This window comes from Rhododendron vialii, chromosome 13a (genome assembly GCF_030253575.1).
Source record: "Rhododendron vialii isolate Sample 1 chromosome 13a, ASM3025357v1".
Lineage (NCBI taxonomy): Eukaryota > Viridiplantae > Streptophyta > Magnoliopsida > Ericales > Ericaceae > Rhododendron > Rhododendron vialii.
In genome coordinates this window covers 19,031,457-19,175,635 of record NC_080569.1, presented here as the reverse complement: position 1 = coordinate 19,175,635, position 144,179 = coordinate 19,031,457, and the positions used below count along the sequence as shown (strand labels likewise).

The 144,179-nt window shown below is 40.9% G+C and overlaps 7 protein-coding genes, 1 long non-coding RNA gene and 1 pseudogene across 14 annotated transcripts; 4 read left to right on the top strand and 5 right to left on the bottom strand.

Moving 5' to 3' along the window:
• Positions 1–24,079: 24,079 nt before the first annotated feature.
• LOC131313677 (pentatricopeptide repeat-containing protein At3g57430, chloroplastic) lies at positions 24,080–27,204 on the bottom strand. Its single transcript, XM_058342118.1, has one exon. It carries the CDS (start codon positions 27,158–27,160, stop codon positions 24,431–24,433), a length of 2,730 nt encoding a protein of 909 aa, XP_058198101.1. The 5' UTR covers positions 27,161–27,204; the 3' UTR covers positions 24,080–24,430.
• A 793-nt stretch (positions 27,205–27,997) lies between these two features.
• On the top strand, positions 27,998–50,631 carry LOC131313953 (uncharacterized). The gene is made up of 8 exons (XM_058342449.1): positions 27,998–28,016; positions 29,871–29,975; positions 30,070–30,246; positions 32,204–32,292; positions 32,445–32,506; positions 49,811–49,913; positions 50,169–50,285; positions 50,381–50,631. Exons 1-8 carry the CDS (start codon positions 27,998–28,000, stop codon positions 50,501–50,503), a joined length of 795 nt encoding a protein of 264 aa, XP_058198432.1. The 3' UTR covers positions 50,504–50,631.
• Positions 50,632–55,894: 5,263 nt separating this feature from the next.
• On the top strand, positions 55,895–58,568 carry LOC131313326 (uncharacterized; annotated as a pseudogene).
• A 364-nt stretch (positions 58,569–58,932) lies between these two features.
• On the bottom strand, positions 58,933–63,043 carry LOC131313327 (uncharacterized). The gene is made up of 5 exons (XR_009196167.1): positions 62,914–63,043; positions 61,801–61,954; positions 61,048–61,234; positions 59,765–59,814; positions 58,933–59,186 (listed from the first exon to the last, which is right to left on the bottom strand). It is a non-coding gene; the product is annotated as an uncharacterized LOC131313327 (long non-coding RNA).
• Positions 63,044–67,851: 4,808 nt separating this feature from the next.
• LOC131313325 (DNA polymerase eta) lies at positions 67,852–90,365 on the bottom strand. 4 transcript variants are annotated; one of them, XM_058341584.1, is made up of 16 exons: positions 90,200–90,365; positions 88,634–88,754; positions 88,451–88,562; positions 88,199–88,366; positions 87,084–87,248; positions 86,861–86,964; positions 86,516–86,635; positions 86,110–86,233; positions 84,777–84,890; positions 84,401–84,616; positions 84,071–84,176; positions 83,857–83,987; positions 82,287–82,396; positions 82,052–82,178; positions 68,487–68,592; positions 67,852–68,416 (listed from the first exon to the last, which is right to left on the bottom strand). In XM_058341584.1, exons 1-16 carry the CDS (start codon positions 90,273–90,275, stop codon positions 68,145–68,147), a joined length of 2,172 nt encoding a protein of 723 aa, XP_058197567.1. In that variant the 5' UTR covers positions 90,276–90,365; the 3' UTR covers positions 67,852–68,144. The 4 variants fall into 4 exon arrangements, with proteins under 4 accessions (XP_058197567.1, XP_058197564.1, XP_058197565.1 ...); XM_058341581.1 differs by having other exon boundaries at positions 82,052–82,203; positions 82,291–82,396; XM_058341582.1 differs by having other exon boundaries at positions 82,052–82,194; positions 82,291–82,396.
• Positions 90,366–98,643: 8,278 nt separating this feature from the next.
• LOC131313042 (protein LAZ1) lies at positions 98,644–108,202 on the bottom strand. 3 transcript variants are annotated; one of them, XM_058341103.1, is made up of 8 exons: positions 107,723–108,202; positions 107,065–107,121; positions 106,878–106,986; positions 105,131–105,309; positions 104,942–105,030; positions 102,476–102,737; positions 100,648–100,899; positions 98,644–99,551 (listed from the first exon to the last, which is right to left on the bottom strand). In XM_058341103.1, exons 1-8 carry the CDS (start codon positions 107,882–107,884, stop codon positions 99,195–99,197), a joined length of 1,467 nt encoding a protein of 488 aa, XP_058197086.1. In that variant the 5' UTR covers positions 107,885–108,202; the 3' UTR covers positions 98,644–99,194. The 3 variants fall into 3 exon arrangements, with proteins under 3 accessions (XP_058197086.1, XP_058197087.1, XP_058197088.1); XM_058341104.1 differs by lacking the exon at positions 100,648–100,899 and having other exon boundaries at positions 107,723–108,190; XM_058341105.1 differs by lacking the exon at positions 98,644–99,551 and having other exon boundaries at positions 100,704–100,904; positions 107,723–108,190.
• Positions 108,203–110,735: 2,533 nt separating this feature from the next.
• On the top strand, positions 110,736–111,670 carry LOC131313952 (protein FAR1-RELATED SEQUENCE 5-like). Its single transcript, XM_058342448.1, has 2 exons — positions 110,736–111,288; positions 111,420–111,670. Exons 1-2 carry the CDS (start codon positions 110,736–110,738, stop codon positions 111,668–111,670), a joined length of 804 nt encoding a protein of 267 aa, XP_058198431.1.
• A 64-nt stretch (positions 111,671–111,734) lies between these two features.
• Positions 111,735–113,806, top strand: LOC131313951 (protein FAR-RED IMPAIRED RESPONSE 1-like). The gene is made up of 7 exons (XM_058342447.1): positions 111,735–112,343; positions 112,473–112,594; positions 112,625–112,816; positions 113,005–113,056; positions 113,166–113,345; positions 113,463–113,513; positions 113,744–113,806. Exons 1-7 carry the CDS (start codon positions 111,735–111,737, stop codon positions 113,804–113,806), a joined length of 1,269 nt encoding a protein of 422 aa, XP_058198430.1.
• Positions 113,807–125,274: 11,468 nt separating this feature from the next.
• Positions 125,275–140,137, bottom strand: LOC131312293 (protein SUPPRESSOR OF FRI 4). Of its 2 annotated transcripts, XM_058339953.1 has the most exons (8): positions 139,711–140,137; positions 135,530–135,630; positions 130,236–130,347; positions 128,322–128,731; positions 127,047–127,195; positions 126,862–126,915; positions 126,008–126,105; positions 125,275–125,649 (listed from the first exon to the last, which is right to left on the bottom strand). In XM_058339953.1, exons 1-7 carry the CDS (start codon positions 139,905–139,907, stop codon positions 126,034–126,036), a joined length of 1,095 nt encoding a protein of 364 aa, XP_058195936.1. In that variant the 5' UTR covers positions 139,908–140,137; the 3' UTR covers positions 125,275–125,649; positions 126,008–126,033. The 2 variants fall into 2 exon arrangements, with proteins under 2 accessions (XP_058195936.1, XP_058195935.1); XM_058339952.1 differs by lacking the exon at positions 125,275–125,649 and having other exon boundaries at positions 125,664–126,105; positions 139,711–140,136.
• Positions 140,138–144,179: the final 4,042 nt, after the last annotated feature.

The following is a 144,179-nucleotide window of genomic DNA, read 5'->3' as shown; positions in this document are numbered from 1 at the left end:
CAGTAAGTTTAGGAAATTCTGTGATACTCCCGCCGCAATGGCGACGTTTAGGACGGATTACAATGTTCCTGATAACGTAGGTCTCGAACTTGCCCCTCTAGGAGCAGATAGGGATAGTGGCTCATGGGACAAAATGTGTATCCCTATCGTAGCAATTGTCGAAGGAGGAGTCCGCTTTCCCCTACATCCACTCCTACGTCAGATCCTAAATTGGTACCGCCTTACTCCTATGCAAGTATCAACAAATGTTTTTAGGCTGATAAATGGAGTAATTGCTTTAAATAGAATTCTAGGGACCCAGCTAGGGATCTGGGACATTCAGTGGTGGTACAGTATTGTACTAAACCCTGAATATAACACCTTTTATTTCAAAGTAAGAAGGGCAGAAAAGCGTCTCGTGCTCAACCTGCCGGATTCTGCTCGGGATCGTGAGATTGACTTCTTATACGTTACTGGAGCTTTCGAGCCATTAGGAGAGGATGGTCAAGTGGTGGGACTCCACTGCCCCCACATATGGGGATACCCACGTAATACTCCTCTTTCAATAAGTTTGTAATATTTTCGTTTACCGCTTTCTCATAGCCTTTACATGTGTCTAATCTTGCTGTTACAATTGTGATATGACAGCTGAAAACGCTAACTATCGTCCCAGACGCGTTCCGAGCAACATCCGAACAGAGGACATCAACAAGGTTCTAAAATATACAGGTGAACCTGGCACTTCTACAGCTGGTCGGGGTCGCAACGCAGAAGTTCTTCTGAGATACGACCCTTCATATAGAGGGGTTATAGACAGAAGGCTCGCTCATCCCAGCACCAGTACCGCTTCCACCTCCACTGCTTCCCAGCTTAGGAGTACCAGAGCTAACATTGGAGTGACAGTAGCCGGCCAACCGGGTGAAGTCCCAATTTTCGAAGGAATTCCTTTACCACGAATAAGAGTTCGAAGATCCTCACGGAGTCAGGCCTCCTCTCTACCATTACCCGAACAGCCAGCGCCCATCTGTGTAACCAGCCAATCCTCATCCTCAGGTTATTCTCTATCTCCTCCTATCTCGAGCACTATGACACGCCAGCCCATAAATCTCAGCTCCCTCGTCACCGTCTCTTCTCGGGGACGTGGGACTGGGCGGGTGGCCTCAACTGGAGCCCCTCCCCCACGATCTCGTCGTAATAGGGGAGGATCCGCACGGTCATCATCTTCTCCTCGAGAAGTGGACACCACCACAGAGGCTGCTGACCTTCATAGAGACAAACGCCCAAGGGTAGATGATCAAGATGGTACTACTTCTCAAGCAGATACCGAAACCCATCATCCCATCTCACCAACCACTCAAGTCCTCCCTCAGACGTGGACTCCTCCTTTCACTAGGGGGGACCGTCCCGTTCACGTCGGGGATAGTGCTGGTTCATCTGAAACCGCACTTGCCCTAGCTCAAGGATTGCTGCTCCCAGTAGATATGCAAAAAGAAAATGCATCTGTACCTGATCAGCTCGTTTCTACTGGACTTGTCAGCGGCATCAAGGTATTTGGTACTTTTGTTTTTCCTTGTAAGGTCGATACGTGTATTTGCTATCAAACTTGTATTGCTACAACTGTTTCTGACTATTTAAATCTTTTGTCAGTTTATTCAAAAGATGGTTACTCTGGGTAAGAAATACCAAGAAGCTGATGCTGAAAGAGTCAGGCTGATGAATGACAACACCCGAATGCTCAGAACAATCGCCAGGTTGGAAAGAGAAAGAGACAAAGCCAAGTCTGATTTCAACCAAACCAAAGAAAAACTTGAGGTTGCCGAAGAGAGTCTCAACCAGGCTCTATCAGAAATTGATAATGCCAAGAAAGCTGCATATGAAGAAGGGTACCAGAAGGGATTCGACACCACAACTGCTAATTATGTTGAACAGATTCCTGCTATCCAAGATCAGATTTGGATTGCTTGCTGGGAAACTTGTTTAACGAAAGTTGGCGTTTCTGAGGATTCTCCTCTCTGGATTGACAATGAACTACCGAGCAGCCGTGCTTCAGCTTCCCAAGAGCAAGAAGTTCCTCTGGAAGATGATGTTGAACAACAAATTGAAGACTTTACTGGGATAGAAGAAGATATTCCCTCTGGAGCTCAGACTGTCCAGTCTCCTGTTCGAGATTCAAATCCTGAACCTATCAACTTGGAGGCGAATGTGACTGTAGGAGATGTCACGACTGAAGAACCTGTCAGGGCAAACTCAGATGTCCAAAGCCTGGACTAAACCTTTGGTAAGTTTTGAAAAAAGACTTTCTTTGAAACAGTTGAGCTGGTCCTGCGTGACCGTAGCTTTTAAACCCTGCGTGGTACCAGTACTATCAATACTTTACTTTAAAACAGGTATTCGGCCCTTCGTGGCATAACTTTTATGTTTTGCTCGGCTTCCATGTTTGCTGCATCTGTTCGTATGCAATTTCCAATCTAAGTAGTTCGTACTGTTTAAGCATCATTTGTTTGCATAAGTATTTCGTACTTTTAGCAAATCTTTCACACAAGATTTGCTGCTCTGAATTCTAAGTTTCACGTACTTAAAAGCGTTCCACCTTGAATGGTTTTTAAGGCATATAAGTGTGCTCTTACTTAATCACACAAGTGTTTCATACTTGTGTTTAAGTGTCACGTACTCAACCGTTTGGAAATCACACAAGTGTTTCATACTTGTGTTTAAGTATCACGTACTTAATGTTTTTAAGTTTCTCGTACTTGAACAAATGTGGCTAACATATACTCGTTATGTTTTAAAAGTCTTTCAAGTGTTGTCATACAAACACTTGATCATAAAGGTTTTCCTCAAGTTTCACATACTTAGGAACATCAGTTTCACGTACTTAAACTAAATGTGGCTTACATATAAGTCAAGCCAATATAGTTTCTCAAGTATCACGTACTCAAAATACCATATAAGTATCTCGTACTTTGAACGTCCATACAAGTATTTCGTACTTGTGCTTTTTAAAAGAAAACATACAAGTGTTTTCATACTTGCTAAGTATCACATATTTAAAAGAAAACATACAAGTGTTTTCATACTTGCTAAGTATCACATATTTAAGAAAATACATACAAGTGTTTTCATACTTGCTAAGTATCACATATTTAAGAAAATACATACAAGTGTTTTCATACTTGCGTTCAAATGTATACCCAAGTTTCACATACTTGAAATTCTATACAAGTGTTTCGTACTTGTATTCGTTAAGTGTCACGTACTTAAAAATGTATAATGCTTTTAAGTTTCACATACTCAAAAGGTATACCCTGCTCCCCAATACGAATAAGGAGAACCAAACTCGTAGTTCGTATTTAAATACCACAACAGTTATTCGAAAGAAGTGATTGTATTCATAATCTGTAAAACGCAAGAGGGCGTTACGCGTACCCTTTGCAAAAATAATCAAATCTAGAACAAAGGAATTATATTCGTAATTTCCACACAATCACGTAGTGTAAATCCAAAACAGATTTTAATACTTCTAAACAAAGAACTTTCGTAAATTATGAACATTCCAAGGCCTGGGAATTGGATCACCATCCAGATCTGCCAATCTATAGGCTCCTATGCCCACAATCTCAGTTACTCTATACGGGCCTTCCCAGTTGGCCCCCAGCTTGCCTTCATTTGCCACCTTGGTGTTGCCGAGCACTTTTCGTAGCACAAGGTCCCCAACACCAAATTCTCTAGGATGAACATGTTTGTTGTAGCTTTTCATCAGCTGTTCTTGGTAAGAAGCAAGATGTACCAAGGCCTTTTCTCTCTTCTCCTCGGCAAGATCAAGCTCGATTTCAAGGGCCCTGTCATTGCCTCCACTTTCAACCAAAGCTGTCCTGTTGGTCGGCAGACCCACTTCCAGAGATATGACAGCCTCTGTTCCAAATGCCAACGAATAGGGGGTCTCTCCCGTAGACCTCCTAGGCGTTGTTCGGTGAGCCCACAAAACTAATGGTAACTCATCAGGCCATTTTCCCTTTGCTTTGTCCAGCCTCTTCTTTATCCCATCTAGGATAGTTTTATTGGATGCCTCTGCTTGCCCATTACTCTGAGGGTAGGCCGGAGTGGAGTAATAATTTCGTATTCCATACTGGGCACAAAAAGCCTTGAATTTCTTTTGAAATTGGGATCCATTGTCTGTAATCAATGAATAAGGGACCCCAAAGCGAGTGATGATGCTTTTCCACACGAACCTTTCTATCATAGGCTCGGTGATTTTGGCCAATGGTTCTGCCTCAATCCACTTTGTAAAATAGTCAGTTGCAACAAGCAGGAACTTTCGATTCCCAGTTGCTTTGTGCAATGGACCCACGATATCCATCCCCCATTGAGCAAAAGGCCAGGGACTTGTCAATGGCACCAGATCTTCGGCGGGCGTTCGAATCATTGGTGAGAACTTTTGACACTTCTCACAAATCTTTACATACACCTTTGCATCTTCTTGCATGTGTGGCCACCAATAGCCTTGCGTAATTGCTCGGTGGGTAATAGATCTGCCTCCAGCATGGCTCCCACACGTTCCCTCATGGATCTCATGAAGGAACTTGTGTACCATCTCAGGATGCACGCATAGCAAATAGGGACCTGTAAAGGATTTCCTATACAACTTACCCTCTGGGGAGAGCCAAAACCTAGCAGATTTGATTCTTATTTTGTGGGACTCCTTTTTATCAGAATGGAGTATCTCGTCTTGTAAGAACTCCATAATTGGGTCCATCCAACTTGGTCCTTGGTTCACGTCCAAGACCAGGTCTACACTCCTCCCAATGCTCGGCTCATTTAGGTATTCTACTGCCACCATTCTTTTGAACTCTGTTGGTACTGCTGCAGCCAACCATGCTAAAGAATCTGCATGAGCATTCTGTCCAGAACTTATTTGCTCAATATATACCCTCTCGAAGGTATCAAGCAAGTCTTTCGCTGCTTGCACGTAGGCTACCATCTTTTCATTCCGAGTCTCGTACTCGCCGGACAGTTGATTCACAACAAGCTGGGAATCACAATACACCCTGACCCGTTCAGCTTTAAGGGTCTTTGCACTTCTTAATCCAGCCAAGAGTGCTTCATATTCAGCCACATTATTCGACGCACTGAATCCAAGCCGAACAGAGAGTTCAATCAGAACTCCTTGAGGAGGAAAGAGGACAATTCCAATTCCAGAACCAGTATTACACGCTGATCCATCAACGAATAACTTCCATTTTTTGGGATCCTGTTCGGCTACGGGTTGATCCTTCAAGGATGATGTCTTAGCTGCCTGTTCCTTTCTCGTAGGAGGCAAGGGAGCAACAGTGGGGGAAAACTCTGCCACAAAATCAGCCAACACCTGGCCTTTAATTGCTGTGCGTGGCTAATAATCGAGATCATACTGACTTAACTCCACGGACCACGTCGAGATCCTTCCCGAGAAATCTGCCTTTCGAAGCAGTGATTTTAATGGATACTCAGTATAAACCACAACCTTATGGCTTTGGAAGTAGTGTGGCAATTTCCTGGTTGCTATCCTAAGTGCCAGGACAAGTTTTTCTAAAGGCAGATATCTCGTCTCTGCATCCAATAATGTCTTACTAACATAATAAATGGGGATTTGCTCGATCCTCAAATCCCTCAACAAGACTGCACTTACTGCATGCTCGGAAACAGCTAAGTACAGGATTAAAGACTCACCAGGCTGTGGAGTTGACAACAGTGGGGGCTCGGCCAGGTATTTCTTCAGGTCCTGGAAAGCTTGCTCACATTCTGCTCCCCATTCAAATCCCTCCCTCTTTTTTAATAGCTGAAAAAAGGGTCTGCATTTGTCCCTTGACCTGCTGATGAATCTGTTAAGTGCTGCTGCCATTCCAGTCAGCCTCTGGACTTCCTTGGTGGTTTTGGGACTCTGTAGTCTCTGTAAGGCATCAATCTGATCGGGATTTGCCTCTATCCCTCTCAAAGTTACCAAATGGCCCAGGAATTTTCCTGAACCAACTCCAAACGCACACTTCGAGGCATTGAGTTTTAGTTTATACTTCCTCAGGATTTCGAACACTTCCTTTAGATCAGAAATATGCCCTCCCTTTTCTCGACTCTTTACCACCATATCATCTATGTAAACTTCCAATGTCTTCCCGATGAGCTTCTTGAACATAATGGTTGCAAGTTTTTGGTATGTAGCCCCAGCATTCCTCAGCCCAAATGGCATGACACTGTAACAGTATAACCCTCGTGGTGTGATGAATGAAGTCTTCTCTTGATCAGGTTCAAACATAGCAATCTGATGATATCCTCGATATGCATCAAGAAAACTCATTCGCTCGTAACCAGAGGTTGCATCAACCAATTGGTCGATCCTAGGCAAAGGAAAACTGTCTTTAGGACATGCTTTGTTCAGGTCTGTGAAGTCCACACAGACACGCCACTTCCCATTCTTCTTCTTTACCACAACAGTGTTGGATAACCACTCTGGGTAATAGACTTCACGTATTGCCTTGGCCTCCAATAAACGATCGACCTCTTCGATCACAGCATCTACATGCTGTACGGCTGCCCTTCTTTTCTTCTGAATGATCGGCTTATGCAGAGGATCAATGTTTAAATGGTGACAGATCACATCTGCATCCACCCCAGGCATTTCCTCAGGTACCCATGCAAAAACATCAATATATTCTTTCAGAAATCTTATCGACTCAGCCTTTTCGTTTGCTGGTAATGATTCCCCAATCAAAAAATATCTTTCAGGATCAATCTCGTTGATCTGAATCTTCTCCAGGCCCTCAACCACTTTTTCAGCCGGGCTTCTTCCAACATCCTCGATGGTTGGTTGGTCTGGTACTTCTAATGTGTGAACATGGTGGACCTTCGGGGCTGTTTTGATGATGGAAATCAAGCATTGCTGTGCCACCTTCTGGTTTCCTTTAAGGACTTCAATCCCATTTGATCCTGGAAATTTCACCATCTGGTGATATGTCGAGGAGACTGCCCTCATTTTGTGCAACCATGTCCTCCCTATAATCGCGTTATAGGAAGATGGGACATCGACTACCAAAAATTCTGTTCTTAACACCACAGATCCAGCCCGAACAGGTAAAGTTACCTTTCCTAGGGGCCAGACTGCTCCTGCACCGAACCCAATTAGAGGTGTTGTTGATTGTTCTAAGTCTGATTGGGCTAGGCCCAGCTTCTTGAATGCATCATAGTACAATACCTCCGTACAACTCCCCGAGTCCACTAGAATTCTTTCGATGTCGTATTCCCCAACTCGTAGGGTTATGACCAATGCATCATTGTGGGGTATTTGGACCTCTGCCAAATCATCATCACTGAATGCCATGCTCTCGTTGCATTCATTAGTCTCTCGCCCTCTCTTGTTTCCCAACCGCATCACGTGCTGATCATGCTTAACTTGCCTTTGAAATAGCCTAACCTCACTTCTCGTGTAAGGTGTGGCCAATCCATGTATCATATGGATAACGCCTTTAGGGATTTGCTCGTAACCCAGCTCCATAGCCTTCCCTTTCTCTTTAGGGTCCTCCTGGATAAACTCCTTGAGATAGCCCCGAGAGACCAAATCATCAAGGTGCCTCTTGTATACCTCACAATCCTCGGTCATATGGCCCCAATCTTTGTGATAACTGCAGTGCTGATTCGTAGCACGTTTTGCATCTTTGTCTCCGCCTAGACTTGGGGGCCATTTAAAATATGGCTGATTCTTTATTCGATAAAGAATCCTGTATATTGGTTCCTTCCAAACCGTAGTGATAGAGAAGAAGGACTTGGGGTCAGGAGCTTGCTTGTCCTTATATGGCTCTTTCTTAGCCTGCCCGTACTCCCTTCTGTCTTTGTAAGACTTGGGTTCAGGTTTATCCACCTTTTTGGCAGGTGCCTTTTGCTGTTCGGCAACCGTCCTGCCATCCTCACGGAGTATGTCATCTTCCATTCTGGCGTGTTGCTCTATCCGTTCCATCAATTTAGCCAAAGTGGCTACTGGATGTTTATTTAATGAACGGCGTAGCTCTCCCCGAACAGGCAAACCAGTTTTGAACGTGGCAATTGCATACTCTTCACTGCAACTTTCAATTTCGTTGAAAGTTTCCCAGTACTTCTTTGCATAATCTCTAATTTGCTCGTTCTCTTCCTGTTTCATGGTGGAAAGACTCTCGAAAGTCTTTGGGGCCTTTCTGCTCGTTAAAAACCGAGCAGTGAATTCCTCTGCCAACTGCCTCCATCCTCGTATGGATCGTGGGGCCAACTTATGAAACCAGGACAAAGCCACCTTGCCAAGACTAGAGGGAAACATCTTGCACAAGATGGAATCATCCCCTTCATGCATAAACATGGCCTGTTGATAATGTTGTATGTGAGCTACGGGATCCGTATTTGTCTCGTAAAATACGAATGCACCGTGCTTCACTCTGCTTGGCAGCCTTGCTTCTTGTAGCCTCTTTGTAAAGGGGGAGGCTGCAATATTACTCAGGGCTTTTCGTGCTGCTTCTCGTGCAGTCACTGTCCCATCCTCTTGCTCCTTTGACTTGTGGGCCGAAGCCTTGACCCAGTCAGCATCAGGCCTCTCGTACCTGTCTCGATGATGCTTTCTCGTATCCTCTTCCTCGGGGGTAGAACTTCGGTCTCTGCCCCTCCTTCTTCGTGAAGAAGTCCTTCTCTCTGGTGTTCGGCTTCTACTTTTTCTTCCCCTTTTTCGTAGAGAAGCCTCATGATGCCCTATAACAGGACTTCTACTCTTGCTTCTGCTCCTTCTTCCTCGTGAAGGAGCTTTTCTGTATTGTACCATAGCATACCTACTGCCTCTAGAATTTCTTCGAGACAGTCCAGAATCCTCCGGATGCTCCCTAATTCTTTCCAATTCTCTGATCTCATGCTCTCGTTTTTTAATCAGACGAGCATACTCCTCGACTTCTTGCCTCTTCCTATCAAGAACGTCGTCACTATGGTGCACACTCCTGGAGTGCGCGATCGATTCATCCCTGTGATGGGATTTACTCCTTCTCGTGGATCTTGAAGCCGTCTCTCCATCCCCTTTATGCACGGTAAGGGGGCGGTCCTTACTCGTGTTCCTCCTGTGCCCACCCTGGGGCTTTCTCGGAGCCCCAGGTGGAGATTTGTCCCTCCCCTCATCTAACACATCTTTTGGTTCATGCGGTGTTGCTGGAGTTACTTCCACCATGGTCGTATTTCAAAAGGGAATTCTTTCGTTTCCCACAGACGGCGCCAATTGTAGGGGGATGAAAACAATTGGTACTACAAATCAACTGGATCGCAACGGCTTATTCGTGCCTCTTCACCGGAACCCTAGCTCGACGTCTGAACCCTAATCTGCAAAATAGACAGGGGGTGAGTGCACCTTTGCCTCTCGTGGCAAAGGCCCTCCGATGCCTTTGTTAGTATCGCGTACTAGCAATTAAACCCTAATTATCAGTAGGAAAGCATAAATGCAAAATATTGCGTACCTTTCACCTCTAGGTTTATCTCATATTTATAGATTTATGGATGCTTGCTGTCCAAGCATCCATGTTACTATAGGATTCCTAACTCGTATAGGAAACCCAGGATATCAAGGAGTCTCGTTTCCTTTATCAGTTTATGGAAAAGAGTCCTTTTAGGATTCTTTTCCTTTAAGAACCGAACATCCCATATTCGTTGGGTATCTCTCTCAGATCCTATATTCTTGGGATCTTTATCCCTTTATGGGACATGACTACTCTGGAATCTTCCAGAGTATTCCCTCTGCTCCTACTCTCGATTTAGAGCTCCTTCCTTGTTCGGCTGTCTCATAGCCGAACAGACTACCTGGACCAGAGACTTCACATGTAACTTGGTTCAAATGTAAACAGAATATCTCCTATCTGCCGAACAGATAGTTTACTCCAGTGACTTGTCGTGTCATTGACCTTTATTCAGCCGAACAGATTGCATGGACCAAGGACTTCACATGTCTTTGTTCCATATCGCTGTTCTTAATACTGCCCGGCGATAAGTCCAGTCGTATTTACCACGTGTTCCCAAACATCACGTGTTTGGTAACGAAATGTATCTGCTCGAGAATACCTCCCTACATACGGTAAGCTTCCGGTAGTTTCGAAAGAGAAAGGTTTCTCTCGAAACTAGTTCTTGACTAAGCTACTAAACTTTTTGGATCGAAAGGGTGGTCGAGTGGTGGTTTAGTGGCGGCTTTGGATGAGTTTCTTGAAGAACTCAAGAAGAAACTCAAGAACAAGCAAGAACAAAGAACAAACTCAAGGTTTTTAGAGAGAAAAGTTGAATGGGTGAAGGTGTGAGTTGAATGGCAAAAATGGGGTGCTATTTATAGCCAAACTAATTTCTATTACCCAATGAATAAAATTTTTCCTAGCAATTATTGTCCAATGGTTAAAAGGGAAATTATGATAGGTATGGTCTTGTCTTGTCATAGGAGAGGTTGCTTGCAAGAAAGAATAAAATAAAGTCTAGAAATGGGTTGTCATGTTATACTTAGGTTGAGTGTGAGAGTGGCTAAAAGGTTTAGCTTGTGTAAGTGTATCAAAACACAATCACACACAATAGGTTTACTTCTTTTGGAAGCAATATGATGGGATTTGATTTTGACTTGTCTTGTCAAGTATACATTGGTAAGCCTAGTCTCCATTATCCACGGGGTAAAATTCTCCCTAACATTTATTAAACATTGGTTAAAGGAAAATTATGGTAAGAAAGGTTGATACGACTAGGTTTACTTCTTTTAGAAGCAAACTAATGGCTTCTTTTGGTCCTAGATTCCTTTATGACTAGTCTTGTCAACTATACATATACATAATGGCAAGCCTAGTTGCTATTATCCAAGGGATAATATTTTCCCTAGCAATTATTGACCAAAGGGTAAAGAAAGAGAAGAAAAAAATATATATATAAAAAATACATTTGGAAGATATAATAATTTTCTAGTCTAGGGTTGGAAAGGTTCACAATGCTCAAAGATTGTCAAAAAGGTCCATCTAGGATTAGGAAATTATAACTAGGTAAACTGGTAGTTCGGTTTCTTCAACTATTCGGTTGGAAGCTAATCCTATTTGCCAAGTAGGATTTCTAGCCAAGAAATATAATTTTAAAGATTTTATTTTACTCCGTAGGAAAATATACAAGTGCTTCTATAAGCATACTTGTCTTTAGAAAATGACTAGATTGTTCGGTGCGAAAAGATATAATTTTATAAATCTCAAGTCTAATTATGACGGATTATTAGAAATAAAAAAGTAATTTTAAAAGCAAATCCAGGTAATAAAAATAAAATTCAAATTTTTAACAAAATTTTTATTTATCAAAAATCAGGGTCGTTACACAAACTTTCAAACACCTCGAGCCATTAAAACTTGGCTAGGGGCTGGCACCTTGGCCGAGTCCCAACCACATGTAGCTCACTAAACAACTTTTGGTTGCTAACCTAAGGATTATCCACTAAATTGGCACAATGGCCTAGGACAACGCCAAGCTCGGCAAAATATCTATTCTATTTGTCCACTCTACTTTCGTCAATGCTCGTCAACCATCCAACAACAGTCAGGCAATTTCTACTTTGGTCCAGGTCCAACTACTCAGCCGAACCTAGACCAAAATGGGGGCTACGGACAACCACCATTCAAACAAGCAAGCCTATCAAGATTTCCAAGGCATGGGAACAACCAATCAAAATTCGGCAAAGTAAGAAAACATTGTAAAACAAGAAGTTAAGACATTCATTCAAAAACACCAACGTTGCAGAAATTCCTAGCTGAAGGCACGGCGTGGTACATCATTTGGAGCCAACCCCCTACAAAATATTACATCTGGCATGGTAAACTCCAAGCTCAGAGTCATCCAGCCCAACAAAAGTTAAAAGTTCAAAATCAATAAGTTCATGAAGAAAAGTAAACTTTAAACTTAAAGAACATCCTCGAAAGCGACATCAGCAACGGCTTCGGCACCTTCATCAACGGCCTCGGCAACTTTATACAAATTCATGGGCTCTTGCTCGGCGTCCCTAACCACCTTCTCTCCCCCGTCACCAACCCTCCTCCCACTAGAAACATCTTCACTCTCACTAGTCTTCTTCCCACCTGAGCCATCTCCGGCATTGGCATCGGCGTCGGCGTCGGTAAGGTTATCCACATCATCCCCACTCTCGAGAAACTCCTCGGGTGGGAGAGGTGCACATTCCTCTTCAGTATAAGGAAGGACGAGCTCGAGAGTAACCGGGGCTGGAATCGATTTTGTCAAATTCATATCAGCCTCCAGCTGCAAAACTCCACAACCAGCCTTCACCCCGTCCTTATACCCCTGTCAGTACGAGATAGGGATATCCTCATCTTAATTTCGTCATTTACCATTGACCGAGCATCCCTTATATATTCTGCCCTTGCTCGATCAAAACCCGCCTGATACGCCTTCTCATCAACTTCTTTCATTTTTCTCTTCTCCCACCTCAAAACTTGACCAAGCTCACGATTAGCCTTCTTAGCCTTCTCCAAGGCTTCATCCCTCTCCTTCTCCATTTCAGCCGCCCGAGCCTTCACTGTCTTCAAGCTAGTTTTCAGCGACTTCACCTTTTCGCGTTCGGTCTTTAGGTTTTCACGATAACGAGACCTCTCGACGGTAATGAGCTCGGCCTTGTTCGACGCCCGAAGCAAAGCTTGCCCAGCCTGCAAAACAAAATAAGATGAACCAAAGAAAGCTACTAAACAGAGACAGCCTTGGAAATAAACATAGACAATAGAATTCAAACAAATCAGGTTCGGAAGCACCTAGACGAGGTAAGCGCTCGCATGCACCAGGCTCAACTGGAGATCCTCTGGAATCTTCTGCATATCCCTCAGCAGAGCTAGGCCGTGGAGCATTGTGACCGCCAGTCCTGGCTCCATCTTGACGGAATCCTCTACCGAAATGACCCTGCCTTCTGCCAGAGCGAAGGATGGAGCGAACTCCTGAACAATCAGGCCGGCCGAACCCCCGGACTTTTGGAACCCATTTGAACCACTTACAGCCGATGACTCGGTCTTGTCCTTCTCGCACGGAAGCGGAGTCGGCGGCTTGGTTGGGAAAAAATCGTGGGTGACCTTTTGCTTCTTCCCCGCAGGCTCGGGTTCTTCAGTCTCTTTTTGACGAACGGCAGCCCCGTCCCTAATTTTCACACGAACCACGTTCCTTCTTCCCATCTCTTCGGTGAACTTAGGTACGAGGGTTTAAGGAGGGATGTCTATACCTGGAAGCTCGAACTGCTAACTCTCTCGGAACCAAAATTTAGCTGGCTTTCTGAACGTGGGAAACTTCACTCTCGGCTCCTTCCCCTTCTTGGTGCCCAACGGTTGACTCTTCCCCGCATGTCGATCGCCTCCCTTCTTTTTGCCGTCGGATTTCTTGCTCGGCTCCCCCTCTTTCTCCCTCCTCTTGAGTTTTCCCTTATATGAAGGAATGTATCCCAACAAGGTCGGCGCGTCTCGACAGATTTGTGCCTTCAAGACATCCACATGCTTCTCAACAGCCAGAGATTGCTGAGTCTTAGTAATGGAACGGTGATCTGCAAGTAAAGTCAACGATTAGAATTAAAACAAGATCGCAAGAGGCAAAGTTGGCTTCGGCAATATCAAAGAAATTACCTCGGAAGTCTTTTATCTTCAGCACAACATACCTACGCACGGATTGACCGCCGAACTCGTAATTACCACTTACTTCGATATAAAAATTGGCCCACTTGTCAGTGTCGGGCATACCCTCTATCAGTGGCTCCTTGTTACTACGAGTCGACAGGTACCTATGCTCGGTCTTGCCGTGTCTGGACATTATGTACGTGTGGAAAAGGTCGGCGACCATGAACTCAAGGTTATAGAGCTCTTTCAACTTAATCATGGCCATCACGATCCTATAGTTGTTGATGGCAAAATAATGAGGCCCCAGGCCGAACCGAGCAAACAACTCCCCTAAAAATGGGTGAAGAGGAAACCGGAGCCCGGCTTCACATATGGCCATTAGGGGAACCGTTATGTGCTCGGGGTGGTGCTCTCTCTTGTCTCTTATACGGTTACTAGCCACCTGACTAATGACGACATCGTCAGGGATGTTGTATTCTTGGCAAAAACTCTCATACTCGTCGAGATTCCCACTGAAGTAGTGGGCATGAGGACAAACGTGACCCCTCTCATAGGGGTTAGCAACCTCCCTATTCTCGGATGAGGTTTCACTAGGCCTGGATCGAGAAGAGGTGGTGGCTTCGACCTGCGAACGAAACCTGGATTCAGCTTCAGGCCCCAACTCGAGTTCGGCGTCAGAGTGAGTAGAAGGAGTGAAGGATATTTCAAGCTTGGTGTTGAACCCGCCGTCATACTCATGATCACGTTCGGCGTTGGAATCACTTGAGCCTGACATATTCGAAGCAATTAAGGAACTCTGACGTCGGCTCCTGCGTCTATCCAAGTACTCTCGAATAACTAAATCTCCGGAGTCGTCCCCCGAACTTTCAGAGTCGGATGAAATGATAATGACTGGGTGAGCCAGACCAAACAAAACAAAGGAAAATATGAGGAACCTCATCGTGGACCGGAAGGCAAGGATCTCACTACGCTCGGCTGCCCTACTAGCCCACCCTGCGTCATACGGGGACTTAAGCTCGGGAAACTTAAAAGACAAGTTATGGGGCTTGGCCAACACCAGCGTCGGCCAAACCCACCAACATCGAGACTGGGGCTCGGAAGAACAAATTGAACAAAGGGATGAACATCACTATTCATCCCCAGGGTTGTACTATTCATACAGAACAAAAATCCTAGAGAAACCCAAAGACGAAGAAGAAAAGTGCATGAAAATCACTGTAAAGTAAAGAGAAATGAGGATCGAACGCATACTTGGAGATTTTTAGCAGATATGGCGATGAATCAACGGAGGATTAAGATTGGAAGACGAATGGACGGAGGCGGAAGCTCTGGCTATGGAGTTCTAAAGAGAGTGTTTGTAACATCTCTCTCCCCTCTCTTCATCCTTTATATAGACGTAGGGTTTAGGAATTTGAAGTTCCTGCCCAACTCTGTATCGCCGAACCAGTGGCCAATCAGTGCTCGACACGTGGCAATGATGGGACAGCTTTACAGAACTTCACGCATGCCAGCCGTTCTTCCTACAGCCGTACCCAACCGTAGGGAGACACCTGGCACCTATCCATTTTGGATTATCTGTGACGGTTGATGGGAAAATGATCGAGGCTCGGCCAAATCTCATCATTCATTCACGTTCGACAAATCGACGGGCCAAGTCAAAGCTATACATCAATCCCTACCACACGTTCAGCGTCGGCAGAGATTGAGGGGCTATTGTAGCAGGCCGAACACAATTGTCTGCATCTGTCTCGAACGATGAGACCAAGTCTATCCATGGCCGTGCCTAGACCGGGGTTCGGCTCCAGACCGAGATCCCTCCGTCAACATCGAATCTACCCTAGGCTCGGCTGAAGTGACGTTCAAGCTCGGTTACCCTCTTGAAGGATGATTATGCTCGGCCACCTTCAGGGAGAGTCCCATCGGCATGTTCTCCTCGAGGGTCGCCAAATGGGCTCGGCTAAGCATGGGCTCGGCCAACCACAGTGTCGCGTGCTCCCCCACATGCAGAAACGGTTACGCCAAAGGGTAATCATGAGCGCACATGGGACATGCCAGCTCATGCCAAAATGGTTACCAAATCTATTCTATGACGTCACAATGATATCACCTAGCTCGTGCAGGGCACATGCCCATACTTGGAGAGCAAGTCAATGAGACTTTATAAGTACTAAAGGATGACAATCCTGAGAGGTACATGCCACAAAATACTGAAACCCTAATCTTCCTCTTTACTCTCTGCACATTCTCATCCTCTCGCCGGAGGGCCTTGCCGGGCAACCCCAGTCAGGTCTTAGTCGTGCGTTCACTGTGCAGGATTAGAGCGAGAAGGTCAAGAAATCAGCAACCCAACGGAGGAGGAACTTGAACCAAAGATCACGGGCCACACAGAAACCAAAACAATCACTCGTTTTGAAGGAGGGCAAGAGGGTAATTCCACATACCAACTCACCTAGGCAATTGCTAAAACAATCACTCGTTATATATGCACGAAGTCAAGAAAACTGCATACAAAAAAACGTATGTCTCCCTAATCCAAATAAACAAAAGTAAGCACTGTCATTACCAAACAAGGAATGAAATGCTCCATAATGTAAAGATCGACGATCATGTATTCCTCCTGCCCTAGCTACATCATGATACAAAGAGGTGTGGCTATTATGGGCAAATCCATCGTGAATGTTGACTATTTATTGTTGGCTTAGTTGTCAAAGTTGCTGGATGTAGTTATAGTTTGGTACCCTGTGCGACCATCAATAGAGTTGGACTCATAGGATAAGGTTGTATCATAATTCGTTCAGTGCAGGTTCTGCAAATGAAAGTACTATCAGTAGTTAGGGATAAAAGAAAATAATCACAAGCTCATATGTTTTGTGATATTTGAAAATATGGAAAAAAGATTTATCCTCATTCTCATGGAAAAAGCTTTAGGTAAAAAGTTGATTGTAGTCTCTAGCGCACATTCTTTCTTTTATCCAGGTAACGAGGATCACATTAGAATTGGAATGCACTCGGGCAAAGAAAGTTGGTTGGGAACTTGGGATAGTTTGTCAATTTCTAGTGAGAGCTTATGGGCAGTAATCTACCAATGAGTAACGAGGATGTTAAATAATTTGAGTGTACCCCTTGCTGATGGAAAATGGTAAAATGATGGTCATGAGGTTCCTTTGCCGATTTCTCTCTCTCTCTCTCTCTCTCTCTCTCTCTCTCTCTCTCTCTCTCTCTCACACACACACACACACACACACACACACACACAAAAACACAATTAGGGTGTTCTACTACTACAGGGGGCTACTTTATCAGGGATTCTTTCTGTGTTCTTGTATAGGAGTTGCTTTAATAAAGAGAGGAAGAGTGGAAATCTATTGATTAGTCATCAGTTTTGTTCTTGGAAAAGATTAAAAATGAAGTTTCCTTTTGGGTTACTTTGTTTATTTTCATACATGGAGAAATTGGTATTGTCTGTAGGCATTATATATTGCGAAACATATCTCATTGCATTGTCAGACTTATTATATGCGCGGCATAAAAACTGCCGTGATTTCATCTGATCAAATGCACCTTGTGCAAGCGATTATCCAACCTTGAAATGTTGAAGCGTCGTGGAAAGGGACCCCCTAAGAAAGGCCAAGGAAAGCCTTCCAAATGTAAATAAATCGCCTCTGCAAACGGCATGGGAACAGGATTATGGGTAAACTTTTTTAAGCGGACTCATTTCTAGTTGTTGCACTGATTTTAATGACTCTGGGTTTAATGTTTTAGGTTGATGGAATGGCATCTCAACTTTATCATTTAAATGCTTGTTCCATTCTGCCATTCTCTGGAAAAGAAAACATTGAGAATAGTAGTGTTGAACATGAATATTCCTGCTTTCTTACTTCCATATGCTAATAATAAAACCAAAAGTAGAGACATTTGGACGATGACAATGATGTTGATGATGTTCACATTGTTGTCATTTGCGTCTGGGCAAGTTAACAAGCAAAACAATCTATCAGGGTGGTATATGCACTTTTTTTTTTGGAAGATTAAGAGCTGAAGTTCGAACTGTGCATGGGGGCTATAAATTATGATATACTCCATATTCATATTGAGACAAATTCTATTTAAAGATCTGGCAAACCTTATTTAAAGATCTGACTTGGCAGATTAAATTCTAGCCAAAACAGAATAAACATGATGTAGCTTCAACTAATGGGGCTCCTGTTGTTATGCAACCCGGGATTAGTAGACGCTTTACAAACTTACGGATGGTGGTTCTCCTGTTGAACTTGTTGCCTTATAAAAACTGCAAAGATTGGTTGATAGAAGTTTGTTGTGTGGGGTAACCCGAGCAGGGCCAACAATGGACCCATCCCGATGTCTAGACCTCCAGGTTTACAGTTGATCCCGGACATTAAACTGTTTCACTATCCTGCCGTGTTCTTTGCTTTTTTCCTTTCTCTTGCTGAAGAAGTGAATGGTAAGCAGCCAGAGCCAAAAGGGATGAAACAAGAAAGCCAACTTCCTTAGGAGGCAACATCCCCATATAACTCAAGAAGCAATATTCAGGTTATAACAGGCGAGGCACGGTTTATAATGTAAGGATCCCTATCCTATGTACGTGTTCTATTGTTTGAGATAATGAGGGGTGAGGTGGTCACTTTGAAATAGAATTCAGAGGTCAACATGTTACAAAATGACGATGTTCCACTGTAAACCCATGTGCCTAAAACATTTCAAATATGACTACTGTAGTTTACAAGAAAGAGAACCGCATAAATACAAGGAAAAAGCCCTAAAACTATAAAGACTAAACTACCCTTAACCTAAAATAATATTACAAAAGGAACCCAAACAACATTATACTCACACACCCCCCACCCACCCCCACCCCCCTCCCCTCAAACTCATGATGCGAGCCCGGAGAGCATCGAGAGTTTGCCAAGGAGGAAGCAAAACTAAGCGGTGATGTGCGTCTTAGTGAGGAAATCGACTAACTGAAGAGAGGATGAGACAAATGGTAGAGCAATTGCGCCAGATTGGAGATGATGGCGAACAAAGTGACAATCAATTTCAATATGCTTCGTGCGCTCATGAAAAACGAAATTATGGGCAATCTGAATGGCACTTTTATTGTCACAAAAGAGAGGTGTAGGAGAGGAGATAGTGACACCCATATCTGATAAAAGCCAGCGGAGCCAAACAATTTCAGAGGTGGCATGGGCCATGGCATGATACTCAGCTTCTGCAGTGGAACAAGCAATAACGGATTGCTTCTTGCTTTTCCAGGAAATAAGGGAATCACCCAAGAAAACATAGAAGCCAAGGGTGGACTTTCGATCAGAAATATCACCTGCCCAATCAGCATCGGCATAGGCCCAAAGAGTCAAATCGAAAGAAGAGGAAGAGAGAAATAAACACTAAAACATGGTGCCACGAACATAGCAAAGGATACGAAGCAAGGCAGCCGAATGAGTAAACCGAGGGGCACAAACAAATTGACTAACAATATGCAGAGCATAGGCAATATCCGGCCAAGTGACGGTGAGATAAACAAGACAACCAACAAGCTCACGATACTCGGTAGGATCAGCAAGAGGAACCCCATCAGAATCAGAGAACTTGGCATGTAATTCAATGGGAGTATCAACGTTTTTGTCATCAGTAAGGTGAGCACGATGAAGAATGTCAATCACGTACTTAGTCTGAGTCAAGAGATAACCATTTGGAGAGGAGCCAACCTCAATGCCAAGAAAATACCGAAGAAGTCCCAAGTCCTTCATCTCAAATTTGTGAAACAAGTGATGTTTCACTTCATCAATAGCAGCAGAGTCAGACCCAGTGATGATCATGTCATCAACATAAAGCACTATGAGAACCAAACCACAAGAAGTGCGACGAACAAAAAGAGCAGATTCATGAATGCTAGGCTGAAAACCAATTTGTAAAACCACATCATGAAAACATGCATACCAAGCGCAAGGGGACTGTTTGAGCCCATATAGAGCACGAGGGAGGTGACAAATAAGGCCGGTGGCATGAGGGAGACCCGGAGGAGGATGCATATAAACTTCCTCAGATAGATGACCATTGAGGAATGCATTTTTAACATCCAGCTGAAATAGAGGCTATTGGTGCGTAGCAGCCACAAAAATCGAAAGACGAATAGATGTCATTTTTGCAACAGGAGCAAAAGTCCCCTCATAATCAATACCATATTCCTGAGAGAACCCCTTGGCAACTAAGCAGGCTTTGTACTGCTCCAAAGAACCATCAGAATAAGTCTTTACTTTGTAAACCCATTTGCATCCAATGAGATTCTTACCAGCCGGGAGAGGAACCAAGTCCCAAGTCTGAGTATTAGCAAGAGCAGTGAGTTCGTCATTCATGGCAATCACCCGGTTAGGATCATTACAAGCTTCTTTGTAAGAACGGGGTTCAAAATGTGTGTATGAGAGATAAGAAATTGCGATAAGAAGAGGAAAAACAAGTATTTGTAAAGCCAAGAAGTTTTACCGATGGACGACGATCACGAGAGGGATACCGGTATTCTGGTGGATTAGAGTCTTCCGAAGCAGAGGGAGGACGAGGAGTCGTACAACCACGACGGACATAATGCTTGGGAAGAGGAGGAATGCGGTTGGAACTAGAAGAAGTAGGAGGTGCAACAGGAATATCAAACACTTCAAGAGTACGAACATACTCATCTATAGGAACATCCGTGGGGAATGGATCAATATGCACAAGATCCTCTTTGACGACACTAAAGGGTTTGGATGGGAGAGAGAAGAAGGGGAGACGTTCGAGAAAAGTAACATGCCGAGACACGTACAACTTTCGGGTCACGGGATCATAACAACGGTAACCCTTTTGTTGGATACCATACCCCAAGAAGACACATAAGACACTACGAGCACTAAGCTTAGTGCGGTCCTTTTTAGGAAGAAGGACAAAGCAAGTTGAGCCAAACACACGAAGAAGATAATAGTTAGGAATCTGACCAAAGAGTCATTCATATGGGGAAGAACCAGAGAGAAGCGGAGTAGGCATCCGATTGAGAAGATAAGCTGCAATGAGTACAGCCTCACCCCAAAAGGCAGCAGGCACAGAAGAGGAAAGAAGAAGAGACCGTGCAGTATTTAAAAGGTGACGATGCTTGCGTTCAGCACGCCTATTTTGAGCGAGAGTGTCGGTACAAGAAGATTGATGAATGGTGCCAAGAGAAGTTAAGAATTGTGTGAACTCACCAAGAGAGTATTTTCCTCCTAAGTCAGAGCGAAGAACTTTGATTTCTGTTGAAAACTGAGTTTGAACCATGGAATGAAAATTGCGATATACTTGGTAAAAATCTGACTTGCATGTCAACAAATATACCCATGTAAACCTACTATAATCATCAACAAATTAGACATAATATCGAGAACCACCTTTAGTAGCAATTGGGGAAGGACCCCACAAATCTGTATGAACAAGCTGAAATGGAGAAGTAGAAACAGAAGTACTTCTATTAAAAGGTAAAGCAGACGTCTTGGCAAACTTACAACCACTGCATTCAGAGATATCACTTGCAAAAATGTTTCCCAAACAGCCAGACTTAAGTAAAAGATTCAAACGTTCACTAGATAAATGCCCTAAGCGAGAGTGCCAAAGATAAAAGGGGGAAGAATCCTGATTTAAACAAAAGGATGACATAACAGTGGTAGTAGACTCAATAGGAACATGCAAAGTCTCTAAAACATATAGATCACCAACTCTACACCCGGTCCCAATCTGCTTCTTCGACATCTGATCCTACATAACACAACCAGAAGAAGAGAACTAGACATCAAAGTCGGAATCAGACAATTGACTAATAGAAATAAGACTAAGAGATAAATGAGGAACATAGAACACATTTGGTATAGACAGGGAGGAAGATGGAGACAGGACAATAGAACCTATAGACACGACATGCATATGAGAGCCATTTGCAGTGGAAATACTAATGGGAGAAGCAAGAGAGATACAATGGCTTAATAATGACAAAGTAGGAGTCATATGGTGGGAGCAACCAGAATAAAAAATCCATGTGGTAGGTAGGATACCTGTGGTATAGGAACCATGCAAACCTAACGGAGTAGTGGTCATAGCAGAAGCTTGAGAATGGCCTCCTTGGGTGGCGGCCAAAAACGCACGATACTCTTGATACTGCTCAAAAGAGGGATACTGTATAGTTGCAGGAGCTACGAAAGCAGTCGAAGGACGAACATACTACTGCGTGAGCCGAAGATGCTGCTGTGTGGGCCTAAAGGAGGTGGGCTTCAAACGAGGAGTGCTTCCTGTCATCTGTAACAATTTTGGACATGCATGCTTCCAGTGCCCTTTTTGGTGACAAAAGCTACACTCATCCAAAGCAACACGAGGTTTAGGCTTGCCTATAGCCTGAATCAAGTGAGAAGACGGTGTAGGCAAGAGAGGTTTCATATATGAAGTAGGCTGAACCGATGGTGCAACAAATGCAGACTGAGAGGGAGTTACAACAGACACAACCTTGAACCTAGTTTCCTCAGCTATGAGCTCATGAACGGCACCATCAACTGTAGGTTGGGGAGAACGATGAAGGATGGCCCTTCGAAGAGGCTCAAATTGATCACGGAGGGCCATGAGAAACTGTACGAGACGCTGTTTCTCACTGTATGCTACATAGAAATCAAGAGACTGCAATTCTACGGGTTCCATTAGCATCAATTGATCCCAATATTGAGTCATTTCATTGTAGAATTCCTGAATGGATTTATCTCCCTGCGTAGCCCGTTGAATAGAGCCTTCAAGTTCATATTGCTTTGCAAAGTTGGACTCAAAATACATCCTTTTTAAGTAATCCCAAATTTCCTTGGCAGTCTCATACCTTGAAAAGTTCATTCCGATGCTAGGTTCAGAAGAATCATGAAACCATGTAAGAAGAATTCGTGCATTTTCAACTTCCCATTTGCCAAAGTTTTTGACATACTCTACATGTTTTGCCGCATAAGTAGGATCATCATCTTTCACATTCACAGGAGGAGGTTTCATAATAAGGCCTGTCACATGACCCCACACTTCCTTACCGACAATAAAATTCTTTATAACACTTGCCCAATACGAATAATTGCCACCATTCAACCGAACATTAATTACTTTATCTTCTGACATAATGAGCACTAGAACACGACCAGACAGTGCAAAAACAGAATAGTACTGAAAGCTCAAAGGTGTTAACCCAGACAGATTCGAACGCAATAGGTTCGAGTATAGATCTCAAATGTGGTGACCTAGTAGATTCAAGTACAGAACAGTGCAGAAACTGTAAACCAGGACTCGAAAGCAATAGAAATCTCTCAACCGTTGCTTAAGACTATAGAACAAGGTACGAAAGTGATCTAGCTTCCTCAATCAGTGCCGAAAGAAAAACATAAATCTGGGTTCGAAATACCTGAACATTCAAGAGAGGGGGATTTCGTGTGCAGAGCAAGAGCCCCAGCAAAATAGAGTGCAAATACTACTCGCCGAATGTCAAAAAATGATCTTTGTTGGTCGTCTGGTTGTGTAGGAGGTCACCGGTGCAGTACGGTATCGACTGGAGAAGAGAGTGTGCAGCCCAGAGAGGAGAGAAGAGAGAGGAGAAGATGCAATTGGAGTTCTACTGGTGGGAAGATACAATTAGCCCAATTTGGGCTCTGATACCATGAAACATTTCAAATATGACTACTGTAGTTTACAAGAAAGAGAACCGGATAAATACAAGGAAAAAGGCCTAAAACTATAAAGACTAAACTACCCTTAACCTAAAATAATATTACAAAAGGAACCCAAACAACATTATATTCACAGTGCCACAAAAGTGAATGCATGGAGGAGCCATAGCATTCACCTGATGTTGCAAATCAAGTCTCAAAACAAGGACAAATGCAAAGTATTGGAGAACCAAATCAAGTGCTTCAAAGCAACTGATAGTCTGATACACCCAAGCAAAAAATGTCTAAAACGTTCTTTCTCAAGTGTTACAGAACAAAATATCGCAGAGTGGAACCATTTCAAGCTAGGCCAGTCAGGGAGTAAGGCAATTACATTTTTCTTGACAGGATTTTGGTGAAACATCATGTGTGGTGGTCATTACCTGCAAAAGACACAGCTTTATTAGACTAGCTTCTTCCTTGCTAATTTATGCTTTCTTTTAAATTTGAAAATGGACGGATATACAAGGTCACTCACACCCATAAACAGAGAGAATACAACCTCGAATCACCCAGCATTACAGGGAAGTAGGAATGAAATTTCCTTCTAGAACTGAGCACAGTTTAAACATTAAAGGGTTTTCAGACTCCCAACATTTTGCTGCAGTGCAAATGTTGGTTGCAACTGGCAAAATCTCTAAACTAAGAATACAAAATAGAATTTGTTTTTATGTGAGTGGGAAATAAGGTGACTATCCTATACACATCTGTTATGAACTCCTTGTTTTGAAGACTTGAGAGTCGGTACAAGATTTTTGGAATTCCCCTCCAATGAAATACAGCAAGTTACAAAGAGGACAAACAAAACAGAGATATTCCTCGTAGGAGATTCAATCAGGGTCGGAGACCATAATAAGATCTTTAACACCAGATGCCAAAACTGAAGCACCAACAGAATCGACCTCAGAAGTAACAAACATTTTTGGTATCAGTGATACCAAAAATGTTAGATCCTATTTGCTGATTCCTGTACCTGTATGACTCACTAATACCTACTCTGAATGTATCAAGATCCATAGGATATTACAGTTGGTTGATGTTGGAATCTGAACAAAACTTCTCATGTACAGCATGATTAGGCTTGGATGCTTTTCACCAATAATCCCCACAAGAACAACTTCCATCCCTGAAATGATGGAACCTTCTCACATCCCTTACAATAATCTCCCTCCCAACAATCTTAGAGATATACTTAGTAGCCACATGACAGTCGTTACAAACTCTAAGGTTCTTGGCAACTCTAATGGTAGTGCCCAGAGGGGTATTGAGGATGCCAAATGCTATGGCTAGTTTCTCGCTATGTCCACACAATAGAATCTCCTTCTCCTCTTCATCAACATTCTGAAGAACACAAGAAGTATCAGGAACATAACCCTCTTTTTTCATTCTCTCCGATAATATCTCAAGGAAGCCGTGGAGCTCCTTACTTTGAGGGTGTGAAACATCCCCAGCAATGAACTTGTGAACTTCCTCGCCAAACTCTATCCAACTGCATCCAGGTTCTTTTCTGACCCCCATTTCCTTCATGGTTTTCCGTACCTCTGATGCTTTATCCCAGAGCCTAGCAGACGAGTATATATTGGATAATAGAACATAGTGACTAGCTACATTTGGCTCCAACTGAAGGAGATTCTTGGCCGCTATTTCCCCAATTTCAACGTCTTTGTGGATCCGGCAAGCACCTAGCAAGCTACTCCAGGCACCGGTCTTGTCGCATTCTGGAGGCATGGCATTGACAAGTTCATATGCTTCCTTCATTTTACCAGCTCGACCAAGCAAATCAACCACACAGGCATAGTGATCCACTGTGGGTTCGATTCCATGGTCATTTTTCATTCTATAGAACAAGTTTAGGCCTTCATTTACCATTCCAGAATGACTACAAGCAGCGAAAATTGCAATAAACGTAACTTCGTTAGGCTTGGCTTTCTCACCCCTTTGTCGTTCTTCTGCCACCATAGTCCTAAAAATTTCCAGGGTTTCCTCTCCCTTCCCATGCATCCCATAAGCCATAATGATAACATTCCATGTGATGACGTTTCTAATGGGCATGCCATCAAATACTGCCCTAGATAAGTTCAAGCAACCCGATTTTGCGTACATATCAACTAATGCGCTTCCTACTGCGACATCTGATGCCAATGCATTTCTAATAGCATAAGCATGGATTTCTTTTCCCTTTGCTAGTGCTGCGAGGGCAGCACAACCAGGAAGGACTGTCATGAGTGTTATTGCATTTGGCTTAGACGGCCCAGTGGTTCTTTCATCTGCATAGTCTTCATTTTTCTCTTCCTCTTTTTCTTCAACTTTTTGCATTTCTTTTATCAGCATGAGGGCATTCTCATGACATCCGCATAATACGTAAGCCGTGATCATCGTATTCCAAGAGACAATATCTCTGATCTCCATGCTGTCAAATATATGTCTAGATACTTCAATTTTACCAAGCCTAGAATACATGTCCATAACTGCATTTTGTACATACCTATCTGTCCAAAACCCCAACTTCACCACATACCCATGTATACCTTCTTTGTCAGAGAAAGCTTCATGGTCCACACATGCTGGCAAGACACTTGACATGGTGGTGGTATTAGGAAAAAACCCTGAGACTTCCACCATCACCATAAAGAGCAGTATTGCATTCTCGTTGAAACTGTTTTGTGCATAACCAGCAATCATAGCATTCCAGAGCCCAAGTCTCCTCTCTGAGATGGTATCAAAAACCCTACGGCCACTCTCAACCACTTTGCAATTACAGTACATGTCAACTAAAGAACTACCCACAAAAGAATTCCCAATCAACTCATCGTTTCTCAAGGCATACGCATGAATTTCCTTCCCCATATCTAACAACTCCAAATGGGAACACGCAGGAAGAACACTTGAAATTGTTACTCCGTCTGGCCTACTTCCTTCACGAACCATATCGCGGAAGAAGGCCAACGCCTCATAAAACCGGTCACTCTGTGAAAACGAGCTTATCATTGTGTTCCAAGAAACCATGTCTCGATCAGCAAACAACTCAAATATAGCTTTCGAATCATCCAATCTACCTAGTTTGGCATACATAGCCATCAAAGCATTGTTCGTAAATGTCTTCCGATCATCCACCCTCAAACTATACCCATGAACTTGCTTGCCAAGTCGCAACCCGCTGTGCTTACTTAAATTTGAGCACGCCTGCGCCACGCTCACCAATGTAAACGAGCTCGGCTCCACTCTCTCTGATTGCATCAACCGAAACCCCTCCAAAGCAAGCTCCCAGTCCTCGAAACGACACAGTGCCGCTATCATCGAGTTCCAAGAAACCTGGTCTTTCAGAGGAATTCTCTCGAACACCTTGAATACATCCCCAATGTCTCCACAATTCCCGTAGAAATTCACGAGGGTGTTGGCCACAGTCACGGAGGACGAGCTGTAACCGAGCTTGACGGCGGCAGCATGTATCTGTTTCCCGCAATTGAAGTTGTGAATGCAGGTTGTGGCTTTCAGAACGGCTGGTAAGGCGAAGTTGTCGGGTTCTGCGCCAGCCTGCGTCATGTCGACGTAGGTGGAGATGGCTTCGCGAAAGCGGTTGGAACGGGTGTGGGATCGGAGGAGTTCGACCCATGAGGCGGTGGAGCGGGATTCGGGTCTGGGTTTTGGTGGGTTTTTGGTGGGGGTGAGTGGTGTGGAAGTGATAATGGTGGTGGTGGGTTGAGGAGTGTGTGTGTGGTAAGTGGGTTGGTGGGTTTGGAGGGAAGAGAAGAGAGTGTGTGAAGGTAGGGGGAGGGGGAGGGGGAGGGAGAGAGGAGAGAAAAACTGCGTCGAGGAGGACATTGGTACTCCACCTTTATTACCGACGGTTTAGAATTTCAAGAGAGTTTTCTCAATATGAAACATCATCCATAGCCAATTTTTTATGGGAATTGATTTTCACAATTTTATTTTTATAATTCTTTTTTTTTCTTTATCTAGTTGAATTTATTATCTTGTTTTTTATTTAATATATTTTTTCACACATTTAAAAACAATATTATAAATTCATGTGTATAAAAATAAAAAAGGGAGTATGAATAATTAAAAGGGAAGTGTGAAAATCATTTTCCTTTTTAATTTGGCATGTTTGCATAAAAGACGAGTATCTATTATCCTCTCCGTATCAGTTTAAATGTCCCTTACGAAAATTTGTGCAATTTCAACCCCCAAATTATATTTTTACAGATTTTATTTTTTTACTAAGTATGCATATACTCCCTCCGTCCGGATTTAATAGTCTTTTTTGGGAGTTCGTGTTACTTTTCAATTCATTATATCTTGTAATTTATAATGTTTTATGTAATTTTGAAAACATTGTCTTATAGAACTAATTTAGATCTATCAAATAAGGTTCACATTGGATATAAAATTTATTACAATTTAAAGATATAACTCTTTTTTTATCCGGTTAGGATTGAACTCGGGACTATTAAATCCGAACAGATGGAGTATATACTTAAATCTCCATAGTCATCTCTCTCTTTCTCTCTCTCTCTCTCTCTGTGTCAATAAAGGCCTTTATTTAAGAAAGGGTAACGTGGTCTTTTTACTTCTGTTGTTAACAGAGTTAGGAGTTACGCTTACTTTAAAACCACATGTGGGCGATGTGGTCATTAGTGAACCCCCTTCATCTGCAAAATGGGCAAACCTCAGGGAGGTAATCCATACTTTGCTCAACATTCAATGTGTTGTCTATATGTAAGGGTCATAGCCTGACGACCCGTGACCCATTCAAAGCCCGCCCGACCCGTCGGACTATTGCCTGGCCCAAGCCCGTTCAACAGGCAAGCTAGCACAGTCTGACTTCTTCATGGGCCGGGCTTGGGTCTAGAGATTTTTGCTTGGCCCACCCACCAGATAGCCCAAAAATCACATAAGACTCATTTTTTAGCGCACATGCACTGTATAATCTTCTTGCATAGTATAATTAGACCTAAGTAACAGGTCGTGTCGGGTCGTGTTTGTGTCGTGTCAGTCGAGTTCGTGTTACAAATCACCCAATCCGAACCCAACCCATTTAGAATTCGTGTTTCTCGAATTGTGTCATTTTAGTGTTTCGTGTCAAAAATGCTCAACCCTAACCCATTAACTTAGTGTCCGGTTCGTGTCATGTTTTCGTGTTTGTTGCCCAACTCTATATAGAATTACAGATATATATATATTCGTGTTAATGGTGACACAGATTAGTAACCGTATTGGTCGTGTCAATTTCGTGTCTCGCATGTTCAACCCGAACCCGACCCATTTAAAATTTATGTTCTCGAGTCGTGTCATTTTCGTGTTTCATGTCAGAAATATTCAACCCTAATCCGTTAACTTCGTGTCTGGTTCGTGTCGTGTTATCGTGTTTCGTGTCCATTGCCTAACTCTAAGGATAATCACCCAAAACCCATTTTTTCTGCCACACCGGAGAGTTCGCACGCATGCACATACCACTTTTTATCACCCAAGGACACATGAGCCACATGGCACTTTTCACACAAAAGCAGTGAACAATTCAATTGACCGTTGGTAGTAAACAAAAGCAGTGAGCAATATTTGGGCTAGCCCGTGAGGCCGTGAACAATTCAAGCCCAAGGAAATTCAATTTAATTTAAGAAGCGGCAGTGCACAATTCAATTCAATTCAAGACCAAGGAATTCTAGCCCGTCCGCCAGCCCGACCAACTTTTGGCCTGCTAGCCCGTCAATTGGGTAGCCCATGGGCGGGCTTAGGTAGTGATTTGAGATATGTAGCTCAGCCCGCCCGCCCAGCAAAAAAGAGAAAGCCCGAACGGCCCAGCCCGTGGCAGACTTGGGTAGTGAGTTGGCGGGTTGGGCCGGCCCGGCCCGGCCCGATGATGACCTTTGTCTATATGTTATGAACTAATTTACCTAATCAAGTTAAAGACATGGTCTAATTATCTGTTTTATTCCCGTTATCATCCAAAGTTTTGTACAAGCTTTTATTCTTTCATCTTTTCTCGATACAGTGGCGGTTTGTGAATGTTATAATTCCTTGTTTTCTTTTGTGTGGGTTTCGGTCATGGACTCGGTAATCTATCCGGACCACCAGTAATCGAGGCCTCATATCGGCACGGTCTATAGGATCATACAGGCGGGCCAGTGTATATCCTTCTATTCACTCGCTCGGCGCCAAGCCTCCTGTTGACACTTCGGTTAATTACCGAAGCATGCATCCCGTTATGGTCTCTGGAAAGGATGTAGCATAGCAAGAGGGGACCAAGAGCGACACGTGGCGCAAAGGATCATCTAGGCCAGGTTTGGCTATGTGCTCTGTAACCGCCTTATCCGATGCGTCATTTGTGATGTCACCCGAGGAGGTTACCCGAGTGTATCCTTCACGCGCTAGCTTGGAGCCCAAGTAAACCTAAGTCTATAAATACAAAGGGATACTCATCTTGGAGAGGTATGTCATTCATTCCTAACCCAAGACCTAAATCTCTCTCCTTACGTCTAACTTGATCGTCGGAGGGTCACTGGGCTATACAAGCCCTAGTGACTTGTTGCAGGTTCAGAAGCAGGTCCACGGAGCAACGGAAGAGGAATACTAACTCAGGTCAAGGTCCCAACAAATCGAACCCCTACATCTTTCAACTTGCGAATTCAAATGGACGGTTGTTTGCTTTCCTTAGCATAGACATATGTCTTACTTCGAAATAGCTTCATAGATATGATCATATTTTGACTAATGTTCATTTCCTCCTACAGTGATAAGGGCTCCAGGCATGGATGAGCTAAAGGTTCCCCTGAGTAAACCTTGTGAAATTGCTGATAGTGTCTCAGCGTGGGAGTGGTCTGGCTCTGCATTTGATGAAAGGAATGAAGAGTCCAAATGGTTCTCGAATTATCTTGGGAAACCCAGTCGGCTAGTGCGTTTTAATGAAGGTACCACTCAACTAAGAACTGGTTATAACTGATTATTGAACCTTATGCCTGCAACTGTGAATGGAAAAGCATTCTCCAATCTCGGTATAGCCTAGCCAGAACTAACATTGTGGTCCTGATGCTAAAATGAAAGTTTTAAGGGTAGCTTACTTCTCAAAGGGGGTTTATGCACGCCAAATCATCTCATAGTCATTGTATAAAATGTGGATGAACCGCTATACAAACATGAAACAGTATGATGTTTAATCTACAAATATTAAAAATGTGATATATATTGATCACTAGACATGTAATAGGTATCACTGTCTTTCATTAGATTAGAAGGAGATCAGGAAACCTAACAGAACCATAACCCTCTTCCCCCTTCTCTGTCTCTCCTCGTTATTGCCCCAAGCAGGTCTCACCCTTTGTTGATTTTTGGATAACAATGTGTTTGGCTCCGAAATGGCTCAAGGACTGAGCGGGCGTGCCAAGACTTGTCGCGTCTAACGTAAAGGGTTGAGCGTCCCTTTTCTGACTTCTAGATCTGAGAGGGCGATAGTGCTGCAACCTAAGGGCTGGATTGCAGTGAAGGTCCGTGGTTTTGCCTCTTCGTGCGAGGACTTAATAATTTTCTAACCGTGTAGGAAAGAAAGTAACAGCGTAGAATTACTTTACTATATCGTAATAATAAAGTAAGGGATGAAGAGAAATATGAATAACTTTATTATGTTTCGTAATAATAAAGTTGGGGTACAAGAGAGATAGAAACCCGAATTACTTGGTGAAGTAATTGAGTGAGGGTGAGAAAATAGAGATAGTTGCTTCGCTGGGAAGGTTTTGGTTTTAAGCGTTGAACTTGATTGGTGTGTGAACCCTTTTTTCTTTTTGTCTTCTAGTATTTATAGGCCAAGGGTCTTCGATTTTCTGCATGTAAAGGGCTTGCTGTCCTCTTCTCATGGCACCATGTGTCTTTTGTAACTTCCCCTTCATGAGATCATGGGTAATGGGTAGTTATTGAAAGTTACAAAAGATCATGGGCAAATAATGCACTGGTCCAGATCTGGGCCGATTATCCCGCCTTCGCCACGAGCTGACATGTGTCCCGAGTAGCCTCCAGATCTTGCCAAGTGTCCAAAATAACTACCCACTAACATATTTAGTGGGATCATGGGTGGTTATTGGAGGTTTAAAAGAAAAACCCACATGTTTTCTTTTACCATGAGAAGTTACTAGAAGTTAAACGAGAGCAATGGGCCACCCTCTTCCCTCTTTTCGTGGGTATCAAAGAGTAGTGGGCCATTTGACCAAGTCAAATGGCCATGTGGCAAGTATTCTCACTAACTTGTTTCCTTTTCTTCCGTGGATCAACAGGAGCAACTATTGCAAAACACTAAGCATTTACCCACCTTCCACTTTTTATGAGACTCTTGGGTAATGGCCCGTTTAATTAAATTAAATGGCCTTTTTATATGTTTATCCCACAAAAACACCTAATTAACTTCCATGGGTCATGGGCCAACTAATTCCTTTTTGCAAATAGGCCCAGAAACACTAAGCCCATGGCCGAATTACATTAAAATTAACCGGGCCCAATAAATATTGTCTTGGCCCATTAATTTTAATCCAATACCTCTTTATTTTTGGCCCAATTTAATTAAAAGATAATTAAATGGCCTTCCAACGCTTGCCCAGGACTGGGTGCCAAAAACGGGTGTAAACACAATGTCAACCCTCAAAAGTAAATAAACCAAGCAATTAACAAAAGAAATAAGGAACTGCTTTGGTTACCTTTCTAACACCTCTAATTTCAAATTCCGAACGTCTAAAGGAATGATTTGGCTACCCATCTTTACAAACTAGATTTTTGTTCTTGTTGACCCCATCTTAGGACAAAACGAAGCAATATTAGATCACTTTATGTTACGGAGCTCTATTTGGTGACTCTCACATGAATTTTTGGTTGGTTTTCATGCAGTGACAGAGACCAAGGTTGTAGACCCTAATTATGTTCGCGGGCACAAAACTATGTTTTCAGACAGGTATCCATTTCTCCTGCTATCCCAGGCGAGGAATGCTGGAGTTAGGACTTGTAGGCTGTATAGGGATAATATACTCGAGGCGGGAGTTCAGGAAGGAATATAGAACAAGAACAGTCTCAAACAATTTTTTTTTAATAAAATACAGAGTTCTGAACTCTTTCATTTTATCTTTTACAGGAATCATTAAACACTCTGAATAAGCTTCTCAAGCCCTTACCAGTCAACTGTTTCAGACCCAAATATATTTTTGGACCATTTCTTATAACTAGTCGTTTTGCCACGTGCGTTGCACGTGGTTTGTTTGAAGCCCAAGTACCGCTGAATTTGTAGTTCTTTTTGGAGCGGGTATGTCATTGAGATCGAGGTCGTAAATATTCTTTGTCATTCGGTATGGAAGGAACTGCCGCTTGGTCTCGGGCTTTGATTAAAATAAATTGGGTTAAGACTTATTTTCTTTTCTTTTTGGGCTAATCTTATTTTAACTTAGCCTGAATTTACTTCCACGGTTTTGCACCCAAATCGAAGCGGTGCGTGGCTAATGTCTTCCTAACTAAACCAGTGCATGGCTTTTCAAATGTGGACCAGTGGCTAATGTCTTCCTAACTAAACCAATGCATGGCTTTTCAAATATGGACCAGTGCAGTGCGTATTACAAACTGTATATTACAACTAATTAGCCCAATGGAAAAACAGATTGAACAACAACAGTAAACGGGATCGAAAATACAACTCACAAACTGTCGACTCCGAAAATAAGTAGATCAAGTCTAACGAATGGGTCACTGTGTCCTTAAAAGCAGATTTTGCCCTTGCCAAGGTGCTCACGATTTTGGTCGTCCATTTCCCAACGATCTTTATGCACGCAAACGCAATACTTCGAATGCATGCCCCACGGACAGAAACTATGCAGAGCTCTCTCGGACTATATATGCGGAAGTGTATGTGTGCTCTCTGATTTTTGGAGGCATGAAATGACTGTACACAATCTGTTTATATAGGCATGCAAATGACTATCCGAAATTGTACCATTCAGTTCACAGAGGTCATGATCAAAAAGTAGCAATGGTTCAAAACCAACTGATGCAATGTTCCAAACCTTGCACTGGTTCGGTTCATTACTGAAAAGCCACGCACTGGTCCATATTCGAAAAGCCATACATGCAGTGAGGAAGACATTAGCCACGCACCACTTTGAATTGGGTGAATCAGACTGTGGGGCTCCGTTCCAGATGGTTCGTCCTTTTTGAATGGTGGTTCGGGGTTAGCTCCTGTCTGCTTTGCTCAGTCCTGCAAAACGAAACACGACTAAGAGACCACACCGGAGGTTTTCCGGAATGGCCCTCCGGTGCAAGAGTCAGTTTGCTTGCAAGGAAGAGTTTAAAGATTGGGAGCTAGGGTTTTGTTTAAGCATACCTCTTCCAAGAAGGCATAATGGGATATTTATAGGAAACCCTTCGCTTGGTCTCCAAGATTGCACCAACGCTCGACACGCGTCGGCTGATGTCACTGTTGCATCACATTTAGGGTTTTGCAACCGTTTTCATGATGAGCTGGCACCTTCACGTGCCACCATCATTGTTCTCATAACCGTTCGGATGACGTCACGACCATCATCATAGCCATGGTTGCTGTTCTGATGCGGATGAGCTGGACCGTCGGCCAAGCCATGCTTGGCACCGAGCATGTTGTGGGACCCTCGGCAGCTATCGAAACGATCGTATCCTCCTTCCCGAGCAGGTGTAGGGAATGGAGCATTAAAGGAGGTGTAATTAGAGGAACCCTCGGCAACAGGGACCCTCGGCCACGGTTGCTGATCCGAATGTCCAGGGAAAGATGTCTTGGAGTTGAAAGTAATACTAGATCACGCTCGGAATGGCCCGAGCATTCTGCTCGGCCTGCTACAATAGCCCCTCAACCCATGCCGAAGCTTTTCACTCGGTATGGGTTGATTTAAAACTTGGCCGAGCTTGAACCTTCGGCAGAGAAATCCGAGCCCCACATTGGGTAATAGCTGTCGAGTTATTCGAACGGGTGTGTTAGTTGAAAGGACATCTAGGCAGACGAGGAGACGGCTGGCATGGGCAAGGGCTTCAGTCGCCACGTGTCACGTAGAGGTTGGCGAGGGGTTCGGCGGTGAAATGATGGGCGGGAAATTCGAAAAGGCCCGCTCCGCTTATAAATAGTGGTGAAGGAGGAGAGAGAAAGTTCTTCTGCACTTTCTCTCTCTAGTGCTTGGAGCTTCTCTCTCTACATTTCCGTTCCAGAACTCAGCTTGAATCCAGATCCTCAACTTCAAGCCCCCAAATCAACCGAAATCTTCAGGTATGTCATCGATCCTTATCATTTTACTCTTTCTCTTGCTTTCCACGCTTATTTTCTGGGTTTTTGGGATGACTTTGGGGTTTTTTTGTACTGTATGAATAGTAGATTTCTGGGGAGAACGATGACGTTCATCCCTGAACTCAACCTGTTCTTCCGAGCACCCATAGGATGTCTGGGGCTCGCCGAACGATTTCTTTGATGGGGAAAATAACCGAGCGTTCCCCAACTCTCCTTATTTGCCGAACGGAGGGAGTCTTTGTAGGAGTACCGAGCCCACTATAGGTTAGCATATGACTCGTGAGCCGATAAGATGAACCGAACTTCCAAACGATTTTGTTTGCCGACGCAGATTTCAATAGCTTAATTCCCCTTTGTTCTTCTCCTAGGTCTGGCTCACGAGGTCATCGACGTGTCTTCAGACTCGGATTGCTCGAAAACCGAATCCGATCGTCAATTCCTCAGCGAACTTATCGAGTGGCGTAAACTGAGGAATAGCCGAGCGGTTGTATCTTCTTCAACGAGGATGTCGGCAACTTCCCTAATGACGGACGATTCTAACGCCGAGCGTGACTTTGAGTATGCTGCCGACGGATTTATTACGGAGCCGGAGATTAGTTTCTCTTCTGACACCCAGTCTGAGGCCGAGCCACTCGTGGGACAAGAGGCCAAGTCTAGGCTCATGTCAGGAACCGAGGCTTCAACGTCGGCGCCGAGCGATGCTGACCTCTTTGACAAGGGACTGTTATGCCCTTATGCCCACTACTTTAGTGGCGATCCGGGAGAGTATGCAGCGTTCCGTAGGAAGTACGACATTCCCAACGACGTTCTGATTCACAGAGTCAAGAGCACCGATATAAAGGACCACAGGGATCACCGTCCCGAGCACATAACCGTGCCCCTAATGGCCATCTGCGAGGCCGGGCTACGGTTCCCCCTTCACCCTTTCCTTAGAGAGATACTATGGAAGTTTAGCTTGGCTCCCCATCAATTGGCAATCAACAGTTACCGAATCATCATGTCGGTAATTGCCCTGATGGAGAGCCAAGATCTGGACTTTAAGCCGACGGACCTTTTCTTTACCTACACCATGTCTCGTCATGGTAAATCTGGTCGTCGGTATCTTTCAACCCGACCTAAAAAGAGCCCCTTGATCCAAGGTCTATCCGACACGGATAAATGGGCCGATTTTTACCTCGAAGTGCACGGAAACTTTGAGTTCGGCGACGGTCTTCGTCGGTTCGCCGTTCCGAAAGTTGCTGATACAAGACGTAATCAGACCGAACGTGCTTAAGTCGTTTATTACGCTTTACTTTTGTCTTCTCTTCTCATGAGAGTATTTCTTGAATTGCTGTTGTTTTTGCAGAGCTCGGTCCTATATCGAAGGGACTCAATACAAATTCCCGAGAGAAAGCTTGCGACACACTTCTCGCCCAAGCTTGCCGACACGCTCCAACCCTTCTCGACTACAGACCTTCATACAAGGGCGTGCTAAGACGGAAAGAGAAGAGTAAAGAAGCCGAAACCGAACCAAGGAAGAAGAAAGCAGGTGCCTCCAAGACAACCGGAGCATCGAAAAAGGGGGGAGCTTCTAACATTGAAAACGTTCGGGAGAAGCGGCAGCAAGGTGTACGGTTGCCGAAGATCGGATATACCGCCGAGGAGTGGCTCACTCCCTTTAAATCCGACGATTTAACTGACGCTGCTGCCCAAGACATGTCGAGAAGAAACATCCCAAGGCCAGTGATACCGACAAAGTCGGCAAACCCGGCTCGGAACCGAGGCTCTTCGGACCAGCAGCCCCAACAGAAAGAAAAGAGACAGAAGACATCTGAGGATGTTCTTCCGTCGAACCCTTCTCAGTCAGCTCCCTCGAGCGTTGCCCGAGCCTCTCCTCCCAAGGAGCAAAGGAATCTTTTCGAGCCTCACATCGATCTTACCGACCCTGCAACCGAAGCTGCAATCCGACGGCAATTCAGCCCTTCCTACACAATGTCTGACGGAAGGGTCTTGCAATTGAGTGATTCCGTTAAGGAAGAACCAAACCTTGCAGTGACGCTCCTTAGGGGTCTAGCTCTCCCGAGAGACTATGATCAAGTGCCAACCGACCTGATCCCAGGGCTCGGGGAAATGTGCTCGCATCTTGTGCCGGTATTACTTGTGCTTACTTTTGCTTAGTTTTTGTACTTGTGACTTTTGCTTTGTACTTGCCTTGTGGTAATCTTTTACTCCCATGTTCTGACAGGCTGGACAGGCTGCCCTGAAAGCCTATGACAAGGCCACCAAGGTCTCGGCCGAGCGTGAACGGTACAGGTCTGACCGAGATTCCTACCGAACCAAATGGAGGATCTCAGATCAGCAGGCAAAAGATGCGGAGGTAGAGCTGGAGCGATTGAAGAAGGAGCTGGCCGACGTTAAGGCTGCTGCCGAGGCTGATGCCGAAAAGATGAGGGTGGAAGAGAAAGAGAAGCTCAAGGCTGCCGACGCCAAAGGCTATGAGGCTGGAATAAACCGAGCCGCGCTGGAGTATACCCAGATTGCTCAAAAGATGGTAAACGACGAACTCGAAGCTCGCTTACCTGACTTCTTCAAGCTGGGGTATTCTGTCGGTGCCGACGCCATGGCTGGTGTTATGGCGATTCAGTCTAAGTCGGGTTTTCTGAAGCAACTTCCCGAGCCGGCATTGCCTGACCTTGACCTTCCATACACGGAGGAGGAGTGTCAGCCTCTTCCTTCTGAGGATGATGATGAAGAGATGACCGATGTGCCTGCCATCGATCAACAGGAGAAGATTGCCGATGCTGAAAGCCATCCCGAGGCTCAAGATAAAGTTGCTGAAGATGCCCAAGTTTAGGATTCGCTTTAAGTTTTATTTTGTTTTGTTTCTGAATATTTTTGAACTTTGCTTTTGGACTGGATGGCTCCGAACGTTTAGGATTTGCCATGCCAGATGTAATAGTTTTAAGGGGGTCGGCGTCGAACGTTTTACCAAGCCGAGCCCTCTTGGTAGGAGATTTTGAATTTTAAGTTTGTGTTTAAATGACTTAGAAAAAGTTTTCAACTTTGTTATTGTACTGAATATTTCTTCATGCCTTAGAAATATTTTCTGAGTTTGCTTCGCCGAAGGTCAAGCAGCCTTGGCTTGTTTCCAGGTTTATTTACTTGTAACACCCCCTGCGTTGGTATAAGGCTCGGCTTCAAATGCTAGTCTTGTGCCAACGTAATATGTTAAGTAAATGTCTTAAGTGGCAATTTGTTCAAGTCAAAGTATGAACATAGCCGAACCAATAAGTTTAATCGAGTTGTGGCTGGAAATCAAATTGTCCGAGCCATAACATGTTTGTTCTAAAGAAATCCGAACGTAGCTGTAATTGTCAGAATACCGAGCTTATACTGATTGATGTTTGAATCATTGTAATCAAATACAGAGAACATTGATGCTTCAGAAGTAGGAGATACTTTTCATTAAAAAGATTGCCAAGACAAGTACAGCACTTTGGTAAGAGAAAGGTAATAGACTTGACAGGTGGTGTGGTAGAGTGCGACCGACGAGAGAGTTCAAAGGTAGGCCTTCCTGAGGTTCAGAGCTGTAACGCCCCCAATTTTGGGTACGTTAAGAAGACAATTTATTGATAAAATCTATAACGCCCTGAATTTTGGGTACGTTAAAAGGACATTTTATTGATAACATCAAATGGAGTCTGGCTCTTATTACAACAAATACTCTTACAAGAGTTCAATATTCACACAATGAAGGGGGGTCCTACGGTTCCTAACTACAGCTCCTCAGCTCCTCCATTCTTGCCAGCTCCTCAGCTCCAAAGCCTCCACGGTGATTTGCTTACCCTGATCATCTACAAAATCTGACACATTATACCAGCGTCGCCACCGATATAATATGTCAGGGTCACCAAAAGGCAACACCGTGAGCTACAAAGCTCAGCAGGACAAACCCATACCCGCTAACCCATAACTTATAAACAAAGCTATAATACAACATCAATTTCCACATGATAAGTATATACACAGTTAATCAATGACACATCCACATTCATTAATCATCTATCGTTGGTGTCCAAGAATTTCGTATTTCTCCTACGCGACTCATCGTAGACCGTGTCAACATTTTCATTTACAAAACAATCTTTCAAAAATCATTTGTTTACACAAAACATTTGCATTGGTTCCGTACCGCAGATAACCAAGCTACACACCCAACTTTTTTTTTTTTAAAATCATTAGCATTGGCTCCGTACCGCGGATAACCAAGCTACCCAACCTTTTAAAACATTTGCATTGGCTCCGTACCGCGGATAACCAAGCCATACCTCACCATGGTTCCGCCGCTCCGGGTTCCCATGGGAACGCACACAATTCAAAACCCTCGGTTCCGCCGCTCCGGGTTCCCGAGTCTCCCACAATGGTTCCGCCGCTCCGGGTTCCCAATTGGGGGTTTTCGAAATCTAAAAACCTCGGTTCCGCCGCTCCGGGTTCCCGAGTATCCCCACAATGATTCCGCCGCTCCGGGTTCTCATTGGGTTTTTCAACACACACCACACAATGGGCTACCACGTCCGGCCACATTGCGGTTTTCGAAAATTCAAAACCTTTCCGCCGCGCCGGGTTCCCATTGGCACACAAAAATATTTGCATTGGCTCCGTACCGCGGATAACCAAGCATACACACCCAACCTTGGTTCCGCCGCGCCGGGTTCCCAAGTATCCTCACAATGGTTCCGCCGCGCCGGTTTCCCATTGGCACACAAAAAATATTTGCATTGGCTCCGTACCGCGGATAACCAAGCTACACACAACCTACCTCGGTTCCGCCGCGCCGGGTTCCCGAGTATCCTCACAATGGTTCCGCCGCGCCGGGTTCCCATTGGCACACAACCTCACAATGGTTCCGTTTTTCCTGGATCCCATTGGAACACACACAAAACACACACCACACAATGGGCTACCACGTCCGGCCACATTGTGGTTTTTACAATCCACGCAATGGGCTACCATGTCCGGCCACATTACGAGTTTTCATACACACAACGGGCTACCATGTCCGGCCACGTTGCGGTTTTCAAAACAGTTCATCCTTTTCAAACGTATCTTTTACGCACGCACACAACTCACATAATGCCACCCAAAACCGGTCATTATGTAGTTTCAAAATATTTTCTTCCTCGAAAAATATTTCCTTTCTTTAACCACACCCTAGGTGTCATGTTTCTACTTTCTCGATTCTCGTGTCTCGTTACATGCAAAGACTCCGCGGTAGGACAAACGTAAGCAAGAATCATCCTAACAAGATCATCCAATTCTATATTACTCATCACGCTCAATTACTACTTATAGCATAACGCCACATGTACGGACGCCTTTGGAGTGTATCACTTATGCTTTATTCAAAGCACAACGCCACATGTACGGACGTCTTTGGAGTGAAATCACTTATGCTTTATCACATACCACAAGTAATACAAGCAACTCATATACGCATACTCATAACTATCTTAAATATCAAAATATGAATACTTCTTAAACAAATGATAAGTACGTAAATAAAGATAACCTACTTTCTATCATACAGTTCTATCTTAGTAATTCAAAACGACAACGTAAGTAAGTAATTAGGAAGTAAGTAAGGATTTCCTTACATATACGTTGAGATGGTGGACAAGGGATTCTACCTTACTTCTTGGCGGTAGTCGGCTACGGAAGGTTAGTCGGCTACGGAAAGTACGTCGGTGGTCGGGCGGAGTAACTTCCTACGGTATGCTCCCGGTAGCTTCGAAAGAGAAAGGTTTCTCTCGAAACTTCTACTTGACTATTACTACTACTACTTTTGGATCGAGAGGGTGGTCGAGTGGCGGTCTAGTGGCGGCCTAGGTTGAGTTTCTTTGAAGAACTTAAGAACTACTCAAGAACAAAGGAAGAACAAAAGAAAGAACAAGAATTTCTAGAGAGAAGGAAGAGCAATGAGAAGGTGTGAGTTCAAAGGCAAACATGGGGTGCTATTTATAGGCAAAATTCTTGGCTCCCTCTCCTCTCCATGGCCGGCCCCCCTCTCTCTCTTTCTTCCTCAATTTTTGACACATGGCAAGCACTCATGGAAGGTCAAAGGCTAACCCTAGGCTTGCATGGCTAAGATGTGTACCAAGGATGGGATTATGGAAGATTTGTTGGAAGATTTGGAGACAAAGGTACAAGATTTGTTTTGAACAAATCCTAGAAGTACAAATGGGAGTTATATTTGGTTAGGAGAAAGATTCTCCATGGACTTGAAAGATGAAGAAAGATCATGGAAGATCAAGGTAGGTACAAGTCTACTTCCTTCTTCCTTCCTCCTCTCTCTCTCTCTCTCTCTCTCTCTCTCTCTCTCTCTCTCGGCATTCTCTCTCCCTCTCTCTCTCTCTCTCTCAAGTACACACACACACACACATATATATATATGTATATATATATATATATATATATTAGAAAGAATAAGAAAGTACAAGATTCACAAAATCTAAAATCCCAATAAAGAAATACAATTAGGCACATGCCCCTTTAAATAAATAAACTAGGGTACTTTGTAATCTAGGAAGATCAACTCCCCAATAAATTAATCCAATTGGGTACAAAACCCCAATATAAAATAATATAGGAGTACTTAGGAAAAAGATTTGGGCTTTTACCCAATGGATAATAAATCCCCTAACTTTTATTGTCCAATGGACAATAGCTACAAGGAAAACTTTTATATTAAAATAATCGAGGAGTACTTTTTAAAGCATGTGACAAAAGCCCTATATTAAATATAGGTGTGGTACCAAGTACCCCAATTAAATAAAAATGCTAGGATTCTCCCCATTAAAATAATAATAAAGTACAAGTCAAATCAACTTTATTTGGAAGGTTCACTAGTCACATCGGTACTTTGTTTTGGTCAAAAGAGTTATTACCCAATGGTTACTAACTTCCCTAATGGTTATTACCCAATGGATAATGATTTCCCTTGCGGTTAATAACCATTGGACAAAAGAGTACAAGTACCTTTCATTAAAATAATATTTAAAAAAAAAAGACTACATGTACTTTTTGGAATAAAAAGTTTATTATCCAATGGACAAAAATTACCCTTGTAGTTATTAACCAATGGATAATGGAGGGGTGGAAGAATACCCAATAAACAAGATTAAAAGTACTAGCACATGTATTTATAAACCCATTAAAATATTATATCCTTGTACTTACCAAAATATAATAAAGGAAAGACTATTGTCCAATGGGTAAAAATTACCCTAACCATTATGGACCAATGGATAAAGCAAAAGGTTCAAAAGTTTCAAAAGGTCCAAAAGGTTCATCTAGTAACTAGGTGACTTGGTTGCTCGGTTCTTCCAACTAGTCGGTTGGAAACTAACCGAATTGGTCACGTAGGGTTTCTAGTCGAGAATTTAATCAACGACCAAAAATCTTACTACGATGAAATAAACGAGAAATCATATAGTCACTCAAGAGAAAATAAGTAATTCAAATAAAATTCAAATATTTAACGAAATTTTCATAGACCAAAATTCAAGGGCGTTACAAGAGCATTCCAGGGATTTTCAATTTCCCTTCCTTCTTTGTCTTCTAACTTATACGAGCCATTGCCGACCTCTTTAATCACCCTGTAGGGTCCTTCCCAATTTGGTTTGAATTTTGTCTTTTGATTGGCTCGGACAACCTTCCTCCAGACCCAATCATCGGTTCTGAACTTCTTAAGCCTTACGCTTCGATTGTAGCCCCGAGCGACTTCTTGTTGATAGTTGGCTAACTTGAGCTGAGCATCGTCTCGCTTTTCTTCGGCTAAGATTAGCTCGGTGGCCACTGCATCATTGTTAGATTCTAGATCAAAAGTTTCGGTGCGCAGGGTCAGGAACTTTGATTCCAGTGGTATGACAGCCTCCATGCCGAAGGCCATTGCAAAGGGAGTTTGGCCGGTAGAGCGTCTGGGAGTGGAGCGGTAGGCCTAAAGGACCCTAGGAAGTTCTTCGGCCCATTTTCCTCGTTTAGAGTCCAGCCGACGTTTGATGCCAGCGCAAACAGTCTTGTTAGTGGCTTTGGCCTGGCCGTTGCCCTGGGGGTAGGATGGGGTTGAATTGAAGAATCTAATTCCGAACTCAGCACAGAGTCCAGTTAATTCCTTACCGACGAATTGGGAGCCGTTATCCGATACAATAGCATAAGGCACGCCGAACCTTGTGACGATGTTCCTCCAAACGAATCGCCGAACGTCTGTTTCAGTTGTTGTGACTAACGGTTCGGCTTCCACCCATTTTGAGAAGTAATCCGTTGCAGTGATCAAGAACTTGAAGCCCCCAGGGGCAGTTGGAAGTTTGCCTACTATATCCAAGCCCTACTGAGCAAAGGGCCATGGACTAGTGATAAGTTTGAGAGATTGAGCGGGTTGCCTTGGTATGGGGGAGAAAAGTTGGCAAGGCTTGCACTTTTTGACCACTTCTTCACAATCCTTCTTCATTCCTTTCCAGAAGTATCCCTGACTGAGAGCTCTTTGACATAGGGAACGGCCGCCAGAGTGACAACCGCAACTGCCAGAGTGGAGCTCGGTTAAAATAATTGGGACCTCGGTTGGGTGAACAACTCGAAGATATGGCCCAGTGAAGCTTTTTCTGTAGAGTTGGCCGAGCTCAGAGATCCAATAGTAGGCCGCTTTGCTGCGGACACGGTGGGCCTCCTTTTTGTCCGAGGGAAGCGTATCGTCTTTGAGGAACGAGACGATTTCATCCATCCAGCTCGGGCCGAGGGAAATGTTGAATACTTCTTCCGAGACTTCGAAGCTCGGTTGGTGAATTTCGCCGAAGCTGATGTGTCGGTATTCAGATGCTTTGCTTACCGAGGCCAAACTTGCAAGAGCATCGGCATGAGCGTTGTTCTCTCTATTGATCTGTTCGATTTGGAATCCTTTGAACCCTCGGATTAGCTCTAGAGCGGTAGCTTGATACTTAATCATTCTTGGGTCCCGAGCTTCATAATCACCTGTTACTTGATTGACGATCAGCTGAGAGTCGCAGAATACTTGTAGATCTTCAACTTGTAAACTTGCCGCGGCTCGAAGAGCAGCAAGTAGAGCTTCATATTCGGCTTCGTTGTTTGTGGCTTAGAAGTTGATTGTGATAGCACTTTCATGAAGGACGCCACAAGGGTTTACAAGAACGACCCTTGCGCCCGAGCCGTTGCTGTTTGATGCCCCGTCGACATGTAACTTCCAAACGTCTCCGCTAAATAAGTTCCAAACTTTCCGAGCCTCTTGTTGTTCCAGCATCCCGTAATTAGGCTTTACCAGTGTTTCCTCGTCCGGGCTTCCAGGGGTGAATTCAGCAATAAAGTCTGCCAATACTTGTGCCTTGATTGCAGTTCGAGGCTCAAAGTGGATATCAAAATTTGCTAATTCGACCGCCCATTGAGATACTCTGCTAGATAGATCAGCCTTCCTCAAGAGGTTCTTAAGTGGAAACTCCGTGAGAACTATGATGGGGTGCTCTTGAAAATAAGGGAGCAATTTCCGAGCTGCTGTAACCAATGCTAGAAGAAGCTTCTCCAATGGCAGATATCTAGTCTGTGCTGGGAGCAAGGTTCGGCTAGAAAAGTAGATTGGTTGGTCCTCAAGGCCTTCCCGTCGGACAAGTGCCGAGCTCACGGCGTGTGGAGAGACAGCCAGATAAAGATGAAGAGTTTCGAAAGCTACTGGTTTGACAAGAAGAGGGGCCGAACTGAGATAAGATTTCAGCTCGGCGAGGGCTGCATCACAATCTTCCGTCCACTTGAAACTTCGTCGGCTTTGCTTCTTAAGCGTTTGGAAGAAGACATGGCATTTATCCGATGAGCGACTGATAAACCTGTTGAGAGCCGCTGCCATCCCAGTTAGCTTCTGAATTTCCCGAGGAGTGGATGGTGGTTTTAATTGCTGAATAGCTAAGATCTGGTTCGGATCTGCCTCGATACCGCGCCGAGTAACCAAGTAACCGAGGAACTTCCCTGAGCTAACTCCGAAGGCGCACTTGTCGGCGTTAAGCCGTAGCTTGTGCTTTTTCAAGATTGCAAAGACTTCGGCAAGATGAGAGAGGTGATTCTCGGCCTTGAGACTTTTCACCACCATATCGTCGATATAAGCCTCCATGATTTCTCCAATGAGAATTCCGAACAACAGGTATACCATTCTTTGGAATATGGCACCAGCATTCTTAAGGCCGAACGGCATAACCAGGTAGCAGAAGAGGCCTCTGGGTGTGATGAATGCCATCTTTTCCATGTCATCGGGATCCATGGCTATCTGGTGGTAGCCTCGGTAAGCATCCAAGAAACTCAGCCGAGCATGACCCGCCGTTGCATCTACCAGTTGATCAATTTTTGGAAGGGGAAGACAGTCTTTCGGACAAGCATCATTCAAGTTGGTGTAGTCCACGCAAACTCTCCATTTTCCATTCTTCTTTTTCACCACCACAGGGTTTGCGAGCCAAGTGGGGTATTATACTTCTTTGATGGCGCCAGCTTCGAGGAGTTTGCCAACTTCCTCATTAACTGCGTCGGCGTGAATGCTGGCTGACCGCCGAGGCTTCTGAATTACAGGCTTTGCTGATTTTGAAACTTTGAGGGAGTGCTGGATGAGCTTTGGGTCAATGCCTGGCATTTCGTACGGGGTCCATGCAAAAACTTCGATGTTACTTTTGAGGAACTGCAAGGTTTCTTCACTCTCGGCTTGGGATAGACCAGCGCCGAGCATGAAATAACGTGATGCATCCTCGTTAAGCGGGAATTTGATAAGATCCTCAACTGATTTCTCTTCAGGAAGAGATCCGACGTCTTCGAGAACTGGTTTGTCAGGGACTTCAACCCAATATACTCTTTTGGAGCTTGATGACTTTCCAATGGCCGAGACGTAACACTGTCTGGCTTGTAATTGATCTCCAAATAGGTCTTCTTGTTTGCCGTTAGCGCCAATGTACCTGACCACTTGATGGAAGGTTGAGGCGACGGCCTTAATTGAATGGAGCCAATTTCGGCCAAGGATTGCGTTGTATGGGCTCGGTGCATCTACAACGACAAATTCTTGATTAGAAGCAACCGAGCCCGTAACGACGGGGAGGGTAATCCTTCCGAGAGGCCAAACTGGAGTACCACTGAAACCAATTAAAGGGACTTCTGCTGGTAATAGGCACGACTGTGGGATTTTTAGCTCGTTGAGGAGAGATAAATACATCACTTCTGCCGAGCTTCCTTGATCAATAAGCACCCTTTTGACCGAGTGAGTTGAGATTTGGAGGGTGACCACCAGAGCGTCGCAATGGGGGGTTTGGATGCGTTGAAGATCTTGCTCGATGAAGGAGATTGACCAGGGACGCTCGAGCATTTTGACTCTTTTTGGAGCACGATCGATGGAAAAAACTTGGGTAACGCTCTCAGCTTTGACAAGCTCTTGACGAAGCTTTTTTGCTGCCTCTTTTGTTGTTGACCCATGAATAACATTGATTACTCCGACTGGGCGCGGAATAAGGTTTTGTCCACCAGCGTTCGGCTGTCTCCTCGGCGTCTTTGTCCAATCGATATGATCATCAAGAAGTCCTTATGCTGCTAGATTTTCCAAAAGTGCCTTATAGGGAGCGCAAGCCGTGGTGTAATGCCCGAGCTCATTATGGTAGGAGCATCTCTTCCGATTGTTGTTATTGCCTTCTTCTGTGTTCAATTTGGGAGGGTTTGGCCAAACAAAGAACGGTTCCCTCTCTATCGTACGGAGGAGGAAATAAATTGGCTCTTTAAAAACTGTGGTTTCAGCTATATAGTCATGAGCTTTCGGCCCCTTTTTGTCTGCCACCTTGACTGTGTTGACCTGCTTCTTCGGCTGGACAGCGACCACAGGCTTCGGTGGTGCGATTTGGGGCGTGGGGACATGAGGGCTTTGAGGTATAATTGAGTTTTGTCCTCCTTGAAGTTCTCGCTCGGCAAGGAACTCTTCGTAGGAACAAAACTGTTCTACCGTCCTCATTAGCTCATTCATTCCATGAGGCGCCCTTATTGCCAGCTCATCCAAGATCTTGCTTCCAGTTTCCAAACCATTCTTAAAATTCCTTGCCGCCCAATATTGATCAACACCGGGTATCTCGTTAAATAGTTGCCAGTAACGTTCGGCATACTTCCGAAGCGTCTCGCCGGGCCTCTTTCTCATCTGGGCTAAGGCATCTTCTTCCTTGGCTTGCTTGTTGCTAGTGATGAACCGATAGTTAAAAGCTCTTTCAAGCTCTTTGAAACTATGGATCGATCCAGCCTCTAATTGGTTGAACTAAAGCAAGCCGAGGCGCCCAAGACTTAAGGGGAATGCTTTGCACATGATGGCATCGTCGTCGGTGACGCATGAGATGGTGCTTCTGTAGCTGATGAGATGGGTGTATGCCTCGGTCGTGCTGGGATCGAACTTCTGGAATTTTGGAAGATGTAGACCTAGCTTCGGCAAAGTGGCTTGGATCTTGGCCGAGAAGGGTGATTCTGTCAGCTTTTTCAATTGGTAATCGTGGGTTGGCCGAGGGGGAAGACCTTCCCGAGCGTTTCGAGACTTCTTTGATGCTCGGCATTCCTGTTCCCTTTGTTTTCCTTCGTTCTCTTCCTGCCGACGTTGAAATCCCCTCTCCCTTTTCTCTATGGGGACCTTTCTGTACTCTTCTTCTGGAAGATTTTCGGTATGGTAAACCCTTCGTTGGCTAGGGCGATCGTCTTGCCGAACGACGATACTTACACTCCTTTCTCGGTTTAGCCTCCGAGCGCTTACTGAATTTGTTGCTCGTCCTTCGTGGGCCTTTTCCCGAGGGACTTCATCATGTTCGATCCGATGGCTCTGGGGACCTTTCCCGTTTCTTCTCGGCGTTCGGCTTCTTTGCCGTTCGGATTTGTACGGGATGAGAGCCTAATCGTTGTCTTGGAATTCCACAGTATCGTAGCTTTGGGAGCCCTGGGAGTATTCGTCTCCAGCCGATGAACTTGAGAAAACAGTATGCGGGCTCCCTTCTCGCTGTCCTTCTCTGCCTCTATGTCCCGCACCATTGCCGAGACGTTTATGAACTGGTGAGAGCTGCTGCCTAAGGCGAGCGCTATCCCCAGTTCGATGGTCTGTCAATGGTGGGTCCAGGCGGTCGTGGACTGAGATTCTTTTTGGCCACGCATCAACACCCAAAGGAGGAGGGGGTGGCAGATTTCCTCTCCGGCGCCGACCCTGAGATCCGGAGTGGGATGCCGTTGGAAATTCTTTGGCCTTAATTTTTTCGATTTCCATTCGTAGGAGGGCTACATCAGCATTGGTCTGTTCTTGTTGCTGTTCTAGCATTTGTACGTATGCTAGAGCATCTTCATTCAGGCCCACTGGACGTTGGATGGAAGAGCTCACGCCTGGAGGAGTAAATCCTGGAGGGTGAGATGGGGAGGCAGCGTTGATACCAGTTTCAGAGGTGATGTGCAAAGAGGAACTGAGGGGTTGAAAGAGAGGAGGTGGTGGTGGCGCTCCGCCCATTGTTCTTTGGAGGAGACTGGTGGAGATCTCGAGAGGTGAAGTTTTTAGGTACGAATCGAGGCGGTCGAGGTGGAGGAGCCGCCGTGGATCTGAGGATCAAGTTCACGTTGGGTTCACCAAATTGTGGGGCTCCGTTCCAGATGGTTCGTCCTTTTTGAATGGTGGTTCGGGGTTAGCTCCTGTCTGCTTTGCTCAGTCCTGCAAAACGAAACACGACTAAGAGACCACACCGGAGGTTTTCCGGAATGGCCCTCCGGTGCAAGAGTCAGTTTGCTTGCAAGGAAGAGTTTAAAGATTGGGAGCTAGGGTTTTGTTTGAGCATACCTCTTCCAAGAAGGCATAATGGGATATTTATAGGAAACCTTTCGCTTGGTCTCCAAGATTGCACCAACGCTCGACACGCGTCGGCTGATGTCACTGTTGCATCACATTTAGGGTTTTGCAACCGTTTTCATGATGAGCTGGCACCTTCACGTGCCACCATCATTGTTCTCATAACCGTTCGGATGACGTCACGACCATCATCATAGCCATGGTTGCTGTTCTGATGCGGATGAGCTGGACCGTCGGCCAAGCCATGCTTGGCACCGAGCATGTTGTGGGACCCTCGGCAGCTATCGAAACGATCGTATCCTCCTTCCCGAGCAGGTGTAGGGAATGGAGCATTAAAGGAGGTGTAATTAGAGGAACCCTCGGCAACAGGGACCCTCGGCCACGGTTGCTGATCCGAATGTCCAGGGAAAGATGTCTTGGAGTTGAAAGTAATACTAGATCACGCTCGGAATGGCCCGAGCATTCTGCTCGGCCTGCTACACAGACTATTTATATAATTAGTTTTCCAAAATTATTATTTTGCTTGTTAGTTATGCAATTAGTTGTACGTGTCTGTTGCAATTAGTTTGTAACTGTTTTATAAGTATTTTATTTATTTAAGAGGCACCCATTGGTGTTCTATTTGTAACTATTTTGTGTCGGTTGGGAAGAGGCGTAGGATGGGACAAAGTATTAATTGCAAGTGGTCGTGGCATTTGTGGAAAACAAAAAGTAGAAAACACCTTCGTACATTTAAAAGAAGTAGTATAGATTTAGCAAGCATAGTACTCTACTCATGCATTAAGTAGGCTTCTTATGAAGCGAGAACAGCAGTCAACCCCTAAGACATGCATTTAGACAATGGATATTAAGAAGGAAATGAAATGACAGAAACAAATGAAATAACGTTTGCCTTTTCTCTTCAGTATCCTCTTTTTACCATTTCCTTTTCCTCCATAAGTCCCTTAAATCCATGAACGATAGAAAGGTCCTCTAAAAGTCCAGACATCTTATTCACAAAAAAAATAGGGAAAAACTGAAAGGAAGCATACGATATTCAATTATTTAGCCCCAAATGTAGTACATTAAATATCCTTTTGCTCTACCACATTCAAGAAATTTCTTTTCTTGTCCTTTTATTGTTTCCATTGCTTGGTCCTCATCGTAATCGATATGGATAACGCGGACAAAGTTTCAGATGAGCTTATAGTGTAGTTGTCTTATATCATTTTTTTAGTCTCTGCCTACAGAACTAGTCGAGTGAATGGAAACAAGAACAATACGCGCTTAAATGCTCTCTATGAGAGAGATGTGATTGATGGGTGTGTATTAACTATATAGCATTGCTCCTGAAGTTATACGCGCTTCACAGCATCCTTGTTGATGGTTGCGAACCATTTTCTGAGGACCTATGGAAGGAGATCAAGATTAACAAGTTTACATTTCATGGTGTCAAGCTATGCTCTCCATGCAAGGTAAAAGGATATCCTTATCATTTCGTTGACAATTGATATTTTTTCTTAAGCACTTCGCTAGGTTCCATTAAAAATTAGGTTGTCCTTACAAATGATTCTTTTTTTGGAATTTGTAAATCTTGTGGTTGCCCTATTATTAAGATATGAAGGCTTGTTTTGTGTAATGGAGTTCATTAAGCTGCAGACTTCAAATCAATCAGACTTGTGATTTTCCCCATCTCAGACGTATAACCATTTGCTCTATTATTTTTTCAGATGCCCACAATTAATCAGGAAACCGCAATCCCAAGCTCTGAGTCTGTGCCAACTGTAACTCTTCCGACGTTTCGTTCAGATAAAGTTTTGCGGCCGACGAGAAAACAACAAGGCAAGGTGAGACATTACTCTGATGAAACATAATTTTCTTGGTATATTCAAGGATTTTTGTTGAATCTACGTCCTTTATAATTTTTATTCCAGGTGTACAGTACTTCGGGCAAAATATGGTATGCTTGGACTCTGTTACTGATGGGAAGGGCAAAAGGATTAAAGGGGGAGACCCTGTTTATGTCCGCAAGGTGCTTCCTTCCTGCGCTGATGCACCTGCTTGAATTCCTAAAGTACAGTACCCAACAAGACATATATAAAGTCATAGACTCATAATAATAGTAACCTTACCCTGGTTAATGATTTTTTTTTTTTTTTTATCAGCAAAAATAAATGTTCGAATGTTACCCTGGTTAATGTCATGCCATGCCACAAAATTATTACTGAATGTTCGAATAATTTCGTCTTGGGAATTGCATGTTGGTTGGTTAGACAGCTAAGTCCTGAGGAGGCAGTAAGATATCCAGCCACATATGGCACAAATTTTCTTTGCAATGAACATGTTCTTCGCCCTTTTTGCCGTTTTGCACTTAAGATCTCAGCTCACGAAGGGACTTCTTCCTTTCGATTTTAGGACTTCGATTGAATGAGAAAAGGAAGAAAGTATATGGGGTAATTTGGTTTTGAAGCTATCTCCTATTCAGTCTTGCTACATAACGAGCTTCTTTTTTCTGTTTGAGCTCTGGTTTTTTAGCAAATCACATGCTATCGGAGATCATCTTAAGTTGCATTTGGAATAGGGATTTTGATTTTCATAGTGTGTTGAGGTAAAGAGACAAGCAGAGTGTGTTCCAGCACTGCCCAATATTTTTCCTGACGATAGTGGTAAAATTAAAGTTTATTGGGTTTTGTTAATATGTGCCCCAGGGACATATGATAATAGTCAATAATGTATTCTTAAGGTATATGATAAGAACACATTAATTCTCCAAATTAATCAACTTTCATAGGGAAAGTAATGATACAGCGAGAGTATTAAATTGTGCTTTTGGGAAGATAAACTTTTTCTATTACTAGACAGAAATGCCCCTACCTTTAACATCCATGTATATGCAAATGTTTTAAGAGAAAGAAATACTCAGCGGAAAACAAATGTAATACTCCTAAAGATTTATTTCCTTTTGGAGCATGTAATAGAAAAATTGACCAGGCACGAATCCTATTTGAGATAATAGTTTGCGGGGGGTTCTTCATGAGTTTTCGAAAAAAAAAAGTCAGCAAATTACTTATCTAATATAAACTCATGAAAAAAAGGAGTGGCTATTGAGTGAGACCTAACAACTTCTCCTTGTCACTAGAAAATTTATCTGTTCAAACTTTATTATAGGCTAAAGAGTGAGTTTGGATTGTCTTAACTAATTAATTGATCTACTTTTCGCCTTTTTTTGTTTTCTTAAACTTTCGGTCAAGAATATTTTTTTTTATTAGGAAAGAAAGTAACGTTTGATTGATTAAGTCAAAAAAATTTACATAACTAATTTGTTTGATGGGAGAAAACACAACAGGAAAAGAGTAAAAACTAACACTTCAGAACTACGTAAATAATAAGTCAATTTAGGTATAAATCTTTTGCTTGGGGACTTTTTATAAAATTGGTCTATTAGAATAATCAATACTTTTTGGAGCATATGTATTATATTGGGTTTTTTCTTCTTGCTTATAATTAAACGGACTAAACAATTACTTATTGCTCTTTGGAATACCCTTGTTTGTTTCTCAAATACATGAGGGAGTCGAAAGGGCTATAAAATGGAAGCAAGTGAAAGGATAGCACAGAGGGAAAAACAAAAGGGTAATTTGGTCTCTCTAAAAAATAGTCTCTCTCATAGTCCAATACTACCTAACGTATTTATACTTTCACAGACAATCTATACAAGTGGGTTTAGTTAGTAATCATTTAACACTTAGAGCATCCGCAATGAGGATAATCAAAATCAATAACTAAAATGTGTCACGTCAGCATTTGATTATCCATTTAGTTCATAATCAAACTTAACAAACTTTACCTCCACATTGGTTATTTTTGCATTCCTATAAAAAAAAACCCCACAATACGCAATGCACCTATATCCAATTACATACGAGTTCTAATCACGCACCCGACCACACCAAATTATTCTTCTCGATGAGACGATTCTAATGTGTGGTGTTTTTTAGTTTTTTAGTTTTGAATTTGGTTATTGGGTTTGATTATTGAGTTTTGGTTATTGGTAAAAGTTGTTAAGTTTGGTTATGGAATGGGTGAAATTTAGTTATTTGCTAAAAGACTTGTAAGTTTGCTTATTACAATATGAGGTATTTTTTTAGCATTGTTGTTAAGTTTGCTTATCCATACCAATTTGCTTATTACAATGTGGATGCTCTAAGTCTAGGTACACTATATCCAACCACTACACCATCCATTACATTTTTTGTAGGGCCCACCTCAAGTCTTAAAAAAATACAAAAAAATGTTCATAAATTTTAAAATAATATATTATGGGGCCCTGTAAAAAATCAGCTCCAACAAAATATCGGTAAATATTATTTCTTAATGTGTAGTTAAGCAGTTTCGCCCTTACAAATCAAGAAATAATAGTTACCGACATCCGTTAGAGCTAATTTTTTACATAGTCCAATAAAATATTATTCTAAAATTTATGGACATTTTTCTATATTTTTTTGGGACCCGGAGTGAGCTCTACAAAAAACATAGTGGATGATGTAGTGAATGAATGGTAGTATATGTAGCATCTCTCTTCATTTAATGACTACTATCATATGCCCCTCGGGCACATATTAACAAAACCCAAGTTTATTTTGTTATTTGTTTTAAGGCTTAATTGCAAAAATACCCTCTAAACTATCATTTTTTGGCAACTTCACCCCCTTAAGTTTAAATTCGAGTAACTTTACCCTCCTAACTACCAAATTCGAGCAATTTCACCCCCTCCCATTTTCCGTTAAAAATGGATGGACTGAAATAAAAAGACGAAGATGTAACGATCCAAATCAGCTAACCTGCTAACCATTCGCCTAATCACGTGGCTCAAAAGGTTAACCTCAAGTTATACTGTAACTGTCCGACCTTAACTTAAATCTTGCTTCAACTTCCACCTACCCACCGATGTGAGACTGTCACGTCCTCGATTTTTCACATAAATATAAAAGACTTTCCATAAATAAACCCTCATAATATCCCTTACGATACCCAAAAGGTTACTGTATTTCCATTCCTATATTAATACTTCCAAGTTCACAAGGTTTCAAAATATTACAACATCTGCTCAACGGCTCCAAATTAACATAAGTATCAAATTTCGAGAGAGACTTAAGGGTTACAATATTCCAAGTCAAAAGAATCACGATTTTAGTTACAAATGCATCTATCAAAAGATAGTTACAAAGATGAATGGGTAACTTCTTGGTTAGCTTTCAAAAGTAACGTCCACACTCTAAGCACTCCAGGCATGCAAGCTAAGGTTCCGGGTTAGCACCTGAAAATAATATAAAGCTTGAGCTACACTAGCCCAGTAGAAAAGTTTATGCAAACTCTATATGCAAGTGAGCTAAATGGTAAGTCAAATGACAACGAAGGAAGCACGACTATCATGATCAAGTGTCCCAATATCTCCAACCCTTCTTTTGTTCAAACTCATGAGTCATATTCGTTCAATTTGTGTCTCAACATATGATATTCTTTGTGTGTCTGAGCCAAAGCTCCTGTCGGGCCAGTTATGGAATCTTGATATCCCCTGTCAGACACCCACCCATCGATGGGTCCTGAGTGTTCGCGCGTCATTCACAAACTCAAGCGTATTGTTCGTATAAGTGTTGTGCATGAAGCTCATATTTATCCTTCCACAATTCCACCAATTTAAACAATTTCAACATATATATTTACCACATGGCACATGAGGACAAACATGGCTGCATGATTTCTTATTGTATATATATAAACCCATTGACTAGTCAAAGGCTTTAGGAAAGAAAATGATTTCAACAGCACAAGAGGTTTTGATAATTGACTGGTGGCCTAGCGGTGGGAATTGGGAATCTACGGGTAGAAACCCGAAACAGAAGGAACAAAATTTTGGTTCACAAGAATTCTCCCGGTAGAAAAAAAAATGGTACCGGTAGGTGAGAAAAATTAGTAATTCTACCGGTAGGGAACGAGTCTTACCGGTACAGACATAAAATAGTGAGTACACATTATCACGATGACAAAGTTCTACCGGTAGAGAAAACGTTCTACTTGTAGGAATTCAAAATTCTGGCTACTTTTCACCACATGATAAATTTTGATCCAAACCCAAGAACAACAAATACAAGCTCAAATAAGGCATAGGAACACTCAAATAACATATAAAGAGAGAGAAAATTTCATACCTCGAGTATCCAAACAAAAATCGATGAAGTTGAGCAAGCCCTAACTTCCGGAAACCAAATCTAGCGAAAATACATCCAACCGAGCTTTATCCAACGCGATACGAGCCCGAATATGCACGCAAAAAATGGAGTTGAGGTTGATTATTGTGGGTTTTGAAGTTAAAGATGAGTTTTTGGGTGAGAGAGGAGAGAGTGTCGAGAGAGATGAAATGGAAATGGGAAAAAGAAAAAAAAATCCCCCTGGTATACCCGACACACATGCACAAATTACACTAACACCCATGATTTTCAAATTCTTGCACTTTGACCCCCAACTTAATTTTCTCATTAATCCATCACTTATCCATTTGTAAAATATTAAAAAAAATTATATAACGGAAATTTTCGGGTCTCTACAGGGACTTTTATTCCCAAGTGAGTTCTCACAGTAAATATTGTTAAAATAGTTAGATTAGTACATTGAAAGTAAAGTTGAGCACCTGACCTATTTTCTCATGGCAATTATGTGCACACCTGATGCAATTTGACATCTTGAAAAGTAGAGACAATATTAGCACGAGTTAAACGCAAAACCTTCAATTTTTTGTGGTATGTGCCAAATCACAATTTTAAGTAGCTAAATTATATTTCATGCAAAATTAGTAATTTACACCAAATGCTCATACACAAATGAGAAAGTAAATAAGTATTGTCACGTTTTCATTGTAATCAATAACAAAAATCTCGTACTTGTCACATCATGATTATGTATTGTAAGGTTACATCCCGTATGCAAGTCAATCGTTTACTATTTTTACAAATAGTTTATAATGTTGCGTCTTTTTTTTGACCGGGCCCTTTTATTATGACTTTTGCTCGTTTTAGAAAGACCTAGTACGCAAAAAAGTAAAGAAAAATTGTAAAAAAAAGTCAGGATCAAGATGTCTTTTATAGACGAAAGCAACTTAAGGAGAAGGTAATCAATTTGTAAATTGAAAATAGAGGTGAAGATGATCAGACAAGAAAAATATTTAGAAAAGAAAAGAAGAAGGAAATGGAGGCCAAAAAGTAGAATAACGAAAGTACAAGGATATATTTGCAAGCATGATCCATAGGAATCTTAAAACATGGGGACGACTATGGAAGTGGTACAAATGGACTCCTAAACGAAGCTAAAGATTTGGTAGCAGGAAAAAAAGAAAAAAAGAAAAACTAAAGATTTGGTATCAGTTCTCGTCTCCATTATATAATAGGTATAATATAATGTGAAGATCAGGCAAAGCTCGGCTACAAATGGCGTTTCGGCCGAACCAAAGCAGATTCCCATCCATTTGAGCTTCTGGGTATGTTCGAAATCCTCAATACCTTTGTGGGTTTATTCTACATCTGTTAAAATTTTGCTTCTGATGATGAGAAACATGCATCTCTCTCTCTCTCTCTCTCTCTCTCTCTCTCTCTCTCTCTCTCTCTCTCTCTCTCTCTCATGCGGTTGTGCTGATGATTAATTACTGGTGACCTTTCTATTTCAATGGTTTGGATCTGTTGTTTTTCCATTTTATGAGGCCTTGCACAGATTACAGACATTCATTTTCTTTTCTGTAAAAATTGACATGGAAATAAAATGGAACGATGTTTTTGTGGGCGAGGCCCGCCTGCTTGAATTTGAGTTTGTACATTTTGGTACACGTGTATGGTGAAATGAAAATCAATTAAGCTCTTGTTCTTGACTTCTGATTAATTAGTCTGTCATAGTACTGTTTGATGGACATAGAAAAACGGTCACTATTCACGAATACAACCTTTAAGTTAGATTTAATGGTTCATGAGCAATTTTCGCTGTTGGGCATGCTCTATCCAATTGTCAACTACTTGTAAATGCAGTCTTCAGTGGTAAAGATTTTACAATGCAGTTCTACTTTGTAATGATTTTGGTCAATTTAGTAGCCTAAGATGATGGATTTTGATTCCAGAAGTTGGATTTTTCTAGTGACTAACTCAAGACTTGGTACTACTTTTTAAGTTTCTAACTTTCTTGACCCACTTAGTGCATCCGCACCCATGAATGCAAATTTGCCATTGCCGTTCTCATTTTTGGGCAATAAATAGTGTCATTTTGCCAAAAGAATGGCAAAGGTTTTGCACCCTTGTTTTGCGCTCTCTCTCTCTCTCTCTCTCTCTCTCTTTAAAAATGGCAATTTTTCCATGCAATGCAAAGAAATTGGCATTTGCCAAATTTGAGAGAATCTTTTGTTTGTGGGCGTAGCACCCAATTTGCCATTTTAGAGGAATGGCAAGGAATTATGCCATCTTTGGAGTGTGGATGCTCTTACAACTCATACTCCAGGATAGACCATGCTTTGAGAGGTGTAACATGCCCTTACAACTCACTCCTGACAATTATTCTTTTGGAATGTAAACCACTAATCAATTTATCGTTTAAGGCACAACAATTAGCTGAAAGTAATATGCAGGTTGGGAAATCCTTGTTTACTTGAGAAAACAATGCCGCATTTTATAACGCATATTGAATTATTTATGCATGAGGTATTGCTCTTATAATGGGTGTGGTTGTTCTTTGCATCAGTCAGTGTGCTTGCAACCTTCCTCAAGAACTTGCATTTAAGTGATACATCAAACTGGCCCGAGATCACATGTGATCTAGAACACAAGAAACTGCAGCAGAACCATCTTTCAACATGACTTTATTAGCAAAATTACGCTGTATTACAGTGGATGTTACAGGTACAATCCTTGCTTACAAAGGGAAACTTGGGGACTAGCCAAATCTGTTGGATTGCCTTGTCCTGATTACAAACGTGTGCACGAGGGCTTTAAACTTGCATACTCCAATATGGCAAAGAAGCATCCATGTTTTGGTCATTCAGACAAAATGCCCAATATTGTTTGGTGGAAGACTTGCGTGAGAGACTCCTTTATCAGGGTAAGAGAGTTTAATTGATCATGTTTCCTTGTATTCCCTGCCTTTTTCACTAATGAGACCTTTGGGCTGTGTTTAAATCACGAATTTTTGGAGGGATATATCAAGGGTAGGAAAATGACAGGAAAACAGAAGACGTGAATTAACACAATCACTTCATTATCTTCCTTTATGTTTTCCTTTCCTCTGAAAATTGCCAAGTGAATCCATCATCCAAACACAACTTTACCATTTCCAAGGAATGAATGATTGTTGATCTTGAATTTTTGACAGGCAGAGTACGATTACAATGAGGACACATTTGAGAAGGTATTCAAGCGCATATATGCAATGTTCGGTTCATCTGCACCTTATACTATCTTTCTGGGTTCTCAACCATTCCTAAGATGGGCTCGTAAAAATGGTCTCAAAGTAGGGATAGTTAGTAACGCGATGTGATTCTTCCTGCTTTGGGTTTGAATCAGGTAATATTAACGAACTCAAGAAATGAGATCTCATTGAAACTTCTACTTTGTTGGTTTGATTTGTACCGCTAAGCGCCTGAAAGTGTAGTACTAATATCTTGTGATTTTGTATTTAGGGAACCGAGTGGGACTTTGGTGTGTTCTCTGGTTTTGAAGGTGTGGAAAAGCCAAACCCTAAGATATACGAGATTGCGTTGGAGAAGGCTGGAAATGTTGTACCAGAAGAAGCCCTACACATTGGAGACAGCATGCGGAAGGACTATCTGCCGGCAACAAGTGTGGGGATGCATGCATTGTTGTTGGATAGGTTTAAGACTCCAGATGCCAATAATTGGAGAAAATCAGGTGCACCTGTTCTAGATGACCTAGTGGCTGCACAGGAATTGCTTACTTCTGGTAATCTGACTTGCTAATGAGTTTTGTATTTCTTTCTTAATTGCTCAATATGTACTGATATGGTGGAAAAGATATTCGTTGTCTGATAGTCTAAAAAATTTTATTCATTCTGGTCAACAGACATCAGCATTACATGTTTTGCTATTCTCTCTCTCTCTCTCTCTCTCTCTCTCTCTCTCTCATTATTGTAGTAATAAAATGAGCAATTAAGTTTCTAATCTATTTTCTTGGTGTTATTTGCTGATTGATCACGGCCCACTAGGACCGTTTAAAGAATTAATGAGATATGGATATTTGCGACTGAGAAACAGCGCAGCCCCCTTGGAAAAGAGTTTCATATATCCAATTAGAGCACCTACATCGGTGTAGGTTCACGGGGCATATTAGGTAAAACTAGGTGCACCTTCGTGCACAGCACGAATGCATGCCCGTTGAAGGGAACAAGTTTTGATATAGGCTAGATATGTTTTGATTGTAATTTTAGAGCCAGAAGTAATAGAAGAGTATGGAAACAAGTAGAAATATATATTACATAGATTGATCAAAGTAGCAAAAGGATTAGATGATTTACATACAGACCACATAGTGCGCAGTCTATTTATAGACGCTGAAGGAGCATAACACCAGTAAAGCTCGCAATAGTCATAGATAGCAGTAGTTATATTAAACCCCTCCTTCCTCTCCTGCAAGCTCTTCATCTGCTCTTTGTATTGAGAAGCATTGATGCGTCTGCAGCTCCAAAAGAATCCATTTTCATGTGCTCTATTTATGAGTAAGACAATACAATTACCAAACCTTAATATGACTTGCAAAATTAATATCTTCACCCGTCTTTAAACTAAAGATTCATTAATTTATCTCTAACAACTTAGTACCATTCCTTAAGTGACCCTCACAGGATTTCCAAAACCCATCTTCAAAATCAATGCTTCCACTATCCTTGGAGCAAGAATTAGTGATTTCATTTCAATAAGAGTCCATTCTTGGGGCAATTTTTTTTTTTTTTTAAAAAGGACCCCTTTTTGGGAAGGCAAAAAACTGTGAGAGTACAGAAGCTTATTCATAAGCTTATTCGGCCATAAATATGGTGTTAGGAAGCAAAAGCTCCTATTAAGCATTTCTTAGCTGGCCTATTCTCGGTATTTACTTCAAGAATCAAGATTGTAAGAGTATACTATGATTTTAGATTCTTTTCCATTCCTCGTTATCAGATCAGCTAGGGATTGTGAAGAGGAAAAATAAATAAAAAACAAAAAAAAAACTAAAAGCTAAGGAATTTTGAAAGTAAGACCTCATCTGTTACCAATAAGGATAACCAACAAGAGAGTAGAGATGAATACCTTGTGACCAAAAAGCGGACAGCATGCCCTCCGGAATACTGAAATTTTGTCTACAAAAATAGTCTTGTATCCGGTCCAGGAACACATTCAAAAGCTTTAATTTCAACCAATCGGATAAAAGTTAACTCAAATTAAGGGATAAAGAAACTATTACATTACCAGCGAAATATATTTTAGAACGTACATTTCAAAATATAACATAAACATTTGGAGACGTTAAATTTGTTAATCCTTCAAACTTTTACAGGAGAAAAAATAAGAATCCAACCAACCAAAAATAGATGTCAATGACCTAATTCCGCAACTTAGCCAGAATAAGTCCATTAAGTAATAATCAAAATCAAGGTTGGAACAAAAAAAATCAAATGACCTTCTCATAGTAGATTCAAAAAGAAGTTAGTTTGAACTTTGAACTTTAATTGTTCCATGAAATCCATTCCCTTATGGATTAAGCTAAATATTAGTATGGTTTTGATTGGTTTCTAATTTATGTCATCCACTCTTCTAGAAGGAAATGAAACAGTAGACTGCATCTATGTGCTTCTGCAAAGGTGCACATATTCAAGAAACTAAATATAGCCATCTAAAATTGCATACGTTGAGATAATAATCCCGAATTTTTTCTCTGCGCCTATTATGATGATCGCAATAGATTATAGAAAAATGACCATGAACAAAAAAGGATCTTTTGGAAAGGGTTAGTTGTTGACACTTTCATTTCTATCACAGATCACTACCCCAATGTTTGTCTCTTTCATTGGTTGCCCCTATTATAGAGCGAATTGATAAGTTTAATTTATGTTCTTTGAAAGTGACTGTGGGATTCAAAATGACATCTACAGCTAAGCAATTCTTTGTTATGAATTCTTCTCTTGATCACGTACAAACTATCGTTGTTAATCAATAAATTTGATCAAGAAACCCCATAAATGGAGAGGTGACAGATAGGTATCAAACTTAATTGTAAGAACTTTTTTGCTAAATTTTTAAAAAAAAGACGAAGATAGCAAATGTAGGCAGAAATACCATAACTATTTCACCCAATTTTCAATTAGCTAAAATTTTGTATACTCCAAACACAAACCACCAAAAAGAGACATGAAGGAATCCTTGGCATAGGTGGCTTTTCCTTTTCCCTTATTCGTAGAGCTTGACACTTTCAGATACCACCACGGACAAAGAGATGTATAGTAGTATCACATAAAGTTGTACCTATGTCTAACGAACAAAGACAACAAATGAAACTGGTGAATAAAATCAGTCATTCGATTTTTTTTTTTTACCTATTTGGCCGCTTGAAAATTGGTCACAAATCCTTGACAGTGCCTTAGCTGGAGATTGAGTGGACGTTGAATCTGCACTTGCCGATTGCTGCATAGGTTTTGCACATGTAGGCCTTAAATGTCATGTGGCACTTTTTGGATTCAGCTAAGTTGTGGAGCAACGGGAGTGGAAGTTGTTGCTGGCTTCCTGCATTAAGTAGATAGCAATTAGTTTTTGTTCTTTGTTTTTCTCATTGCTTGAACATGTACATAAACCTAAACTCTTATAGCAAAGCAGAATATTGAGAATTTAAAAAATGGAAGGAAAAGAAACCTTTGGCCTTTGGTACCAATTTCCATACTCCTTTCATTCATTGTTTTCATTTGTTACCTACTAAATCCTTATGTTTAATTCTTAGTCCCTAAAATGACCAGACATGAAGTTTTCTTAGAGAGGATAGTTAGTCCTTTGTTTTAAACAAATATGTCCTGGTATTTGCAAAGGTCCTATGGTAGTACTTGACAAAAGCAGTTTATAACCTATTGCATGAGGGAAAAATTCAAGTTGATCAGTAAAATTGAAGACATGAGCTTTAGTTTTTTGTCTTTCCCTTGCAAAGGGTAGCAAATGGTAGATTGATGTTGGTGAATTTCATGACATCGAAATAAATCATGTTCTCTTTCTTGAAATCACCATGCGAAAACTGAAAAAAACCAGTACTATATATATGTAAACGGAATGGTTCAGTATTAATGGCCTAAAAATATGCTTACACCAGTTGCATTTGGTGCCATTTGGGATGCCAGTTGCATTTGGTGCCATTTAGGATGCTGTAATTGCATAAAATTGTCCTGCAACCTCAGGAAAGGAAAGACTGTTGCTTTAATCGATCTAGTTGGATCTGTGATTTGAACATTGAATTTGACACTACAACATGGTGATGTTTGTTAAGCTATATATGATATAACGTTTATGCTAGATGTTTAGATTAAAGCTAGGTTTTTTAACTGGCCAGTTGTAGTACTCTTGTGCATATATACACAGTCACCTGTCAACACAAATTGTATGTTTACACATTAAGTTCATAAACAATCCTAACCGTAAGCACAACACAACCATATAAGTCAAAATATAAACAAGCTATAGATAAGTCTTACGCTTCAAAAGGGTTTCCAAAAAACACATCCAGCGACACACGGCATAGCAGGAGCAACAAAACCAAGCACGGATTGATAGCAAGTTTTAAAGGAACACCTCTTGACTAAAAGGAATCACACCATATAAATATGAGGATGTACTCCATTAGCGAGTGTGATACCAGAGTTCGAGTCTAACTATTAATCCAAAATTCGATTTACATAGAGTCACTCCTTATATACAGTAATAATCCCAACCAAAAATCAAAACCCAAAATCAAAACCCTAACTAAAAATCAAAGTCCGTGATCAAAACCCTAATCCAAAAATTCTGAATCCGGAAATCAAACTCTGTGACCAAAAACCGTAATTCAGAAATCAAAGATTGTGAGCAAAAATCTGAATCTAGTCCAAAAATTCAAAATTACGCTAGATAAACAGTCAAATACAAATCGAAACCCAAAAATCTCAAATCAAAAACCAAGACTTACCAAACAAACCCCAAAAACACCCCACCAAGCCAACCCCAAGGGATGTAACACAACCACAAACAAGAGGCAAAATCAACGCAAGCCGCATGACCAAATGATCCCGGAAAACCCAGGTAACTAAGTGGAAAGCTAGAAACCAACGGCAACAGACATCTCCTCCCAATAAGCATACCGCAGGAGCCACAGAGCACAAGGAGCAAGTGCGAAAAAAGAAAACGGGAAGAAAAGAACCAAAAAGAAGCACAGTCGCAACAGTTACCTCTGGATAGCAAGCGGCAACGCAGTCGAAGGCTAGGAAGCCGGAAATCGCCCCGAAATTTCTCTCTCTCTCTCTCTCTCTCTCTCTCTCTCTCTCCAACTGTTTACGTCTGAACCAGACGGAGAAAAGAAAAGGAAGTGGAGGAGACGTGGGCTAATAACATCCACGTAGATATCCAACAAAAGTGAGCCCCCATAAATCAAGGGGCATAATTGGAAAAAAGAGAGCATCTGAAAGACCTGAGCAATTAGTAAAATGGCCGAAATCAAAGGGCAAAATTGTCCCAATTGAAAAATGGCATCCCCCAATCCCGTTCTTATTATTTAGGAGGATGGATGGAGAAGGAAAGTCTCAAAAGCTACACCAGAATAGCAAAACAGAGAAATTGTTCATGAGCAATTAGATAAACAATAGTTTCTTTCTCCTGATGAGTGTTCATCTGCCCTTTCACCCACTTCCTCTCTCTCTCTACCCCTCTCTTTCTCTCTCTTACAATATTTTACTCCCTCCATCCATTTTTAAGTATCTTGCTTCGTAATTCCAACTTATTAAAAAGACATCATCATTATATCTTGCACATCAGTTTTTTCCTCCATTTTCTCTGCTTATCCATCATCATTACACTTTTACTCACTAATTTTTCAAAATAAAATCTACTTTTAGGGACAAAATAGACAATGCACTAACTTTTATCTACTAACTTTACAAAATGGACACTTATTAAAGGACAGTCTAAAATGGAATACTGGACTCTAAATAAGGGACGGATGGAGTAATATTTTATAAGAAAAGAGAAGATAATAGAGAAGATTGGTGTAGGATTGAAAGAGATTTAAGTAGTAAAATAAAAAAATGAACTGTTGAATAGGTAAAATGCATTTTGCTTGGTGTATATGCTCTCTTAGAGCAAGTACATCAGATTAGGCAGAAATTGAGCCAAAATTGCCAATGAACAATACACATTTTTTCTTTTAACTACCCATATTTTTTTCAATACTATACAAATACTATTTATTTTACATATTCTCTATTAAAATAATATTTTCTTTTTCTTTTTTCTTCTTTTCTTTTCACTATTCTTTTTCTTGTTGCCGGAGAGAAAGAGAGGCTAGAAGAGAGATAAAATAATATTAAATGTATAAATGGTGAATAATTTTTAGGTAAATTTACCTAGTGTTGCAAAATTTATTTTACCTAACCTCAAAAGGGGCTATTGCTAACATGGTGCAATGCTTATTTTGGGTTTTTGCTTAGGTAAAATACCTAAGATGTTCTTTTACCTAATCTAGTGTACATGCTCTTAGGGAGTTAGATTTACAGTAAGTCTGTCAATGGACCGGATTGGATCTAAATCCGATAGGATCCGAAATTGCTTGAATCCAATCCGAATTTTATAAATACTCCGAATCCGTAAAATCCAAATCCAATCCGTTTTTTTTTTTCTTCCAAAATTTTTGCAAGCAAGGGGGAAAATTTTTTAAAAATTAATGTATTGTTTGAATTAAGATTTGAAAAAAAAAATTCAACTCAAAAAATAGTCATCACCTCTCTTCCAATCATTATTCTCCACGCATTACACTTATCTTCGATTCTCATTTTTTTTCTTTATCTCTTTTTATTCATTATATATACTTTCAATCATTATTTTAATAAAAAAATTAAAAATTTCTCTAAAACTCGTTGAAACGCAACATAAATGCCTTCCAGATCTGAGGCAGTATCGAAGAATGAAAGCCTTCTTCACGAGTAAACGGAGCCAGTCGGCGGTGGAGGCGGTGCTCTACGTCCGATTCTGCGGAGGAATCCAACGGCGCCTTCGATAACAACATCTACTTAGATCCCAAAATCATCTCTGTTTCTCCCGAAGAAACAACAGCCAGGAGTTAACGACAGCGAGACAAGACCCCACCGCCGATCTCGGGCTGACGTAAGGTTTTCCGGCGAAGCGGAGGGCGGAGACGCCGTCGTTGAGCTCGGAGGAATCTAGAAGGACGTCGTTGGAGAGTGGATGGGGGTATCATCGGAGTATACATACTTTTTACCGGCTACCAGAGAACCGGCGAGGTTTGGCGACGGCGGGGGTTCCGGGGTTAACTTGGTTTCCCACTTTTCTGTTTGTATGAGGGGAGAGAATTATTACTGGACCAAGATGAGTGGGCCTTATCCAATTAAAAATGTTATGGGCTTTAATAAACGAGCTGTGCTACGTGCACAGCAGTTGTGCACAGATCTCATTTTCTTCCGGTTCGGGTAGCACAAAGCCGCTCATGTTGTTCTAAATATGTCGTTTAAGGTCTCTGTAAAAAATGAATTTCGTTCGATATCGTTAGAGGCGTTAACAAAACACCCAAAATCACTTCAGAATTTAGGCCTAATATGATAAGAATAACATGAGAATAACAAGATCTTACTATGATAAGAATAACAAGATTTTTGCACCGATTCAATCGGAGTTAAAATTTGAGCACTAATTTTTTGAGACCGTTTATATATTAAAAATATAGTTAAAAAATTAAGTGGTCCAATTTTTAATCTGTTTGATCTTACTATTCTGATCATATTATTCTAAAGAGACATAATCAAATTTTGTCTCTAAAGCTCTCATAATCACGTTTCTGCTCCATAAGATAGCAAATTAGTGGTTGAAATTTTTTATTTAATCAAAACGGCAGCGTTTGCAGAGTGTGGGTAGGGGCTCCTGTGCTCCTCAGGCAGCAAAGCCCCCGGGTCCGTGCATAAATGGGCAGAAAGGACATGCGCGCGTTGGTAGACGGGCACTAATTGCACTTAAGGGTGTTTTTGGAAGGAATAACAGGACAGGACTTACTCGGCTATAAGCTTCTTTTGGAAATTATGCACAGGACTTATTGGGGCTTTGTCCACTTAGATGGGCCAGCCCGGAAGAAGCCCCGGATTTAATCCGATACAGTTCGAATCCGATCCGCATTTGGCTTATCGGATTCGGATTATCGAATTCCGGATCGACGATATCGGATTCAGATTAAATCCAATCCATTGACAAGCCTAATATACGGCATAGGATGGTGATTTGTGATGCAAATTTTTTCCTTTTGAGTGACTGTACTAGGACTTTGAATGTCCTTCAGACAATTTTGGCACTGGTTTGCAGATTGAATGAGCTGATGATTTCATCATGTGCTCTGCCTTTTCTGAATAGTATACTAGGGACCAATTCAAAGATTTGGTTATACACTGAGCTTCATAGGCTTTGATCTGCCAAATGGATACTGTCAAGTTGAAGATTGATCTTTCTTTAGCTATTGTCTTTCTTTCGTGTTGACGTGCTAATCAATGTCCTACTACGGTTACTATTCCCTCCGTCTCTTTTTTAAAGTCCAATATTTCATTTTGAGCTGTCCTTTAATAAGTGTCCATTTTGTAAAATTAGTGAGTAAAAGTTGGTACATTTTTCATTTTGCCCCTAAAAGTAGATTCTATTTTGAAAAGTTAGTGAGTAAAAGTGTAATGATGATGTCTCCATAAAGAGTAAATAGGGAAAGTGGAGGTAAAAATTGATGTGAAATATGTAATGATGATATTTTCTTAATAAGTTAGAATTACAAAGCGGGACATTTAAAAAGGGACGGAAGGAGTACTTTTTCTTTTTCTTTTTTGGAACATGATAGAAATGCATTTGATAAAGGATAACAATTTACATAACAGATTATAGACCAAAATAAATAAATAAAAACGCACAGGGGAACAACAAAATATACAATAAGCGAAAGGAGCTAGGTAAACAAAAAGTATTGCCCGGCCGTAGCTCCTGTCCAAAAAGGGGTTCCTCGTGCGACTGGAGACGCTGAAGGGAAAAAAAAGTCTGTTTGGCTAAGCAGTGGGCCTAGTGCGCGTCTCTGCGATCAACCTTGGTTAATCTGCAAAAAGAGAGCTTCGAAAGCTCCTGCCGAAGTTGATTGTTAGTTGTCATTAATTGCGAATCAATTTATAAATGAGCTTACTTGAACGCACATGGTGCTAGAGACTCTTTTGGATGTTATTGAACTTTGACATAACGAACATCCACGACATGCCTAAACTTGAGACTTCTTTTTGATAACTCAAGTTGTCTGTCATTCCCTAGTAAGAGGAGTTGAGTTTTGTTCACCCTCCACTTAAGAGGGTGAACATTACCCTCTTTTCTATTGATTGAAATGGTGTGGATTCCACCACAAAATGATGTCATGCTTATCAAAAAATGTATTACATGGTAAGCATGACATCACTTTGTAATATGATCCATACTATTTCAACGAATATGAAAGATGATAATGTTCACCGTCTTTTAAGAGAGGTAAACAAAATTGCACTCTAGTGAGAGCCCTATTTGCATCTCCTATCTCAAGGGATAGACCAATGATTAATTTTCAGCTCTACTCTCGAGGGTCCGATCTGGGGCAGTACTCAACAGGCTTATACCTTATAACTATAAGTAGTTGGTTTTATCGGAGTGCAATCTAAATATGAACTTTTGGGATGGAAAGCTCGTACCAAACTAAATGAGAATGGTGATGTGCTTCCCCCAAAATCCTTTTTCTTCCCCATCACAACATGCACCCTATTTTATCAATGAGTCCAAATTGTCCCCCATCATTTCTCCAATTTCCCACTCAAACTGTAAGATCAATTATTTAAACAGACTTTCTAGAATACAATTAGGAGGTAATGTAAATGCTCAGCCAATGCTCTTCATGACATTGATTATATTCAATCTCATGGAGATTATCATCTCTATCAATTACTTTTTTTTTTTTTTTTTTGACAAGTCGAAACTCTATCAATTACATTTGAAGGCAAAGATTTATCATCTCTATGGTACTAGCTAAAACTTCCCCTCGCTTGTTATCCCATTTTGAAGAAGTAAAAAGTTCATATACTCCAATGAAATGAGCACAACAATCTGCGTCTAAACAAGATGACTGAACGATCTAACCAAACCACCTGCCAAACTTTTAGCTCATATGCTGTTTGAGTACAATGTATAAGAAACCTTTGACTTGGATATTCTCATTGGGTAAAAAGATGACATACAAATTAACCGATTCTAAGTAGCAAGGGCCCCACCCATAATGGCAACAAATACATCTCAAACTTCAGAAAGAATTTACACAGTACCCTAACCCATATACAAGGTGTGTGATCGATACATCAAATTATAGACTCGAATCCATACATAAATGGAGGGTATTGTGAGGTAAAATCATTTGGCCTGCCTACGTATTTTTGGTGGGCAAGAAATAGTGAGCAATAGTTGAACCTCTTTTGAGTAAATTAGCTCGTTTCTGGGGCCGAAGCCAAGCTCGCAGCTCTTGCTGGATTTGAGGAGGTAACTCATTAAAGACGGTAGGGTCAATCTCATCAATCTTGTAATCCCACGCATCCCTTCTTAGTTCATCTTGTTGACCCAAAGTGGGCATGCCAAGTGGGTTCTCTTTTGGTACCTCAGCTTCATTTAGTTCAGAGAAGGTACCGGTTGACTGAAAATCTGCCACCAAAATTCAACATCAGAGAGAGAGAGGGCGAGAGGAGGGTTGGAGTTGGATCTGAGAAATTACCCAAGGATGAAGATGCTTGGGGTTCATCAGTATTTGTAGCATGCTCTCGCTTCTGGGAAGAAGAGTTGTTGAAATTCTGAAAGAGTCTCAAGATTGAAGATGACCCCTGTCACAAAACACAGAGAAACGATGTCACATTAAAAATCTCACTGCTGGATGGGTTTTCCGAAAAACAGGTGGTCATAGAATCATGGCACTCTTCATCCTAGGCCAAAGTTCTCTCTATGATGGTAGCTGATGTGTTGGCCCAACAAGCGGCCATGGGGCAAAATGGTTTTGTTGTATATAGTTCTCCACCAAGCTCTTTAGCCAGTGTTTTGTTGCATGATAGTTGTAGTTCGAGTGTTTCTCGTCTTTTAAAAATGCAACACTCATGTAACTCTGTTATCCTAACGTAATATATAGTTTGCATGTTCAAAAAAGAGAGCTCTATAGTAGTAAAACGAATATTTCAGGAGCCCAAATAGTTTTGTGGTGCAGCGCTTTCTCCGCTTGAAGCTTCTTGGATGGTGGCTAGGTTGGTGTTTCTTGAACGTGGTTAAGACCTGCACACTTAGCACCCGCGTTAGTGCCAAACCCGGATCGTGGGGAGTCCGGGATAGGCACTCCGACGGTCAAGTTAGAAAGAGGGAATGGAAGCTCTTGAAGTGTATTTAGGGTTTAGAAAAGAAAATGCATTACCTTATTCTGAAGGTGGAGCACTCCTTTTATAGGCAAAGATAACTTGGAGCCCAACCCACACGTACACACCACGCGCTCGGTGATTGGTGCCCACTTGATTCACTAAGTCAGGCCTGCAGTCAAAAGCCTGTCATGAGCTCTGCACTCCCGTCGTTCACTAGGGAGAACGGTGTCACGCCACCTTCCAACCACCTGTTGGCTTCACGTTGTCATGCCACCTGCCACACCTACCCGACCATAACTGGCTTCCTCTCCAAGTTAGGGGGCAGGGGTGGCTCGGTGGTTGACGGTTCTGCCGATCGATATAGCCCGGCAATGTTCGGGTTTCTCTCATATTACCGCTTGGTCCGGCGGAACGTTGCCGAACAGAAAGATATATCTGAGAAAGGCTAACCCACGCCTTGGTCCTTGGTTCTAACCTCTACCATGGGTATTTGGCCTGGCGGGACGGGTTCGGCGAAGGTACAATGAGCACTATGCACCGCCAGTCTGTCCAACCCTTATGACCATGGGTTTGACCGGTCATTAGCTTGTCGTGTCCATCCCCTGAGCCACTTCGCCGAGCCATGCCCACCACAATAGCCTCTCAACTTCTTCCAACCTTAGATAGAGATGGGAGGGGTTGACCAGTGGTCCTTCCAGACCTTCACAGTAATTCGTCATAGCCGGACCAACATCTTCCCGAGGGAACATCCGGTGGAAGACCCGCCGAGCAGCACTTACCAAGCCTTCACGAGGAACGAAGAGGCACTTTGAATCTGGAGTAATGATGAATATTCGTTGTGGAGGGAGGAGATGGGACTGCTTGGCACATAGATTGAACGGTTAGGGACGAATCCGAAGCGGCGTGGAGTGCCATGTGGCAGAAAAGGGGACGCTGCGAGTACGGATCGATACAGGCTTTCCACGTGGCGCTCCGAGAGTGGTTGGGGTCGCGTCGCTTGGGTTCCCGCACTGAGTTTCCCTAGGGTTTTCCCCCCTCTCCCTCCCCACTTCGTTCAATATATAAAGGGGGAAGGGGCAGAAGAGAACACTCTTGCTCTCTCGCTCTACAACTCTCTTGCTTCTAAGCTTTCGCTCCACTCAAAGGTTTTCTGTCGCACCACCGCTCACTGTCGTTCAGCTTCATCTGCTTCAGGTAAATTCCGTCCGCATTTTGGGCTCGTTTTTTGCCTCTTATTGTAGCTTGTCACCGTTCTTGTTTCAAAACTTGTTTTTGCACCAAAAACTTGGACTGGTTAAGTTTTCCGTTTAGCTTTTATGGCCACTTTTGGCCGAAGTCCTCCGCCTTAATCGCCAACGACGGCGGTTCCCACCGTAGCGCGGCGGTGGATGTTAAAACCGTGTCACGGTCTGGCGTAGCCCCATGCCTTCCACCAAGGAGGCTGAATGACCCTTGGTGAAGACGATAAGCTTTTCACCAGGGAAACATCCATAGAGATAGGGCCATATTGAAGTAGGGTTTTTTTTATTTTATTCTTCCCTTTTGTTTAGGTCTTCAACATGGTGGATTCTTCCAGCTCCGACTCACCGAGGGTAGACGCCAACGCATACCCATCGCTCCAGGAACCATTCAGAACCTCGGCAGGGGTTACTAGATGGGCAACGTGAGCTTCGACGAAAGCTCGAGCAACTTCGCTCAGTCCGCCGAGCATCCCGTTTTCCCTGGCATCCATGTTCTCCTCCAGATAGATGACAGGGCCTCGAGGGATATCATATACTACCGGAGCGACTCGTCGGACGGAGAGGCCGAGCAACACCAACACCCCTCGGGACAGGAGGTCGAACAAACCGAAAGAACGGCCACCGGGGCCCAAGCTAGCACCTCCACATCGGCGAGGCTACCAGAGGACATGACCGGAGACGGAGAGTTAGAGGCTCCGCCACGCCTGCCGAGGGATGTCGATGCCAACCACCCTTGGACCAATGCCGTACAACCACTTCTACTGTGATGGCCCAGGGAGCTTCACAAAAGAATTACAGGTGAAGTACAAGATCCCAGATGACGTCCTTGTGGAGAAGGTGATCGGTGATAAGATCACCTTCGGCGCTGACTTCATCATCCTTCCCTTGTACGCCATTACCGAGAGAGGGGTAAGGTTCCCAATGAGCCCCTTCCTCCGATGCTTCCTTGACTCGTACAAGTACCTTGCGCCGATCCAGGTCTCGGTGAACACCTGGCACATCCTTTGCTTGGCAATGAGGTTGGCCAAGATAAACGACCTGCCCTTCACCTTGGGCAACTTGATGCTGATGTACGTGGTATCAAGAAACCCATCGTACAACAAGTACTACCTGACCACACGGCAGTGGTTCGACCACCTAGTGGACCATCTCTACAACACAGAGAAGTGGGGGAATGCCCTGGTGAGGGTGTCCGACAACTTCAAGTGGGGCCCGATAAACCCTCTGCTAGACATCCCCTTCCCCACCAAGAGTGGCACAGCAGTAGAGAAGCCCTACAACATCCCCCGAGTGCGAGGGTTCCCTGGCAATGGGGAAGCCTCTGCTATTGCTTCTTATGTGCTCCTTATGTATTCATTGTTATTGTCTTCGTGCTTTCTTTTACACTTGCTTTAATATAAAAAATGTTGCATCGTACTAACACTTTTCTTCTACGTGCAGATTGCTCCGCGCTGAACAAGGGACTCCGTGTCACCGGCAAGTGGGCTAACTTGATTACGCTCCTCCAGTGTGCAGACAGGGACGCACCTACCCTGCTCGGCTACGAACCCACCTACCACAGCTTCGCTCACCGAAAAGACAAGCAAGATGGTGAGGAAGCAGGTGGACCTTGCCAGCGTCGCCGGGTAGGCGCTTCGGAACCAGTACGTGGCCCAAGACCTCTCTACCTCCAACTTGCCCCACCTCCAATAGCCGCAGCAGGTGCAACCTCCCACTTCCGGAGCTAAACAGCCGGCCCATCCCCAGCCGCCGCCGTCCGAGCAGGACGACCAATAGGAAGGCTGAAGACAGGGCCGAAAAAAGGGCCAAGGCCGCTAAAGACGTGGAGATCACCGGGGTGAGCCATGGGTCCGAGCTTGGTGCCAAACCAATAAGAGTCCCTGGCGATCTTTGAGTCGAGCTTCACGTGTCTGGACGGGCACGTGATCATTGTTGTCGACAGCCTGGTGGACAACCCACATCTAGCCATGACCCTGCTCAACAGGGTAACCCTCCCCAAGGACATGGAGCTTCTCCAGACCAGGAAAGGCTGATAACATGGCCGAACTCTGCTGTCTTGTAGCGAAGGTACATCACTCCATAGTTGTCTTTTGTTTTTTCCAAAAAATTCTTTAAATGCTCATCCTTTCCTCTTTATAGGTTGGGCAATGCGCCAGCTGGGCCTACGGCGACATGAACTCCCTCCTTTCCTCAAGGAAAACACTGAAGGAGGAGCTGAATAGTAAAAAGACCAAGGCGCAGAAGGCGACTGCGAAAGTCGAAAAGCTGAAGAAGGCCGTCGCCGATGCAACAAACGGGCTGACAGAGAGGGAGAGGCTGCTGACTGAGGTCAAGGACCTCAAGGAGGAGAGGGACCGGCTACTTGAAGAAAAGAGCCGGGCTGAGGAGGAGGAAGGCCAAGCGATGCTGGCTACAACGAGGCCGGGCGGGACTACGAACAGCAGGTGCGGAACCTTGTCTGCAAGACCTTCAAGGAGGGAGAGACGAAAGGGGTTGTGGAAACCCACAGAAGCTCCTTCCTCCTAGGGTAACACGTCGGGCTTGACTACACCAAGGCCCCCAAGGTTGATCAAGGGAGAGAACCTCCGGTCGTGCCCGAGGTCCAATTGCCAAGCCACCTGCTCCCCTCTCAGCTATCGGACCCTAGTGCCAACAACGATGATGCCGAAGCCTAGACCTTCTGCAATTTCTTGTAACTTTTGATTCGTTTTCTGTACTAGGGGCCGACAAAGAACAATTCTCCGTCGCCGAGCCCCTCTAGATGTAAACTGTTGATGGGGTGCTTTCAAAGGCCCCTTAAAATTAACGGGTGTTTTAAGGTTCTTGGCATTTTGACTTATATTTCTGCACTTCATGCAAGACTTGTATTTCTGCACTTCATGCAAATGTTTACTTGTTCTTAGTTAATAGCCCAAGCACTTACTAGCCCCAGCCTTTGCCATACCCAGCCCCTACATCGGCAGAAACTAGCCAGTTCGGCGTACGGTTCTGCCAAGCAAAAGAATGGCAGAAGCCGAGCATGCCCCCTACAGGATATGGCATGACTTATTCCACCGAACAAGTACTAAAAAGCGCCCAGGACAAAGCGGTGCCTCGGTGCCCTTCAGGTCTTAACGCGAGGACTTAAGAGAAAAAGCACAAGGATATCACCGAGGGTAAAAAGCAAAGAGAATCCGAGAATAGCAAAATGTGTTAACTATTGAAACGAAAGAGTAGCGCAAGGCTTTACAAAAGCAACCGAGAGAACAGAAGAAAAATTCAAAAAGAAAGTTAACCATAAAACTTCCTAAGCCGCTAAGCGTTCCAATGGTTAAGGATAGCGGTGTCGTCCATCTCGGATAGCTCATAAGAGCCATAGCCCACCATCTTAACAACCCAAAATGGGCCTTCCCACTTGGGCATAAATTTCTTCAAATCTTTCTTTTGGACTACCTGCCGAAGAACGAGATCGTCCACGTTAAACGGCCGGGCCCTCACGTTCTTGTTATAGCCCCGGGCCAACTGTTGTTGATAAGCAGCGTACTTAATGTGGGCATCGTCCTAGAGGTCATCAATGCAATCCGCCGTCACGGCCAACATAGCATCGTTGGCCGGAACATCAAAAGTGGCGGTACATGTAGTTGGCCGAGTAATAGCCACTGGGAGGATAGCTTTAATGCCAAACGCCATAGAGTAGCCCCATAGAACATCTGGTAACTCCGCCACTCACTTGCCGCATTTATTCGTGAGGCGACGCTTCAGGCCGACGGATATGGCCTTGTTGGAGGCTTCTGCTTGGCCGTTCCCTTGAGGGTAGGACACCGAGGCCGTCTTCATCTAGATGTTGTGCTTCTTATAAAGTGCTTTGATAGCGTCAGCCACAAAATGAGTGCCGTTATCCGACACGATGGCATATGGTACGCCGAAGCGAGTGAAGATTTGTTTCCAATGGAAGTTCTTAACATCGGCGGCCGAGATCGTAATAAGCGCTTTGGCCTTCACCCACTTGGTGTAATAGTTTGTGGCCATGATGAGGTGTGTGAAGCCGCCAGGGGCCTTAGGCAATTTCCCAACGATGTCAATCCCCCACTGGGCCAAGTGCTGGAAATGGGCTGCAGGGGCAAGGTCGGCTGGTGAAGAAGCAGAGAGTGTTTTTGGCACGGCTCGCATCGCTTGGCAAACTCGGTAGCAAAATGCACCATCTTCTTCCACCAGTAACCCTGAGAAAGAGTACGGTCAGCCAAGGATCGGCCGTCGGAGTGGCATCCAGCACTCCCACCATGGAGTTCTTTAAGGATGCCGTGCACCTCTTGCTCATGGACCACACGAAGATCGAGACCCGTGTAAGATCAGCGGTACAAGACGCCAGAAGGGTCAAGGAAATAGAAGGCGGATTGGCAACCAATCTTGTGAGCCTCCTTGCGATCAGTAGGAAGGGTGGCATGCTTCAAATAGGAGACAAGAGGATCCATCCAACTTGGCGCCAAGTGAATGTCCATGACCTCCCATAGGTCTGGCTCAAAGCTCGATGAAGGAACCTCGCCAAGGACGATGGTGCGGCTGCCATCATGCGCAGCACAGACGGCTCCGAGACCAGCCAGAGCATCGCCGTGTGAATTGAGGTCTCTGCTGATATGATCGAAGACCACATGCTTGAAAGAGCCAGTCAAAGCAATGACCTGGCTCATGTACTTGTTCATCCTTGCATCCCTAGCTTCATAATCATCGTTAAGTTGATTGACGACGAGTTGGGAATCGTTGTAAACCTGCACCTCGTCGGCACCCATATGCTTGGCGAGTCGAAGCCCGGCAATCAAGGCTTCGTATTCAGCTTCGTTGTTTGATGCAGGGAAGCCAATGTTGAGGGCATGCTCATGCATGGTCCCACTCGGAGAAACAAAAACAATTCCTACTCCAGCCCCGCGGTTATTGGACGCACCGTCAACATGTAGTCGCTAGGCATGTCCGGTGAATAACTTCGCTCGGTGAGCCGGGATGGGACGCTTGGTAATAAACACAGCGTGCGCTGGGTGGCTCAACCGAGGGCCGGGAGTTGGCTCGACTGATTCATTACTCGACGAGGGTTCGTGCGCATCCAACACCTAACCTGGTGTGAGCTCGGTGACAGTCCGCCAATACCTATTCTTTGATGGCCGTTCGAGGTTGGTATTGAATGTCGAAGTTGGCCAACTCCAAAGACCATTTGCATATCTAATTCGACAAATCGGCCTTGCGAAGGACAGTTTTCAATGGGTACTTGGTAGTGACCTCGATGGTATAACTTTGAAAGTACGGTAAGAGCTTCCTCTTGGCCATAACTAACGCCAAAGCCAACTTCTCAATAGGCAAGTAGAGCGTCTCAGCGGGGACCAACATCTTGCTTACTTAGTAGATTGGCAACTGCTCCATGCCTTCTTGCCGTACTAGCACCGAGCTCGTAGCATGCTCGGATACGGGGAGGTGGAGATAGAGGTCATCCCCCTCCTTTGGAAGGACAAGAAGAGGGGCTTGAGACAGATAGACTTTCAACCGTTCATTGGAAACTCCTCCGACTGCCCTTAATCGATTGGAAGAACTGTCAGCAAACATCTGAAGATTTGCTAGTGAACCGATTAAGAGCTGCAGCCATGCCAGTGAGCCGCTGAACCTCTCTCACTATGGAAAGAGCCCGGAGGTCTTGAATGGCCCTGATCTGGTTCGAATCGGCTTCGATCCCTCGGCGAGTGACCAAATGGCTGAGGAACTTGCCGGACTCGACGCCATATGCACACGTCTCTGCATTGAGTTTGAGGCTAAACTTCTTCAAGATCTCGAATATCTCACCGAGATGAAGTAGATGTTCCGCCGCGTCTTGACTCTTAGCGACCATATCGTCTATGTAAGCCTCCATGATCCGGTCGATTTGCCTCTTGAACAGTATGGCCACTATCCGCTGGAAGGTGGCCCCGGCGTTCTTCAATCCAAAGGGCATTACTTGATAACAGTAAATCCCCCTGGAGGTGATGAAGGCCGTCTTCTCTTGGTCCTTTTCATCCATGGCTATCTGGTGGTAGCCTCAATAGGCGTCCATGAAACTGAGCCGTGCATGCCCAGCTGTTGCACCAACCAACTGGTTGATCCAAGGATAGGGAAAGCAGTCCTTAGGGCACGCATCGTTCAGATCGGTGAAATCAATGCAAACCCGCCACTTGCCATTCTTCTTCTTTACCACCACTGGATTTTGCAGCCAGGTTGGGTATTTGACTTCACGTGTCGCGTCGGCCTCGATGAGGTACTCCACTTCATCATTCACCGCCTCGGCCTGCATCGCCGAGGAGCGGCACGGCTTCTACACTACAGGCTGTCTTGCCAAGTCCACGTTGAGCAAATGCTTGATCATGTCAAGACTCACACCTGGCATTTCATATAGGGTCCAAGCAAACACCTCGATGTTGTCCTTCAGGAACTGACCAACTCGTCGAGCTCAGCATCGCCGAGCTCCGATCCTACCAGGAAGTACCTGGAATCGTCCTCATTGGCTGGGACCTGGATTAAATCCTCGACAGCTTTGTCCCCTGCGGACATGCCGACTTCCTCGGGCCCTTGCAACGCTTCCTTCATGGCCTCGCCTGGCGCGCTTCCATCCGGCAGTTCCGGGACCTCAATCCATTGAACCTCCTTCGCTTTGCCCCTCCCTCGGACGGAGTTTAAAAAGCACTTCTTGGAGGCCATTTGATCTCCCTTGATGGTCTCCTGCCGACCAAACTCGCCAATGAACCAAACACATTGGTGGAGAGTGGACGTGACAGCCTTCATGCCGTGCATCCAGTTGCAGCCCAGGATGGCATTATAGGGGCTCATCCAGTTGCAACCTAGGATGGCATTATAGGGGCTCGGCGAATTAACCACAATAAACTCCACATCCAGCTCTACCGAACTGACAAAACCCGCTGAGTAGTACAGAATTTCCGCCAGGCTGCCTTGATCAACCAACACTCTCCAGATCATTTTCCGCTGGATAGGTATCGAGAGGACCAAAGCGTCATTATGGGGAAAATCCACCCCTTCCATGTCCTGCTTGGTGAATGTGATCGCCCACGTGTCGCGAGCATCCATCTTGCTTTTAGGCAGTGTTCTAAAACTCGGAAATACTCGGCGAGTACTCGGTACTCAGTGGAATTACTCGGCCAGCCGATTACTCGGCATTACTCGGCGAGTACCCGGCGAGTACCGATTACTCGGTAAAACGAGATTACTCGGAAGTGGGGAGAAAATCAAAAAAAAAAACTGAAAAATGGGGCAAAATACATAATATGTTAAATTTGAAGGGTCGTTAGTGTAATTTCAGTATAGTTTTATACTTACCCTAATCGAGTGAACACACCAATCAAGCTACTGCTGCTGTTCCTCTTCTTCTTCGAGGAATAATTGACTACTAATTTCGTACTTCGTTTTATTTGGTTTGAACGTTGAACTTTGTAATTGACTATTAATTTCGTATCTGCTTTCATTTGGTTTGAACGTTAAGCTTTGCAATGGACTAGTAAAACTTTGCAATGGACTAGTAATTTTGTACTTAGTTTCATTTGGTTTGAACTATGAATATTGAACTTCTCATTATGCATTATGAATATCATTTGGGGAACATATAAAAAAAAAATTCCAAGTAATTTCTACTCACCGAGTAATTGCCGAGTACTCGGCCTACAAGGTACAAGGTGGCCGGTCGAGCGAGTACCGAGTACCGAGTTTTAGAACATTGCGTTTAGGAGACGGCTGTATCGTCATCACCTCGGAGGAAGGAAAAGGCCGATAAAGTTCACTATGGAGCTCATCGGCCTGGTTTTTTGACCCATTGGACCGTGTATACATTGTATAACGCCTTCTAGAACCCAGGCTCACGCCTGGACGCCCCGCGTCCGGTGACTTGGTCCGGTCGATCCACTAGTCCATCCTCCCTTGCTGGAAAAGCTCTTCAAGATAGAGCTTGTATGGCTGACATGCTGTCATATAATGGCCATGTTCATTATGGAATAAGTAGAACACTCGTCAGTCCGACTCTCGCCCATCCACAGTCCCTAATTTTTCCGCAGCCCCTGTCAGCCACTGGAATCCGGGCAGCCGTACGCAGTCTCGGAGCATATGAAAAATGGGCTCTTTTAAATAGGTGGTGATGGCAAGATGGTCCCGACCATCTCTCGGCAGCCGGTCCCACGTCTTGCCGCCTCCCCTATTGCCTCCATCGCTGGTGCCTTCCTTTTTGGCAACGGTATTGACCTGCTTCTTTACTTCCTTCGTCGCTGGTTTAGTCGAGTCGGCAACCTCTGCAACACCGGAGCCCCTGATATATTCCTCAAGCTCGATATAACAGGCAACGGTGTGCATTAGGTCCGACATGTCACCTGGCGACCGAAGCATCAACTTCTCCTTGGCGAGATCTGAAGTTCAATCAAGACCGCGCTTAAAAGACATGGCGGCAATCTTATGGTCACAGCTCTCGACCAAGTTGTAGACATTGTAGAAGCGATCCGAGTAGTCCTTCAACGACTCGCCGACCTTCCGCCTTAAGTCCGTCAAAGCTTCAATAGTCTTCGGCCATCGATTGCTCGCAACAAACCGAGGTGTGAACGAACGCTCCAACTCGCCGAAGCTGTTGATCAACCCAGATTTGAGCTGGGTATACCAAAGCATGGCGGCATCCAGCAAGCTAAAAGAGAACGTCCGGCACATTATGGCCTCGCTAAGCCCACATAGCGCAGACATCAAATGGGTCGGAGCATCCGACCTTGGATCTTCGGTATTGAACTTTGAGACCTTGAAGTTGGAAGGAGATATCTCTTCCGTTATGGCTCTGGAGAAAGGTGATCCCATTTTCTCAGCTATGGTTACGGCCGTGACTTGAGGTTCGGCACAATAACTGTCGAAGGTGCGACATACGTCTCGGGGATGACATCCCTTGAACGCTTGTCGAAGAGCGGCACCCGGGGTCATCGACCGCCGACACTCTTCTCAGGTGAGTGCCGCTTCTTAGACCCTGATGTTACCTTAACATTTTCCTTTCCTGGTGGGGAAACCCTACGCTGCTGTGCCACCCAGTAGGAGGTTCGCTCACCAGTCTGGGTGTTAACCACAGTCAAGGCTCCGCCGCCGCTACTGACTTCGCACCTTTCCTCAAGGAGCAGCCCCTAGCTATCCTCCTTCTGTGCTTGAGACAGACCCGCGGAGTGCCTCGGCGAACGCTGTCGGGAACGACTCGCAGAGTATCCCGGCGAACGTTGTCGGGAGTGAGTTACCACCCCTTTCCCACGGTCTTCATTCCGCCTGTCCCCAGACCTGGCTGCGTAACGATCATCCCGACGGTCGTCAGCCGAGATGGTCGCCATGGGAATTTTCAGCAACATTCCTTCCTTCGCTTGTCCGACGTGCCACCTCAGTCGGTGGTCGCCCATCCTTATATCCCCTCGTCCGAGCACTCGAGACCGTGGTGCTTGTCTCGGGTAATAGGGTTCGGCAAGTGCGGCCATCGCCGGACGCTTCGTTGTGAGAAGTCGTTTGGTGTCTGGACTCAAGATGAATGCGTCCATTGGTGTCAAGGCGGCACAGTGGGCTGAGCCTTGTAAAGGCTGAGGCCCAAGCAGTGTCGACCGTTTGGAACGAGTGGACCGCATTCCTCCTTTGGCGCCGTTCCCTAAACCTAGAGACGGGAGGAGCCCCATGGCGCTCTTGGAGCTCTTGTACCTGCGTCCTCAATCGCAGTAGCTCCTCTACCATACTCACTGGGAGCTCTAGCAGAGGAGGTGGAATAGGGTTAAGGCTGCCCACAATGCGGTTGACCCCGTTGATATGAAACAAAGCCATTCCTGCAATAAGGTTACTCGTCCCAGTGACAGTTGACCCTACCATAACAGTGCCATCGGGTCCCTTGGCAGGGGTGCCCACAAGTCCTAAATCCTCCCGTACTCGCTAAGTTGTTAGGAAGGCTTGGAGAACTTGGGGGTTTGGTACGAAGTGCGCGAGACCGAAAAGTCGTCCGTCTGCGCCAGTCATCTTGAACAAGGAGGTAAGGAGAAAGGGAGAAAGGGTGCGAGGAGAAAGAGTTCACCACAAGATCTGAGTCAGTAGTTTGAGTCCCCAGCAGAGTCGGCAATTGTGGTGCAACGCTTTCTCCGATTGAATCTTCTTGGATGGTGGCTAGGTTGGTGTTTCTTGAACGTGGTTAAGACCTGCACACTTAGCACCCGCGTTAGTGCCAAACCCAAATCGTGGGAAGTCCGGGATAGGCACTTCGACAGTCAAGTTAGAAAGAGGGAAAGGAAGCTCTTGAAGTGTATTTAGGGTTTTGGAAAGAGAATGCGTTAACTTATTCTGAAGGTGGAGCACTCCTTTTATAGGCAAAGATAACTTGAAGCCCAACCCACTCGTACACACCACGCACTCGGTGATTGGTGCCCACTTGATTTATTAAGTCAGGCCTGCAGTCAAAAGCCTGTCATGAGCTCTGCACTCCGTTCGTTTGCTAGGGGGAATGGTGTCACGCCACCTTCCATTCCAACCATCTGTTGGCTTCACGCTGTCATGCCACCTACCACGATATAGCCCAGCAATGTTCGGGCTTCTCTCGTATTACCACTTGGCCCAGCGGAACGTTGTCGAACAGAAAGATATATTCAAGAAAGGCTAACCTCTGCCAGGGGTACTTGGCCGGGCAGAATGGGTCCGGCGAAGGTACAACGAGCACTGTGCATCGCCGGTTCATCCAACCCTTATGACCATGGGTTTGACTGGTCATTAGCATGTCGTGTCCATCCCCTGGGCTATTTCGCCGAGCCATGCTCACCACAAGTTTCCTACCCAGATTGGGAAATTTATAGAAAGGCAAAATATTCCAATATTGTCCTAATTAAGTGGCCTGTTTCAAATTTTCACCGAGATCACCAACAAACCGGATAAGGAATTCATGATATGGCCTGATTTTCCTTTTCAAACTGTCAATTAGCAAATTTCCAGATTACTCTACCCATATTTAGCCTGAAATGTTGGCTCGGGAACAATCGGTATACAATCTATGTTTTGGAACTACATTTTGAAATTAAGTAGGATCTATATTACGGTTGAAGCATCTAAACATCGTATGTGACTCTTAGTATCTTGGTAATTTGTGAGCTGTTTTGAAAATATTAAAAGGAAAAGCAGATGACTTAAAAAGGACAGAACATAGCAAGGAAGACTCAGGAGTCGGGACAAAAATTGTATTAAAGATAGACCTCTCCAAGGTTAAGTAGTTTTTCAGCTCAGTAGATTCTTCACAAATTATATAAGGAACAAAAACCTCAGACAAATTTTTATCTTTCCATTTTGTAAGGCAGTTAATAAACATAGTACTCCCTCCGTCCCAAAACGGAAGACAATTTTTGAAACTCATGTTATTTTTCATCGCTTATATCTTTTAATCTATAATGTTTTTCATGGGTTTAAAAACTTTGTATAATGGAACTAATCGAGAACTATCAAACAAGATCCATATTGCATATTTTTTGAGATCCATATTGAAAGATATAAGGAATTGAAATTGGCATGGATATCAAAAATTGACATCCAATTTGGGACGGAGGGAGTATATAACAAGTTGGGAATAATATAGGCTAAATTGCAAAATGTGTAAAAATCTTTTTTCTATTTGTAAACAGACAAATAGAAAATGGATAAACCATTGAAAGAAAAAGGCAAGTATGTCTCCATACCTTATCTTTCACCAATTTTCTTTTCTGCTCCCTTGGCCTCATACCACACCGTAAGTACTTGGTCCCAGTTTCCTCAGCCTGGGATTCCATGTGTAGCTCATTTTGATTCAGTTCCGTACAGCATTGAGTCCTTGAAAGAACAACTACCCTAACTTATAATGCAAAATGGTTATAGAGATAATAAAAAAATTACAAGCAAGAATAAGGAAGAAAGAAACAGTGACCAGATCTAAAGAAACCTGAGGAAGATAATGCTGAAGTTTCTTGGATGAACTCATGATGTGCCCCCTGGGAAGAACAAGATGGATCCTGGCCATCAACAGGTTGCAAGGCAGCACATGTATCCTACGGAGACAACATAGGTGAACAATGCACTGAAAGTTACGCAGCTATAGCAAACTATCATCAGTTGAACAATGAAGAAAGTTCATAATTCTACAGCTAAACTCAAGTATTCCATAATACAGGTTGCCTCAATGACAAGTGGTTTTCATGCCTAGATCAACCAGTGTTATAAAAGCCGTCTGCCTAGGCCGACTAGTCTCCGCCTAGGCGCTAGGCATTGGTCCAACACCTAGATAAGGCAGCCGACTAGTCGGCACCTAGTCCCAGCCTGGCGCTAAGCAGTCCTTTTCCGCCCGACTGGCACCTAGCGATTTTCAGAAAAATGAGATCAACAAAGGAAACAAATGAAGATTCGAAGAAAGTAAAGACATCTACTAATGGAAGATGGGGGAAATGGCTAAGTGTTTTTCTTTTTCTCCAATCAAGTAAAGCAATGTTACTTAAATATTTTTGAAGCCACTAACTTGAGGCAATGGTATTTTAGTTAAAGCATAGAACAAAAGAGGTCAAACAATTGAAGAGACTCAAGTCTTCCAAATTTCAAGTAGAGGCCGTGGTCTTGAAATTCCTGCAAGGGGTCGCACTTGCATGGCAGGAAGTCAGGTTGCACTCTCCTGTTTACCTCTACTCCCCTTCCCACAGTGGTTCATGCAATTATCAGTTTTGTTACAAATGTATATTTTGCTCCATATGTTGGAGAAAAACTATCGTAGACCCTTTTCTGTTGCAATCCCCTTCTTTAAGAACAGCTTTCCGACAGCTTAACCTTTAAAATGGTTATAGTTGTATTGCCACTTATCCCAGAAGGTCATACATGGGCCAAATCACAACACCTCTTATAACTGTCCCTGAATGTCCTGGCAAAACTGATTCGGTCCATACAAAGAGGTCACCGGTATTTGGTAATTTCATATGGTTGGAAGTTATGGCCCTTAAGAATTATAGGGGTATTCCATTGGTCATTGACTGGATCTACAAATTACACGAATTCTTTCGCGTGATTCTAAAGAGGTCCTAGGTGTGATGCCTAAGGTTGTCTACGTGTGAGGCCCAGAATTCTTCTATTCATCTACTGTTCACGTGCTTGGTTCCCAGCCTCAGAACAACCCATTTTCTTTGTGTTTTGGTCTTCTTAATCCTCTTCAATTTTGTCCTACATCAAAAACCTTACACCATATAAGCTTTTACCAGTTGGTTGCTAAAAAGGAGTGGTAAATCTCATGGCCCGAGCCTATTACCTTGGCGTATTGACTGAAAGAGCAAGCAGATATGGACCGTAATCAGTCCCTCTCTCACTAAGTCGAGTCGACTGTCAATGCCAAGTTTCGGGGTGTCAAAGGACAAGGATTCTTCGTTAAAGGTTCAAGGGGTTAAGCATCGTAAGTTACATAACTTCCTTTCAACATTATATTGGTACTCATTAACAAATCAACTAAATGTAAGGCAACATCAATGCAAACCTCTCTCATGCACACTTCTGTGTAAATTTCATTTTCATCCACAATTGGTATGGCACCGCCAATTCTTGCTTCCTCCTTGTGAAATTTTATGGGCGGTTCAGTAGGATGCGATCCTGAATAGCTTTCAGTTCCTGAAACATGTCTTGCTCGCCTCACTAAACATACAAAACTGATGGGAAACAAGCAAAAGGCAGCATCCAGTACAAGAACGTACCAGAGGGTGACGATGGTGCAGCTTCGGGGAATCTGTCCTTCACTTGCTCGGATGAACAGCAAGACTGATCTTGGCCATGAAAGTATCTCATGATTGAACAGGTCCCCTGCCTCATGTATTCAAGATCCACATTTGAATAATATGCAACAAAAATTATGTGCAATTATTTGAATGAGCAGAAAACTATATAATTAAAGGTCATATATGTAATCCAATACCCTTCTGGCAAGTAGAAACTAGAGCTTGTTTCGAAACAAGTTTAAATAAGTTCTTCAGAATGGGACATAATGTGATGCGGAGGAGGGGGGGAGTTGAAAATTTTGAGCTTACAGCGGGAACAGCGACAATTTTGCTGGCTGAAACCGAAAGAGAAGTAATTCCCCATCCTCTGTATCGACTTCCATGAGTACTAATTCCACTTGACCCAATGTATTCACGCAACCCAGCTTGAAATAGGTTTAAAGTGTCCTCTTTGATCTTTGTAGGGCCATACCTCAATGGACATGACTTAGAAGGAAAGTTTCTGTGCGACTCAGAGTCACTGGACTGCAGGATAACATAATCAGCACAAATACCTATTGGAGATTTGGAGTTGACGTGTTTAATATAATTGCAAAGGAATAGACTGCCGATTGAAGGAAACCTTTGTGAGAAACATGAAAGGGAGAGTCATAAGAAGAAGCAGAAAATAATGAAAAGAAGCTACCTTGAATGCTGTAGCATGCAGGGTGAGTGTGTGCGCTATCCGCTTATTGACGTCTAGGTCAGACTGAAGACGTTCACTCAGTTCTTCACAAAGTTCATTAAGCCAGTGTTCAACCTGAAGGAGAGTACCGATAGAATAAGGACCAAACAATAAGTATCTCCGAAGAGTTTGCATCAGTTGAGTAATGATGGTCACAGCCTGACTAACCCTGTGAAATATATAAATCTAGTTCCAATAAAAGTGATTTCAGAATCATAATTATGGACATTCAGATGCCACGGGTAATTTAGACAAACATGATACCAGTTAATGCGGTATTTAGCTTTATGATGATGTTAGTTAGTTTGGTTACCACGTAAAAATTTGCTTTCTCATTTTTTACAGCTCTTGTAACTATGGCTATCAAAGTTGCAATCGGCATCCGGTGTATCAAAAGATCCAGCAGTTATATCGGATCGGAACAGGATTGCTAGTCTGGGAGTATCTACCCATACTTGCAAGCTGGATTGCTGAATCGCATAGATCATGATCTCACGATGATACTGAATGACTCTACTTGCTTGATTAGAGAGGCAAAAAAATCTAGTCATGTAATGAAAGCAGCTAGAAACGAAACAGCAGCTACTTGAAATTGAAGCAAACCATAAGCCATTAATCACTCGGTTGGAGTACAACCTCTGCGCAGATCTCAGTTCTGAATCTCCAATTCAATGATGCACGCCGCTTATATCTATTCATGTGGTACCTAAAGCAAACCTTATTATCAAAAAATAAATCGAAGGAACCATTTGATTTCATCGAAAGGGGAGGAGAACGTCCATACTCCATGTCGTAATTACCACAATAAACACACAGAAAAGCTCATATCACTGCCGAGATATCAATGTCCCCGACTCCCCGGTGTATCTCACCTTTAACCAGACATTTTTTTCCCCTTCAAAATTGTATTTGTCTCTATTTGCATTTCCTCTTTCTTGGTCCTCTGTGTCCTTTTAAGTTTGATAGAAAAAAGAAAAATGCTTAGTAAACCACATCTAGTGTCATTCCTAGTCTCTACCAACACATCATGCCAGCATGAGAAAGCCACATCCTGAATAACTTGCGCTACGTGATTTACAGGAAAGAATGATACGAGTAAGAGAGAATTAGTAAAGAAATTCAAACTGCACTACTGATGATGGAGATAGCCTACTGTTGCAAACAAAAGGAGACTATTACCAATGTAACATTCATGATTACATCAGCTTCTTCACAAAGACATTATCATAAATAAAGTCGAACAAATAAAGCATGATTCTCTGGAAATATGTATAGGTAGTAGTAGTACACTTACAGAAGCAATTGTTTTCAAAGCTTGAGGGCCAGGAAATGTCTTCCCAGAACCATGACTTTTGGGAAGAAGGCGGCCCTCAACCTCTTCCCCGCTGATTCCCCTTGCAATGTTCCATAACCAAGTACTGAATTGAAGGTAAAAGATCAGATGTAACATCCAACACACAGGCAACAAAAAAAAATTCCAACAAAGAAACCATCTTCTATTAGACTTCAACAATGAGAAACCAAACCTTGATACAGTAGTTTCAGTAGATGAGATTTGGACTTAGTCTAGGACTACAAAATTCAAATGTTTTGATAAAGCTAAAATTTTCTCAAAAATCCAGTTACATTTGTTCAAGTAAATGTTGCAAGCAATCTGCAAATTGCATGGTATTAATTTACAACAAGTGACAGATAACGACCCAGTATTTACGCCATATCGTTCTTGTAGCTTGTCCTCTGAGAACTGCAATAGCTCCCCCACAGTATTCACGCCAAGGTCAATTTGTAAGGAACTCCCAAGCTTTCCCCCAAGCTGTTTCCTGCAAGTAAATGTTGAATCAGAGCATATTTAGTACTGCATTCTTTTCAAGAGACTGTAGCATAGGCAACTTCAATCGTTCTAAGTAGTAATGCTAACATACTACCAAAAAAGAGGATAAATTACTGTTCCATATTCAAACCAAGCTATTAACATAGCATTTCAACACACATCTACAATTTAGGAATGTGGCATACAAATAGGACTATCTGAAGTAAAATCTTACATTTTCTTTACGGGCAAATGTTCAAGCAATCCTTCCACAGATGCAAAGGGCACAACAGTTTGTTGTGCAGGTTTATTCATACCACTTGCTAGTTTGGCCAGCATCTGTTAGTGAAGTCATATACAACAATACAAGCACCATCACCCAAGCCAGGTAGAAAAGGTGATGACCCTTAAATAGATGACACCATAAAAGAAAAACAAATAAACTGACTCCATCGCACCTTGTTATGAGCGATACCTGCAGAACATGTGAACTCGGTCTCCTTCAAAACTTGCATCCTAAGATCAGCAACTATAAAGGCCCCACAAGCTAACAACTTATCACGGTGATCAGCTTCACTCCTTTGGAGCCACTCCCTCACAGTTTCTTTGCGATTGCTTCCATCCTATATCCCAGTAATATCAGTGTAGCGGCTAATCAAAATGCAAATTGAACAGATATAGAAAGCATGATATTCAGGAAAGGACTTCTTCTGCTATACCCCTCACCATGTAGTTTATTCGTGTACAACATTTCACCCTAGCTATAAGAAAATAGCGATTATAAGGAGCTGTTTTTTTTAATTTCAGAATGCAAGTCCCGCATATGACTGAGCATTTAGTATACATTTCTTTAAAAAGGTAAATTATAACATAAGGATAGTTTAGGTCAATACTAAAATCTCAAGACATTCAATCAGCTTTATAAATTGAATTGCGCAATTCTAGTGATAAGTGGGTTACCAATTACGAACAGCCAACAGGTTTCATGAAAAGTACATAGCTAAGGATCAAGGATGAATCAATCAATCAGAAAACTGCCGGTGAATCATGAAGCGAACCATTTGATTACAGGTTTTTACTTTTTGGTTTTTCCCCCCTTTGGTTCTTGTTAGAAAAGGGTTAAACAATCCTTTTAGGGTCTTTGGGGTTATTGCATACCATCCTTAGTATAGTTCTCCCTATTTACTCACAAGTCCCAAGACTTGAATCCTAGAAGAAAGAAACTTCCTTTCTCTCTCTCAACAATATCCTAGGCTTAAATGTTCTACTTTATAAAAGTGTTTGCACTCACAAAGGAGTACTTTTGAACCTCAAGTAGTCAAGTGATACTTTCCACGAAATTTGAGAATTGGGTTGTTTTAGCCAGAGAATGCTTATGAAAAAAAAAGTGGGATGTGTCTCGTGACGATAAATAAGCATAACAAGGTGCAGAATATCATTAACTCCAAGACATGCTTTTTGAACATGACTAAATGGTTGTGATGTCGCCAAATCTACAGGTTTAAATTATGCTGGAACAACTAAAGATCATGTTCTAAGTAGTGCTTTTTGTTCAGGAAGCTCCATTTTTTACCTCATTAAGCCCCAAGACATGTGATTTAAGAGCTTCTTCATCGATTCTCTCAAAGCTTTCTGGAGGAGCTTCTGCTAACATTGCCTCAGCAGCGTCAGTGAGGTCAAGATACACTTCATCAATTGAAGCCCGCTCACATCGCCCCTTCCTTGCAAGAATGGAAACCACCTGCAACATGAAGCAGAATTACCATGAGGTACTTCTCATAGCATCCACAAAAGCGGAAAAATCTCAATTTGGAGCTCTTTACACCTCTGAACCCGCATTTCGGTATGTGCTCAGGTCTGCTTTACCACGAGCAACTGGTACTTGAACAAGTTGTATTTGTGGACATGCTTTCTTTGCTTCATCACCTCGCATGGAACTTAAAGACCGCACAAATAGGATTCAACAGTCAAAGAAGATCAAATCATACATGAAAAGTGTTCGACTTACCGCTTCACCCCATCTTTACGAGCCTCATAGCCGACAGCAATCAATCCCCCACCCTTCCAGGAATTGTACTGTACCACAGCAGTAGGTTGACCCCTTAAATGTGGCTGTTTACGTTGCTCCACTACATTGGCAAAACAAATGCCAATTAGCCCGACCAAATCAAGGATCCCATACCAGTGTACACAATTTAAAAACAAAATTAACAGTATGATTACTTTAAGTCTTTCAACATTTGTACTATGTTTAGAAGAGCCTATTCGTCTGAATAGACATACTCCATATAATGGAAGTCACAAAATCATAGCTAATGTATAACAAACACCAGGACTCTTCTTAAGCATGAATTAGGAGACATTCACCGAAAAAGAAGGGTTCTGCAACTGGAGAGTGTTGTGCGGCAGCCGGCAGGCCCCAAAGGACCCAACCGCAACTCGACGATCATTGATGGTGTGAAGAAAAGCGAAAGATGTATTATTGATTGTATTCAAACCATAACCTAGCGCACGTCTTCATATAAGCTACAAGACGCATAACAAGGAAATACGCATAATAAGTAAACCTAGACTAATTAGGAAACATAAATAATAATCTGCCTAAACTGGAAATATAATAATAAAGCTAAGAAAATATGACAACATAATATTTCCTAATATTATGTTAACATATCCCCTCAAACTCAAGTAGATCTACCAACTTGAGTTTGAAAAAACCAAAAGAAACCAGGAGCAGCCAAGCCAAGCCAAGCCAAGAGAAACCAGAAGAAGCCCGGAAAGAGAAACGGCCAGAAGAGGCTGAAGAGCCAAAAACAGCCATGGGAGAGAGAAGCCATGACAGTAGAGATTTGAAGTGAAATCCGAGTGCACGAGCCGGTTACATATTACTACCGGTGCCCAGCGGACAGCAATGAAGTATAGGCCGCCCGCCAAGAGCAAAAATTTCACAGGACTTAACAGCAATGTAGTATAGGCCGCCCGCCGATAGCAAAAATTTCACAGGACTTAGATCTTATAACTCTGATACCATGTGAAGAAAAAAACGAAAGATGTATTATTGATTGTATTCAAACCATAACCTAGCACGCCTTATATAGGCTACAAGACGCATAACAAGGAAATACGCATAATAAGGAAACCTAGACTAATTAGGAAACATAAATAATAATCTGCCTAAACTGGAAATATAATAATATAGCTTAGAAAATATGGCAACATAATATTTCCTAATATTATGTTAACAGTCATGATATTGGAAAAACAACAAACCAAACATATCCGAGCCAAATTCTCTATTTGTATCCATAGCGCAGGTAATATTCTTGTGAAAGGGCATAATTGTGGTCGAATGAAAAAAATCCAGTTATTTGATTATTCGAAGAAACGTAGTGTAGAGAAAAAACGAAGCACACCAAAAGACATGAATATTGAAAGGGGAGTGGTGGTTTTCTTTATTGAAGAAGTTGAATGGATAAAACAAAGCAAAATTTATACGTAATTCCAAAATATTAGTGCCCTAGAAACCGAACAACTACTTGAGTAACACACACACACACACACACAGAAGGGAAACCTTGAACATAGAAACAGTCCATATCGACGTGAGCAATGACCCTAGCACCGGATGATTCTGGTCGTGCCACTGGCATCTCCTCTCTCTCTCTCGCTCTGGCCTTCTGTAGTCGTAGAAATATTTTTCCCTCGCAATTCCAGGTGAATATTCGGATCCGGAATGTTAGAAAAAACGGTAAATTGGGTTAGAGTCCGTTTTGAAGGTATTTTTGGGTGTTTAGTCCAGTCCAATGTGTAATAGTGGTGAAGGATCATTATTGTAATATTTATTAGGTCTACGGTCCGTTTCTAGACCAAAATGCCCTGACTGGTGTGTATATATATAATGTGTTATTTTTTAATTTTGTTCCCTGCTACTTTCAACCTAACGCGTCATTACTGGATAGGGCACCATTTCTGGATCTCGAGCAGCACAATTACGAGCTCGAGCTCGTTTCTGGTGCGCCTCTCTCTCTCTCTCTCTGTTTATCTCTCTTCCTGCAATCACAGCTCAGTTCTCTCTTTCTTCCTGCGATCACAGCTCAGTTCTAGATCACGATCACTTTCATAATTTCGATTCTGTATTGCGATCACGATCTCGTTTCCCTTTGTGACGATCTCTCCAGATCAGGATCACGATCTTTTGTCTTCAGAGTGTTTTCTGTTCGCGATCTCTGTGCTAATGTTTCTCTGTCGCTGTGTTCTTCTCTATCTCAGTATTTGTTTTGATTTTTGCTGTGTTCTTCTATTTTGTGTTTATAGAGTTTATTTGCTGAGATAGCGTTATCTATTGCTCTATTCTGGTAGATACTGAGATTGTTTTTTGTTGAGATAACATTATCTATTGATTTATTCTGGAAGATACAGAAATTATCGTTGCTGAGATATGTGTATCACAGTGAACTGTATTTTCTGAGATACTGTTATCTCTTTCTATTTTTGTTTATTTGCTGAGATAGCATTATATCTATTTCTTTGTTCTGGTAGATACTGAGACTGTTTTTGTTGAGATAACATTATCTATTGCTTTGTTCTCATAGATAGACTACTTTTTTGAGATGTGTATCTAATTTGTTTATTCTGATATAATGTTATCTGTTTGCAGACTGAACTGGTTTTTGAAGTTGAAATGAATTCTTCTATTGTGCAAATATGGATCCTATAGTCTTGTTGTTAAGGAGACAGAAGGTTATCAATTTGAGGATCTTATTGGAAGTATTTCTAACAAGTGGAATGATTTGGTATCAATGAGGTTATTGTATTCTGTTTGTGATCATCGGTGAAAGCAGTCGTAGCAATGGAAATGGTGGAGTAACTAGTAGTTCATATTCTGAAATTGTTGAGGATCCTCTTGAAAAGTTTTGTCCTCATCATAAGACAAAAAAGACTTTTTGCTGATTGGGCATATTTGATTAGTCATGTTGGTCAAGAATTTAGAGGCGGTGCTAAGGATTTTATGTTATCTTTGTGTAAGTATGCAATTGAAGTTGGATTTAGGTTCAAGTATTTGAAGAATGACCAATCAAGAATGACAGTGAATGTGCTTTTAAGGCAGATGAATGTAAATGGTTTGTTCATGCAATTCTAGATAAATCAAATCATTTTTTTCGGATTAACGAGCTTGAAAAAGAACACAAATGTGGTGCTACAATTTGTATAATGGCACACCAAGTAGTTACCTATACTGCAAATGTTTTGGTTTAACATCCTCTTCCTTCACCTCTTTTACGTCTTCTTCCTCCTCATTTTTTTTCTTCTTTTTCCTCTTCTAGTTGTTATTCCTCTTGAGATAGCGTTATCTCTTTTAATTTTTGTGAAATTTACTGGCTGAAATGTATTGGTTGAGATACTGTTAAAACGGATGAGATAACAGTATCTCAACCAATTCAATTCACAAATAAACTTAGGTATAAAGCAAGAGATAGTAATATCACAATGTAAACACATGCAGAAACTCCATTACAATGATGACGACATGGTGACAGAAACACGTGTATGGTGGGTATTTTTGGAACACGTGTCCATATAAGGACTGGAACCACTATGAAAAGTTTAGGTGGACTAATTGCACGTTGAACCATGTAGTGTGTCCTTATCAACAAGGCTCCCTAGAAAAAAATATATATACTGTAGTAGGTTATACAATGCACATGCGAGACAGCATAAGCGTGAGCTTAAAAACATTTTTCAAAAGTATTTTCGGAAAGTAATAAAAATCGCGAGAGCGAAGATTAAGCGTAAGCAAGATTTGGGAATGCAATTTTGTTCACCCAGAAGCTGAGCATTGTTCTCATTTTTATTGGTTAAAATGGCATAGATTTCACCAGTGTACTACACTTTTTGGTAAGTATGACATCACTTTGTGGTTCCATACCATTTCAACCAATAGAAAAAAAGATAAACAAAACTCAACTCAAGTGAAGGCGAACAAAATTCAACTCAAGATTTGGACTTTGAAATTTGTGATAAAAGTCCGTGTGAGTTGGAAGATTTGGCGAGAAATGAAAAGAAATATAGGTGAAAATAACCATACAATGTAGTAATGTTCACCCGTTCACCCTCATTTGTTTTGTTTGTGAGATGGCAATGACTGATGCTCCAAGAAAGGATGCTGGGAGCGTGCTGCACAGCTACGTGCTGTGCAGCGTGCTGCGCGGTTGCCGGTGCTGCCTTGCCCGCATCGGCCCGATGATCGGAGACGTCCACTGCGTAGAGCTCGTCGAGTACTACAAGTGTACCAAAAATCAACCCGATCAAATATCGTTAAGTGCCTCATCGGAACACATACAATTCGAAAAGAATGGATTCATTGATTTTGATCCAGTGTTTCGTATCCATTAGGATTCATTTTTTTTTCAAGTTATATGTGTTCCGATGAGGCACTTAACGATATTTGATCGGGTTGCTTTTTGGTTCACTTGTAGTATTCGACGAGCTCTGCGCAGTGGACGTCTCCGATCATCGGGCCGATACCGGCAAGGCGGCACCGGCGGCCGCGCAGCACGCTGCACAGCACGTAGCTGTGTAGCACGCTCCCAGCATTCCCAAGAAATGGTACCAATGCCAAAATCTTACATCCTGGTTGCCAAGGAGTGCACCAATTACTCCTTTTGTAGGGTGTTTCTCTTCCCTCTATTTAGAGGGGAGTGAAACATTCGTTTATTAGAATGCTTTAGCGCTTTATAGCCACTTGGCCTAAGCGTTGTCAATTTTTAATTTTGTCATTTTTATTTTTGTTTTCTTTTCTTCCTGGGGTATGCCCCTTGTAAGATGTATATTCGGTTAGCTTTTTTTTTTCTATTTCAAGCTGATTTACCCAAATATATATATATATGACTGATGCTCCAAAGCGGTTTGTTTGGGAGTATGATGCTTTCCATTGTTCCCATCCATTGGATTGTATGATTTGATTTTAATCATTGATTGTTAAAATATCTCACTAGTAAGTGTAACCATATAATGTAGTAAGTGCAGTCATATAACATAGTAGTAACTGTCGCGTCCAAATGTATTCGTGTCGTGTCATTTCGTGTTTTGTGTCATTTCAAATTCGCGTCAAAACACCAGTTAGCATAAACGTGTCAAATATCTTGACACTAACCCAACCTGCTTAAAATAGTGTCATGTTCGGGTTGACACTATTGAAACCCTTTTTTTTTAATATTTACGTTAAATTATATACTTTTCAATGTTTTGAACGAACTGTTTATTTAATTCAATAACAAAAACTGAAGACATTTTCAATACCATCATAATCATAGAAATGATAATACCAGCTAAATCATGACATTGAAAAATACCTCAAGTCACAACTAGACATAGGCCTCGAATTAGATAGTTTTGTATGATGTTCAGCTAAAATAATCAAAAAGCACTAACAATTATAGAATTAGTCTATACAAATTTTAAACTAAAAGACTAGGCCTAAATAATGAAAAATAATAATTCCTATAAGCCTAATTCATTTTAGACTCTTTAGCATGAAAACTCGAGTAAATAAGTGACTAGAAAATTAGATATTTAACTAGTTTTGATATTAAAAAAATCTCTAATGGGTCCTAATAGTGTAAATGTCTTATCTTTCCATAAATTTATTTTATTTTTGATAGGCAAAATAAGTTTTATTACAAAACATGACTAGGGTACATCAAGTTAGGGGATGTGTTTCTATACACGTTAATTAAACATGATTTTAAAAAATCAAATCCCCTACTAATTAGGAAATTAAAATGCATCAAAGCTAATCGTGCCATCTCATGTTCAAGTAGTGTCATTTCGGGTTAATGTGTTGACATGGAAAATTAAAATAGTTATCTGTGTCCTTATTGAGTGAAGTGAGTCAAATCCGTGTTTGTCAGATTTGATTGTCGTGTTGGCGGATTGTGTCATATTCATGTTCATGTCAAAAAACAGTCGACCCAAACACTCTAATTTCGTGTCGTGTCTAGAATTACCACCCCTAATGTAAATCTTGTTTTTGTAGTAAATTAATATTGTAATTTTTGTCCAAAAAAATAGTAAAATCATCTCATTTTTAGTAAATTCACATCACTTTTTTGTGGGTGGTTTTGATCTAACGATCGTGATTTACCTATTTTTTAATCTAAGAGACTTTATTCATTGGGAGCGTCATGCTCCCAAATCACTTGGGAGTTGGGAGCATGGCAAAACATTTCTTGTGAGACACGACTAGGAATGAAAGAATGGAGAGGAATGTTTTTTACCCTTTAGATCACTAGGATAAATGATGAGAACGGTTGGACGGTTGAGGTTATGCACAACACCGTGCAATCCAAATCGTTGATTATCGAGATCAATTGTCCGGATGTGCACATCACGATCACTTGCTTTCCAAACGGACGTACAACTAGAAACTAAGTACTCCCTGCGTCCCACTTTAAATGTCCTCTACGGAAATTCGATGTAACAACTCCGATTTTTAGTAAATATTTTCTCGTTAAATATGTGAAAATCCTTATTTAAACCCTAGATTGCTTAATAAAATTTTCTTTTAACTTTAATAATCCGTCATAATTAGATTTGAGACTTATAAAATTATATCTTTGCACCGGAAAATCTAGTCCTTTTCTAAAGACAAATATGCTTATAGAAGCACTTGTGTATTTTCCTAGTGAGTAAAATAAAATCTTAAAGTTGTATTTCTTAACTAGAAATCCTACTTGACAAGTAGAATTAGCTTCCAACCAATTAGTTAGAGAAACCTAATTACCATTTCATCTAGTTACATTTCTCTAACCCTAGATGAACCTTATGAATCTTTTGGACCTAAGGAAGTAATCATTATGCTTCCAAAAGTAGAAAACCTAGACTTGCCATGCATGCAAGCCTAAGAATAATAGCCTTGAACCCAATTACCCTCCAAAGTTACTTTCCTAGATTTTCCCTAGGTATATATAAGTATATATACATAATAGCTTACTATAATCATACCTATATATATATACATAGATATACTTTCTAAAAGTCTTACCCATTGGACATTATATTGCACTTGAATGCCTTACCTTAATCATTACTTTTTTTCCTAGACTTAGTAAGGCTACTTAGACCTAAGTATACTTAGTCTTATATATACATGTATACACACACACACACACACACACACACACACACACACACCATAGTACTAGAGAGAGAGAGTGTGTGTGTGTGGGTGTGTGCATGTGTATTGGTACACCCTAGCAACTACAATGCTTACACCCCTTTAGCCCTCAAGCCTAATTACTACTTTACAACCCATTTTTAAACTACTTTAAACATGAAATCTAGCCCTTAATCATCCTAGAAATTGACTTACAACCTAGCCTAGGATTGACTAAATATAGGAAGACTACTTCTTTTAGCCTAATCATTCATATCTTAGACTTGTAAGACTTGCAATCTAGAGTATAATCACCTAGGATTGCCTTTAAGCCTTAAAAAATCTCCATGATTACTTAGCCTTACACCTAGGATGGATTAAAAAGGCTTTTGGCATGCTTAAAACTTAGATTTGACATAACAATGTAACAAAAAAATGAGAGAGAGAGAGAGAGAGAGGGAGAGAGGAAGCCCAATTTTTCCTATAAATAGCACCCCATTCTTGTCTTGAACTCACACCTTCAAACCCTTCAACTTCTCTCTCTAGAAATCTTGTGTTTGTCTTTGTTCTTACTTTGTTCTTGGTGTTCTTAAGTGTCTTCTTGAGTTCTTCAAGAAACTCATCCAAGGCCGCCACCAAACCACCACTTGACCACCCTCTTGATCTAAAAAGTTTAATAGTTTAGTCAAGAATTAGTTTCGAGAGAAAAACAAAGTCTTATCTTTTCTCTTTCGAAACTACCGTAAGCTTACCGTAGGAAGTCACTCCGTTCGACAGCCAACGTACTTTTTCCATAGCCATACCTATCGCCGAGAAGAACGGTAGATTATCCTTACTCACTATCTCTAAGTATAAGTAGAAATGTGTATATTGTTTGTATGTTTGAAATGCATGAAAGAAAGTAAAATCTAGTAACTTACTTTACGAAAATCTCGAAATGAAATATGACTATGTCGAATATCTCGATTTGAATTACCGGAAAAACATATGTTGTTTTGAACTTCCTAAAAAGAAAGAAAGAATGGACTTTGAAACGTAAGAAATAACGGTTTGATTGAAAGTATTCGTATTTTGATCTTTGGATGGTTATGAGCATGTATACATGTTTACTAGGATTTCTTGTTTTTACGTGTGATAAAACATAAGTGTTTTCCGCTCCAGAGGTGTCCGTCCATGTGATACTATGCTTTAAGTGTGTGGTAATTGTTTGAATGTGATTCCGCGAACATGAGCATGATAAAGTAATATAAAGTTGGATGATCTTGTTAGTTTAGTTTCAAGATTACAATGAATGATTTATGATTACTTACGTGAAGAGTCCTGCCGCGGAGTCATTGCATGAAAACGAGATACAAAAATTGAAAAAGTTAGAAACATGACACCTAATGTGTGGTTAATGAAAAGACGTGTTTTGAAACCACAATGTAGCCAAATGTGATAGCCCATTTGTGTGGTGCGTGTTACCAATGGGACCAGACTTGGTAGTCTCATTGGAGGCGTGACTTGGTTATCTGCAGAGAGGAGCCAAGAAAGAAAAATATTTTGAAACCACAATGTGGCCAGACGTGGTAGCTCATTGTGTGTATGGATTTTTGAAACCGCAATGTGGCCAGACTTGGTAGCTCATTGTGTGTGTTGCCAATGGAGCCGAATGTGGTAGCCTCAGTGGTAATGTGACGTGTTTAAAAAGTGTTTTTTGAAATGTTGATTTGGCAAATGGAAATGAGACACAGTCTACGATGAGTCGCGTAGGAGAAATACAGATATCACAGACACCAACGTTAGTTGAATAGCGAATGTGAATGTGTCATTGTTAAGTGCTTTATTGAATATGCATGTGCTATTTGAAATTCCTGATTGGCATATTATTTCTATGACCTATTGTTTGTAATTTATGGGTTAGTGGATATGGAATTATTTTGCTGAGCTCTTGTAGCTTATGGTGTTATCTTTGGTGACCCTGACATATTATACCGGTGGCGACGTTAGTATAATGTGTGAGACTTTATAGATGATCAGGGTGAGCTGTACACTTTGGAGGCTTTCGGAGCCGAGGAGCTGGCTAGGATGGAGGAGCAGGCGAAGCTATAGATAAGAACCCTAGTTTCTCTCCCTTTGTGTAATAAATGTACTCTTACGGGAGTTATGCTGTAATAACGAGTCAGACTCTATTTAAGTTTCCAATGATTTGTTTATTTAACGTTTCCAAAATTCGGGGCGCTACATTCGTGCAATTTCAAACCTCCCAAAAATATATATCTACATATTATTATTTTCTTATACCAAATTAAAGTGGTCAATGAGCACTTTAATTTAGTGTAAGAAAATAAAAATAATAATGTTGTAGAAATATGTTTTTTGTTTAATTATGCATGAATTCTTGTATGGGACAGAGGGAGTACTAATTAGGAAAGAAAAACGGAGCAAGTTATCATATGTAAAATGTCATGTATTCTTATGGTGTTATTTATAGTTTTGTGTGGCATAAATTAAATGAATAAACACAAGAATAGCCTTCGCCCTTTTTTAATGCAATAGAATAGTTAGGCTATGCATGTTTGCGACAAGTTAAGAACTTTGTAGACTTCATTAGTTACGTATTTTACGATTTAAATTTGTCAAATAGTCTGAATAATACGTATCAAACAATGGAAAAAAGTTACCAATGTATAATTCTTTTTTAAGCCACCAATGTATAATTCTAGGTATGAATTATTGTGCTCACAAACCACTCATAAAATACAAACCTGCTCCATGAGAAGCTATCAACCAACTGAATTGTCATGCCAAAAAAACCCCTTTCAGGATAATGCAGAAGTTAATTTGAAATTGTAAGAGAATTCTATACTAGCATTCTACCGGTATAACAATTTCAAATACTGTTAACAAGATTTCACTCGAACTTAGGCCCCTTGTTACAAGATGTCATATGAGCAGGAGAATAGTAACTGCTGACTACACAATTACTGAAATACTCTCTAGCTCAAAATAGACACCATTACCCAATAAATTACCCAATAAAGTGAGCTCATAACAATGCAAGCCTTTCAAGGGTGTACAACACATTTTTCTCAAGCCCACGATGTATACCTGAGGCAGATTCCATGAATCATGAATCTATCACCAATTTGTACAAGCCACCACCAATTATACAAGATAGATATGAAACAAAACCAAACCAAACTAAGCTTTATGTCTCAACGGTTGACACAAGAAAAAGATCAAAATAGAACCTCCAAATTCCGGAACCTTCTTCAATCTCATTTGCAAAGAACAATATCTCAACCCTTTGCAGCCATCTCACCAAGAAAAATCACTAAATGGATAATTGACCAATGTGATACGGAAGCACTCTTCCCCATCCTCTTCTCAGTTAGGTGCGACTCTATTTTTTCTTTTGCCCTTGATTATTTATTTATTCTTTAGTAACCCATCTCCGGCCACGAACTTGATACCCACCATAGCTCTGGTCACTACTACTCTCTCCACCGCTTTCTGCACTGGTGTACCCTGATTTCCTCCGGTGCTTTTTTCCTCTTGCGACTGCACTATCACTAAAACTTCCATTTAAGAGGGGGTCATCTATACCACGAATTACCCTCCTCGTTGGGGATGATGCCACGATGCAACTATCATCCTTTGTTCTCCTCCTCTCCTTATCGTGCCTCTTGATGTTTTCTGAGATCTTATGCATTTTCTGATTAAACCTAGAAATTCCCTTCTCCACAGGTTCTACAGCTTGATTTACGGTAAACTTGAGATCATTTACAATCTGTAAAAGGAGGTGAAACGACATAAGTAGGATTGTCACAACATAACCATCAATATAAATTAGCACATTCATCAAAAAGAAACACAAAATAACAACTTCGAAGAATAAGTGGAGTATGAATCTCCTAGTGGCAAATCGGTCTTCACCTTGTCACTAAATCCCTACGAACTCCAAGATGGAAGACCGCGACCCAACCCACAACTGAATTTAAATCAAAATAACTTGCCCCGCCAACTCTAAATTCACATCCCACACTTTTCCAACAGTTGGTCCCGTCAAGGGTGGAGCCACTGGGTGGCTAGAGGAGTCAATTGACCCCATTGACTGCCAAAATTTCGTAGGCTACCCACTGTATTTCGCCCTTACAACCTATGAAGCATGGGCACTTATAAAAGCCCGTAATGTACTGGATACTGGTCATGGTCCTTCTAAATCTGTACCAGATACACGAAACACATACTGAAACTTTTGGTATCTTATGAAGTGTAGAATAGAAGAAGAAAAATAAACTTTGTTGAGAATATGCCATGTACGAGAGAGAGTCAAGGAGAGAGCTTCTTTCTGTTTTTGGTAAAAACATTATACACTAGCTTAGGATTTATTACATGAATTCATGGATTAATATTGATGAGAATTTTTAGTCTGGGCCAATTTTTTTCCCTTTTTCTGAGGGAAGTCTGGGCCAACTTTTAAAAATTGCATTTAACCTCCTAAGGTGTCCTTGGCATGTATACAGTCCTAGAGTGTCAACAACGTATTGACCACACAAAAAATAGTTAAAAGAGGACACCTATTTAGGCGTTTCCAGGTGTCATGTCGTGTCCATGTTCGCAACGTTTCGGACATGGATAAGTGAGGCTGTAGACTTATCCGTGCTTCTATGGCTTTGACCCCACTACCCCAAAAATTCTAGCTCAGCCCTTGGATCTTGTAAGATGCTAACATTTATGATATATCCTAAGCTATGGTACTAAAATCTGTACGGACATGCAATCTTTGTTGTAGTTTTCAGCTATCATCAACAAGTATATTCTACGCTCACTAGCTTTTCTTCTAAGCTCATTGTTGAACTGATAAAAGATTGAAGAAAGCTTACATATTCACCACCGCCAACAAAAACATCTCGAACACTTTCTCTGATGGTCATTCCACTCCTAACATCAATGTCAGGTCGGGGAAGTCGTAGTTTTGTGGGCCGCTCGCTGTCCCTGACCTCATCAGGATCTAGAGGGCAATCTGCAGATGCATAGTCTCCAAGAACAGCAATACTCCCAGGAAAGCGGTCCCCCATTAGCTCGTATGGCTTTGCCGGATACACATACAGGTGAGCCACGGAAGCGATGCCCATCTGTGCTGGATGAATACATAGAAGTGTTAAACTTAGATACCTAACCTGAGTGCTTCGGCGTCAACTTTTCTAGGTTGCAAAGACTCTACGAAAGGGTGAAAAAAGAGTTTAAAATAACCCTGTTTCCAGCTGTTCAGGAAAACCATCACTCTAAAAGTTCCAAAGACTCGGCAAATGCAAATGGAAGCTTTGCCAAAGAGGTCATAACTAGACTTCTAATCAATAACCCATGGAAAAAGAACACACAGGACTTCAAATCATAATGAGAGAGAGAGAGAGAGAGAGAGAGAGAGAGAGAGAGAGAGAGAGAGAGATTAAATCACTAAGGAACTAACTTGACATTTCTTTTAAAACCAAAAATCAGTTGCCTAAGATATGACCCTAATCTGACCGATTAAATCTACATAGTTCCAAATTTTCACAATAATAATATCACGTTCACAAAGAAATGCAAGTTTTGGATGACATGAAATATACCATTTAAAATTTCAAAGAAGTAGAGATTTGAGGCGAGAAACTTGCAAAACGTGGTTCACTTTCCAGAGAAAACAACTAAAAAGCTGGATTTATATGCATAATGCGAACTTTTTCAAGGATAGTTTCTGCAGTTACATAGGAATAGAATTAAGATCATGTATTAGGGTTCCAATGACCTTCCTTCATGGTAAACCAAGTTTCTTCATACAAATCTTATTTGTTATGAGAGCAAAACAACCAACAAGTAGGCAACCAAACAATGACCTTAAACATCTTATGTCACTCAAACATCACATTATACTACGTGAACTAGTATATGCTGAAAAACCCTCCCCTAACCTAGCAATAACCAAAAAGTTTGCCCACGAATTAGTGATTATAAAGAAGCCTAATCTTTCAGTCGATATATGGGATTTTAATGCTTTGTAGTTCAAACCAACTTCTCATTCAAACCATCTTGAAATCTCCACTTTGTGAATATCAATGTTACCTACTACCCTTTCAAGTCCAGGTTTCATAACAAGAAATACAGAAATCAGTACTTTTTCCGTTTGAGCAGTACACGGAAATTATGAAAGCGATAAAATCATGTGGAAGAATCAATTGGTTACACATTATACTTTATGTAACGACTTCACCGGCCCAATAACTTGTTGGAGCCTAACAACATGGCCCAAAATGCTTAAGCCCAAGTCATTTGGTAGTAAGAGGTGGATTCCATAGAAACTTCTTCTAACCCACCAATGTGGGACTCTTAGTCAAATAACCTCCCTACCAGGTACCTCATAAGACCTAGACCTGAAAAGTACCATCTCAATGTTCCTACATGTGATATATAATGGTTGAGCGATAGGCTCTCTAACACTTAGCCATATATCATCCCAGAAGATCATACAAGAAAAGTGAAAAAAAAGTAACAAAATGCCTGAGACAATTGTAGTAGTACGATATTAACTAAGCTAACACTTAGCCATATATCATCCCAGAAGATCCTACAAGAAAAGTGAAAAAAGCAACAAAATGCGTGAGACAATTGTAGTAGTACGATATTAACTAAGCCAGCAAGCTATACAAAAAGTCATTAACTGAAGAAAACTACCTCTATACAAATGATGAAGTCTTGAACACTTGATTGAATCTGCAAAGATTGAGCTATCGGACTTTTAAATAATCCAAGGGCATAGAGAAGGGCAATAGCCACACCTTGCCACCAAGTTAAAAATACAATGGATTTAAATGTCAGAAACTTGGCCAGTGGTTGGATGTGCGCCAATTCATCCTTCGTAATGGTGTAAAATTGAACTAAACAATACAAAGCCCATGACTGACTGAAATTTAGAACCACAGCCATATAAGGATACCTACAAAACAGACAAAAGCTTATGCAGTCAGTGGTCTGTTAGAGGACTATAATAGTTTCACCTGCCACTTTGAGGGGAGAACATGCTAACGCATATATCAAAACTGCAGAATAAAATACACAACACCCAGTTATTTGTACAAGAACAGCGAACAGAGAGAACCATAACTATACTATTTTGCTTGGTAAGGGAACAAAAAAGATTGAAGGAAAAAAGAGAGTTAAGATCGTAGCAGTTCAACACAGAAATCCATGATTAGACATTGTGTCACTCCTTGAGCCATTGAAATCCTTGAAGAATACAGATGTGATGCCTTTAATGCAAATGGATGTAATCCCACATCTCACACCCATAGATCAACAAACTAATCATCATGTTATCTCCTTCGCACATTACACCTAAAGAACAAGCTAGTAACCATGTCACATGCTTTAAAAGCAACAAAACAGGGAGTTGGAGTCAAATCTCATCCAGGTCAGAAGAACAAGAAGAAAAAGAAGCAGGAGGGGATACGGGAACCCCAAAATCTAACTTAAACAATACCAAAGTTTTTATCTCCAAGTACTTCAGGTTGTCTATGGGAAACCAAAGAAACACTAATCAAACTTAACAAAAATAAACCACTACGATACTCAAAGTAAAAACTACAAATTAACAATATAAAACAGGCCAAATAAATTATTACATCCATAAACTTCAGCTTCAAGCATCACCTACACCTTCACAATCCCAATGACTTCTCCCTGAAAGAGAAAAACTGTGTCCCAGAGAGCTGCAAAAGGAAAAAGGTCTAGCTCACGCTCGTAAAGCCCTTTCCCTAACCAAACTGGAGTGTGCATGGCCATGTTTGTGTTGGGATGTGCTCCTTGGATAAGAAGTGTAGCAATCAGATAAACTTAGCGAGCCAGAATAAACTTACTTGGGCCAAGAAAAGGCTAACTGTGCAATTGGTTTGACTTCAAACCGGGCTGTTTAATATGCAAAACCGGAGCTACAATGCCTATTTCTTCTTATCTTGGTAAATATTTAACAGAAGCTAGGAATGGCGAAATAAAAATTAACCTTAAGAAATGCGGTCACGAGTCATCACTCATCAGACCTTGTGGCAATTAATCAAATAGTGTAGACAAACTTAGGTCCCACAATAAAGATCAATCTCTCCTACGAGTAATAATTGACATCTGTACCAACCACCACCTACTCGCACTCAACACGTTGGTCGATCGCATGTTCAACTCTCATTAGCACAAAACCCTTGGAGTCATTGGATACTTGCCCAATCATTAAATTCAGGGCCCCAAAGTTAATTAGTCGAGGTGCACATATGCTGGCCGAAAACTCATTTTAAAAAAAATAAAATCTTCCATACGATAACTTACAGTCTTGTTTCATAGTTTTTTTCCCCTGAAGTTAAGCGGTAGGAAAATTACATTCAAAGAGTTACATATCGGGACATTTCATTAAAAATGTAAGTTCCACAAAAACTAAATCAGACTCAATACACAATAACTTACAGTCTTGTTTCATAGTTTTTTTCCCCTGAAGTTAAGCGGTAGGAAAATTACATTCGAAGAGTTACATATCGGGACATTTCATTAAAAATGTAAGTTCCACAAAAACTAAATCAGACTCAATACACAACTCAAGAAATAATCCGATACAGGGAAGAAGCAAACTAACAATCAAAACTCCCATACAATGGAACTAATAAATAATCAATTTTTACATTCGACAAGTTTTGACAGTCAGTCTTTTAAATTTCATAGTAAAATGGAATACAAGGTCAAGAAAAAGAAAGAGACAGGGACGGGACAGCCAGCAGCATCCACGGTTTTCTATTCTGTTCATCAACGTCCTCAAATGAGAAATGACATAGGCTTACATCGGAACCAAAGCCTAACTCTTTAATAGGTGTCAGGGTCACTAGACTCACTACTCTATAGGGCCATTTCAAGAATAGATAAACTTGTTTATGTGGACATCCCTTACATCATAGGTCAAAATAAAACACAAAAAATATATTCCAACTAAATAAAAGAAATATAAAGCAGCTAAATAAAGAAAATATACATCACTTTGCTAGCCAGAAATTAAAAACAAATATACATATGTCCAGTCAAGTCCACAAGTAATTATCAGTACAAGGACATGTGAGAATGCCATCTTTTGTGCAAAATACGTTGTTCCACGAAAAGTTATCTTACCCGCATCCCCATTTGAAGTCGCCATCACAATAGACACCAAAGGCCTGGAGAACTACTGCTAAAATAGCAGTCAAAGTTTTTATTATCATCTGCCAGATCAATGAATGCGTTGTTCCATAAATGACTCACTCAGGGACTAAAAAATACTTAACAAGCAGCAAGTAATAGTACATATGAGATAAAACTTACATACTGAATAATACCAAGTTTGATAACTTGGTAAACCCACTGGCCCAGCTTCCATGGCTTTATGAAGTAATTCATGGGGAAAGGATGCTTTATAGTTCCTTTTTCTACACCATGTTCCAATAATGGGGCTTTTGTGCGTCCTTCTCTCTCCATAAACTCGATAGTCCACTCTTCACCACCTTATCCCAAGTGGGACATGGAAAAGAGCCAAAATAAAAATTATTAAGAGAAGGACGAAAAAGCATAACTACGCTTAAATTAGATACGAACAGGGCCGGCTCGTCCATCAGGCAAATGAAGCATGGGCTTTAGGCCTTAGGCCCCAAATTTTCTATGAGTTTATATTGTTATATAAATGTATGTATGGAAACAATAATCTATAGTATCTGAAAGAATTCTACAATCAATAAATAGGCCTGGAACACAAGTTAAAAGAGAAAAAGGCAGGGTATATCTTCTCAAATGGTTATCCTAATTATTGCCTTGGAAAGGAAAAATCACATATCTCCCTCTCTCTATAAAAGGAACATGTTTTGGTAGCAAAACTTGACTACAAAGATCTAATTACTCATTTTGCATTTGAAAAAAGCTAGAAAAGTAAATCTTAAATAAGTCACATTAAATAAATTGTCACATATGTGAAAAGGCCTATTTTAGATTGCCGCTTTAGGCCCCCAAGTGACTTGAGCCGGCCCTGGACACAAGAGGAGTGCCAATGTAGATGAGGCAAACTTAATGTCCTCCATCGATGAAAAAACTCAAACTGAAAAGGAAAGGTCAGAAACAGGTTATGTTTTGCATCACAAGCATTTCGTATCACTCTTCCACAATGATGTTTAAATAACAGGTTTTATTAAAGCAAAAAGCCAACAAAACCATAAAGTGTCAACATGGCAAAATTTGGCTCTTAGCACACATAAAAATTAGACAAATGTTCACACATCCGGAGCATACAACTGGAGGCAAGTATGGACCAGCAAAAGTTTTTCATAAGTGTGCAACACGACGTAAGAAAGTTTGAAGTGACCTTATTTGATAATCAACAGAGGTCCAGATGGCCTGAACTCTGGCATATGGAATTGTCTGGACCTCACACTTGATTTTGGCATATGGAATTTGTTGAGGGCGAAGATGTACACGAATGTAATCCATACCAAGCATGTACAAGGGCCCTTCGTGCAAGTTCTTAATTGATCTATACGATAACCCAAACATTGCTACCTTCCACAGGACCTTGCTATGTATTATTGACTTGCACACAATTTTTCGTTGGAGCCTTAATTCATTTTAACTGACTATCACTCGCTGAGGTACTGACAACTTGCTGCATCAGAAGCTCAGTAGCAAGTTGGGTCGCTGAAAGCCTGAATCTAATTGAGCAGCATCACAATGAGTACACACACTTGTTAATCTACAAAAGAAAAGCAGGAGCGAGTGAACTTATTTGTAAGGGACTTAGCAGCATCGCTTGCTATTTAGGTATTCTCCAAACACATTTCCAGTTACTTGTTTCCCTTGCTTTGATTAGAAGTTGGCAGAGTATGAATCCCAGATTCAAGAGACCCTAATGATTATTTTGTAAGGCGATTAGATTGTGAAGCAACTTTTTTTCTTTCTTTCTTTTTTTTGACAAGATCATGATTGTGAAGCAACCTATGATGTAGAAATCAAACCAAAATCATGTCTCACCAGAATGAAGAAACACACACACACACACAGCAAAGAGAAAGTATAAAAGAGAGAATACCTAAACATGCAACAAGATATCTTCCGAAGCAGTACATGGCAAACGACTCATAGCAATCACGTAGAATCCCAATGTCAACACTAATATCTGGATTAACCAATGATACAAACTGTGGACAGAACAAAATGGTTAAATTGAATGGACAAGTATAACAATTTTCAACCATTCAAAGCTTAAGATTACTTACTGATTCGACTGCATAGCATGGAACCATCAAGATAACCCCAATCAAAAACTTTTGTTCCTGTCAAGCGAAGTAAAAACAAAAAACAAAAAAAGCCAAATAAACTGTTAGGGTTGGGGTTTAGAATCAAAAACCTTCGCGTAACGGTAGAGGTAATGCAGAGAGTAGACTAACGTAGTTTGGACATGGCTATCGTAAATCGGCTGATGCGGTAGTTAGGGTAACACTAAAGGGAGGGTAGACCAAAGTTGACTTTAGCGGGTAATTCAAAAGAATCATCCTTTCTTTAATACCATGGAACACAATGTGAGAGCTCAATGGAGAAAACGGATTTAGGTAGATTGTTCGAGCTTAATATGAAAAATTGACCAATTCCAAAAGTATGCCCAACTTTGATTAACACGTTAATCTGTGGACCCAAACTAAAACAGACGGAGTTTCAATTAAGCATCACAAATTAATACTCCTACTTAATAGTTCGTTAAACATATATCTATGGAGCCAAGTAGTAACTTGTACAAGCTTTGTTTGAAAACTTAGAACTTAAAAAATGATTAAGGTCGCTTTATCAACCGACCTGAGCACGAGCAGCTCTAATAAAATCTCAAGACAATATATAAGCCCCACACACACACACACACACAGAGAGAGAGAGAGAGACCTCGGGGTTCTTGTAGGCGGAAAGGTGGTCGAAAATGAGGTAGATGGAGAGAGTGAGAGTGAGCGCGACAAAAGCACCGGCGATCAGAGTCGCCCATGAAGGTGTTGAGTACGATTCCTCCACGAGATTCAGATAATCAGCTGCTATTGCTGATATCCTCATCCCAATTCTACACGGCCACCATTATTGTCAAAATTAGGGTTTTCTCACCTTGCCTTGCTTGGTCGACGTCACGATTTCCCCCCACCTTCAATTCTTGTATTTATAAACAAAAATATGTACTATTATCTCGTTATTAGTATGTAGCAAAGCACGTATATATACAAAGAGAAACAGAGCAATCAATCGGAGAGATTCAGTAGAGGTAGCAGTCGGGGTAGGGATTCGGTTGAATTCAGACTACAAAGATTGTTCATCGAACCCCTCTTGTCTGTCTGTTTATATTCTCCAAAAAAATCCCTCTGTTGAAATCCAAAGTTGTACGTACGTAGGTAATTGCTCAAATTAATCCCAATTTTTTGTCCGGTTATGAAAAGGACAAAAACATATGCCTGAGAGAAATATTACAAAGACAACATCAAATCAAATGGTTATTGAACATTTCCTCTTATTACCTGTGAAATTTATTTTTACATTGAGTACCTACATGGTTTAAACATATATATTGGAGTATCTTAGAAAAGATATTGGAGTATCTTAGAAAAGATGTAATGGTCCTTAATAAGATTAAATTACCTCCTTACCTCCTATATAACGAAAATAATAAAGAAATTATTAGCTATATTTCTTTCCCCTCCTTTTATTATCAACTAAATAAAAGATACTTTTTTTGACATTTAATATAATTATTCAAATAAAATTTATCACAAAATAAAAATGTGGATTTTTTTTCTCCAAAAAATAAGTATCTACAAATTATTTTGTGGAATATATACTAAATATGCAACCAAACATTAATTTTTCACTCCCAAAAAAATACCCATCACCACCGCCACAAAACCAATTACAAGAAGACAACATTCCTGACCTCAAACCAGCCACAGCCACCTAAAATCAAACTAATTAGTCCACCCTTTAAGAAAATTTGAGATCAGATTTTCAAATAAAAAAAATGAAAACCCATGGATGTGATTCATAAGGAAAATGTACGTCTACGCACATAAAACGAGAGAAATTTTCAGGGGTTGATTGATAGAGGGATAACTTAAGTCTCGCCCTCACATCAATGCACAATGCAACTCCCTCGAAAAATCCATTTGGGGTGACAGTGCTTGTCCGGTGGGCCGCTGCCGGTGGCATTTATATGTCTATTGATGAAAGTGTGAAGCACGTCGTTCTGTGCTCATTGGATTATCGTGCTGAATTGGTGGCTTAATTTTATTGATCATGAGCTGAATTAATTGCAAGCTTAAAAAGTTCCTATAACTTAGGCAACGGTCTAGCGACGGTGAAATGATTAGATTAGGAATAAAGTGTGTAAACTATGAATCAAGCGTGTAAATTATAACAGGAAAATAGTTTTGCAACTTCTTTTTTTTTGGTAAATCGGGAACATAACATAAACTAATTAAGAGTCATACAATAGTCTAGGGTACTCAACCCCATTTTGGTCATCGCAAAGACATGAAAATAATACAATCTGGAGCAACATCAAAAATATGAAAGTCTAAGCCATCATTGAAATCCATATTAGCTAATAAGTTCGCACACTTGTTTCCTTCGCAGTAAACATGATCAATCCTTTCCACTCCCAGTTGCCTCATCAAGTACCTACAATCATGGATACTATTACTCAGGTTGTGCTGTGATTGAGTCGGTCCTGTAATGAGTTGAATGGCTGCCAAAGCATCCATCTCTACGCAAATTGGAGCAAACTGATTGTTGATGGCCAATTGCAAGCCATCCCTAACAACTAACAACTCTGCCTCCAAGCTATGCATTGGCCTCAAAGAGCAGTGGAAGCCGATAACCCAGGTCCCATGAGAGTCACAGATAAGACCTCCTCTTGAAGCTTGACTGAGGTTTGTCTTATAGGTACCATCAGTGTTCAATTTAAAACAGTTTGTGTGAGGCAAGCACCACTTAACAAGAATAGTACGCCTACTCCGGGGTGACGAAAACGGGATAATCTTGCATAACACATCACGCATCAAATGTTAAGTACCAAAGCAACATGAGGGTGAAAGTTTGTTTTACACACACACACACACACACTCTCTCTCTCTCTCTCTCTCTCTCTCTCTCTCTCTCTCTCTCTCTCCCCTTTAGCTGCAGACGCCCTTAATCGCAAAAAATGCGGACTTTGCATGTGAGCCGTTGGATCTCATCCAACAGCTAGGATTTTAAAAACAAACCCGCATGTAAAATGGGGACATGGATCGGGTAAAAAACACTTGTGGGTCATTCGGGTCATAACAATTGGATCCACGTGAGTCTTCCACGGTACACCTCCCATTCCTCTTTTCCTTTCAAACGCACACCGGCTAAAAGAGCAAGAGAGCGATTCAGCGAAAAACGAAGGAGCAACCACCAAATCGAAGGAGACGAAGACGATCGATTGAGAACAAGGTAACTTCTCTTCTCTTCTTTTCTCTTCTCTTCTCTTCCCTCTCTCTCTCTCTCTCTCTCTCTCTCTCTCTCTCTGTGGCTTGTTTTGGAAATCTCAGAAGTTGGGGTTTTTTTTTCCAGATCCACAAAGAAGAGGACGACAAAGAAGAGGATGAGAAGAACCCTAACTCCGAAGGTCTCTCTCTCTCTGGTTTTGAATATGTCTTTTTTTTCTTTTTGAAATTTAAAATTTGTGGATTTTTTTTTAAGTGTATTTGTTTTCCTAAAAAAAATGGGTATTTTAGGACCCTAACTGATTTATGAGGATTGGTTTGATTCTAGGTTGATTTTGTTTGAGAAAGGGTTTGTTTCATGTTTATCAACAAAACCAAAAATAAAACCACTGAAACTTCTAAATTTGACTGTTTTCTCAAAGGACCATATGTTTTGTCTCTTGATTTTTAGAATGCAGTGTTTGGAAGATATGGACGTAGTCTCACCATTACCATCTGAAGTGTGTCAATCATCTGCCAATTCTTGTCAAATACCTTACATTCCTCAAGTTAAGAATGACGTGATACCAAAAATTAATCAAGAGTTTGACACTTTAGATGTCGTGCAAAATTTTTACAACAATTATGCTAAAGAGTCAGGATTTGGTACGCGAGCACATTCTAGCAGGAGGAATGGGGATAAACAAGTCATTAGGAAAGACTATGTTTGCTGCAAAGAAGGTAAGTTGGTGCCCAAAAAACCTGTAGAAAATAGTGAATCCTCAAAACTACGTCGGGGTTTAATTCAAGAGGGTTGTGGTGCGAAATTGTCTGTTAGAAGAGCTAAGTCCGGTGACAAGTATGTTGTCTCCCAATTTGTTGAGGCACATAACCACCCTCTTACGTCTCCAAGGAGGGTGCATTTGTTGCGATCTCATCGTAAAGTGTCAGTTGCCAAAAAAAGCTTTGGCACAACAACTATCGCAAGCAAATGTGCCAAATTGCCAACAAATGAGTATTTTCGAGGTGTAATCTGGAGGTCTTCAAAATGTTGGGTTCCTATAGCAAGATTTCTACAATAAAGAAAGGGATATAAGGAATGCGTTAGTAGGGTAGGACACTGATATGTTGCAATGAGTATTTTCAAATTGAACAAGAAAAGAACTCAGGGTTTATGTTTACAATGGAGAAAGATGATGAGGAGAGGTTGACTTATTGTTTTTGGGCAGATGCCACGTCTAGACAGTCGTACCAATATTTTGGGGATGTTGTGGCGTTTGATACCATGTACACCATAAACCGATACTCTATGATTTTTGCTCCTATATTAGGGGTTAATCACCACAGACAGACTATGCTATTTGGGTGTGGGCTTTTAAGTGATGAATCGAGTGATTCTTTTGAGTAGTTGTTCAAAGAATGGTTGAAAGCAATGCTTGTCCAAAATGATCATAATTGATCAGGATCCGGCAATGACAAAGGCATTTGCTAATGTTCTTCCAAATACGCACCACAGATATTGCATTTGGCACATTGTGAGTAAATTTTCTAAAAAGATAAGTGCATTATATTATAAAAAATATTATGACGAGTTCAAAAAATGCATATGGAATTCTGAGAGCCCTGAAGAGTTTGAGGCTAAATGGGTAGATGTTGTACACAAAGCCAACTTATCCTCCAATGAATGGTTGAAAGCCATGTACGAAATCCGTGAGAGATGGATTCTGGCATATATGAAACACATGTTTTCCGCCCACATGACTAGTAGTCAAAGGGCTGAGATTTCTCATTCTTTCTTCAAGAAGTATGTTTCTTTAAATAATTCTTTGTACGACTTTGTGACGCGGTTTGCTAGGGTGCTTTCTCGCATACGGCATAATGAATTAGATTTGGATCATAAAGATCTCAATGAGAAGCCACAATTGAAAACATCGTTTCCCATGGAGTCCACAATGAGTGAGTTGTATACATTGGCCATATTTAACAAGTTTCAAGAGGAACTCTTTCAAATTGAGGCGTACGTGGTTAAGATGACACATGAGGATGAACATTGTTGTTTCTACAATGTTGAGAGGGCGAAGGTGAGTGGTTTGAGGGTTTGTAATCTTTTGGTAAATAAGTCATCAGAACATGTAAGTTGCAGTTGCAAAATGTTTGAAAGTGACGGAATTCCATGTCGGCATTTGTTGGCTTACTTCAATAGAATGTAGATTATAGATGTGCCTAATGAGTTAATTTTGGCGAGATGGACTAAATCGGCAAAAGTTAAGAGAGTTGTAGATTATTTGGGTGGGGCCGTCAAAGAAATATGTGACACTTCTTTGTTGGAGAGGTAAAATAAGCTCTTCGAACTTGCTTGTAGCGTAGTTGATGAGGCCGTATTAACTGAAGATGGAAGTGAACTTTTGGAAGAAGCTTTGTGTTTGGTTCGAAAGAAGCTATGTGCCAAGGATCCTAGAAGTGAATATGGCGAAGGGAGTGCTATCCAAATGTCTAGTCCTCGTGAACATAGTTTTAAAGAACCGCTTCATGTAAGGGCAAAGGGTTATGATAAGTGATTTAAGGGAGGGAAAGAGAAGGCGGTCAAGAAGATTAGGCGTTATAATGGTTATGGGTTAACAGGGCAGTCACATGACAAAAGAAATTGTCCAAAACTTCGCAACATGTACGTCAATTTAATTCTTTACTTGTCCTAAATTTGATTCTTTTGTTTAAATTTTAATACTCGTAATTTTTTCTTAGTTCTTCGCAAGATGTTAGGTTGAGTGATGACAACAATGAGGAGGACGACGATGTTGACTAAGATGATGAGTGTAAGTGTTTGTGGTACATCCAAGTTTATTTCTTTAGTTTTTTTTGTCTTTTGTTTCTTCTATTGATATTATTATCTATTCTGGTTGCAGGATGGGTTGGTGCTTCCACATGGATTGATGCTTCCAAATGTTGCATTTTGGAACTGCTTACTGCATGTATTGAAACTTTTTCGGAACACTTCTATAATTCAGCTGCATGCTGCTTGTTGCAAGTTGCATTTTGGAATGAATCTGTTTGCTGCATTTTTTTTGGAACTACTGTTTGGAAATGTATAGACTATGGAACTCACCAAATCTATTTGGAATTGCTATGTATTTTTTTGAAGACTTGAATTGTATATTTGGTTAGCTGTTGTTCTTGTATATATGGTTCCCTATTGGTTTCAGCTCCAGTTTGGTTCATTCTACAATTGGGGCTGTTTTTTAGTAATTCGCGAGGTATGAAAACAGGGGAGAAGAGAGGGACGTGTCTCTTTTCTATTACAATCCATTGCACTTTTCACTTGGGACAACTGCCAAAAAATATATCTGAGCATGCCCAATAAAAACTGTTTGTAATGCTTCAATTATGTTTGGGATGTGTGATTGTAATCTGGAGAATGGTTGATTGATACATGATACTTGGTTGTAATTATTTGGTTTGACAGATACTTGGTTGGTTTTTTTAGTTTGAAGACTTGATACTTGATCAATGTAACTCAAATTACGGAACGCCTGGGCTTTCGGCCTAGTCTACTTTCAAAAGCTAGGACACGGAGTCGTGTCCGACACACTTGCAACACGATGCAGCACGGATAAGAGTTCCATTGCAAACCAGAGATTCCAATTACAAAGAAGGAAAAATAAAACAAAATAGTTGTATAATCAAGTGGTATTGTTGTAGATTAAAAAAAAAAACTCAAGTATAATCCAAAACAATGCCAAAATTAAACTTATCCATAAAAAAAACTAGCAAATCCCATAGATGATGAGAGCATTACACATTAGCCATAGCTGCCTTAGCAAGTTTATGGGCAGCTACAACTTCAGACCTAGAAACTTTAATAACTTTTACAACTTTAAATCTAGTATACAAATAACAGAAATTCAAAAGAGCAAATTGGAGCAAAGTGGGAGCTACTACTGGATTCATAAGCCACTTGACAAACTCCATGTTATCTGTGTAGAGGCAAGCCTTCATCACTTCTTTGTTGTGGGCCCATTGCAAAGCCAATATGCCAGCTCTAACTGCCACCAATGCCTCAAAACTAGCTTATAATATATTAACCCTTTGTTTGGTTCGGAATTAGTCACTCTGATTATTGCTCGGAGGTTGCAACCGCATGCCCTAATCCTTTACCTAGGCATTGTTGCATTTGTGCTTGTTGACGATGAAGAATCCATGGCTTTGAAAAAACTTGACCTCTTATAGCAGAAATTATAACAAAGAAAACGCATGGTAAGCAAGAGAAGAAGTTGATGACAGCACAAAAACAAAACTTAATGGTACAAATGTAAGGATCTTTTACTGTATGAAAAAATCAAACTCCAAACTTGAGACTACAACTGCTCAATAACATATGCACACCATCTAACTTATGGCCCCTTCATTATGGTTCGAATATATGCACACCAAACAAAGTTTCCTGGACTGGGGCTATATGAATATAGTGCATTCATTTTGGTGAATTATCTAGTGTATTCTAGCATAGTTACCAAACAAAAGAATATAGTCCAAGAATACAGTTCTCTTGTGAAAAGAATACAAAAGATAAATTCATTTCAGAGCTTTTCTTTTCTTCTTTGATCAACGAGTGTTGGTTGCACCAAAATTGTTGGAAAAGCCTTATATACATTTAAATCTACAACTTCAGTTTGGTATTTTACCGGTTCAATTTTAGACTCCAAACCAACATTTCAGACCCTAAAAAATCCATGTAATCCTCAAACATCCATCTAAGTTATTAAGATTAGGGTTTCAGAGCAATAACATTTCAGATCCAATCTAGCAACAATCCTAGCATCATTTTCATAAATCTTCTCTAGTAACAAATAACAACCTAGAATCACAATCAAAAATTAACCCAGAATAAAAAAATCAAGCTCTAATCAAAGAGTTTCCCAAATTCTGCGAAACCCTAACTCGAAAAAAAAAAACTATACAGATTCGAAGAGAGAAAGAGAGAGAGCTATCTTCAAATCGAGCCCTAATTACAAAAGAGAAAAATCAAGGGGGTTAGGGTTTCTGGAACAATAGAGATCGAGATACAGAGAGAGAGAGAGAATGAGAGAGAGAGAGATCTTGTGGTCGTGGGTGTGGGTCGTTCTCTTCTTCGATCGATTGATATACAGTTGGCTTCTTCTTCTCCGAAGTTCATCGTCTTCTCTCTTTCTCTCTCTTCGTTCAATTTCTGAGAAATAGGAGGCGTACCGTGGAAGACTCGCGTGGATCCAGTTGTTATGATCCGCGAGTGTTTTTTTACCCGACCCATGTCCCCATTTTACCCGCGAGTTCTTTTTTTAAAATCCTAGCCATTGGATGAGATCCAACGGCTCACATGCAAAGTCTGCATTTTTTGCCACTAAGGGCGTCCGCATCTAATGGGGAGAGAGAGAGAGAGAGAGTATGCATGACCAAAAATGGCAACATATATATGTAGTGTAGGCATTATACTTTACTACGACGATTGTTGTCACAAAAGGAAAGCAAATAATATTGCTTAATTATTAACATTAGATTTACAAGCGTACGCTCCATAATTTAGGCAGTACTTGGAGTGATTATAAACGAGAGTTTTCAAGAGTTGTTTTCAAGGTGGCTACCTACCTAGTTACTGCCACATTACTTAATTACATACAGCTTATGTCTATCCAAGTTTACAAAAAGTGATGGTTGAAACTGATCAGAGTTCACAAAGATTATGTTTTTGTTGCATATGCCATATGGCATTAGTACTCACCACCTCCAAAATACCAACTGTAGGTGCGTTTGCATCCATCTGAACCAAACACCATGGCTATTAGTCGTCACTCAGTATCTATGTTGAAAATGAGAGTGTCACCGGTGTTTAGGCTATGAGCAGCAACAAAAGAGTCCCACTCAGGCTCTTTTCTTTTCTTTTTTGGGTAAACCAGCTTGAAATAGAAAAAAAAATGCTTATGAAATATACAACCTACAAAGGACATACCCTAGGAGGGAAAAAAAGAAAATAAAAGAAAATATGGATTGCCTACGCCAAATGGCTACATAAAACTAATTAGATACAAATGTTCCCTATCCATCTAGAAATATGAAAAGACAACATAATGCCACATATTGCCAAAACAATGATAGAATGAAAATTCCTGACAGAGTTGATAGGGTTAACTTAATATGCTTCAATGGATGAAAATTGTGAGAACGAAGCTTTGAGGAGTAGCCCTGAATTGGTTACACCTAACCATTCTAGATGATGAATTGAACTCGCAAAATAGCATATTGAGGTAGAACTGGATCCACGAGATGACCCCATAATCTGATCCTGCCAAACATTTGGCACTACCTCCCGACATTTCCATGACCAGATCACATCAATATTTGAAGACCTTATAATTAAAACCATGTACAACAACAAAGAGAAAAACAAAACATGATCCAAGGATAACCCCCATTAGATAGGTCAAAACCGCAATTCTGCACGGGCAAATGAAAATCTCCCAAATCAATCCGAGAGACAAACCGAGCTGTAGAACCTAGCAAAAACCAGTAAATTGCAGCTTTCATTCAACCACTACTTTGCATAATGGGATTCCCGATTTCACAACCTGAATTCTTCACAGTCAACAGACTGAATCCTTTAGCAAATTACATACTTTCAAGCCTCCCCTGAAAAGAAAGACCAGTATATGTAATATTTCACAATTCTTTCTTTCTTTAGTCATCTCCGTGAAGATGTTTTCATAAGCTAAAAATATATATATAAGCCGTGGCAAGATGGTCATTTTGTTATTTTGAGATGATTGTCATTGAAATTGGAAGGCAATAAAAAGTTCTAGAATTAGAAGAGTTTTGTGCGAAGTGTAGTTGTTTCGAATTGGTTATTAACATTATCAAATACATTGAAATTACCATATTTCAGAGGCCATAACCATGTAAGAATGTGTTGGTGATATGTCAACAATTTATACCAAAAATAAAATTACAATGGACAAATTAACAGGCTGAGTCACGGAAATCTCACTCGCTTTAAGGAGATTCAAGCCCTCTACGGTTACAAACAGATGCAGTAGAAAATTTCTGACTTGTTCCCTCCAGGATAAAACAGCTCGATAATTTATTGCATGGTTTGAACCTACTTTGCACAAGTAGGAGAACCTAAAGCTCCACAAAATAATACTCTTACACTTTGTCCAAGACTCTCATATACATGTTAAACTTACAAGCTATTTTTAGAGAACAAAAGAGAGGAGAGAATTGAGTAGTGTTTAGAAAAGGACTTGGTAGTACTCCCGGCTTTTTTCTGAGATACCTCGTACGTGCAAAACACTTGTATATATAGGCAAAATAAAAAGGAAATTAAGAATCCAAACTATATATGTTCCATTAATGACTAAATCCTTTACTCTTTATAACTAGATAGATATGCTTCTGATTTTGCCACTAGCATTAATAACTTGATAGATTTGTTGGGATAAACTTCAAAATCTTAGGGATATCAAACAGAAATCATCAAGAATGAGGGATAAGAAAAACGTTTTCACATACCTAGAGGAAAGTTCATCATCTTCCAAGAGCTTAGAAGAACATAGAGTGCTCTACCCCAAGTGATGGTTATGAAAAAACCGATGGGTGTAAAAATGTAAGCCCCTTTTTATAAAAGAATGAGCTTACACAAACATAACCTCACCAGGGACGACTTCTCTGCAATGGGTACACCATATGTTTCTCTTCCCATCATAGAAACAATGAAATCAATAGTAAAGATTTAATCTCACCCATTATAATTGGAAAACCACTACCCAAAAGGAAAAAACCCATGTTACCAAGTAGATCACATAATTGACTGGCATGACCCAATCTATTAAGTCCAACAATCATATTGCAATCCAATTTAGAAAACACAATGCATACGATTACATAAAAAAATAAATACTCTTTATTTTTTCCGAACAATCTCCCACCTGGTCCATGCACCTCATATTGTAAATACATGAAACTAATACTTGGATTGCAACAGACATCGAAAACTCGGGTGGCCAGTCATTTTGCTTTGAAAATAATTATCAAACCAATAGATTGGTACTTCAAACACTCTTATACATAGCCTTCCTCCATACAAGATTATGAATTCTTAGACAAGTAATATATTAGCCTAAACAGTTTCACAATCACAATATCAAATTTTTCTAGGACTTGAGCAATTATACTTCAAGTGGCTTTTGCTTCATGTAGTGATAATGTGTAAACTGCATGTGATCTAAAACACATCTCACCGCTGTCTTGCTTCATACCATAATGGCATGTCACCTAGACATATACATCAATCTTTAATCTTTTGTCTAGTGTGTGGGTTAACTGTTATGGAGCCCATCCCATAGTCCAAGCTATCCTCATGGAGTCTAAAAAGCACTCCCAGGCATTCTTCAATAATAGTGCTTGGATTTACCGATGTGTGTCCAACCCACATTCAGTCCAAACCAACTTCATAGAGTATCAAAACTCTTCCAGACTTTGTCTAGTGTGTGGATTTACCGATATGGAGCCCATCCCATATTTAGCCCAAGCTATCCTCATGGAGTCTAAAAAGGACTCCCAAGCATTCTTCAACAATAGGGTTTGGGTTTACCAATAAGGCTCACAAAATATCTTTGTCCATCTTCCCCAACTGCCTACGCCACAACATTGAGGAATGAAAGCAGGCATATATATGGGAATCATGTAGCAACAGCTGATATAAACCATCAACCAAGTGTCCATGTCCAACTAAGTCATTACCACGATATATACACACATGTCCATCACCAAAAGAGACACGATATCCAAAAGTATCAAGTTTTGCAACAAACACAAGTTCCTTCAAAAAGCTGGAACATAGATAACATCATGAAGCTCCAGACAAAAACCAATGTCCAATCCTAAGCGAATCGAACACAAACTGCATTAGCGTTGCCCAAAACTAAGCGAACTTCATCCTTAGGTTTTTGCTGGCTGTGAAGGCCTTGATTGGTTCTTCTTCAACCAGTCCTTACACCCATTGCAGTCCTCTTAAGATGCCCAATTTTCTTGCAAAACCAGCACTCAATGTCACCAAGATTTTTGCCTTTTCCTTTCTCAGCAGTTTTCTTCATTTTCACAGTTTTTGGTTGACTTCCCTCTTGGAAACATTTGTTCTTGTTCTTGAACTCATTCTTGTTAGCCACTGCCAAATGAGTCGACTCAGGTTTGGTACCCTTGAGTCGCTCCTTCTCAGTAACACAAAGTGCCAAAAGTTGGTTAATACTCCAATTAGCTTCCTGTGAATTGTAGTTCAGCTGAAAATTCTCAAAAGGCTTAGGAAGAAAGTAAATCACCATGTGAACCAAGAGCTCATCATCAAATGCTACTACCTACTCCCTTAGGTAGGCTGTTAACCAACCTACACATCTTATAAATGTGCTCTCTCACTGAACCAAGACCATCATATCGGGAATTTATGAGCTGTGTCACATAGTAGTACTGCAATTGCTTTTTGGTACCAACAAATTGTGTCTTAATCAATTCAAGAAGCTCTTTAGCGTGTCTTTTGTAGGAATGCCACCTCGAATGGCCTCACTAATTGATGCACGAATTAGCCTGATAGCCATAGTCTTGGCCTTGTTCCATTTTTCATATCCAAGTTTATTTGCCTCAGAAGTCTCCGCAGTAGGTTTTGGAGGTTTTTCCTCAGTGAGAACAAACTCATAATCAGACAGACCCAACATAATTTCAACCTCTATCTTCCAAGTAGTATAGTTTGAACCATTTAGTGGTTCAATCCCTATGAGCTATCTATAAACTACAGTAACATCCATAACTGAAGTGGAAATAATTAGTATGTCATATCATGAAGCAAATAGTCATGATATAAAAGAGCAGCTGCAGGGACAAAAACTTGCAATTCGAGTTTAGAGCTTTAAACCGAATTACTTAGGGTGTATACAAACTTATAAGAAAATTGTCACCCTACGGGAATAGGCATCATGCTCCTTTAAAATCACCTTTAGGCAGAAATTAAAGTAGCATACTGCCCCCCAAGATCGCATACCATATGCACATAGACCTAGTTGATTGTATTTGAAAAATTACTAAACACTCTTACTACCTTTAGGCAAGAGGGGTATTTAGCTCTAATTCAAATAGTCACAACTATTCTATCCACTCACATACATTAGACACTTCGATCATCTTTAGGCAAAACTAAGCTCCTAATGCAAATGAGTGCCGAACGAGACCTTAAACAACATTAACAATAATAAACTCCATGAGTAAGTCACCTTTGGGCAGACAAAACTCACATTTTTTTAATTATTAAAACGGTCACAATAACGATCTTTCTAAAACACCAAGGAAAGATCTAAACTTCAAAGTAAATCACCAGAATCAAAGGGGTTAATAGCTTAATACACCTGATCTCAAAATCCTTAAAATCAATTAAGTAAACAACTACACTAAATGATACTCCCTCCGTCCCATTTTTATTGTCCATTTTCGTTTTTCGTGTCGTTCTTTCAACGCTTATATCTCTCAATCTATAATGTTTTTCATAATTTGGAAAACTTTGTATTATAGATCTAATCGAGAACTATCAAACAAGATTTATATTGCATATTTTTGGAGATTCATATTGGAAGATATAAGTGTTAAAAGAACGACACGAAAAACGAAAATGGACAATAAAAATGGGACGGAGGGAGTATAATACGAACTACACATGTGGCAAATCACTAAATCGGATTTTAGGCAAATCACTAAATCAGATTTTAGGGGTAAGAATAAATAAACTGGTAGTCACAAGTCACCGTGGATTATAAGATTCTCTCATTATTTTAATATGCAAAATAAAGAGATCAAAAACAATACTAAAGTAAAGCGGAAGCATGAAACAGAAAATGTCCAAATTAAGTGAGCAATGGTCCTTATAAAAGGCGACAAGAATCAATGAATAGTTTAACACTTTAACGGAGAAACCGACTCCAGTGATACACCACCAATTCACATATTGGAGGGCTCCACGATCTAACATTAATATAACCTGAAAATAAGCCGGCAACGTGAATCGAACAAATTTCAAAGAGTAATCGTCAAAACTTCATCTATTTCTGTAAGAAAACCCTTAGTTCTGCTCTAATACCATATGTTGGGAAAATTTCGAAATCTTAGGGATATCAAACATATGTAATCAAGAATGAGGGAGAAGAAAAAAGTTTTCACATACCTGGAGGAAAGCTCATCGTCTTCCAAGAGCTTAAAAGAACATAGAGTGCTCTACCCTGAGTGATGGTTATGTTCAAAAATCGATGGGTGTAAAAACGTAAGCCCCCTTTTTATAAAAGAATGAGCTTACACAAACATAACCTTACCGGGGACGGCTTCTCTACAACGGGTACACCATATGTTTCTCTTCCCATCATAGAAACAATAAAATCAATGGTAAAGATTTAATCTCACCCATTATAATTGGGAAACCACTACCCAATAGGAAAAAACCCATGCTACCAAGTAGATCACATAATTGACTAGCATGACCCAATCTATTAAGTCCAACAATCATATTACAATCCAATTTAGAAAACACACTGCATGGGACCACATAAAAAAATAAATACTCTTTATTTTTTCCCAACAAGATTTGCTATATTGCTCGTTGATTTTTCTAGTTAGTTTTGCTAGATATGCTCTCCTTGATATCCAACACAGAAATAAATGCTATGTCATGAGTGATCGACAAAATAAGAACCTGAAGATAAGAGCCTCCCACATGCATAGACTTACACGGGGCTTTAAAAAGTCTAACTAGCACCAATAATGTAAAGAAATTTAATATTAAAATAATAAATTTCCAATAGAATGCATAGCGTTTCAACATTTCTATCAAATGCGAGATAAATATGAAAAAAATATACTATATCCAACATATACGTTATCTTTAGAACTTCAGCATTGATAGGCATACAAGATTTAGGTAGGAGTACAAAACCATTTGATTCCTAGCATTCATTAGTCACTTTTTTAAACTGAGGATACTATCTTAACCAACCTGCTGGTATTAAACTAAACCAAGCATTATCAGGCGTCAGCAAAATGTGTCCATATATAGTTATCTAAATGTGGTGCTGCCATACATCGAGGTTTTTTTTTTTTAACATAGGATAGGATAGGATAGGATTGCCCAAAATAATTAATACTATCCTCTGCACTTATAAAAATCATGGAATGCAGGTCCATCGGTTACTGCATTTCAACGGTAGGTTTGCTCGAATTCTTCTAGTTCACGCTGCATCCGGTCATTGATTTCTTGCTGCACTAGTTCATGGCATTGTTTGTAGCAGATGTAGAGCTATGTTAAACTATAGTGCTCTAGCCAAGAATTCCCCGCCTGAATTGTTAGTTTCAGCATGCGAAATAGTTAGCTCAGTAACTTCATCCCTCAGGTAGTCAAAGCTTTGCATATACTCTGTCTCAACTGAAAATTGGCAGTCAAGTTTTGCCGTTCGAAAAGTTTGGGAACCGCCTGGAGAGGTTTTGCCGTTCCATTTTTTCCATTTTTTTGTGTGTGGGTGTTTGAATGTGTTCAGATGAGGATAGGGATAATGATCCCATGATTCTCGGGTACAATTTATTCATATTAACGAAGGGTTAATTAGATACAAATACTAATAGTCTATTCATATTAATGAAGGGTGTTATTGGCATTTTTTAGATGTCAAGATGGAGACTTAAGTATTTAAATGGGGACTTAAGTATCACTAGTGGACATGATCCCTATTTAAGTTCCCCTATATTAATTGTTACAATATACTATCATATTAAGGTAAAATTGTTGAAAAAAATTATACTATATCCGTCCATTTTCAAGTGTCGAGCAACTCCAATTTATTATGGAGACATCATCATTATACCTTTCGCATCAACTTTTACCTCTACTTTTCCTACTACCCTCTATGAAGACATCATTACTACAGTTTTACTTATTAACTTTTCAAAATGAAATATACTTTCAGCTGGAAAATGGAACATTTACCAATATTTACCCATTAACTTTACAAAAATGAACAATTATTAACGGACAACCCAAAATGAAATACTGAACTCTAAAAAAGGGACGGAGGGAGTAACAATTGTCTAGAGTTGTGTTCTAAATATTTTTGTATCATTGCTTTTAATACTCCCTCAGTCCCTTTTTTAGAGTCTAGTATTCCATTTTGGATTGTCCCTTAATAAGTGTTCATTTTGTAAAGTTAGTAGATAAAAAGTTGGTGAATTTTTCATTTTGCCCCTAAAAGTAAATTCTATTTTGAAGAGTTAGTGAGTAAAAATGTAATGATGATGTTTTCATAGAGGGTAAGAAGAGAGAATGAAGGTAAAAGTTGATATGAAATGTGTAATGATGGTGTCTTTTTAATAAGTTGAAATTACGAAACAGGACACTTAAAAAGGGACGGAGGAAATACTATTTTACTACGAGCACTCTTTTGCAATTTTATTGCTATATTAATTTGTCTATGGCTTTGTTTACCTTTGCCCTTTTACCTCTAAACCCGTGACGATCATAATTAGAAAGTTTATATTCTTCATAAACAATTTGTTGGATAATACTCAATGCAATTGCCGCAAAATATACAGATTCTGAAATCAATATTATAATTAAACAACCGTTTCTTTTGAATATCGGTTTCCAATTTCTAATCTACACCAGGTAGATCTATAGGACATATACGAACAAATACTTCACAAGCAATGCATTTATCAAATTCAAAGTGGACTCGACCTTGAAATTGCTCGAATGTGATCAATTTTTCATAAGGGTATTAAATAGTTACAGAGAAACGATTTACGTGGGATAAGGTAATCATGAAACTTTAACCAATGTAACTGTTTATTGATCATAATTCATGAATCCAGTCACCATAGGGAACATATTATAAATATCTAAAAAAATGGATTTTATTTATTTTTTTCTCTTGTTTGATGTGATGTTTGAGACAAATCGTGAATATAAAATAGAATAAAATATTTCTTTACAGCGAAAGAAGTTGGGATGGAGTTGTTAATAAGTAATTGATTACCTAGAGAAATAGGAAAAAGTAATTTCCATCCAAGATTTAAAAGTTGGTCCATTCTAAGCCTTGGTAAAGTCCATGTTGTTATGATAGAAATGAACATGACAAATACTCCATCCGTCCTCCTTTTTATAGTCCGGTATTCCATTTTGTATTATTCCTTAATAAGTGTCCATTTTATAAAATTACTCCCTCCGTCTCTAAATAAGTGTCTGGTGCGCAAACTTAGGTCTTACAAAAGATACATGTGTTTCGTTAAAAAATCTATTTCTTTTCCACAATCTAATAAAACTCATTGCCATCTATAGATTTGTGAAAAAAAATTGATTTTTTTAACGAAACAAATGCATTTTTTTAAAGGCCTAGGTTTGCGCGCCGGACACTTATTTAGGGACGGAGGGAATAATAGATAAAAGTGGTGCATTTTCTATTTTGCCCCTAAAAGTAGATTTTATTTTGAAAAGTTAGTGTATAAAAATGTAATGATGATGTCTTCATAAATGGTAAGTAGGAAAAGTGGAGATAAAAATTGATATAAAATATATAATAATAATGTCTTTTTAATAAATTGGAGTTACAAAGCAAGACACTTAAAAAGGAACGGATTCGTAAGTTTTAACAGATGTAATAAAGATACCCATTATTGTTCCAAAAACTCTTCATACTTTATTTATTTCCAAAAGTTCAGGAATGAATATGTACAGAATAGAAAGATTCCATAAGTTGTACAATATTATTTATTATACTAACATTCTATTCTCTTCATGTTGTCTTAATTCTAAAGGATTTAATAATCAATTAAACAAACTACTTTAAGTAACAATAATCGATTAAACAAACCACTTTAAGTAACAATAATCGATTAAACAAACGACTTTAAGTAACTTCTTTTTTCAGAAACACAATGCTACTTCTAATATTGGTGGTTAACCAAAAAGGATGATTGGAGTTTGAGAATAGTAAATACCGCTAGAAACTTTTTCCCCTTGTTTTTAAACACAAAATGTTACTCCTAGTTAGTTAATTGACTTACTATTAGGAGTCTCAAATGTTCTCTTAACTTCGAAGCTACAATTTCAACACTAAACAATTTGTCCCAGTAGAATTCACGGTAATCCTGTTAACGGAATCTTTTTGAACAATCTACATTAGGACTTAAAATCAAATAATTCAGATCATCAAAGAAATATCTGTCGTGGCCCCAGCTGCCTCATCCATTATAGCCGAGGAAAATGCGTAAAATCCTGCCCAATTAGCACTTAATTGAAGGGCCAAAACTTCCAACTAGCTCGTTTCAGTAGTTCCCGATATAGGCGAACTAAAACAAAGATCAACCAACAAAAAAAGATTAACTTTTATATTGTAACGAAAGTTAAATTATTTCTTGACAATCTTGTAATAATATGAAAAACCCAAAACCACTCAATTTAATAAACAGCCTAGTCCCACCAAATTACAAAACCCCAAGAGAAGTGTATCAATTTCTTTCCCCTCCTCCACAAATAAATAAAGGAAAAGAAATTGACGAAACGCCTTAGCAAATGGTTGAAAGATCTCTGTCCAACATAAATTTCTTTGGAAGAAATGCAATGTATGAGAGATAGGACCTCAATTTCAGTTCAACCCCTCAATTCCACTTTGATCATGCTTAACGATCCAGATCAGAGAAAGATTACCCGTGGGGAAATAGACAGCAGCCAATCTAGAAAGTCATACGACCAGCAAGCCTACTTGCAGAAATCCTTTTGTCAATAGCTGCATCAATTGAGCTCATCTGGAAAATACAACCACGAGACAGAAAATTAGACCGGAACCATGTAAAAATCGCTTGGAAGAACCATGCTAAAGAATCAGAGGTTTTGGTTCCGTATAGAGATTCCAAACTTTGCAGGAGAAGCTGACCTGGCCACTGTGTGATCATAAATTTAATAGTGGAACCACGATATCAATGGGCAAATTTCTGTCGGATATATCAGGTTCCAATCAACCCCCAAAGATCGTAATCAAGCTTGGCGAGATTATAGAACGATGCAGGAAGTAAAATATCTAAAGAGAAAATACATACGCTCTTGGTAACAGAATATGATGCTAGATTGGAGCATCCTCGAGTTGATTGCAGCAAGCTCGTCAGAATTGTAAATACTAACTACCAGCAAAAATAACGGAAATACCTACTTGAGTCTTTAATGGCCACAAAATGTGTGGGATTGCTTGCCAAATCCGGTGGGGGAATGGAAGAGAAGAAAATACCCGTTGATCAATGGGTTTGAAAGTCATGAAAACACTTGACCCGGAAAGGCCGATACAAACTTAGCACAGTATATTCTTCTTCGGAAGGAATAAAAATAGAACGCAAATATAAACAGAAGTACCTCGATAATATGAAACAATACGTAAACAACTGATTCTGAGGGTAACAGCTTGGTAAACAGAAGTACCCGGAAGGTAACACCTACCCATCTGGTTAGATGCGCAAAGCAACTGCATTTCAATTTGAAAGAAACAGTAACAAGAGGCAGTGATAACTTACCTGGCTAGTCTCATCATGCACCTGATACTTCTGCAAGGACATTCTTCTTTCCTCCTACAAACACCAAGTTGGACCAGTTAACCAAATATTTCTTTTTCTTTTTAGTAAGTTCACGTTAGGAGAGTTAAAAAAGATGCATCCTGGATACAGACTACGAGGAAGAAAAGGAGTGAGGGAAAACTAACCATCGACATAGCCTCGTCATCCCAAACTAAATAGACTTCATTTGTGGCAAGCTGGGGAGCTTTGTTTGCAATTACAGGAGGCGGTCCAATTGATGGACCACCAGTATTTGGACCAGAAGCATAAGAATGTGAATTGACTGGTGTTGCACCTGCATTAAACAAATGCAAAGCCACATCATATGCGAACTCCACAAATATACCTGGGATGCTTAAACATCATCAAGCACAGTTCTTGATTATTTAAGACAGGTGGTGATAACTGATCAATTTGAAATTCAATAACAAAACCAACCAACAGGAAACCAGCTAGCAGTATCCCATTCGACCATTTCAAGATGGTTTGCAACAGTAGTTAATTAACGTGTGAATTTGATTGTGAGTGTGTTTACGTATGTGACCGTGTTTGAGCATGCGCATGTGTGTGAGAGAGAACAATAGTCACTTGCTGAGTACTAGTTCAACAGAAAATCCAACATAGTACTGGTATGGATTGTGGAAAAGAACAGAGATGAATGACAGAAACAGGAACCTATTCTGTGTAACATCCATGAAGGTGACTATCACCCATTCCACAGAACTTCAAAACACAATCGCCATTAGCTTTTTAAATTTGTGCATTCATTGCTTTGTTAGGCACGCAAGATGCTAATAACAGTAGTATCATGCCAAAATCTACTAAATTTCAGGAAGGAAAGAAAATAAAAGGCGTGCTTGTGAACTAGAAAACTATTTCTAGACATGCTTGCCAAAGATTTGATGAGATGCTATTTGGCCTGAAAGTGCACAAGCAAGGCAGTAAGCCGCACACCGTAAGAACATTTGCTGCAACTGAAAGATAAAGTACCCTTAAATCGTGGAATACACGTTATCAACACGGGTTTAGTTTCTGGATTTATCCATGGACAAATATTCAAGATCTACAACAAATTGCAATCCACTTCTTCAGATTTTTCTCCGACTTATCATGATTATTTTCAAAACAATAACCTATTAAGCCCAAACTTGAAAATGGTTACAAAAATAATATCCGTGTTTGTAAGTCCATTTCGGGGGTTTCAACTTTTTTAGGGAACATCATGATTGCTTTGTACAATTCTTGTCTTTCCAAGTTTACCCTACAGTCAATAAATTCAATATTTGAATACAAGGATAAAAGAGTACAATTGAAACAATTTGCTCATTGACTTTCAAACATGGACCAGCAATGAGGGATGGAAAAAAGTTGTTTGTGGACTAACAAACACAGATGGAGAATAATGAGAAGACAAATCAAACCTTGAATGCCAAGTGGGTGATAGTTACTTGCTGCAGAAGCACTGTTGCCGTCAATTGAGATTTTCAATTCTACGGGAGAGCTTGATTGAATACTTGTCGGAAGCATCGGCGTGGGAAATGGCGTACTTTGAGTTGGGATATTGTTGTTATTGGCAACAACAGGAAAAAGTGGTTGAGATACAGCAACAGGCGTAGCTGGGGTCAAACCAGGAGGTGCAAGAGGCAAAGATGGTGGAAATGCTGGTGACGTAGTGGATGACACAGATGGCCTCACATTCTGTATAGGAAACAGAGGCTGTTGTATCAATCCCATTGGAGCAGGAGGAACTGAAACAGGTGGACGCTGTGGGAACCAAGGTTGGGGACGAGGAGGAACTGGCCAACCAGCAGGAGGTACTGCAGGATTGTAACTGCACCCAAGCAATCGAAAAAAGAATCACTTCTGGTGCACATATGGTTAAAGTTCATCCAAAGAACTACAATTATACTTAGATGAGTAGATATATACTCTTCTAATCTTCACACAGAAATCAGTCACAACGGGCCAGTAAATTTACTCTGCAACGCATCAAATAGACATCTATCGTGCTGAGCAGCAGATGTCAACTTTTTGTGAAACATAATGAGAGTACAGCTTACCATCAATGAACAATTGTCCTTGATAGAAAGGAAAAGGAATGAGGTTAACTCGTAAACACCAATGTTCTAAAACTCGGTACTCGGTACTCGCTCGGCCAGCCACCTTGTACCTTGTAGGCCGAGTACTCAGCAATTACTCGGTGATTACTCGGCGAGTAGAAATTACTTGGAATTTTTTTTTTATATGTTCCCCAAATGATATTCATAATGCATAATGAGAAGTTCAATGTTCATAGTTCAAACCAAATGAAACTAAGTACAAAATTACTACTCCATTGCAAAGTTTTACTAGTCCATTGCAAAGCTTAACGTTCAAACCAGATGAAACCAGATACGAAATTAATAGTCAATTACAAAGTTCAACGTTCAAACCAAATAAAACAAAGTACGAAATTAGTAGTCAATTATTCCTCGAAGAAGAAGAGGAACAGCAGCAGTAGCTTGATTGGTGTGTTCACTCGATTAGGGTAAGTATAAAACTATAATGAAATTACACTAATGACCCTTCAAATTTAACATATTATGTATTTTACCCCATTTTTCAGTTTTTTTTCGATTTTCTCCCCACTTCCAAGTAATCTCGTTTTACCGAGTAATCGGTACTCGCCGGGTACTCGCCGAGTAATCGGCTGGCCGAGTAATTCCACCGAGTAGCCTTAACTCTACTCGGCTAGGCACCGAGTACCGAGTACTCGCCGAGTATTTCCGAGTTTTAGAACACTGGTAAACACGGCGACCAAGAAAACTCCCAGTAAGAAAGATCCACTAATGTCCACATACGATTAAATACTCTTTTATTCTTCAAACAAATAAGTCACAAAATAACAGTAAATTGACTTATGGCTTATCAAAGCAGATGAGACTATATTCCTAAGCGTCAGATATCAAATTTTTGTGAACACCATTTACTATCCTTAATAAAAAAAGAAAAGGCGGTCAAGAAGATGATAACTCTATCAAATAGCCCCCGAGATTTTCTTGAGAAGGGCTATGAAATGTACTGAAATGGACAGCATCTATGCCATTACAATAGTCGTGCATCACCTGACAAAATAAAAGAATGTTTGCATAACAAGGAATGAGATATTTGTTCCCACAATAATAAGTGGCAATCCCACAAGTTAAACATACTAAAAACTAAACAAAAATAGTTTAACTTCACAAATTAAGTGACCACATGTCAAACATATCATACAGTAAAAGCATGTATTTTTTCGAAACTATAGTTTCCACATAGGAAGCTAAATGATCTCATAATAGAAACGAAACACGTACACTGGTTGCATTGTGCCTAAAGTAGGCTGAGAGGGGTACTGAATGCCCAAGGATCCTGGTAAGACAGAAGAAGGAAACTCCACTTTGGGCATTTTTGATGGGGCATCATCTTCTGCAAGAAGAACAACAGACATCAATACATAGTAAATAAGAGATGAATGCTATCATAAGACCCAGCACATGTGTAAACACCTAAACATTTCATTCTCATCATATTTATTCCTTTTGAGGCTTCGAAATTATAAACTTATATTCAGCTGCTACTAGATCTCACCAGGAAACATGCAGAGATCGAGCAGTACTATTTCATCACCATCCAGTGTAAAAATGCCCTAAACAAACTTATGTAATCAAATAATGCCTATCAAAGACTACGATGAACAAGATGAAAATATGCAATGCACAGTCCACTGTTAAATTGCAAAGTGCAGAAACATATAGCAGTGAAAATGGGGACGCCATCTTGGACACATGAAATTAATACTTGCACAATAAGGCATAAACTATTGTACCTCCTTATATAGGAAATACAACCACATTTCATCAACAAATGGTTAACCAGAAAAACACAACAAAAGGATTTTTGGTATTGTCAATTGTCCATCAAAGTGACTCTACACTCTTCGATTTGCGAATATTGACAAACCATTGGAGTCTATATTGAATATTTTTTGGCTTAATTTCAAAAACACCCCCTCAACTATCACATTTTGTCAACATGGCTCCCCAAACTAAAAAACCGATCAACGTCACCCCCTCAACTATCAAAGCCAAGCAACATCACCCTCTCCGCCCAAAGCCGTTAAAATTTTGGACGGAAACAAAGGAAATGACTAAGATACCCTTCTTATGTTAAAATCAAATCATCACTTTTTTGCTTCTTCCTCCTTCACGACAACCGACCCACCCAAATCAAGAGTCCTCACTCTAAACCTCTGAAGCTTCTGCGACAACACCTCCACCGACTCCGAAATGCTCCTCTTCCCAACTTCTTTTGGGAAGTTTCTCACACAAGTCTGAAATATAGGGGATGGAACTGGATCGATATTGTAACTGAATGCGGGTCGAGTGGGTTGGGGAAACTGGGGCAGAGGTTCGACCATTAGCATTTAGGGCCTCAACCTTCACCTCTCTTATACTACTCTCTCTAATCTTACCCATAAACGCCCATACATACAATATATATACACAGTTTTATATGTGTGTGTGTGTGTGTGTGTGTATACGGTGGACTAGTGTGTTGGGTATTCGATTGCACAGTGAGCATCTCTTCCCTCCTGAACAAGATCGAAAGCAAATTTAGAGGGGTTTTTTTTTTTTTTTTTCCTGGGTTCAGATTCCAGAAAACGTTGTATATTTTCGCTTGACAAAATCGTGCATGAAATCTGATTTTGATGATTTTTGTGAAAACACTCTGTTTTCAGGAAACACAAAACTCATTTTTAAGGAAACACAATACACTCTTTTTGCAACAAAGAAAATTAGGGAAGTATTACAGCCACCGAGTGTGAGTAAACAGACTGATCAGTAAGCACAAATAATCCTATGATAACTAGATAAGGTTCACAGAAACAAACTTAACGGCAGTAAGTAGAGCAATCCCATGCTCCGTGGCAGCAATCGTGTTCGCCGTGGGAGCATTCACGACGAGGTACCCGTGCTTGGTCGCCACTGCCAGGTCAACGTTGTCAATCCCGACGCCGGCGCATCCAACAACCTTGAGTCGGCTGGCGGAGGACTCGAACCCCTGACGGGTGACCTTGGTGCCGCTCCGGACGATTAGGGCCTCACAGAGGAAGATCTCGGCGCAGAGGTCTTCGGTGGTCGTGTCGTAGGAGCAGTCCATGTTGGCGAATGTCTTGAGGAGCTCAATTCCGGCCGAGCCAAGTTTTTCGGCCACGAGGATTGTTGGGGGAGAAGGGGGGAATGGTAGGGTTAGATAGGGAAAGGAGAAAGAATGTTAAGGGCATTTTAGGCTTAGAATTTCATTTTCTGTCTAACTTATCTAATTTCCGTCCAAAATATTAGTATTTGTTAACAGATTTGGACGGAGGGGGTGATGTTGCTTGGGTTTGGGATGTAGTTTTTATCTTGTCTAGTCTAGATACTCCGCGGTGGTTCAAGAGTTGTTGAGAAAGCCTTGCCGAGCAACTCGCTTGGAATTTGATTGCAAAGGAATATGCATTTAGCTTAACATTTTTCATGCATCATAAGCTTTTTAATGTCTAAATCTTTGGAGAATTTTCACATTTGCATTTTAAGCCATTAGCCTTATTTGGTTGGCCTTGTTTTGAAGAAGAGAAATTTTTCTAAGGCATTGTGCGGTGCATTGGCTTGAGAAAACATGATTTTTCTAAGGCAAATTATCGTTCACATAGGGCAGCGATTCCGAAGGGAGCCAAGCACTTCTAAGGGCTCCCTAAGGGTGTCAAGCATTTCCTAAATACAGAGGGCTGCGCTTCCGAAGTGAGTCAAGCACTTCTAAGGCTCTTGTAAGGGCTCCCACCAAGCCCTACTAAGGCCCTCTTCATCTAATTCTTGATTTATGATTTAATTTTAAAATGAAATTTGAAGAGCGCTTCAATAGCGCCTCAGTAAGGCTAGAGCTCTTATCCAACCCACAATAGCGCCTCAGTAGGGCGAGAGCTCTTAAACGCCTTGCATTGTGATTGGTGGAAAATTAAGGCATGCCTGGTGCATATAGCATCTTTTTTACCCTTTTGGGTACAAGTGTTGCATAAGACCACTTTTAAAGGGAGAAAGCTTTTCCACTTTTTACACTTGTGCTTTTATTGCATTTGGATAATTTAAATATTGTATTTGATCATCTTATATTACTCTTGAGCTATGATGCACGGATACCGACACCGACACGGACACCGACACGAGGACACGGGAATTCTAAAAAAATGGGGACACGGACACGGCGGGGGACACGCCACGTGTATATTTATTTATTTATTATTTATATAAATAAATAATTATAGCTTGACTCCCAGAAATTTTTAAAAAATTATAATTTGGCCCCAAAACTTTTTAAAAAAAATACAGTTTGACCCCCAATTTTTTTAAAATTACAGTTTAGCCCCTGCCGTGTCCCCATCAGTATCCCCAACCGTGTCCCCCTAAAAAATTTATATTAAATTATGGGACACGCCATGTGGTGTGTCCCATACGTGTCCCTAAGGTGTCCCCGCCGTGTCCCCGTGTCCGACACTGCGATACTTCGACCTCTAGAGGTGTCGGTGCTTCATAGCTCTTGAGAAATACTCTAATTACCATGTATTCTCTCTAGTTTGATTTGTTTGGAAAAACCTTCATAATTTTTAAAATCCATAGATTGTTGCCTTCTCTTCTACTTGGCCAGATGGATCCGAATGATGTAGGACAGATTGAAATAGGGCAAATTATAATCAGACACAAAGATAAGGGGCTGTTTTTTGGGGCTGTGAACCGTGGACGTGAATAGTAATTTGTAAGAAGAACAAGATGAAGGATTAGAGAAAGATAGGTCTAGGCATCACACCTAGGGGCTCTTTAGCATCACACCAAAGAAAAGATTGCATCACACAATCTAATAGCTTGAAAGTTACTCAATTTTTCATTCACTCAATCATGATTTGCCATAAGGCTTACAATCTTATTTATAACCATTTCAACTTGACTCTAGAACTTCCTAACATAAATAACCTTCAACTAACTTTAGACTTCCAAAGACACATTGAACATAGACTCTTTGACTACATTAATGACATGGAAAAACTTATGACTCTTAGATCAACTAATTGAATCTTTGACTACACTAAACATTAATGACATGAAAAAACCAAATGACTCTTTGATCAACTGATTAACTCTAAAGACTTTGACTAGAAATTAAATAGACATTTTGACTTGACTAAAACCCAAAAGACACTCCTTAAGAATCCAACCCATGTCTAAGCCAATATCCCAAGTTGGATATGTGCCAAATTGGGCCTTAGAACCATCCAGTCCAGAAGGCCATAACTTCCAACCATATGAAAGTACCAAATACCCGTGACCTCTTTGTATGGTCCGCATCACCGAAGCCGTTTTGAACGGAGATCGAGGTGGTGGACTCGTGGTGGCTATGGGATCAAGAAGGGGCTCATGGAGCTACATTAAAGTAGTGGAGTTACATAGAGCTATTGGGGTTAGTTTGTGATTCCTCTCTTGGAAGCACTTTGTAAACCTTTTGATCTGTAGCAAATTTGGTAGATTAGGCTGTGGTTTTATGCATAGGATGGATAGACCCTAAGTAGTTTCCACATATATCATTGTGAACGCATAATAGCAACAAAAAAAACCATCACGTCTTCTTACATAATTGTTTAATCACTGGAATGAAAAATGATGTAGCTAAAATTGTGTAAAAAACTAATAACACGAATTTTAAACATTTTTCTGATTCTCTCACCAAATACAGGAGCAAAACTGTTTTCAGATAGTCATAAAAGAGAGCTTAGTGTTTGCTTAAAATCACAAGTACTAACTAGCAAGTGTACTAAAGGCAAATAACAAGAATTGTTAGTAACACTTTATCCTTTCCTATTTACGCATGTGAACAGTAACATTTTTCTCATAGGATCAAAGCTACAAAACTAAATGGTCCTCATTCACAAAAATAAGGCACAGATTGATAGCACTGACAAAACACACAAGGTTCTTCATGCACATGAAAATTAGAAGTCTTGAGGTACTTTTTCAGAGACAACTGAAGAAATCGTAACACTCGCAAGAAACTGGAAACCTTGCTTTCGGAGCTACACTATATAGCATTAAGCATGGTATATCCTGTCCAGTGCTATACTCAAGTCATCCACTTAGATAAGAGAAGGGTCCTAGCTACTAAAGGAAAATTTGGTCAGGTACACAGCAGAGTAGTCCAATGGAAACACTAAAACCACGTTTAAAATTAATCATAGGCAATAACCAGGTTGGAGTTCTGCAAATTTCTGACAATATTGACAATCTAAATATACGGGAACCCAAAAAAAGGCAACAAAAGACCACAAACTTAGCCACTACTACCTACTGATGAACCGCGCCACCACATATTACACCATAACTGAACTTCACTTTGATATACTATGATATACATCAAGACCAACATGCTAAAGTACCACAAATCCAGCAGATCATCTCAAACTTCATACCCATTTGATGTGTTAAACTTTTTTAAGTGTAGTAACAACATACTCTCCGACATGTGGATGCTGACAAAAGCAATATAGCAAATCAGCTTCAAGTATAAGAATGTGTAACAATCGTACCTTCCTCCCCATAGTGGGCTGCCAAAACGTCAGGTGGGATACCTTGCATTCCATATATTTCAATGTCAGTTGATTCTCTACCTGGTTTTGCATTGGGCACCCTGTAAGAGATTCACCTTGAATCAGTACATGAACATCGCCACAGCAAAAAACACATGCATAGAGATTTAAGAAGAGGAATGTATTCCCAATAAATAATTTAATCTTACCACTCGTAAAGAAAAAAAAAACAAAAATGGAACAATTAGAGCACAAAAAGTCAGGTAGCAAAAAATTCACGGGACTTTGAAAGATAATGCACACATCAGTTACTACAAAACAAATTGCTCAGCCACCAGCCATCAAAATTTCCCATATTTTTATATCACCTAATAAGTCTATATAGGACAGGCGTTTAACTTGAGAATCCAATGATTAAACTTTAGGTCATTAGGAAGAAAAGGGGGAGCTTTGTACTTTGTAAATTGTAATAGCCTTAATATTGCTTTGGAACTAAGAAGCACGGATACGGACATGATACAATACGGATATGAGGATACGTGATTTTTCCAAAAAGAAGGATATGATACGTTGTGGGATACGCTGAATATAAAAGTAAATAAAAAATATATTATATATAATTTTTAATTCCTAAAATTTCATTAGTGATTAAAGTTATCCATTACACAAGTTCACCATTTCACATGCCAAGAGATATATATTTACGTATAGTTATATATATAACCGTGTCTACATAGGTATATGTATATTTACATACACACAACGCGAGAGAGAGATGAGAGAATTACAAGGTTGTCGAGATAGAGGATATCGTCGGTGTGTTTCTGGTGTCGATTGGTGGGGGAAAAAGAAAAATATAGTCCTACTTGCAATTTTGACCCATATATATTAAGTAATAACATATTTACCCTCGCATGTATCCAAAACGTATCCGAGCATATCCAACACGGATCCGCGCGTATCCAAAACGTATTAGATACGTATTTGAAGCGTATCCGAGAGTATCCGCATGTATCCGAAACGTATCAAGATACCAAAAAATAATTCTAAGAGCATGATACTTTAAAAAAACGTATCGGATAATCCAGATAGTATCCAAGAGTATAAGTATCCGATACGGATACATATCCGGAGAGTATCCGAGAGTATAGGTATCCGATACCGATACAATACGTGATACGGAGGCCAAAATAGAGTATCAGTGCTTCATAGTTTGGCAGATATACAACTAGTTCACTGTAATTGTCCTACTGCAAACAAATCAGATCTTGTTTTGAAAGTAACCAATCTTTAAAATAGCTCAGCTCAAAAGTATGTAACAGTTCAATATGGTTCAAAGGGACATAACTTTCATTCAAGAGAGTAAATAAACCACGTACTCAAGCAGTGTTATAAAATTCAAATCAATATCGAGCTTCAGCAACCATCTGTGTTTCTAATTTCCATGGATAAGTTTTAACCAGTGTTAGAAAGGGAGAGAAATAAGGTTTAACCAGTGTTAGGGCTTGGCCACTTGGGTGGGTAAGGAGGAAGGGAGGAAGCAAAAAAGGGATACTTTGAGGCCATCAAAGAGTCGTTCTTGAGCTATTCTCAACAATCCACGTCAAACAAAGAACCAAGCATTCCTCCTTCTCTTCCCCACTATAGCCCCATCCAAATTTGTGAAGATCTATTTCACCACTACGAAACATCCACATCAACCTTAGCATACAAAGAACCGAGGCCAAAGGTCTCTTGAATCAGTGAGTAAGCAAGGTGGTTAACCAAAGTGTATGTAGCTTCTGCATGCAGCAGGAATTAACACGAATTTTCTCTCTCTTAATCCAAATTTCCATGGACTATCCTGCACAGCACAGAAGTTCACAGTTCACGCTAACATGCAAACTTGGTGCCTTGGACTAGACCAATTTCTATGAGGTAGGAGCCTTATCATCTCCCAAGGTTCCATAAATGTAATTTCCACAAAATATTTCATCTGTACAGTGAGTGGCATAAAAGTAAGCCCAAGATGACTCATCAACTCCCCCACCCTCCCAACATTCCACTACCTTTGAAAGGCAACATCCCACCATACTAAGATTACCTTCTGTGCTAGATATTTAACCACGAAGCCTCCTCCATTTCATTCCGCAGGACCATGCAGAGACAGTCTCCTAAAAAGCTCCTCCTACTCACACCAAAGGTGCTCCCAAAAAAGAAACTTCTCATCATTCTCAACAATAAACCCAGTTTGACTCCAAAAATATCCACCCAATCCAAATACCCTTCTCAAATGGCGTACTACTGTTGATTAAAGACAAGGCTCCCCGTCACTACTATGATTCAAAATTTAAATAACCAATACCATCCCATATCCATTCTGGTCACAAGCTTGATAATATCCTGAATGATTATCTAGGCATGCCCAAGGATATGTTTCTCAGTGCTAGGTTAATCAAATCTTGTGTCAGCAATTGTAGTCTTGACGTACTTTTTCAGACAATTAACAGAAATCGAAACACTCGCAACAAACTGGAAACCTTGCTTTTGGAGCTACAATTTATAGCATTTGGCATGGTACACGTCCTGTCTAGTGCTATACTCAAGTCATCCACTTAGAGAAGAAAAAGGTTCCTACTAAAGGAAAATTTGGTCAGGTACACAGCAGAGTAGTCCAATGGCAACACTAAACCAAGTTTAAAAATAATTATAGGCAATACCCAGGTTAGAGTTCTACAAATTTCTAACTACATTGACAATCTAAAGATACTGGAACCAAAAAAAGGCAACTAAAGACCACAAACTTGGCCACTACTAAACCGTAAATGAACTTCACTTTGCTATACATTAAGATCAACATGCTTAAGTACCACAGATTCAGCAGATCATCTCAAACTTCCACTACCTCTGAAAGGCAACCTCCCACGCAACTAAGATTACCTTCTTTGATAGATATTTAACCATGAAGCCTCTTCCATTTCATTCAGCAGTACTATGCAGGGAAAGTCTCCTAAAAAGCTTCTCTTACTCACACCAAAGGTGCTCCCAAAAAAGCAACTTTTCATAATTCTCAACACTAAACCCAGTTTGACTCCAAAACTATCCAACCAATCCAAATAACCTTCCCAAATGACGTAATGCTGTTGATCAAAGACCAGGCACCCCATCACTACCATACTTTAAATCACCAATACTATCCCGTATATATCCAGGGCCACAACCTTGATAATATCCCGAATGAATAGCTAGGCATGCCCAAGGATATGTGTCTAAGTGCTAGATTAATCTTAATCTCGTGTCAGAGACAAGGTACCCAGCAACATATTAATATTTCCTGATATAGTTCCTATATTTTTCAGATAGCTTGTGTTAATAGGTAAGAAGCAAACCTGATCCAACTAGCTTTTTCTAGGTTAATTTCCAACTAAAATAGCAGACACTTCCCAAAACCCCACAAGTATGGGGTGTCTAGACCATTGAAGTAGTCTAGTTAATAAAATTTTGAAGAATCCTTGTAACATAAAAACATTACTAGCAATTAAAAATTTCTAGAGAACTAAAAGAGCGGTCTCAAAAGCCGAGCAAAAAAAAAAAAGAGGGTCTCAAAATACCATCCTCCATTCTTAAAATTGAACAGCACAATAAGTTCCTGCCAAGATTCAACACTTCCCGTAAGGACCAATTTGCCATATTGGAAAAGCCCAAAAGGCAAACTTTCTTCAGAAGGCTGATTCAGGAGAGCTCCCTCTCCCTTGATATATACAGAGAAAAGCACATCAATCTTCTAAAAGTCGGCCAGTTAGTCCCAATTAGTGGGTAGGCGGCTCTCGGCAGGTCTTACTCAAATGAGTACTAGGGGGAGGTGGGCAGGTATTTTTTTGAGAAAAATTAGAAAAACTGACAACCTAGGCCCCGATTAGTCCCCACTAGACAACCTAGGTGCTAGTCACCTCTCTTCGACTAGCGCCTTAGTAATTTTTAGATCATTGAGAAGCACAATAATCAGAAACACAGGAAAACGAGGATGAGAATTTCAAATCGTTCAACCTCAGAACAGCTATAATAGAACTAGGTAGGGATAATGGATACGTGTATATGTATGTATATGTGTGTGTGTGTGTGTGTGTATATATATATATATATATATATATATATATATATATAGAGAGAGAGAGAGAGAGAGAGAGAGAGAGAGAGATTACTTAGGGACGGATTCCTTGTGAACCTGGAGGACGTGAATGACCATGCCGCCGGCAGTGGAGAGCTTTTTGTGGCAGACATGGCACTTGAAGTGTTTGGCTTTCTGGTGCTGAACAAGTATCTTTTCGTCGTCGAACTCTCTGTCGCAGTAATAGCACCATACCTCTTTCAATGCCGCTCTCTTCTTCTTCTTTCCCATCTGATCCCTTCAACCCTCCCTCTCTCCAAATTAATCACTTTAACCTCAATCAATCGAACAAATAAAATCGTTGAGACCGGGCTCTAGGGTTTGGGTGGTGGTTCTCTTCTCCCAATTTCTGTTATCTTCTTCTCGTTTTGTTCTCTTTTGGTTTTGCGTGTGAAACCAACTATGATAGCTGGGGTTGGGGATTTTTTGTGCCTAGGGTTTGTGTTTTGGGCGTGTTCGGAATCCGGTTTGACCACAAACAAGTGCGTGTTCGGTACTAACGCTTCTACTAAACGTATTCCAAATAGGGGTGATACCGGTCCGGTTTCGACCAGTTTGAGTGTATTTTTCGATCGAAACCGGATATCCGGTTTGAGATTTTTAGAAACCGGAACCGGTTGAGATGAAACCGGTCCGGTTTCGACCGGCTCAACCGGTTTCGGTCTGGTTTATCCGATTTATCCGATTTTCATTTATGGGCCATATTTTTTGCTCAACACATCAAAAATTCACAATTCAACTCATAAAATATCAACAAAAAATCTATAATTCAACCCTTTTTTTTGGGCCCAACAAAAAATGATCAATTTTGAACCCAATACATAAAAAAAAATTCATAAAAACATAATTAAGCCCATAAAAATAGTTTTTATCTAATAAATATATTTATTAGACCAATATACACCACAAAATATCAACCAAAAACCCATAATTCAACTCCTCCCCTATGTTTTTATATATATATGTATATATTATACATATATATAACCGGTTCCGGTTTCAACCGGTTTTTAAAACACATAAATCAGATCGAAATTATTTTTCCGGTTTATAAAATTTTATAAACCTGAACTGGATCGAAATTATTCAACCGGTTTAAAAAATCCGGTCCGGTCCGATTTTTCCGGTTTCGATCAATTTTCCGGTTTCGAGTAACAACCCTAATTCCAAATGTCATTCCCACAAAGCGTGCGGTATAATAACGCTTTCCTTTCCATCTTTAGCTCTCTACCTGGAACGGAACTAGAATTTCATGAATGTGGAGGCTGAACTATGAATAACGAGATTTTAAAATTTTAAGGTTCGGAATCTACTAGTTTGTTTAGTTTAGATTTTGAGAGAGGTTTTTTCGATAATAAGTTGAAAGAAAATGAGATTAATAATTGAAGAAAAAACTTATGAGAGACCATACGCCGAGAGAGGGATTGGTTTTTGGGACCCAAAATAAACACATTCTAAAAGCATTTAAATGTTTAAATAGCATCCAATACAAAATACAATATCTAAGTGTTCTTATCAAACAAAAAATAATTAATATTAACATTGAAATTTATAAAATAAAATAAAATAAACCCTAAATCAACGTGGGGGCCGTGGCCCCCATATGCCCATATGTAAATCCGTCTTTGCTCTCAACTAAGGGGTTATTTTCGGTAGTAAAAAATTTGTAGATTTTTTACTACCGAAAATAACCCCTTAGTTGAGAGCAAAGACGGATTTACATATGGGCATATGGGGGCCACGGCCCCCACGTTGATTTAGGGTTTATTTTTATTTGTAGTTGAGAAGTTGTTAGGTGTTTCCGGTAGTGAATAAGTTGTTGATGGTTTGTGAGTAGAGTTACTGTAGCAAAAACAGTTTTTGTTGACAATTTTTTTGCTAGTAAAAATGATATGATAAAATGTTGAAACTTTTTTGTTAGTAAAAATGAGATGGAAAATGCGTTAAGTTTTTAGTATTTTTTGTTAGTGAAAACGGGATGGGTATCAAAGCTATCGAGGAGCGGCAAGCACCTTAAATAATAAACTTGTCTCCATATTTTTCTCAAAATTTCACTTCTTTTTTTTTTACCCCAAGTTTCAAACAAGGCCCTAAAGGTTTGTTTGGAACTTATGGGAAGAAAAACGAAAGAACAGATAAATTAAAAAAAAATCTCTTCCATTGATTGGTTTGGATGTAACAGCCCGTTTGTGTAGGGGGATGAAAACAATTGATACTTCGGATCAATTGGATTGCAACGGCTTATTCTTGCCTTTTCACCGGAATCCTAATTCGTCGTCGGAACCCTAATCTGCAAAATAGACAGGGGTGAGTGCACCTCTGCCTCTCGTGGCAAAGGCCCTCCGATGGCAAAGTTAGTATCACGTACTAGTAGAGAAACCCTAATTATCAGTAGGAAATATCGAATAATGCAATGTATTGCGTACCTCGCTTCATGGGTGTTACTTCTTATTTATAGATTCATGGATGCTTGTTGCCCAAGTATCCGTGTTTGCACTAGTTTTCCTACCTCGTATAGGAAACCAGAATATCTTGGATTCTCGTTTCCTTATCAGTTTATTAGAAAAGAGTCCTTTTAGGATTCTTTTCCATAACTGGCCGAACATCCCATTCTCGTTGGGTATCTATTCTAGATTCTATTTCCTCGGGATCTCATTTCTTTACGGGACATGACTACTCTGGAATCTTCTAGAGTATTCCCTCTGCTCTCATTCTTTGATTGGAGCTCTTTCCTTGTTCGGCTATCTCTTAGCCGAACAGACTAACTGGACCAGCTACTTTACGTGTAACTTGGTCCTTGTTTAACTATTTGGATCAATATAACGGTAAGTCTCTTTCTGTCGTATAGTCAGTTTACGCCAGTGACCTCTCATGCCATTTGTTCGTATCGCCGACCACCGCTCATGGTGGTTTATCTTATCGTGTTTAACCCGTGATCTCTCGTATCACGTGCTTGGTTATTACTCTATCTGTTCGGCAATACCTCCCTACAATTGCTCCCCAGTTTTGCCATTTTGCCTCTGTTCGGGGGCTGCTGGTAAAACTAAAACTTATTTTTTGAACTAAGCTTTCAACTTCTTAGATCTCGTGCAGACATGCCACTAATTCTTTTTGGCATTTAAATCATCATGCCGTCTCGAGGCAGGAACTCCACGTGGCGTATTTCGTACGCTTTGCATTTAACTCAGTCTGACGTTTCACAAACGTCGTCAGAACGGCCATCCGTTGAGACTTCTCTTTTCCCGTTACTTTTCATGTAACGGCGTAAGATGAGACGTTTCGTCTCCGTTGCTTTTACTTTAAACCCCTAATGGGATACTTTTGGGTTTTCCACCCAAAATTCGAATCCTCCATTTCTCTCTCTAAAACCAGGGAAAAATCATTCGTCTTTCATCCGCCATTGCCGTCGTCTGCAACTTTGATTGCATCTCAGGCAACCACTACAATAGCTTCGTAAGACTTCTCATTCTTGCTCCTTCTTGCGTCATATTCTGAGATTTGATCCAGATTTTGGTTTTTAGAGTTTCGATTGCACCTAGTTTCTGATTTTATCCTGCTCATTTCTTTCGTATCCATGGCGGATGATAATGAAAACCTTCCAAAACCCAGCAAGTTTAGGAAACTCTGTGAAACCCCAACTGCCATGGCGGCATTTAGGATTGAGTATAGCATCCCTGATAACGTGGGGCTTGAACTCGCCCCTTTGAGAGCAGATAGGGATGATGGCTCATGGGATAGAATGTGTATCCCAATCGTGGCCATTGTCGAAGGTGGAGTCCGATTTTCCCTTCACCCATTACTCTGCCAGATCCTAAACTGGTACCGTCTCACCCCCATGCAAGTATCAACAAACGTTTTTAGGCTGATAATGGGAGTAGTAGCTTTGAATAGGATTCTGGGGACCCAGCTAGGAATTTGAGACATTCAGTGGTGGTACAGCATTGTACTAAACTCTGAATATAATACTTACTACTTCAAAGTAAGAAGGGCAGAAAAGCGTCTCATGTTAAACCTGCCAAACTCTGCTTGGGATCATGAAATCGATTTCCTCTACGTCACTGGAGGGTTCGAGCCATTGGGGGAAGATGGTCAAGTGGTGGGCCTCCATTGCCCCCACATATGGGGATACCCACGTATGCTCCTGATTTTCTATTTATGCAACTTGTATTTTCCTTTGTTACTGTACATGTTGCTCATTTTTAACTTCTGTTTATGCTTTTGACTTGCAGCAGAAAATGCTAACAGGCGTCCAAGACGTGAACCAAGCTACGTCCGAACAGCAGAGATTAATAGGGTTCTGAAATATACAAGTGAACCCGGCACCCCGACAGCTGGTCGGGGTCGCAACGCGGACGTTTTATTAGGGTACGATCCTGCATACAGAGGGGTTATCGACAGAAGACTTGCCAATCCGAGCACCAGTGCTGCCTCAACCTCAACTGCTCCCCAACCGAAGAACTCAAGATCCAGAGCCGACGTGACTTTTGCCGGACAGCCAGGTGA

Excerpts from the sequence above, each read along its gene's own strand:
- LOC131313677 (XM_058342118.1), bottom strand. The coding sequence starts at position 27,160 with ATGTCCTCCTCGACGCAGTTTTTCTCTCCTCTCTCCCTCCCCCTCCCC.
- LOC131313953 (XM_058342449.1), top strand. Across the intron at positions 29,976-30,069 it reads CTTGCGAATTCAAATGGACG|TGATAAGGGCTCCAGGCATG; the intron begins GTTGTTTGCTTT and ends TTCCTCCTACAG. Across the intron at positions 49,914-50,168 it reads AGCTATGCTCTCCATGCAAG|ATGCCCACAATTAATCAGGA; the intron begins GTAAAAGGATAT and ends TTATTTTTTCAG.
- LOC131313951 (XM_058342447.1), top strand. The coding sequence starts at position 111,735 with ATGACAAAGGCATTTGCTAATGTTCTTCCAAATACGCACCACAGATAT. Across the intron at positions 112,344-112,472 it reads ACAATGTTGAGAGGGCGAAG|ATTATAGATGTGCCTAATGA; the intron begins GTGAGTGGTTTG and ends AATAGAATGTAG. Across the intron at positions 112,595-112,624 it reads GACACTTCTTTGTTGGAGAG|CGTAGTTGATGAGGCCGTAT; the intron begins GTAAAATAAGCT and ends ACTTGCTTGTAG.
- LOC131313325 (XM_058341581.1), bottom strand. The coding sequence starts at position 90,275 with ATGCCAGTGGCACGACCAGAATCATCCGGTGCTAGGGTCATTGCTCAC. Across the intron at positions 86,636-86,860 it reads CATTTGCCCGTAAAGAAAAT|GAAACAGCTTGGGGGAAAGC; the intron begins GTAAGATTTTAC and ends ATTTACTTGCAG. Across the intron at positions 84,617-84,776 it reads TGCATGCTACAGCATTCAAG|TCCAGTGACTCTGAGTCGCA; the intron begins GTAGCTTCTTTT and ends GTTATCCTGCAG.
- LOC131313952 (XM_058342448.1), top strand. The coding sequence starts at position 110,736 with ATGCAGTGTTTGGAAGATATGGACGTAGTCTCACCATTACCATCTGAA. Across the intron at positions 111,289-111,419 it reads AACAAATGAGTATTTTCGAG|AAAAGAACTCAGGGTTTATG; the intron begins GTGTAATCTGGA and ends AAATTGAACAAG.
- LOC131312293 (XM_058339953.1), bottom strand. The coding sequence starts at position 139,907 with ATGGGAAAGAAGAAGAAGAGAGCGGCATTGAAAGAGGTATGGTGCTAT. Across the intron at positions 128,732-130,235 it reads TTAGGCACAATGCAACCAGT|TTACAATCCTGCAGTACCTC; the intron begins GTACGTGTTTCG and ends GCTTGGGTGCAG. Across the intron at positions 126,106-126,861 it reads TGCATGATGAGACTAGCCAG|ATGAGCTCAATTGATGCAGC; the intron begins GTAAGTTATCAC and ends TGTATTTTCCAG.
- LOC131313042 (XM_058341103.1), bottom strand. The coding sequence starts at position 107,884 with ATGAGGATATCAGCAATAGCAGCTGATTATCTGAATCTCGTGGAGGAA. Across the intron at positions 105,310-106,877 it reads ATATCTTGTTGCATGTTTAG|GTGGTGAAGAGTGGACTATC; the intron begins GTATTCTCTCTT and ends ACTTGGGATAAG. Across the intron at positions 102,738-104,941 it reads GACTTCAAATGGGGATGCGG|GTATCCTTATATGGCTGTGG; the intron begins GTAAGATAACTT and ends TCTGTTTTGTAG.